The 132189-nt window shown below is 43.3% G+C and overlaps 7 protein-coding genes across 9 annotated transcripts in view; 3 read left to right on the top strand and 4 right to left on the bottom strand.

The window, feature by feature from the left end:
* Positions 1–1616: 1616 nt before the first annotated feature.
* LOC310792087 (elongation factor 1-delta-like) lies at positions 1617–10378 on the top strand. Of its 2 annotated transcripts, XM_083653798.1 has the most exons (8): positions 1617–2210; positions 3058–3181; positions 6772–6828; positions 7614–7695; positions 7775–7863; positions 8001–8225; positions 9703–9897; positions 10222–10378. In XM_083653798.1, the coding sequence occupies exons 1-8, from the start codon at positions 1639–1641 to the stop codon at positions 10258–10260; spliced, it is 1383 nt and encodes a 460-aa protein (XP_083509924.1). In that variant the 5' UTR covers positions 1617–1638; the 3' UTR covers positions 10261–10378. The 2 variants fall into 2 exon arrangements, with proteins under 2 accessions (XP_083509924.1, XP_083509925.1); XM_083653799.1 differs by lacking the exon at positions 6772–6828.
* Positions 10379–10457: 79 nt separating this feature from the next.
* LOC310792346 (E3 ubiquitin/ISG15 ligase TRIM25-like) lies at positions 10458–24703 on the bottom strand (the record flags this gene model as incomplete). The annotated part of the gene is made up of 14 exons (XM_083654067.1): positions 24041–24703; positions 22234–22329; positions 21233–21466; positions 19428–19587; positions 18838–18915; positions 16380–16511; positions 15806–15850; positions 14290–14882; positions 13315–13401; positions 12309–12542; positions 11575–11734; positions 11238–11294; positions 11087–11146; positions 10458–10990 (listed from the first exon to the last, which is right to left on the bottom strand). The coding sequence occupies exons 1-14, from the start codon at positions 24647–24649 to the stop codon at positions 10458–10460; spliced, it is 3078 nt and encodes a 1025-aa protein (XP_083510193.1). The 5' UTR covers positions 24650–24703.
* Positions 24704–28441: 3738 nt separating this feature from the next.
* Positions 28442–30485, bottom strand: LOC310792096 (protein THEM6-like; the record flags this gene model as incomplete). Its single annotated transcript, XM_083653807.1, has 2 exons — positions 28442–29052; positions 29964–30485. 2 exons carry the CDS (start codon positions 30483–30485, stop codon positions 28945–28947), a joined length of 630 nt encoding a protein of 209 aa, XP_083509933.1. The 3' UTR covers positions 28442–28944.
* Positions 30486–32229: 1744 nt separating this feature from the next.
* On the bottom strand, positions 32230–35112 carry LOC310792097 (protein THEM6-like; the record flags this gene model as incomplete). 2 transcript variants are annotated; one of them, XM_083653808.1, is made up of 3 exons in its annotated part: positions 32234–33320; positions 33425–33932; positions 35008–35112. In XM_083653808.1, 2 exons carry the CDS (start codon positions 33926–33928, stop codon positions 33213–33215), a joined length of 612 nt encoding a protein of 203 aa, XP_083509934.1. In that variant the 3' UTR covers positions 32234–33212. The 2 variants fall into 2 exon arrangements, with proteins under 2 accessions (XP_083509935.1, XP_083509934.1); XM_083653809.1 differs by lacking the exon at positions 35008–35112 and having other exon boundaries at positions 32230–33320; positions 33425–33928.
* Positions 35113–43291: 8179 nt separating this feature from the next.
* Positions 43292–49187, top strand: LOC310792347 (uncharacterized protein; the record flags this gene model as incomplete). The annotated part of the gene is made up of 3 exons (XM_083654068.1): positions 43292–43461; positions 43773–44099; positions 49036–49187. Exons 1-3 carry the CDS (start codon positions 43416–43418, stop codon positions 49185–49187), a joined length of 525 nt encoding a protein of 174 aa, XP_083510194.1. The 5' UTR covers positions 43292–43415.
* A 9381-nt stretch (positions 49188–58568) lies between these two features.
* LOC310792348 (scavenger receptor cysteine-rich domain-containing protein DMBT1-like) lies at positions 58569–100590 on the top strand (the record flags this gene model as incomplete). The annotated part of the gene is made up of 12 exons (XM_083654069.1): positions 58569–58632; positions 61922–62233; positions 72176–72181; positions 72268–72579; positions 73982–74090; positions 75463–75581; positions 76059–76243; positions 83725–83836; positions 84630–84662; positions 84752–85063; positions 97670–97878; positions 100537–100590. The coding sequence occupies 12 exons, from the start codon at positions 58569–58571 to the stop codon at positions 100588–100590; spliced, it is 1827 nt and encodes a 608-aa protein (XP_083510195.1).
* A 9114-nt stretch (positions 100591–109704) lies between these two features.
* LOC310792349 (pituitary adenylate cyclase-activating polypeptide type I receptor-like) overlaps positions 109705–132189 on the bottom strand; it is a gene marked incomplete at its 5' end in the record, with an annotated part of 25435 nt that continues 2950 nt past the window's right edge. The window contains 11 exons of the mRNA XM_083654070.1: positions 109705–110846; positions 111103–111144; positions 112103–112232; positions 114768–114859; positions 115212–115281; positions 115715–115775; positions 117010–117163; positions 119484–119616; positions 120294–120391; positions 120544–120647; positions 120747–120857. Of these exons, the coding sequence (XP_083510196.1) occupies positions 110643–110846; positions 111103–111144; positions 112103–112232; positions 114768–114859; positions 115212–115281; positions 115715–115775; positions 117010–117163; positions 119484–119616; positions 120294–120391; positions 120544–120647; positions 120747–120857 (1199 nt within the window). The 3' untranslated portion in view covers positions 109705–110642. The remainder of the gene's footprint in view (positions 110847–111102; positions 111145–112102; positions 112233–114767; positions 114860–115211; positions 115282–115714; positions 115776–117009; positions 117164–119483; positions 119617–120293; positions 120392–120543; positions 120648–120746; positions 120858–132189) is intronic.

The raw sequence follows: 132189 nt of genomic DNA on the forward strand, positions 1-132189 counted from the left end.
GTCCCCCCCCCTTCCTTACACATGAATACTCACGGCCCGTTTTTACAAGTCCTCTTCTACCGTCGGATTACAGCCGAGAGCACGCAAGGGACAGTCACCCGGCTATAAAACATCGATTAAAACCCAGAGTAAGTGCAGTAAAGTCGTATTTCACCATATGGTTACAACATAAAACGTGCTGTTAGTAAAGCCCAGAAAATGTTTGAAGTTGAGAGTTTTTGGGTGCGCCACGTGGCTGTTTGAACGAGAAGTTAGTTGGTGCCGCTGTCAAAAGAAACTCGAGTGGAAGTGCCTGGGTGCAACAAGCAACAGATGACATGCAGCAGCACGTTAGCTATTCTTTCACAGTAACATAATTGATCTCTCCATAACATATGGACTTGCACTGTTTGTGATATTCAACTGCCAGTTCATGGTGACATATTTCACTCGAATTGTTTTTTCCCCCTCCTATGATTAACGTTTTTTTTGCTGTGATTTTGTATTCACCTGAAATTCGAGTACCATACATAGTTCTATTTCATAAGGGTTTGTAAACATTTATGTAGCGTTGGCTAACGGTTATTCAATGAGAACTTTGTATTGTCTCTATTTCTCTACTGGGCATTGGGTTATAAAGGCTGCATCAGATTCCCATTCCAGCACCAAAGGTGAGTGTTGATGTTGAAGCTGCTTTCCAGCTAGCGAAGCTAATTGTATTGTCAACTTGTGTTGTGTTGGGAAGAATTTATGGACTGACTGCTTTGGTCACGTTTGCTTTGTTATTTTTGTAAATATTTTATTTATTTATTTAGTGGCTGTTTTTATGCATGTAAACTTGCTGTTTTTTGGTAGTGATGTTTGCACATTTGTCTATGGACTATGCTGTTGTCTGAGACATTTAGAGAATGCTTTTCAAGAAACTCTTTACATTGACTTTTGATGCTTTTAAACCTTCTAGAAGTTATATAATTAGAGTAATACATACTTTTGGATTTCAGTATTCCATTCCACAATAGGTAGCCTACACTATCCTCCAGCATGCCAAAACAAAGGTGAGCCAAGCATTGAATAAATAATGTGCTTTTGGATGCTTCCACAAGAAACATCTTGTCACATCACATATAATACACAAACACAATCTAACCTAAAATATTGGCCATTTTCACCAGTCATTTGTGTTGCCCACACAGCATTTTGCATTTTTTTATTTTTTTTTGCTTCTTTGGATATTGAAAGTCCAATGTGAGATTGATCAATGAACTTTTGTAACTTTATTTTGTATTATTATCATGCAAAGCTTCTAAAAGCCTACACAACTAAGCTCCTCCTGAAATCTGTGGTTCGATCTGCAATTTACACTAAAGAGGCTAAGCCAATGCTGTATTATTTAAAATGTTATATCGCCATTCACATTTTCAGATTCAACGTTAACTGATCAATCCTCCGTCTCCTTGCCTGAAGAGACCACATTGGCATCACCGTATCTCTTTTTTTGTTTCCTTTGAGCTTCACAAATCGCATCCTCTGATCCCTTTAACCAGACAGTTATCTGTGATACTAACTTCACATTGAACTAATGGCTCCAGCTTCTACCTGTTTCTCTCCTCATATACCTGACACAAGGTTGAGTACAGAAGAAACCCCGTTAATTAAGCAATGGATCAGACAAGCGGCCAGCATGGAAGAGCCCCTCAGAGTGCTATACCGGTGGGGGGGTTCATGCAGGGTAACGGCCCCACTGTGGAGCGAGCGAATGGAGACGACATCCACTTGGGCAGGATGCGGCGGCGTACCCGCTCGTCCCGGTCGGGGAGCCAGGGCTCTGGGGCTGAAGAGGAGGGGTTGGGCTCCCCTATGGAAGGGGCCGGCTCCTACGGCCAAAGCCCCATCCTGCGGGGCACGCAGGCAGAGCACAACTACCAGCGCAGGTTCGCTAGCCATAGCAATGGATCGCCCTCGTCCTCTCCAAGGAGCCCAAACACCAGAGGCTCCTTCACCGCCCGCACCATGACCTTCCGCTCCAAAGGCTCGTACGGTCAGCAGCAGGACCAGGAGGACCCGTCCCACCCCGTTACCACGGTCAGGTCCTCTGGTACCCCCCACCGCCAGCCCAGAGGGGGCCGCAGCCGCACCTCCTCTGAGACCGGCCAGGGGGGCAGGGGCAGCAGGGGGCCGACCCACAGGAAGAGGGGCCTTTCCGAGACCGAAAGCTGGCCCAGATGGGACAAGTATGACACCTCCCTCACTCAGGGAATGGGAGAGACATGATGTTGTCTGACTTGTTTTCAATTTATTTTATTTTTTTGTGTTCTTGTCTGGCTGCATTTTTGTTTTGGTCCTTTTTTGAATTATGCTAAGTTATGTTGTGACAATTTTATTTTTGTTCTGTCACACCGCTGTTGTACTCTTCCTGGGTATTCATACAGTAGAGTACCTCTGCTATAACTATAAGGGGACATGTTGGTGGTACTCTTCCTGGGTATTCATACAGTACCTCTAGGGGGCATGTTGGTGGGCCGTTGCCAACCTTTTGTTCTATAATCCAGAGTTTGCAGACGAGGCAACTCTGTTTCACATTGGCTGAGGAATGGAATGTGTAGATGCCTATCTGCTGCAGTAATCTGTAGTATATGAACCCTAGGCTATTTTCACCCCTTTCTTTTTTTATTGGTATTTTAACACTCTGACGTGGCCTAACTGATGCCTTGCTTATTCTCAATTGTCACATTATATGTTTGATGGAACTTATTTGTTCTGCTTTGTTTTGTCTCTCCCTATTCCCACCACAACCCAGTCTGTGGCTCAGCATGCCGTTTGAATTGTAACCTGTCATCTTCATCGTCCTGGTCCCGCCTCTAATTAAGACATGTCCTGTCACTCATTTGCTGTCTTGATTGCTCTCTGGCTATAACGATATTAATACAATCTGTCATTATAGTTATTATTATATAGATAATATACTGTCCTGTATTGATCATTGTATTTGTATTCATATCAGATTGTCATACACAGTAACAATGCCTCTAGTCTAATCTTCACTAACTCTGTACCCCTCCTCCCTGCTTCCCTCCTCAGTACCAACATGAGTGGACTGCAGTGTCTTGCCAGCGAGAACATTTGGTTCGATAAACATCGCTATGATGAGGCGGAGACGCGCTTCTACGAAGGAGCCAATGGCCCCGCCACACAGTCATACCAGGTACACACACACACACACACTTGCACACTTGTTAGTCTTGAAAGGACTTCTTCACCTTTCTTTGTTGGTTCTGAAAAGAGAAGCTCCCTGGTTTTTTAGAGTTGGGACATTTTTTTATTTAGTTGTGTATTTTTGGACATGTACTGTACGAGTCTGAGTCCTAAAACGATGATACCTGTTGTCTGTCAGGCTCACAGTGACTCCACTCACCAGAGCCCGCCCTCTTTGTAGCCCTGTACTGCGGCCATCTTGGACGTCCAACGGCGCTCTCCTGCATGGCACCGCCTCAGCTCATGTTGCGTTGTCAGCGGGCGCACAGCGCCCCGCCAGTCATCGGCCTCTCGCTTTAAGTGCGAGTTACATAATCGCCGGTCACAGCGCTCACCAGCCCGTTGCAGCTGTGAGTTAAGCCACTCGATTTAGAAGTGGCTCAGCTGAGTGAGAGGGGTCAGGTAGTTTGGCAGCTGTCTCTGCTTTTCAGGCTGTCCAGAGCAACAGGGGCTTTACAGACTGTCCAGGGCAGCAGGGGCTGTCCGAGTTACTGTACAGAACTGGACAAGAATGGAAAATGAGTACTCTATGATCATTTCCAGGTCTTTAGAAACTGGGGGATAGCACAAAGTCAAGTGTTGACGTTGTTCAGCCTGAATACACGTATGTGTATTATGTGTTTTATACCCGTCAAAAGTTTGGACACACCTGCCATGACCTAAAAGCATATGCTTGAAATTTGTTTCTTAGACAAATATAAATAGTGAAGTTGATGGATAATTTCCTCCCAATACCTTTGCATCTCCATCAAGGAAAACTGCAGCGAATGTTGAATTGACACTTTTTGGGGGGGTCACTCCATAATCCCATGTGTGTTATTTCAGACTTTTGATGTCTATATTAGAGCTGGGCTCGGGCTGAATTTTCCTTACCGAACCCGACCGAGCCCGTCACATTATTAGCCGAGCCCGGCCCGGCCCGACAGGTGTCAATTGATAATCTGTCCGAGCCCGGCCCGAACCCCCTCCCTGATTTTTTTTTCCCCCTCGGAGCGCAGCGAGCGCATAATTCAATGAGTCTGTCCAGCCTATAAACAGCCCTATATAATCCCAAACCAAAATCAGTCCTCGTAATTCAAAGCAGTCAATGATTAATACGTAATGTACAAAGCAAAGCACCAAACAGCCTAATTCGTGCGTGCCGTGCACTGCCCACACAGTCCCACATCGCTGAAAGAAGTACTGCACGGTGTCTGCGACACCAGCGCTGATGAGCCTACACGCAGCTGACTCCGGGCAGAGCAGCAGAGTGATGTCTGGGCGTGTTTCATTCGATGCCTTCAGGTGCTTTCATTAACGTAGTAAATTAGCTCAGGAGCTGATGATAGATTTTATTTGAAGGCAAAAACAAGTGACTGATTACGTGACCGAGCCCGGCCCGAGCCCGAACGCGACTTCAATAATTCTGTCCGAACCCGGCCCGTAAGTCGGGCCGGGTTCGGGTTCCGAGTCCGACGGGCCGGGTAGCCCTGCTCTAGTCTATATGTACACATTAAGAATGCTAACCAACAAGTAACCAAAAAAGTCTAGCCAAAATAGGTCTGGAATAGGTGTGGAATATTGAAATGGAAAAATTGCAACCATGGATCGTGAGAGGTGCAGGGTGGCTTGTCATCTGGGGATTGCTTTCCGTCCTATCTGCTGCCAAAAGGTGTCGGGACATATTTTGACCCCTAACCTTCACCTTGCTGCATCAGGCACAACTAGATAAGTGTATTTGCTGTTGCATGTGTGTGTTCATCCTTTGAGTTTGTGACGAATTTAGAAGGAACAGTGTTTAAAACAAAAGAATATTCAAGTGCAAAACAGTTTTGGGCATCATAGTTCCCTTTGAAAAGCTTCAGATGATTGGATTACAGTATGACTGAAGGTAGGGTGTGGTGTGGTGTGTGTGGGCCAGCTAGCTTGCTTTTGTCTTTTGTCTGTCTGCCATGCTGCTCTCTTTCTCCCCCACTGCCCCGCCCCCACATGCCAGCAGGAGGGAGGAGCTAGTGCCATCCTGCAGGACATTGCTAAATACCGACAGAATATCCAGCGGTCCCTCGACGGAGTGAGTACTGTACTGTAGATGAAGCGCGGGCCGACCCCCTGTAGTGGCAGTACTGTACTCACTCATGTCCGTGTACCAGCCCTTAAATCGGGGGAATAACTGTTAAGATGAAATCGTTTATAACACCCAATGATGATTAAAGTTTAAAGGACCAGCTCACCCTAAAATCAAAAATACATATTCTCACCTGTAGTGCTGTTTATCCATCTAGGTTGTTTTGGTGCGAGTTGCCAAGTTTTGGAGATAACGCCTAATAGAGATGTCTGCCTGGATAGCACTCTGCTTGTGGTGCTCAAAGCGCAGGAAAAAATACATTTGAAAAACTCAACAGCAATGTCTCTTTGCAGAAATCATCGCCCAGTTACTCAAGATAATCCACAGACCTTATTGTGAGCCGTTTCATGTAGGAACTATTTTCTTTCGACCGAACTACACCCACTAGCTGCCTGCTAGCTCCAGTAGCTGCAGTTTCATGTTGGAACTAGCTAGCAGCTAGTGGGTGTAGTTCGGTGGAAAGAAAATAGTTCCATCCGTGAAACTGCTCACAACAAGGTCTGTGGATTATCTTGAGTAACTGGGTCATGATTTCTGGAAAGAGACATGGCTGTTTGAGTTTTTCAAATATATACTGTATATATATTTTTCGGGTGCTTTGAGCACCACAAGCCGAGTGCCATCCAGTTCCATTGTATTTGAGAGAACGCAGAAATCTCTACGACCGATACCTCAAACTCTCAGGCGAGAGGGGAAATATGTATTTTTGATTTTAGGGTGAACTGTTCCTTTAACAACAAACTCCTTTTGTGAGGGTTTAGCTTTAGTGTAATTCAGTCCCTGAAATGGTCTTAACAAACAATACACGAATGTATTGTTTTTCCTCATTTACAGTAAGCTGTACTTGACATTGAAAGTGCTGTAGTGGCTAAAGTGCTATTCTTCCTCATCCTTCCCTTCACCTCTGCTTACTTGTTCTCACATCTTCATTCTATGCATTGTCACGTCTGCCAGTCATTTGCTTGTGTGGGTGTTTCCTTTTAAAAGCAGTGGCATTACTCTGTCAACTGTCAATTGATCATTTTTGCACAAAGTAACAGTGATTTATGACAAGATTTTTTTTTTGTCAGTAGCGCCTGCAAACTCTGTTACCAAGTCAATATTTCTAAGTGGATGCATGACTTTATAAGAACCACGAAGGCTACTCTGAGAACATTGTTCAGAAATGTATTCTCCGTGCAAATCAACGGCCATTTTCTTCACGGCCTGTTTTTCTATAACCCTTTTCAAAATGTTGTCTGATACCGTCCCGTCTCTCTTCCACAATTCAGATCGATCTCGATCCCATGACTCGTGACTGGTCGTACGCGCCGAGTATGAAGTAAATGTGTAGCATCTGGTATCTACCTACAAACCTCTACTTTTGTCTTTGTCTTGGTCTTTTGTCCTCGCGCTCTACTCCCCTTCACCTGAACCCTGTGCAACAATGGGTGCAGGTGAAGTCGGCCCTGCAGCCAGCCAAAGGGCGTCCGCAGAAACGGCAGCACAGAAATGTAAGTCGTCCTGGAGCCCCGTGCATGGCTGTGCCAGGCCACCAGGGGTCCCTGCCTGGCTGGGCCAGGCAGAGGCAGCCAGGTCTGGGCTGAGCTGCCTGGAATGGAGTGTGCTGCTCTCTTATCACCGCTCTAAGATGCTTCATCTCTCACCACCATCCCACCAACTAAGCTATATCATATTGTTGGGGCCGCATGTTTATGTTTATTTATTTTTGCTAGATATTGTTTGTGATCACGATTATCAGTCACAGTCAATGATTTGGGAAAGAAAAATATTTCACTGCACTTTTGGCATTTCTAACAATTTACGATCATCACCTACAGTGGACCGTCAATATAATTTAAATATCCAGTGATTATTAACTGTGGAAACTGATTGGGCATCCCTATATGATAGCATTGTGCATCCCTATATGATAGCATTGTTGTATCTGTGTGATGTGAGTTTTCCAAGCTTAAATAAAAGAAAAGACCATCTGCATGCTGGAATGTAAATATTTGATTTGGGGCGAGGGGTTGATCGTAACATCAAGAGTGTGTGTTGGTGTTGTGTCCAAATCATCATTTTGTAATAGATTTGAGCCTTGCATGGCATTGTGCTATATCATACCTCACCACTCAATATCATACATGCAAATACATTTATTTATTTATTTTTGCTTGCTTCTTCACTTCAGACTGGGACAGAATCTCAGCCCGGATGAAATTCCACTTCATTGCCATGTTGACCCTGGCTTGCAGTATGCTGCACAACACTTTGTAATTAATGTGTTTGTCCACAGTCGTCCTCGCATGCGGGAGGAGACCAGGAGTTGGTCTCGCGCATGAAGAGCCTGGAACTGGAGAACCAGAGCCTGCACACACGTAAGTGTGCCATTCAGTTGGTCTCATGTGTTGTGGGCTAGTGTCACACAGTATTCACGCTTGTCTTGCTGCTTGTCAGTGGTGGAGGATATGAGGGCGGCCCTGCACAAACTCGAGTCCAGAGTGACTGTGCTGGAGAAGACCCCAGGAGCCGTCCCACGTGCAATGGTAGATAACCGAGAATTGATTACCCATTTCAGTATATTTACAGAACTGATCTAGAGAGGCTACATCATTTTCTCCATTGGAAAAAGACAGAATTAACTCATTGTAATGGCTATCTATCTTTGTGTTGTTGCTCCCAGGCTGCTCCAGTCCAACAGGTAAAGGCTCCAGTCCAACAGGTAAAGGTGGAAAATAGTGGTGATGAAGACGACGATGACGATGACGTCGACCTGTTTGGCAGTGACGAAGAGGACGATGGCGAGGCAGCACGCATCAAACAGGAGCGCATTGACGCCTACGCTGCCAAGAAGTCCAAGAAACCCGCCCTCATCGCCAAGTCATCTATCCTGTTGGACGTCAAGCCTGTATGTATCCCTGTAGCAGCCTGTATACTTGTTTTTCTCTCTCTCTCTTACTGGGACCTACTGGTTTTGACTCAATCTTAAAGGGCAATTTCGATACTTTTCAATCTTGACCCTATTTTCCTAACTTTGTGTCCTAAGTCACTAATTGGGGCATTTTTTTTTTAAATGGTGCAGTATTGAGGAAGATCGCTTCAGCTGGGCAGCTGCAAAACAGGCTGCAATGTACATTCACTAAAAGTGCTCGTTTTTGCAATTGACAGGCTCGGGTTGCTATACGTGTCTGACAACATGGAAACAAGATCAAATAAACATGTTTGCCTTTCGCTTGATCTATGGTAGTCTGTTTGTAGCTGTGTGTAAGCATTGAGTTGTTGCAGGAAGACAATGGTGAAAACTAGAGATGAAACAATATGGAAATTTCATATCACAATTATAGTAACCAAAATGATCATGTTATCAGTATTATCACGGTATTGTTAAAATGTGCAGAGAATGTTCAAAAAGTACTGATACATTCACTGAAATCATTTTTCCAAGTTTTATATTGAAAACTCAGGCCCAAAAAGTACTGATGCACTAACTGAAATCATTTCACCAAGGAGTCTGCACCTGGGAGACTGTTGCTAACTTTGGTTGATGATGGACAGTATTTACTGTGTTTGTGCTGTAATCACGGTAATACGGTTTTAATGATAATGAAAAATGTAAATGGTACAGTTACCATAAGGGAATTTGATCATGGTCTATCATTAAACCGGTTATTGTTTCGAAACTTTCTAGTCGGAGGGAGGACCATCCGGAAGGAGTTTGTACACAACAGACATTATAGCTTTAGCTTCTTTCCAACTGTAACTTCCTGCAACAACTCAACTCTTGCGAGAGTTGGACCTAGACTTCTTCTGAATGAGACTTTGTTACACACAGCAACAAACACACTGGATCAAGGAAAAGACAAAGGAAAGCATTAAATTTCTTTTGTTTCCATGTTAGACTTATAACACCCTATTATAAAGCCCTGTCAAGTCACGCAGACACAAAGTGAATGCATTAGTCCATTCTTATTCAGCTGTGATGTACATCCACTTTAGATTAAGTATCCAATGGGCTCTTCCCCCTTTTGAAAATTGTCTAACACAAAGTTTTGAAGAAGTCATAGATTTTTTTGAATTAATTTTTCATCCAGCCAATTACTTGTCAACTGTTGGTGGATCTTTTTACATTCGTGTTTTGAAAGAATAAAAACCTACATGGCAAACTTCTTGATTATAATATAAATAACCAAATGGTAGTTGTAGACGGCCAATTTTAATGCTTCAGTAAAAAATAGACCATTTCAACAAGCGCATCATGGAAATTGCACTATCTGCTCTGTGTTGACTTTTGGCTTGTGAGAGACGGTATTGCTATGCGATTGTCAGATTAAATAGCATTGCTTCATCTCTTTTGTCTCTCCACCACCACCTCTGTGCTCCCTCAGTGGGATGATGAGACGGATATGGCCAAGCTGGAGGAGTGTGTGCGCACGGTGCAGGCCGACGGGCTGCTGTGGGGGGCGTCCAAGCTGGTGCCCGTGGGCTACGGCATCAAGAAGCTGCAGATCAACTGCGTGGTCGAAGACGACAAGGTCGGCACAGACATGCTGGAGGAGGAGATCACCAAGTTTGAGGACTACGTAAGTTGCAACCACCTCTACCTTGATAGCTATTGAGCACTTGCTAAGATGTAACTGATAACACAAAGAGGAGAGTCATATTTTAGAAAATAATGGGAGTTAAATGTCCAAAAATAAATTGCATCCCTGAGTTACAGAAAATATTCACAGCGTGTTAGTATCTGAAATTACATGTTATTTATTTTTATCAAGTGTACCTGTATAAAAGTGGCAGAGGAAATCACCTTGTGTCATGACACAAAATGTCACACATAAATTAGGCTTGATGTTCAGATAAATTCATACAAATGTTTAATTTAATGTTTTCTTCTTCTTTAATTACAGGTCCAGAGTGTGGATGTTGCTGCCTTCAATAAGATCTAAGCGCCTCCTCCCTGCTTCACCCCCTCCTTCCTTCACCAAAGTGTTGCTGCTGCTCTCGGCTTGCACGGTTCTCAAGTAATAAAATACTGAGCTTTGAGCACACATATAAATACATCTGTCTTTGTTTCCATACATTACTATTTGTAATTAAATATACTGTACAAAATGTTATTTGAGAACTGCTACAAGAAATCCAATCAGCCAGGCACTTTGAAAGAGCACAGTTTCAACGTAGAGCCCAACCCCACCCAAAACCCCGGGTAGAGGGGCTGGGTGAACACAGTCTTGACTTTATGAAGGAGAGTCATTGTATCAGAAACATTGTAGAAAGACAGAGTCCCACCCCTGAAGTCCAGATACACTCCTATTCTGTTACAGCAGGGGGCAGCGATAGCCACGCTGTCCTTGTTGTGCTGAAATAAGCCGGTTGAATAGGAACAGTCCAGGCTCCAGGATTTGGAGTTGTGTCCCAGCTTGCAGTCGCTCCCTCCTCCACTCCTGTTGATGCCTTTGTAGCAGATGCCGATGGAAACCCCTCCGGTACCGGCCCATTCCACCTCCCAGTAGCAGCGTCCGGCCAGCCCAGCTCGACACAGCACCTGGGCCCAGCTGCTGAAGCGCTCAGGGTGGTCCGGGTAGGGCTGCGGCTCGGCCCCCGTGGTCACACCTCTTCCGGAGAGGCACAGATAGGGGTTGGCGGTGTTGGGGTCCAGGGTTATGTGGTTGTAATCTGGACACAATAGATGGGTATTGTCAAACAACGGTTGGTTATTTGGATCATAAAGAATAGTCGATTTTGTTAGGATTATAAAATAATTATATTCACATTGTAGGAAGTCATTTCTTGTCCTTGGCTCTGAGCTGTATGGTATTTCCGTGTCCCTTACTGTCGGGAAGAGGCAACGGGTAGATATTGAGATGACAGAAGCAGTCAATCGAGTCAATTTAATCACAACAGATTAAGTAATTGAAACTACCTTTAGTTTTTGCAGGGGTACTTTGACTGGTTTGACTGGATTCCTTCAATGAAATCACTACAAATGCAGAGAAGCAAAGATCTGTTATTCACAAAGAATGATGTATACAAAATGACAAGCTTTCATTTTGATGTGTAGATTAATTTCAATACAGTTTGTAAGATTTAAAAAAAATGCTTAAAATGAAAAGTTGAAGATGGGGAATTTCCCAGCAGTAGAACTGAAGAACCTATTGTCAAAATGTGTTCTCTTCATTTTAAGTCCAGGGGATTCTGTTTCCATCTTTTTTGGGGACATTCATTTTGATTGTAAGTGATCCATTGTGGAGGAGACATACCCTTCTCAGATATCCTGTTGAGTTCTCTGTCACACACTTCCTCCAGGCTGTCTTTCAGACCAGCCAGCGCTCCTCTCATGCTTTTGTACATGAAATATGGAAATGCGTCAGTACTGGGCAGCTCCACTGTCTTTGTAGGGAAATGCAGGGACTTGCTCTTCTACAGTATCATGGAACACAACCAAATGAGAGACCATAAAAATGAATGTAGCTACATTATGGGCATGATATAACTGGGGATGTATTCCAGACAGAAATTTGATAAATGCTCTGCCAAAAAACACAATACTGGGGAGGTTTACAAATGGGTCATATCACAGGAATATAGCATTCATTGCATTAAATGGAGGTTTTCAGCTGTTCCCCCTTCCCCAGCAAGCCCAACTCTTATGGGAACCAGACCATAGAACATAGAACCAGACCATTTACCCCTCAAGAAGTTTTTCTGAGATGAAAAACACCTTTGATAAATCAGGAAAGAATCACTTTTTAGGTCATTGAAGCTTTTTGTCTTAGTTATGTAAAGTTGTGGAAACATGATTTCACATCAGAGCCACAATGGGACCTTCAACTCTGCACACAAAATGATATTTACTGAATGAGGCAAGCTATCAAATTTAACTTCCATTAGATTAAAAAACTTTTATGTTTGTTTTCGCCTTATTTACCGTTATGAGGCCCACAAAATAAATCCTGCCCACTAATGAGCAATCCTGTCGGCTCATGTTGCATACCTGAAGGAAAAGGACGTGGTCCTCGTCGTGTGAGAGCCTCTCCAGCTCAGCATCCCTCCTCTTCAGCTCGGCTATCTCCTTCTGTATCTTCTCCAGCATCTCCTCAGCCTGACAGATAGCCGTCTTCTCCTGGGCCCTGATCAGCTCCCTCACCTCGGAGCGCTGCTTCTCTATGGAGCGCATCAGCTTGGAGAAGATCCTCTCGCTCTCCTCCACTGCTGCCTCTGTGGAGTGCTGTGGACAATATACGTAGTTTTAGGATTTTGTGAATGATGCACACCCTGCGATTTCATACAGCAGGGCTATTCAACTGGCGGCCCGAATCCTGGTTATTATTTTCTGGTTATTTATGAATGTTTTTCAGTAGATGCTGTGATGTAGCCACAAGAAAGGTGCAATATTAATGTTTTTCAGGGGTGGCGATGTGATGTAGCTTATCAAGAAAGATGCATTATAAATGGTGTTTCAGGAGATGTGTGATGTTGCTAGCTATAGGTTCTAAACAAGAAATATGGTTCAAATGTTTACAGTAGTTTTCCTTTCTTGCTGCACTACAATGTTACAATGCTGTGAGACAGAGCTAAACACAAAAGATGCAATATTAATAGTTTTTCATGAGATACTCCGTATTTAATATGAATACCAATACTAATAATAGAAAAGGAGAACATACTGAATAATGACATCACAACAGTATAATCCTAATGTTAATTGAAAATTAAATATTCTTCTAAATATGGATAAAAGTCCAAAAAACATAAAATTTTCTTCGACGCTGCCCTTGCGGGCAGCGTCGAGATTCCATTCCTTACAGCACCCCCTACTTAATAATAGTTCCAGCGCGGCTGCGAAAATGTGGTGGCGCATTGTGTCAAGTGTACATATAATGGCTCGGGGAACGGTCCGGCCCCTGGCCCCTTAGGTTTCTGACAATGCGGCCCCCTGAACAATTTAGTTGAATGGCCCTGTCATACAGCATGTGACAACAGTGTGTTGGACAACTCACCTTGATGTATCTCACAACATATCTAAGTTCCTTCTCAACCTCCTTCAATTTCTGTGCAGACTTCAGGGAGGACTCCTCCAGCTTTTTCTGAGAGAATACAGAAGATGAGTATTGCATGGTATGCAATTTCAGTACAGTTTTAGCTCAGACAATTTTGAGGCGGACATCAAAAACTGACTGCACTGGAAAGCCTGTTGGTCTCATCAGCCAAAACCTCGGCCAAATAACTTCCAAGCACAAGCTACAGGACCGGGGCTCAATGTAATACATTTTCACACTCCCCTGTATTTAATTTTTGAAATGCTAAAGCCTCTAGCATTATATACATCCTGGACTCTAAAGACACATAAAGACTAAAGACTCTGTCATAGTCACAATGCTTCATCACTGTAAAAAAGAAGAAGATATTCTGTCCTTTACCGCTCTCTGAAACAGGATCATACAGCATTTAAAGATATTAAAAGGCAGAGAGGCAGTGGGAGGCGGGCCTCCCCAGGTGGGCTCCAAGCTGTTTTAGGGGAGGCTCAGTGAATGCAACTTAGTTATTATACATTATTAGTTATGAAAAGGAGATCACATATAATAAGCCTAAATGTGTGTGATTTGGTTAAAGAGAGTTAAGAGATACAGTAGTTTGGGGGGATTTGACTGTTTTTCTCGCCTTCCCAGAGTCAGAAACTAATAAATGCCACCAGACACTTTTCTATATGTAGTTTGAAGTATGTCAAACAGCAATATCAGGCTATCTTGGCTTAATTGTTGGGTGTTTATGGGATCAAACAAGATACTCATGATCCAATAAGCCTCCAGGAATTGAGTAAGGGGAGCACCTTTTTCCAAGCTTTATCTGGGAGGGGGGCCCAGTCTCAGACTTTGAAACCCCCTCTCTCAACGTTATTGTCTGATCGATAGATGTAAGAATTATAATGAATGAATGAATCCTAAAGTAAATAAGCAATATATATTTGAACACACCTGCTGTGCTGCTCTCTCATCCATCACTGAGACCATGTCGTGGCCCTTGTGTCGCTCTTTGGTGCACTGAGAGCACACACACTGCTGGTCAGTGCGACAGTACACCCTCAGTAGTTTCTCATGCTGTGGACACAGCCTCTCCCTCGGCTGATCCAAAGCCAAGATCAGCTTATGGCCCTTTCCATGAAAGCGTTCCTCATGGACCCTCAAGTGAGACTCGCAGTAAGACTCTGAGCACACAAGGCAGGATTTGAGAGCTTTTCCCTTTCTGCCTGGGCAAAGGCCACATCTCACTTCCTCTGGTTTGGCCAAGTGTTGAGCTGCGGCTTGGGATCCAGTCCTCTGGAACTGCTGCACCACCTCGGCCAGAACTGTGTTCCTGCTCAGCGCAGGTCTGGGGTTGAACTCCTGCCTGCATTGCGGGCAGCTGCTGCAGATCCCCTTCTGCTTGGACCTATTCCAGTAGTCTCCAATGCAATCCAAACAATAGCTGTGTCCACAGGGAATAGTCACGGGGTCCTTCAGTACATCCAGACACACCGAACAACTAAACTGGTCTTGTTCAATTGAAATAGTCGCTGCCATCTCGTACTCTCACCAAACAGGAAGTGAAAGACAGACGGAAAGATATAGGCGTGGCCCACAGGTGTGCAAATTACTGGTTCTCAGGTTTCACCTTGCACCATGTGGCCTCAGGCTCCAATCAAAACCAGCGACAGGGAAACTTGTTGTCCCAGGTAAAGCAAATGTCAACTGAATCACTTGATTACATAAGAGACAAGTCCAAATAATTGCATAGTGCCATAAAATGCTTTATGACACTTCACCGCTTCTGCAAAAGCAGCATTGTCTTAGTGTGTCGAGTCAACAAAACCTGTTATCCCAGTTCTACATAGGACACCCAATAGCCCGTATTTGCTCAAAATACAATGAGAGGTAAACCAACCCCTATGCAAAGAAGCAGCACTCATGAGAAAGTCAAGTTTGTACAATTCCGTTTGCTTTTTTAATGTCAGCATGTCACAGATCATATCTTACACTTGTCCACGAGCAATGATTGGTACAGACCTTTGGTAAAAAAGAAAAGAAAAAAGAAGAGAATTAAAAATAAAAGCGTAGCTTTATAAAAAAAACTAAAACTCACAAATGTAAATGCTGTTTCATTTGCAAATATACTGAAATGTGATACAGTAAGGTAGGTGAGCTCTGTTTTTGTGCTGCTTAATTTAAAGTGTAGTTAAGTTAATGCATGGCCAGACAGTGTGGTCTTCAGTGGCACTGTGCATGATGCTTTCCTGTTTCCTTGTCTCTTTCCCACGTGCACTAATGCAAAGAAATGATGAAATGTGAAGAGTACAATTCAGAAGCATCACTGCTGGTCAGGGAGGGGATCAGGAGCGGACAGCACTTTAGTGTCATGACACAGCACTTTAGTGTCATGACACAGCACTTTAGTGTCATGTATTTGCCAGGCCAACATGGAATCTCGATGCCTATTTCCTCCGGGGGTGCGAGCGGCGCTGCAGGTGCCTCTGCCTGGATCCCGTGGAGAGTTTGGAGCCTGAGCAGACAGAAGCGGAATTACTCAGTCATGAGTCATTAATAGTAATACAACTTTTACCAGTGTAACAAATTGCTATTTCAATTTCAACAATTATAGTTACAAATCAGGAAAGTGTTATGCCATCAACCCCTCTAAATATCTGCTTGTGCCGATATTATTCAAAAACGACATCCCCACCGCAATCCCCCAAATAAGTTTTGTCAAGATTGGTCTTCATCTGGCATAGGCCAGATGAAGGTTGCTTTGTTTAGTTCTTAAGGCTCAAGGTCGATGTCTGACACCCTCAATGCCTTTCTAGTAGTCCCAGGCTTAAAACTAAAGGTGACTGGTAACGGGTTAAGGTAACAAGCCAAGGTGGCTGGTAACTGGTAAGGTAACAAGCCATGGTGACTGGTAACTGGTAAGGTAACAAGCCAAACACTGGCCGTGACATGCATGAGTTGCTCATTGAAAGCATGTAAAGTGAACTCTACATGAGGTGTTTTGCTCTAGAGCACATTTGCTTTTTGATAAGGGCTCCATTTACCAAATGGTGAGATGACAAAGCCTCCAAACGTGGGAACAGCAGGTCCTGGAGCGAGGAACGTGGGAGCAGCAGGTCCTGGAGCGAGGAACGGGTTCAGAGGGCTCACAGGCCCTTGGTCTAGGCCAGGTGTCACTGCAAGGACACAGAGAGCAAACATTGTTACTGTAGTGCAGTGTCTCACCGGTCCAATCTGACACAGACAGCAAACACAGTGTTACTGCAGTGTCTCGCCGGTCCAATCTGACACAGACAGCAAACAGTGTTACTGCAGTGTCTCATCAGTCCAATCTGACACAGACAGCAAACAGTGTTACTGCAGTGTCTCATCAGTCCAATCTGACACAGACAGCAAACAGTGTTACTGCAGTGTCTCATCAGTCCAATCTGACACAGACAGCAAACAGTGTTACTGCAGTGTCTCATCAGTCCAATCTGACACAGACAGCAAACAGTGTTACTGCAGTGTCTCATCAGTCCAATCTGACACAGACAGCAAACAGTGTTACTGCAGTGTCTCATCAGTCCAATCTGACACAGACAGCAAACAGTGTTACTGCAGTGTCTCATCAGTCCAATCTGACACAGACAGCAAACAGTGTTACTGCAGTGTCTCGCCGGTCCAATCTGACACAGACAGCAAACAGTGTTACTGCAATGTCTCATCAGTCCAATCTGACACAGACAGCAAACAGTGTTACTGCAGTGTCTCATCAGTCCAATCTGACACAGACAGCAAACAGTGTTACTGCAGTGTCTCATCAGTCCAATCTGACACAGACAGCAAACAGTGTTACTGCAGTGTCTCATCAGTCCAATCTGACACAGACAGCAAACAGTGTTACTGCAGTGTCTCATCAGTCCAATCTGACACAGACAGCAAACAGTGTTACTGCAGTGTCTCATCAGTCCAATCTGACACAGACAGCAAACAGTGTTACTGCAGTGTCTCATCAGTCCAATCTGACACAGACAGCAAACAGTGTTACTGCAGTGTCTCATCAGTCCAATCTGACACAGACAGCAAACAGTGTTACTGCAGTGTCTCATCAGTCCAATCTGACACAGACAGCAAACAGTGTTACTGCAGTGTCTCATCAGTCCAATCTGACACAGACAGCAAACAGTGTTACTGCAGTGTCTCGCCGGTCCAATCTGACACAGACAGCAAACAGTGTTACTGCAATGTCTCATCAGTCCAATCTGACACAGACAGCAAACAGTGTTACTGCAGTGTCTCATCAGTCCAATCTGACACAGACAGCAAACACTGTTACTGCAGTGTCTCACTGGTCCAATCTGACACAGACAGCAAACAGTGTTACTGCAGTGTCTCACCGGTCCAATCTGACACAGACAGCAAACACAGTGTTACTGCAGTGTCTCACCGGTCCAATCTGACACAGACAGCAAACACTGTTACTGCAGTGTCTCACTGGTCCAATCTGACACAGACAGCAAACAGTGTTACTGCAGTGTCTCACTGGTCCAATCTGACACAGACAGCAAACAGTGTTACTGCAGTGTCTCACCGGTCCAATCTGACACAGACAGCAAACACAGTGTTACTGCAGTGTCTCACCGGTCCAATCTGACACAGACAGCAAACAGTGTTACTGCAGTGTCTCACTGGTCCAATCTGACACAGACAGCAAACAGTGTTACTGCAGTGTCTCATCGGTCCAATCTGACACAGACAGCAAACACTGTTACTGCAGTGTCTCATCAGTCCAATCTGACACAGACAGCAAACACTGTTACTGCAGTGTCTCATCGGTCCAATCTGACACAGACAGCAAACAGTGTTACTGCAGTGTCTCATCGGTCCAATCTGACACAGACAGCAAACACTGTTACTGCAGTGTCTCGCCGGTCCAATCTGACACAGACAGCAAACACAGTGTTACTGCAGTGTCTCACCGGTCCAATCTGACACAGACAGCAAACAGTGTTACTGCAGTGTCTCACTGGTCCAATCTGACACAGACAGCAAACAGTGTTACTGCAGTGTCTCACTGGTCCAATCTGACACAGACAGCAAACAGTGTTACTGCAGTGTCTCACCAGTCCAATCTGACACAGACAGCAAACACAGTGTTACTGCAGTGTCTCACCAGTCCAATCTGACACAGACAGCAAACATTGTTACTGTAGTGCAGTGTCTCGCCGGTCCAATCTGTCAGCATGCCCTATTGTGCTTACTTCAGCAAACACTATCTTGACTAAAAACAAACATGTTGAGTAAGCTGTTTGTGTCATGCCAGTAATGTTTTTCTGCTTTTTGTATACGAAACCATTTCATAACTTTACTGCACAATGCATTTCAAATATTCTGAAGATGACAGACAATACTGCTTCCTATAACAAGATAGGTTTCAAAGTTAGAAACCTGTCATGTCAAAAAAAAAACACGACATTAGCTAGAATTCAAAAGTGCAGCATACAGTACACAGACACTCACCTAGCGTTGTTTCCATTTCATTGATCATTTCTAAGCGGACACCAGGATATGGAGAATCTACAATCACCACATCCCTCACTAGGAAAAAAAGAGAAAGACATAAAAAACAGATAAATAAGGATTACAGTCATCTTAGTTCAAATTGGCTAAGCGGTGTCTGTCACAATTTGTGATGGAAGGGATGTCATCAGTGATGTCACTTGAGCAATTGTGATCAGTGATGTTACTAAAGCAACTGTGATGTCACTCGAGCAACTGTGATTGCCCAACTGTGATGTCACTCAGGCAGTTGTGATGTCATCAGTAATGTCACTCAGGCAGTTGTGATGTCATCAGTGATGTCACTCGAGCAACTGTGACGTAGTATGAGCCATGGCACACAGTTGCACGATTGAGGTGGGTGGGCGATGTCTGTCTGTCTGTCAGTCACGATTTTGGGAGCCTGCGGGGCGGGCAATTTCCATAACTGCAGCTATGGCACATCATCTCCAGAGTCTCCAGCCTAGGAGTCGAGCGCACGAGATTCCTAGTCTATGTAAAAAGAAAAAAGAAACAAATATGACCCGTAGTATATGGCAAAAGTTCTCTACCTTTCTCGTAGATGCCGACGAATCCTCCCTGGCAGACTTCCTGCAGCAGGCTATTAAAATCGGCGATGGCTGTCATCGCCGGGCCGAAGGAGAGGTTGGGGTCAGCAGTGACTGACGGTACGGCTCCTAGCACAGGTGGAGCTTGGAGGGACTGGCAGCTCTGGAACGACAAACAGAGACCAGGAGGAGATGATCTACTGTCTGATGTGTGTGTATGGGGTTAAGTAAGGCTTAAAACTAACTTTTTTCAAGATTCAAGATTTTTATTGTCACTCCGTGGTACAAGTATCACGTGTGAAATTCTTGTGCTGTAGACTCCGTTTACAACAGTACAAATATAACAGGGCATATGAGTGCAAAAACAACAAGAGACACAACAAGCAATAAGGCAGTAGAGTGATAAGACAAGTCAGAGACAGTGGCATATTCACTGCACATAGGTGCACGTCATGTGCATACTTTAGACGTGCTTAAACATTTTAAATTCGACGTATACGACGTACAGGTGCTAATAGCATATACCTAATTAAACATACAATTAAACATTAGACATACATAATGGTAGCAGCTACAGTACGGTACAGTACAGCTGCTACACTATTTGTGTATTTTTAGACTTGCTTTTAATACCAAGGAGGAACCCTTTCCTATAACACACTCTGGTTTCACAGACAGGGAATGAGCCTAGTCCAAGACTGTGGACTTTTTCAATTGATATCTCCATTGAGTGTTGTATTTAGGGCTCAGCTTAATCCCTGTCTGTGTAAGAGACACTTTTCGTTTCGTCTGTGGCTGGTCAACTAAGTTTGAAGATGTTTCGTCTGTGGCTGGTAAACGGGAAATCTGCTCATTAGAATAGATGAAGAGAAGAGCGCTGCGTGGACTTAAAAATATGAGAGCCAGGTGCACGTGGATGGGTTAACTTAAAGTAGTTAATAGAAAAATAAAGTTTGTTTCCCGCAAAAAAAACCTTTGTGGAGAGTGGAAGAGAGCAAACCTTAAAAAATCCCACAGCAACACTGGTCTTTGTAGTAGAAATTTTTAAAAAAGCCTTTATTTTAAACATGGCTATAGATTAAAAAACACCAACATGTTTCTGCTCACACAGGAGCCTTCATCAGGGAGTAAGAGGACATGTGACTCTAAGACAGCCCTTATGTAGACAATCAGCAAGATTACATCATTGGATGGCCATCCAATCAGAATTCCACAATTATGCAAATAGGGAAAGAGAAAATAGTCATCTTGGTGCTTAAAGGTACAACAACCCAATACAGGTCAAGAACCATATAGAAAAGATCACATGAAAGTTTAAATAGGAATTGCAACAACATTTACAGCTGGCATCGACTTATACCAGAAATAACCAAAGCATCAGCACATGTGACAATATTTATCACTGAAACAGATGTTTAACACCAGAATTAGCCAAAGCGTCAGCATAGAAACAATGTGGAGCATATTTGCTCTTTTAGTCAAAAAGAATGGGTATCCAATAAAATAAACAAAAAATAAACAAAAATGGAGAACCTCAGACTTTAAGAAGAGGAGATCCATTGGGAAACTCCTTCAAAGGAAGGGGGAAAAGTCAAGATCATCATTCAGACCAGGAAAAGTAGTGGCTTTCAAAGTGACTATCCAAAATGTTTCTCTTTGAAGGAGGTGTTTGACTCTGTCTCCACCCCTGACAGACTTCGGGATGACTTCAATGGCCATAATTCTTAAAGAGTTACAATTAAAAAATCTGCTCATGTTGTGTCTGTGGTTCATAATTCAATCTGATGATAGTTGAACAGTGGCATTACCTGGAGGAAATGGATGTGGTCCTCAGTATGTGAGAGTTTCTCCAGCTCAGCGTCGCTCCTCTTCAGCTCGGCTATCTCCTTCTGTATCTTCTCCAGCAGCTCCTCAGCCTGACTGAGCGCCAACTTCTCCTGGGCCCTGATCAGCTCCCTCACCTCGAAACGCTTCAGCTCCATCGAGCGAATCAGTTCAGTGAAGACCTGGTCGCTCTCCTCTGTAGCTGTCCGAGCAGAACGCTGGAGAAGAAACATGCAGCGACCAAGAAAATGCGTTAGTTTAGGGTGTGTCTGTAATCTATCAATCAAGCTTTATTTCAATAGCACATTAATGACCCCCCCCCCGCCCCATATCGATATACTGTATACCACAACATGGTTCACTGTTATGTTTATATATAATTTGGTGTGATAGTGTCTTGTAATCCCATGTGGGATGGGCCAGAAATGGCATGACACGGAAAAAAAAAACTACCGTAACTAACTAACTACCGGTACACAAAATCACATAAATCAGTACGAATGTTCATCCCATTGAACCGAATGGTAATATTCTTACCATACCTCATTTACTGTAGTTTTTAAATAAAATGTGTTTGCTATCATCAATTTAGACTGCAGAATTGTGTCACTATATCCCCAAATCACCATATTGCCACAATAAGATTCCATTGAAAGACGATAAACGATAACATCCTTCACTTACGTGTCCTATTTTGGGATGAAAAAGGTGAATAATTTGTTTAAAAACTTTGGTGTGACACCCCACAGGTCCATAGGCAGACCTAAATTAGCAATAGTGTGGTGGTAAATGATCGTAAAAAGTCAATGCTGTGTGTGGGCCAGATTGTTTAGGTTTGTCCAGATGTAGATACAACTCTTTCTCAGAAAGACTTTTCAAACAGAACCAAGTGCAGTATGAAAGAGCTAGGAGGGCATGATTATCATCTACTTTGTCATCTACAGTACTCAGTCAGTATCGGAGCGAACAGGGTCTTGGCACTTACAGTAAGAGACAAAATGCCTTGTCTCAGCTCCTGGACCACTTTCTCTCTCTCCTGGATTCTCTGCAGAGAGCTTAGCTTCATCTCGCCAAGCTGACTCTGAGGAAAATGTTGTTCATGTTAATTGATACGAGTGAAAACACACGTGCTTCATGTTGCTTTCAATGCAGATGTAATGCATAAAATGGAATTCATTAGCTGTAACCTTTATGAAAACAGAACTAGAGAATGATTAATGTTAGAACGTGCATACAATATTAAATATAATATCAAAACAAAACTATAAATCTCCCTCCGCTTGAGTTGGATTTGCGTCTTCCTCTATCTCGATGACGCTCTCATAGTGGCGGACTCGAGGGTCCGCGCTATGGAGCATACCAGGGCGGTGACAGATCACCTGCAGACCCTGCCGTTTTTGGTGAACTGGCAGAAGAGTTGCCTCGTCCCAGCGCAGATCGCAACCTTCCTGGGGCTCGAGCTGGACTCTCGGGCCACTTGGCTCTCGCCAGAGCAAGCGTGCCAGGTTGGTCATTCGCACCGACGCCTCCCCCTGGGGGTGGGGCACGGTGTTCAGAGGCCGCTCGGCGTATGGCCGGTGGGGAGCTTAGGAGCTTCACCACATAAACGTGCTGGAGCTGGAGGCGATTCGCCTGGCTCTGCTTCACTTCCAACGGCTGATATACGTGGGCGCCATGTTCTGATCCGTTCGGACAATACGGCAGCAGTCGCCCACCTGAACGAACAGGTCCGCGGCGCTGAACCAGTTAACGGCGGGGATTCACCCGTGGGCGTATCCCCGTCTCCTTTCGCTGTCACATGCCTGTCTGCAAGGGCGTGACTCGTGCTGTGCAGACGGTGTGGGAAAGGCCACAGGAGGCCAAGCCGCTTGCGCTAACATGGCTCCTTGGTCTACAATAGACGTCCCGCCGCTTGCTGGAGCTACACGTCCAGCAGGGGCATCACAGTGGGACAATCACAGTGGAACAGAGAAACAAACAGAGCCCCAGCTCCCATGTATGTACTGATGGATTTATAGGTCACACCGGGCCCGGCACACGAGGGGGCGCCAGGGGGCTTTGCACCCTCAGTTCAATTTTCTGCCCCCTCACTTTTTTTTTTTTTAGGCTGCCGTTTCTGCAGTCTTCATCAAATTTTATCAGTTTAAGTTAATGTAGGCTACCCCTATAAACATAGCTCTGTTGTTTCAGAATTGGCATGGAAGCACTATTTGCTGTGGTTTGGTTGTCACAAGGGCAGAAAGACGGAGACAACGCATCTGATCACTTTATTTCTTTAATTTAATTAACCTGGCACTGACTGGCTATTATTTTGTTTCGTTTTTGTTGATTTTTGCAGCAATTGTTTATTCTATGACTTTTCATAGACATATATGTTCAGAGTGCTCCAGACAGGTCCCACATTTCACGTTATGCAAAGCTCAGCTCTATTAATGCCTTAATCTGCTGCTGTGAAATAAATGTTTTATTTGATTTTGAATAGTAGTCTTTCTTGTGTTGTTATTGCGCTTTTCAGAGGTTATTATGGTTCAAAAGTCCAGAAATAGGCATAGCGGGTACAGTATAACCTGTTTTACGATATAAAAACATCAGCCCCCTCCCCAGTTATAACCAGTTATATAATGTAATTTAATCGACGGGTAGTAGAAATCGACAGAACACCCGGCCCTGGGTCACACACCAAAGGAGTGCAATAAACTCAGTAGTATCACACAAGTCCTCATGGGAATAATCAGCATGGCCTTACTGTATCTACTTTGCTTAATCACTCACAGCTAACACAAGTTAGTTACCTGCTTCTCCTGTATTGCAGTCTCGACCAGCACCGTGTCGTGGCCGTTGTGTTCCCCTGTCTGACTCTGACACAGGTGGCAGACACAGCAGCTGTCCGTGCGGCAGTAGTACTCCAGCAGCTTGTCGTGGTGGGGACAGATGGTCTCCCGGAGCGTCTTGGAGGCTGGGACCAGCTTGTGCTTCTTGAACGCGGCCGACTCGTAGTGCGGCTGCAGGTGGGTGTCGCAATAGGAGACCAGGCACACCAGACACGTCTTGACAGCTTTGTTTTTCCTCCCAGTGCAAGCATCGCACTCCACGTCCTCGGGTCCGGCCGGTGTCTGCTGCTGTGTCACGGACGTCGTCGTTTGTTGAACTCCCATGTTTTTGAATTTCTCCACCACGTCTGCCAGCATCGTGTTTCTGCCCAGCAGCGGCCTCGGGTTGAAGTTCTGCCTGCATTGCGGGCAGGCGTACACCGCGAGGAAGTCGTCCTGGTCCCAGTAGTGCTGGATGCAGCCCGAGCAGTAGCTGTGCCCACACGGGATGGTGACGGGCTCCTTCAGCACGTCCAGGCAGATGGAGCAGTTGAATTGGTCCTTGTCGAGGACGAGTCCGGGTTGTGCCATTATGATTGTTGAAAAATACTACTGACGTGGACGCGAAAATATGGGAGACAGGCAGCCGTCCTTTGTTTACAGGAAGCGATATTTTTTTCCCCCATGATGGCGAACGCTAGGCGAAGACATGACCCGCCCCTCTCTGCCTCTGATTGGCTGACTGATTGGATGAACCAGCTCTGGGATGAACGTTTGACGCTAGGCCAATCACAGGCAGAGAGGGTGCCTCCAGCCTTCGCCATCATCCGAAAGAAAATATCGCTTACAGGAAGTTGAAGGGAAGGGGCGTGGCGAACGTCGTCTTCTACATCTTTAGTGTTTAATGGCAGTTGGCATCCAAAGAATTGTTGCATTACCGCCACCTACTGGATTGTATACACGTTATCAATCACAATAAAACTGTACCCACCTCCGAGACAATGGCTGAGTTTCCCAACAAAGAAGCTTCTTAAGAGTTAAGAAGCTTCTTAAGGAGTTAAGAAGCTTCTTAAGGAGTTAAGAAGGCTCCAAAGAAGTGTTTCCCAAACGCCTTCTTAACAGTCGAGAAAAATAAAAAAAATAGAAGGCTCTTAAGAAGCATCTTAACTGGAGCGGCTCACTTGATGGCACTCTGAGCCCAGCAGTGGGCCACGACTCAGTGGTTGAGAAACACTGTTAACACCTAATCATGGTCATGTTAAACTTTATTAAACATTATTTATTTCAGACATGGACTGCAGTTCAAATTGCTTTATATACACAGCATACAACAAAACAGAGAAACACTACAGAATTTAAGCGACCTTGGGTTCTGTGAAAGGTGCTATATAAATCCACAACATTATAAAAGGAATCCATTCTGATTAGAGAAATATAGCCTACGGTAAAACATTTAAAACACAAGTAACCATACATACAGGGGAGATTTTCAAGTGTTCCCCAATTTTAAACACTAAAGGGTGCATGAAAGAAAGGAAAAAGGGAAAAACACAAGAGGAACAGTGGACACAAGTATCTCCTTTTGCCTGATGCGGCTGGATCTGCCAGTGTTTTGTCATTAAGAAGGTAGTCTGGGCACCTTCCACCCCGCTTTTTGTCATGGGGGCGTAAACCCCGGACCCAGAATTAACACCGGATGGCAATGCGCCTAACAACGTCTTTGTTGCCGTTAGCTTGACGCGGTGATGTTACCTAAACTAGAGTCTGATCAAAACAAAGCTAGCGTTACATAAAACAAAACGTTTATGCAATATGGCATCTCCGCCACCACCGCCTGACACACCGGTCAAAACGGTGAAAGAGGATTCTGATACTTGGGTCAAATTGTCAAGTTAACGTGAAAGTTGACGAGCTAGAAACGCTGCTATCCGGTCTAGGGCGGGCTCTAGGCGGGAACCAGTAGGGTGACAAAATCAATTGTGGGCGGGAGCCAGGCTCTTTCTCGCCGAGAAGAGCCTGGTGACGCGAGGTTATTAAGAAGGTGTTAAGAAGGCTCCAGACCCTTCTTACAAAACCTTCTTAACGAAAGATCATCTTAGCGCTAAGAAGCTTTTGGGAAACGCAGCCTTCTTAACGGAGGATAATTGGAAGATAATTTTAGGCTAAGAAGCAATCGGGAAACGCGTTGGCTTCGTTGGCTTCTTACGGGAGCCTTAAGAAGGGTCAAAGAAGCTTCTTAGCGCTAAGAAGCTTTTGGGAAACGCATGCCTTCGTAAAGAAGCAATTGGGAAACGCGTTTGCTTCTTAAGGGGGCCTTAAGAAGGGTTGAATTAGCTTCTTAGCGCAAAGAAGCTTTTGGGAAACCCAGCCAATGTTGTTATCCATGATGTGGGTGCCCTGGCACTCCCAAATAGTACGTACTTTTTCACATGGCGGAGCCCGATGCTCAAAATTGTAAACTGCACTACACCCTCCCAACCACTGAGCACCGAACCGATACATCCGGCGCTGTGGAGCACCTAAAAACTTCGGCACTGGCATGTGAAAAGGGGCTCGGTATTGGAAAGTAGGCACTATTTGGGAGCAGTGTTGGGCAAGTTACTTTCAAAATGTAATATACTACATATTACTAGTTACTTTAATTTGTAAGTAATACGTTACTTTACAATATTACTGTCTGTGTAGAGTAACTCGTTACTTATTACACTACTTTTGCATTGCTTTCACCAAAACAACAGTAGCAGCAGAATGACATTGCTGCCCCGGAACCATCCCGAAAAACAATGTCAACTGCAATCCCATTAACCAACCACACCCGGTCATTACTGAGGCACTCCACATCGTTTAAATTCAAAATGCATTTTTAAGAATTGTCAGACACAATAAATAAAAGTCTGATACATGAATTCCTTTGAATAATTTATATTTAAATAATAAAATAACATGGAAAATAAATGTGCAATATACATGTTCAAATGTAAAATTGCAACCAATTAAATAAACTTTTCGCTCTCAGTGCATTGATAACATACATGACATAACAGGCAGACATACAGTAATTTCCTTTAAAAATAAGTATTTTTTGATTTTCAAACAGAACAATACATTACTTTGGTCATACACTCAAAGTTTTGGTGCATTAAAGGGTAGGTTCCAGACTGTAAGACTTAATCTTAATGATGACTTAACAAATCTTATTCTACATTCTCTTCACATCACCCTCATGATTTGCTAGTGCCAATTAAGATTGCTAGTTTCAATTACGAAGAAAGCAGTTTCTCTTAAAACCAACAAGTCGTTCCAAGCAACCCGCCCTTTAAGTGCATGCATCTCAAGATCAGAAACATAACATTGTATAAGGGATCCTCAACATTACATGTTCCCTTGCAGATAACTGACAGGAATTCAGTTTCTCTATTCACTTGGGTCAACTTGTGCAAATTGTTGAGGGAAAATTAACATCGTCATCAGCATATATACTTGTGAGGTCCATTCAAGTAATTAATCACACACCCAAAGTCTGTGAAAACTAAGCGTTATAATTATCGTAGGTTGTAACTGTAAACTACTGCTAATTATGAGAAACAGGCACAAAAAGTCATCCCTTTGTTTCAAAACATGCATTGATGCCGATGGAAGATTAACTTGTGTTGTACATGCTTATCTGAAGTAAGGATTTTACTAAATGATAACGATGGTCTGAAAAGTCAATCTATTCAGTCAACTATCCTAGATGCTGCATGGAAGAAGCCTTTTCTTTATGTTCACATATCAATTCCTTCTGAGGGAACGACTCACCTCCAGTGTTTGATATTAACACCTCCCAATGTTCCCAATGCATACAGTACATAAAAAAGTGGAATACCTAAGAGTTCAAGTTTTCATATTAAGTTGCATTTCTATTTCTGTTAATACACACATAAAGTAGAGAGTCTGATAGGGCCTACTGTAGGGCTGTACCGAATAGTTTGTATAGCTTCGTTCGGAATGCTGACATTCAAAAATTTAATTCAACATTTGAATGCATTTCCCCCCCACATCTATTCATTCTGTTTGACGGATCTACAGCTGAGGAACTGCTGACAGAAGTCCAGAGGGTTGCCGGATACAGCTGGTTTCCAGCCCAAAAACTAAACAAGCGACTCTCAAAAGTCTATTTCCCCTTGCACTATGCAATTCAAAACAGCCCAATTGGGCGGAAAACCAGTGGATCTGGCAACACGGTACGGCCCCTCAAAAGATGGAAGAGCTCTTAGGATAGCGAATATCAAAGTAGCACCATCTTGGCCAACCTGACCGCAAATGCGCTATTATTGTTTTTATTTTTCTAATATGACCGAGACGTAACATGTCCCTCCGGTAGCCTGTTTGAAAGGTGTTTTAGCCACAGTGAAGTTATTTCTCTCAATGTGTGCGTGTGTGTGTGTGTGAGACGTTATGTGAAGGAGCAGCCCCGAACACAGAGAGAGGCTGCAGCGTGATAATTACACCGAAACGTGAAAAAATAAAATTATACTGACAAAAGAACTGCGAACGCTGGAGATGACCAATACTACAGTCTTTAATCATTTAGCCCCGGGGCCCGTTTGATACCGGGTTTTGGTACCCATCCCTACCGACCGATGGATCACTTTATTCAAATTGAGGAAAACATCAGTAGAAGCTTTGAATGTGAAAAAATTACATTCGGTACAGCCCGACTCGACTGAAAAGAGGAATGAACATGGAATGAACGACAAACTCTCCAGAAGGTGGCGCTGTGTGCGGCGTATGTGCATGTTTGTGAACTACAAACTCTCCAGAAGGTGGCGCTGTGTGCAGCGTATGTGTATGTGCGTGCAGATGATATGTCGGGACAACTCATGAGGAGACATCCTGCTCTGGCTTCACTTGTCCTTCCCTTCCAGTCCACTCTCCGCCCTCAGCGCCTGGCTGCTGGCTGTGATGAAGCTGATCCAGTGCTTCAGGTCCTCTGGAAACACGGGGCACTCAATCTGCAGACAGACAGACAGACACACACACAGACACACACACAGGAGAAGAATGACGAAGCTGCACAAAATTAAGACTCACGCACATTATTTTAGGGCTGTCCCAAATTTATAATGAACTTTGTGAGTGAGATCAGAAGTAGGTCAAGTGTCTGGTCTATAATATATGTGTGTATTGTTAAGGTTGTGTGAACTGTCACAGTTTTGTGTGGATTTAGTTAAAACTACAGCCTGCTAGAGTCAGACACACTCAAGGCTGGCTCCATATGGGTCCCATTATAAAGGCTGAAAAGAGCATATAACATAAACTGTGATTTCTCAAACAGTACAAAAGATCAATTAAAGCTGAATTAAGATGATAGAGTCCTAAAAGTGGTGACTCGTTTAAAGTTCAAATGGAGTGTCTAGCTTAAAGTATGAAGGAGTAGTTGAGTTCAAAGAGGACATGGTTTCAACATGAACTGCTGTTTAAAACCAACGGCAGTTGCCCCCCAGAAAGTCTGTTGAAGCCTTTTGTTTACCAACAACACTGATCCCTCGTATAATCACATCAAATAAATTACAGCCATCCATAGCCCATAAAAACTAATTTGCTCATATGTACAGTAAGCCCTGCTGGCTGCGTGGTCAAACTGTCACAGTTTCAGTGCTGGTAAGTAACGTTAGATGAGAGCTGTGACGCACAAAACTACTACTCATATTAAATGTCCTTGTCTGAGAGAATAAGTAACAATAATTAATGTTGATGCATAATGAATAAGAATAATGCTGGATTAATTTAAAAATAAATGTAAGGGGGGGGGCAAAGCATTAAAATACTGATTTGGACATGGATTACCATGGCATCGATTGAAGCTTTCGAGGCATTCGTGTCAACCCTACATTATTCATCTCCATCTCGTGCAATCACATACCTTCCTTTTGCAGACAAACTCGATGATCTTCTCTGGGCTGCTGTGCACCACGTTCTGCCTGCAGAGCATGACGGCCGAGACAAAGCCGTCCTTCTTGGACACGAAGCGCTGCTCCAAGTAAAAAGCCTTCTCATCCCAGGCCACTAGTTTGGTCCGAATCTCAAAAGCCTCGCGGAAGCCCAAAGAGCGCCGGTAGCGGATGGTGGAGGCCCCTACGACCATTTTGGCCCCCAGTTTGCGTGAGGCCATGAACAGCCCGTTCCGCATGTAATGGTGGAACCGGGCGAAGTCACACTCCCTCAGGTATCGGGAGTTGTTCATGTGACCCATGTAGTCCAAATCATTGGTGCGAACCGAGCCATCAACACTTTGCTCGGCTAGAATGTCCCATATTCGGGGTTGAAACCAGGCTTGGAAGAAGACCTGGGCCCCCCGTAGGAAGTACCATACATCCAGGCTGCAGAAGAGCAGCAGGAGGGCACCCAGCACCAGCAGCAACATCTCTCTGTAACAGAAACCCATATCTTATCATCAGCGTTGGGAGGGTTACTTTTAAAATGTATTCCACTACAGCTGACTAAATACATCCCCACAAATGTCATTTGTAACGTATTCCATTAGATTACTCAAGTTAAGTAAGGTATTCTAATACTTTAGGTATATGTTTGGAATACTTCAAAATTGCCTTGCTGAGCCCATTTGTCTGGGTCACTCTGAATGTATGCAAATCGAGGGCAATGCGGTCACAACGCTCACTGATATAATGTTGCGACCTTCTTCAGCATGTTGTTTGTAAGTAAAATGTGTTATATTTCCATGACAAAAGCGCATTCCTGAGAGTGTCCTGGCTGTGTGTGTCTCCTCCCACATTGCCATTCTCTTGTGCTGTGTGGCAGGTGCACTGTGCACGCACAAATTGTTACAAACAAATGAAGTAATCCATTGTTTTTAAAAGACAGTGTATTCCGAATAGTACAAATTTAAACTGTAACTGTAATGGAATACAGTTACTCATATTTTAAATACTGTTAAATGCATGTATTCCGTTACTACCCAACCCTACAGTGCTCATCATTAGGACTCAGCTTGTCAGCAGCATCTTCATGTTACACACAGAGTTAAAGTTCTATGACAGCTTCTGCAGTATGTCGTTAAAAAACGTTACATTAGCGCAATTGCTGCGTTTTAACATTTCCCCAAACTCAGCATTTTGGATGCACTTTTGACCTTATCAATGACAATGCAGATAAACAGAAAAGCAAAAGGTCGGCGCTTGCCCAATGCCCACTATTGCCTTATATTATTCCCGGGAAAAACAGGAAATACTGAAGCATTAACGTTACATTCGTGTCATCACCCATTTCAACCTTGGAAGGAAGCGATGAATGGGATGGATCCTGCTTTGACAGCAAAAAAAAAATCTGTTAGCTTAACTTTAGCTACCTGCTAACATTAGCTGGTGGCCTAAAAGCAGACTGCCCACCGCTCTGGAGCCAAACTCGCCTACTACGAACTCAGCGATTTAGTTCAAGTAATAATCGCGATTTTTTGTTAAGTAACGTTATAATTTGTAATGACTGTACACCTCACCGTGTTTCCAGAAGAGTGCTACCATGGGCTGCGATGCAACTTGAAGAAGCCGGTAGACTAATGAGCTTCCTACTTCCTGATCTGTCATGATACCTTAATCTCATTGGCTGAGATCACAGAGGTTTAACCTCGCGTCACCAGGCTCTTCTCGGCGAGAAAGAGCCTGGCTCCCGCCCACAATTGATTTTGTCACCCTACTGGGTCCGGCCTAGAGCCCGCCCTAGACCGGATGGCAGCGTTTCTAGCTCGTCAACTTTCACGTTAACTTGACAATTTGACCCAAGTATCAGAATCCTCTTTCACCGTTTTGACCGGTGTGTCAGGCGGTGGTGGCGGAGATGCCATATTGCATGAACGTTTTGTTTTATGTAACGCTAGCTTTGTTTTGATCAGACTCTAGTTTAGGTAACATCACCGCGTCAAGCTAACGGCAACAAAGACGTTGTTAGGCGCATTGCCATCCGGTGTTAATTCTGGGTCCGGGGTTTACGCCCCCATGACAAAAAGCGGGGTGGAAGGTGCCCAGACTACAGAGGTTTGTCGGCATGCGTTACATAAACACACTGTCCCAGGAAATGTTTCATATCAAATGTGTGCAAATTCCCATTGAGAATTCCACAATCGCGGACAGGGCTCATCTTAATCACAGTTTAATTCAATTCAATTGGCTGTGTTGAAAAAAAGAAGAAAAAAGATTAGCCTGCATTGCAGTAGCTGGTGGAAATGAGGTTTTAGAATGGGGATTTCGCTTAAATACATAAAAAAGGTCTGTGGTTAACAAAAGTTTATGGGAGTGTTTTTTTCTGTGCATGTTTTTAGCTGGGGGTTCTGGAGGAAACCCCAGGGGAGCATGGGGAGAACATGTAAACTCTGCACAGAAAAGCCCTTTAGGGGGACACACGCTCAGCACCCACATCCTGGGAATTGATCCCAGGAACTTTTTTTTTAATATATATATTTTATTTTCAAAATTTCAGAACAATGAACAGACAAGTCAAACGAACACGCTCAGACACAGAAAAAAAAAAACATACATATTATAGATATCCAATACTACGTGATTACCAGCCGCATAAGGTGCTTATGCGCTTGTGAGAGATAGAACCCAGGAACTTCTTGCCGTGAGGCGACAACGTGACCACCACTGCCCCTTAGGGCGTTTTCTGAAAATCGTGTAAAAAAACACCTAATTTACATTTCAAAAGTCATAAAAGTGATTCAAGTTTGTGAAGATTATCCTGCTGAACACAAATTACCACTCCCTGACTCCCATACACTTTTGTTACCCACAGACCTTATTTTATGCATTCAAGTGAAATCTCCATCCTAAAACCCCATTCACTTTTCCCCTGAAGCTCCAACATGCTACTTCCTGACTCATTCCTGCAGTGCTCTATTACAGTACTGTACATGTAAGCAATATTCATCAGAATCTTTGTTTCAACCTCTCAAGACAGTGCAACGGGATTCTTCACATATTGGCAACATGTATTTGGGTCTAAGCAAACTCATTTTCCGAGCAGTAGGCACGAGTGTGTTCAAGTCAAACGGGTGTTAATATTGAACAGAGGATGAATCCTTTTCTCAGAAGAGTTTTGATCCTGGGCCGGTCGTTTCCAAAAGAGCCGATCTTCATAACTGCCGGTGCCAAGTCCGGCCTCACTTGTCCTTCTCCTCTAGTCCGCTCTCTGCCCTGAGAGCCTGGCTGCTGGCTGAGATGAAGCTGACCCAGTGCTGAAGGTCCTCTGGAAACTCAGGGCACTCCACCTGCAAGAACAAACCACAGGCTGAATGTCACTCTATCAGCAGAGGGGAATGTCCTCACCTTTCTGATCTGTTGTGGCCACTACAACAACATGCTTCTTCCTTACCTTCCTCTTACACAGGTGCTGCATGATCTTGTCCGGGCTGCCGCGTATGACCGTCTGCTTGCAGTACATCACGGCACACACCAGCCCGTCTTTCGTAGACACGAATCTCTGCTCCAGGAAAAAGGACTTGTCGTCCCAGGTGACGACGCGGCTCCGCAGCTCGAACCCCTCCCCTATACACAAAGCCCTGCGGTAGCGGATGGTGGTGGCCCCCACGACCATGTTGGCTCCCAGGGCTCGGAGGGCCTTGAACACGCCGTTCCGCGTGTAGAGGGAGAACCGGGCGAAGTCACACTCCCGGAGGTAGCGGGCGTTGTTCATGTGGCACATGTCTATGTCGTGGGGGAGGACCCGTCCCGCTACGATCTGCTCCCCGGTGACATCCCAGACTGGAGGCTGGAACCACGCCCGCACAACCACCGTCGCTGCCCGCAGGAAGTACCACACGTCCAGACTGCAGAAGAGAGCCAGCAAGGCAGCGAGCGCCCACAGCACCCACCACATCTCTCTAGGGAACGGGCATACAGAAGGGGTTAATGAGGGTTTTGAATGAGGCATACGTTGGGCTGGGGTGGATGCATGGAAGTAGTGATGGTTTGGTGCATGTGTGTGTGTGTGTGTGTGTGTGTGTGTGTGTGTGTGTGTGTGTGTGTGTGTGAGAAAAATCCAAATTGCGAAAAATTACCTGCTTCAAAGTTTAGCCAGCCAAAGCATGCATTTTTTCAATTAAGTCCCATTTATCTAAATAATAATCACATTTACAAGAGACTACTAAGTGTACATTGCTACCAGAAACAGAAGACTAATAATATTACCATCAGTTTCTATGAATGCCCATTTACTTTGCTGTAGATGTTTTAGGTACACCAACCCACAAAGGCATAGGCCTATATACTGTAGTTAGGCCTATGCCTGGAAGTTAAACTGATTAGTCTACTGTTACTGGAGGTAAATGCAGGCTAAACTAAAGAGATCCATTGTGAACCAGTTTCAATGTTCCCACTTTTCAGATGGGACACCTACACTGAAGAAGTAAAGAACAGGTTCTGCAGGAAAGGCAGGAACCACCTCTCTGCAAAAAATGCATGTCTTCAACACAGATAACAAGAGAAAAGTTACAGGCGACACTTAAAACCTGTCGATGTAAAATATGCATGCCTGGATGACAGAGACAGTCAAACTACTCTTGCAAGGAATTTACAGAATAACACACACACATAAGCAAGCCCCTGTGCTTAGTCCATAGTGTCTGAAACCTTATGAAGTTGCTTTCAGTGACCAGCATTCTGCCCCCTATGTGTCATTCTGATGTATGCAACAAACTCAGTTTACAAGGAACGTTTAGTGGAAAATAAATAACTGCATGGTCTGGGTGGGTGGTTTACTTCACGAATACATTGCTTAAATCCAATTTAAACTGTGTAAACACCATGCAGTGCTGGAGCTGTTGTGTTGAACTGATCCAGCAGTAGGCTACATAGGTGCACCCTTCATGGTGAACGATCGTAAACAAATTAAAAAGGGAAATGATCAATTATTTCAATTCGGTCACATTTTTAGGGAAATAAATCGAGTACACTCACATGCTGTCTGATCCTCTGTGTCGTTGAGCTTCTTGTTCTCAGATGACCGAGAGTCAGCTGCATTCGATACGTTGAGCTCTGGTTATTATGAGTAGTAGTGAGGCGTTCAAGAAGAACAAGAAGAAAAGCTAGACTGGAAACTAGAATAAAAGGAAGACTTCCGGTCATAACCTTCAGAATAAAAGCTCTTATTGAACGAAAACGCAGGCTCAGTGGTAACGACAGCAACGCTTACAGCGGTTTTTAACCTGTTGTTTATGCTGTGGATTAAAATTAAATATTTTTTTGTACCAAATCAACTGAGGTGCAAGGCACTGCCAGAGTTGGGTGACCATTTCTGAAATGAAAATCGGGGACATTTCCAGGCAGTTCGTTTCATGTAGCTATTTTGACCATGTTTCACTCGGACCACAGATTGGGAACCAGAACCACTGCTCACAGCCCGCACGGAGCGCTCTCTACCACTTCAGATTACACACACAGACAAGTGTATTGCGCCCTCCTCTGGGTACAACATGCAATTACACCTCTAAATTATATTAAAATCATAAAATAAAAAAGTTGAATTATATCAAGGACCAACAAATACATCTGCATTATATCCCCATTTGATAAGACTTTGTCATAAAGGAACCACATCGAGTAAATTTGTATTTGTCACCTTTTTGAAGAAAGAAATCGGTTCAATATTAAACCATGACAAGTCATTTAAATGACTGCATATCTCTGTAACGGAATGCACCAGTAGGATGACAGCATAGCACAAAGTGTATGAAAAAAAAAAAGATTACATTAAAAACATTAAAGGATGGATTGATTAGTACCGTGGCTGTGTGGTGACATCAAGATTTATTTAATTATGCCGTGGCCACGCATTAGTAACTCGTGGCCACAATATACTAATGCGTGGCCACGAGATAAGTAAGTCGTGGCCATGACTCGAGTTACTAATGCGTGGCCACGAGATAAGTAAGTCGTGGCCATGACTCGAGTTACTAATGCGTGGGAACGAGTTAAGTAATTCGTGGGAACGAGATAAGTAAGTCGTGGCCAGTCGTGGCCACGAGATAATGAAAAAAATCTTCCACGTCATATTAGGGGCTCCGTAGCTTAGAAATGTGTTCTTAAACAATTAATCATCTAGCCCAGTGTTTCTCAACTGGTGGGTCGGGACCCAAAAGTGGGTCACGGTGCCATTTTGACTGGGTTGTGGATGAGTGCATGAGGAAAAAAAGTTCTTCTACTCATTGAAGACGCTGGCATCCGCATTCCGCAGCCAACATTACTGTCTTTCAGAGGCTGTAGTGGGCTCTTTTTTAAAGCCAGAGTGAAGATACTGGTACCATATAAAACTAGAAGACATAAGGCATCCACTGGTACCAACATGCCATGCTAGCTTGTTGTGAAGGGGGGTAAATTACGCTACAAAGTTAGGCTAAATTCTGAAGATTGGGTCGCGACTTAATGACTAAGGAAAAACGTGGGTTGTGAGGCTAGACCAGCTGAGAACCACTGATCTTACTGATTAGATTACTAAATTAATTGACAAGGGGCTGGTTGATGTAGGCTATAGGCTACATTCACATTTGTCAATAAATAGTTTTCTTCTTAATGAATTTGTCAAAAACACATACAACAAACGAAAAGCTTTCATATGGGACACAACACACCATTTGTTAAGTGTGGAGTTCGAACATGGGTGCTCTATACAAAATGAAACAAGAGAGATGCTTACATTTCCTTATGTTGTTGTATGTTTAACTTATCTTTCAGCACAACTCATTTTGTAATGATATTCTCACAGGTCAGGTGTGTGTGTGTGTGTGTGTGTGTGTGTGTGTGTGTGTGTGTGTGTGTGTGTGTGTGTGTGTGTGTGTGTGTGTGTGTGTGTGTGTGTGTGTGTGTGTGTGTGTGTGCGTGCACATAACAAGTCGGGAAACACGATGCATGTTGAATACTGCAGAAATTGACGGCATGGCCATTATGTGGTGGTGGCTGTTTCTGCAAATGTTCTCACATCATCTGAGGGATTCATGAGATAAATATATTCACACACACACACACACACACACACACACACACACACACACACACACACACACACACACACACACACACACACACACACACACACACACACACACACACACACACACACACACACACACACACACACACACACACACCACACACACACACACACACACACACACACACACACACACACACACACACACACACATGAATGCATGTTGGAAACACTTGAAGGCATCTCTAGCATGTTACATCAGGAACTCACACCCAGTCTGATGTTAACCTCAAGATCAAGTGTGTGTACGTGTGTGTGTGTGTGTGTGTGTGTGTGTGTGTGTGTGTGTGTGTGTGTGTGTGTGTATGTGTGTATGTATGTATTTATCTCACGTATCCCTCAGATGACGTGAGAACATTTGCAGAAGTAACAGCCACCACCACATAATTCAATTTCTGCAGTATTCAACATGCATCGTGTTTCCCGACTTGTTATGTGCTATTCTGCTCCAACACTAAACAAGACTAATTGATGATGCCTAATTTTAAGGCCGAAAGATCAGATGGTCCATTATCCTGGTTCTGTTGAGTCTGACGATGACATAGTCCAGGGCTTTTACAAGCTCAGATTTGAAAGTTTAACTGTTCATCTAATTTGATTAAAATCTCTTTATTAGAGGCCCACCATTTATTTTAACTTCACATTGTGGTTTGGCGAACCTAAATCACACATGAAGCTAGTTTAGCTGAATATCTAGTATTTTGTAGTAACCTTATAGGTCTACATTACATCATTAACACTTGCAGTAATCTATTGTATCATGTATTATTTGCCTTAAATATACCAAAACATTGCCAAATGACAAATAGGCCATTCCAATTTGCCTTCAGAAAAAGTAGCAGTCTGGCTTGGTCACCAAGCAGTCTTACCCATACTGTTGGTCTATTTTTGGGAGATTAATCCTTAATTATCATGCACAGCACAACATTGATTTAGCTCATTTGCCAATTGCAGCATAATGCAAAGAAAGGAAAGAATAAGAAAAGAAAAAGAAAGGTAGCTACAGCAGGCAGCCCGGGGAAGCAGCTCTCTGCTCTCCTGGATCAGGCCATCAGCAGCAAGGAGGATGAGGCAGACGTATTGCCACCTGATCCAGAAGAACAGCCAGCACAGATGATGAAGAAGAAAGGTCAGAGCCCAGAGCAGAGTCATGTTCAGGGACAACTGTCCAGGGCCTCCCGGCCTTTACAGATTTGAAAGTTTATATATTATATTAATTTGTACTAACCTTAGGTTAATAGCTACAGCACTTGCAGTAATCTTGTATTTACTTTAATATTATTAAAACATTGCCAAATGACATAATAGTCCATTCAAATGTGTCTGCAGAAAACATAGCTACTGTATGTGGTAGGGTATTGAAGTTGGGCCATCACACAGTTGCAGTCTGTTCTGGTGAGAGCAGTCTTACCCAAATAAATAAACATAATAATCATACTGTTGGTCTAGTCTAAATAACATTACAGTAGCACATCTTGTACATAATTATTATGTACACGCATAGGCGGATTATGACATGACAGCCCCCTGGGCCTGGATGCATAATGGGCCCCTCTCACAGTGCACATAAGAACAATTAAGGCCAGAATAATAACTAAGACATACACTCACCTGCATCTCAACAGGATTGACAGCACAGCCACCTGAACACTCAAAGCCAACAGCACAATAACACGAAATAAACTCACCTGTATCCAACACAGGATTTACAGTGCAGGACAGGTACACTCAATTAAAGCCAAAAGCACAATAACCCTCTAATTGTCCATAAACTTATTGAACATTTTGTCAAAAATATAGGGATGGGGCCTTAAATACTGTAACATCCCCACACATCCCCCACCAGTTGAAAAAACTGGTGTTGGACTAAAAGAGACTCAAAGTAAAGAAAGGAATATCCGCATCAGTATATTGAATAAGTAAGTAGCCTATTTAGTGGTTCGTAGTGTACAATTATTATAAAGTGTTCCCCATACAGTGATGGGCTACTGTAATGTTATTATTGTTTATTTTATCTCACTACTATAATAAGGCAGCCGGCGGTTCCACGTGCCGCACAAGGTGCCCCCCAAAATGTCTGTGCAGTGTGCACGCCACGGGTGACATTAGAATTACTGGATGTAATGCTGTGAACTATGTAAACCTAAATGTGGATAGTGGGCCTAATTCAGGCCCGGCAGTTAAAAAAAAGATCTGAGGGGCAATTTGAAAATGGCCTGGTTGGTACCAATCGATGCCTTAGGTCTTCTAGTTTCATATGACCCCTGTATCTTCATTCTAGCTTTAAAAATGAGCCTCTGAAAGACATCAGAGTCACACGGCGAGGCTGCGAGGAGTAGAAGAGGAGTTAAACTGGGGAGGGGGGTGGGATACAACTGAGTGGGCAAAGCCCTGTAGCCTGTGGGAGAGCAGCAACTCGTGGTTCTGTGAAAAAAAAAAACTTTCTGTCAGAACACTAAAAACACTTCTGTGAAAAAACTGAGGTTGAGTTGTGAAAATGCTGCAAGTTTCTCACCTCATTTGCTGTGATGTTTGTGCAGCATCTGTCTCTGTCTGTAAAAGCCACTGTCACTTCTGTTGCAAGCTGTGAACAAGGTTGGTGCTTCTGTTGTGCAGCTCTGGCGCTACGATCCCCTCTTAATACTGGATGCTCCCTCCACTGACCAGCATGTTGAAACCAATGATCTTCGGTGAGTAAACTGTGTGCTGCTGCTTCTTTCAACGGTTCAACACACTGCAGTCTGTATGACTCATAAATATCACACTGTCCTGTAAAGGCAAACTAGCAAAAGTATTTTTCTCTTAAATTATGTACAGTCCACTTCTGCAACAATTTTTTTTCCTGCCTCAGGAAAGGTTTTCTTTGGCTTCATATGGTAGCATAGCAAATAAACAATTTAAAAATTATTATATCAGGGAAATGGCAGCTAACTCTGAAAGTGCTAAATGTTTCTTATTGGAAAGGGAAGTAGAAAGACAAGCAATTTACCAGGCAGCGGTACGTATATTGCTTTTAAGTCTGACATAACTGACATAACAGTCTTGGTTTTAACCACCATGCATTTAACAGGTTTAGCAAGTTTTATAAACTGAAGGGTCAGAATGTCCTCAACCAATAAAAGAGCATGAAGTTTAAGCATGAAAATCACCAAAATTGGAGTTACAAGGTTTCACCCGACACTGTAGAAAAAAGCAACATCAAAATGATCAATGACTTGCGTGTACCATCTGTCATGTTTCTCTTAACGATGAAGCTGTCTAAGCAGAAATGTATGTCAATATATTTTAAAGGAGCACATTTCCTCAGAAAGGCTAGAGAGGATGGGATGTGTATTTAAATAATGAGGACAGTTTTGCAAATCTTTAAAAAACTGGTGAGTTGAATTCAGCACATTTCATATCTCATGCAACATTGTATCTCTGCTTTTCTCTCCTCTAGTCTCTTTTCTCCTGACCTCATCTTCAACTGCAGGTCAGTACATTTACCTATAAATTAAGCATAAAGAAAAATCTTGTGTTTTTATATTATTGAACATATGACATGTCTCCTGTGCCTGACAGATGGTGGCCAGATCAGACTAGTTGGTGGTTCTCTGTGCTCTGGAAGAGTTGAAATTTATTACAACAGCAGCTGGGGAACAGTCTGTGATGACTACTGGGACCTGAAAGATGCAAAGGTGGTTTGCAGGCAGCTGGGCTGTGGGATGGCAGTGGATGCCCCTATAGAGGCCCACTTTGGTGAAGGAATCGACCCGACCTGGCTTGATGATGTGAAGTGTTCAGGAAATGAACGCTTTCTAACTGACTGCCCTCACAATGGATTTGCAAAGGAAAACTGTGATCACCACGAGGACGCTGGTGTTGTCTGTTCAGGTAAGAAGCATTTTTGATTACTTATCTCAAATAAATTATTTTGTCTCTGGTTAACCCATTAATGACTAACAACATTACAATTCTAATAATATGTTAAGGAAAAAGCACATTTTGTTTTCTGTTAGAGGTTGGAGGACAAGGTTTTTCTGTTATAATTTGCTGTGGAAACTGTGAAAACGCGGCTACACATTAAACATGGGTCTCACGTAGAGGCTAACGCTGTGCATTAACGCGCTCCATGCATTAATATGCACTCAATAGAGCAGCTCACATTTATGCCAGTATCATATAATAAGGATATGAGCTGGTGCATGGCAGAAAATAAACTATTCACAGGATGTTCATGCATGCTTAGCAGGTGCTCCCAGGACAGGTGTCAAAGTCAACTTCATCCTGGGCCACATCAGCATTATGGTTGCCCTCAAAGGGCCGGTTGTGAATGTAACACAATATAAATGAATCTGCCTAGTTGTTATCATATTACATAATTGCCTTTGATTAGATTATTATTGTTTAGTAATAACTTACTAATGAATAACTTGCTCTGAAAGCAGAATTATAGGAAAAATAATGACAGACAACTAGTAGCCTACAACTAGGACTAACTAGAATTAGAATTGTATTGCGAAAATCTTTGTTAGCTCTCGCGGGCCACATAAAATGAGGTGCCGGGCCAGATTTGGCCCCCAGGCCTTCAGATTAACACATATGTCCTACGGCCTACGGCATCTGCTCCAGGCCGTTGTGTGGCTTTATACTGAAGCGTTTTCAGACATTTCTGTTCAGGGTGACTTTAAAACATAAATTCAGCTGCAAATAAGGTCGTTTGTAATTTACTTTTAATAAAATAAAAATAATTATTTAATTAGTAGACAAAGTTGATTTTCTTTTAAAAAGCAACAAAAACAAATCAGAAAAATAAGTCTAACATTCATTTGACATGCTACTGTACATGTCAGATTTACACTGGATCACACAGGGCTATGATAGTATTATAGAGTATTTATCTGCCATCTGCAGTAGAAACAACATTAGCACTGCCAAATGTAGGCTACAGGGTGTGAAATATATAGTAATTACCGTTTACAGTAAAACATTTTGATGCACCGTGGGCAAAAATCTTAATAATTAAAGAATCACTGACAATGCAGATGTCAAAAACACATAGAACAAACGAAAAGCTTTCATATGGGACACAACACACCATTTGTTAAGTGTGGAGTTCGAACATGGGTGCTCTATACAAAATGAAACAAGAGAGATGCTTACATTTCCTTATGTTGTTGTATGTTTAACTTATCTTTCAGCACAACTCATTTTGTAATGATATTCTCACAGGTCCAGTCCACATATTCCATTTACAGGGTGTGTGTGTGTGTGTGTGTGTGTGTGTGTGTGTGTGTGTGTGTGTGTGTGTGTGTGTGTGTGTGTGTGTGTGTGTGTGTGTGTGTGTGTGTGTGTGTGTGTGTGTGTGTGTGTGTGTGTGTGTGTGTGTGTGTGTGTGTGTGGTAAATAGGGGTAAGTAGGGGTACTGTAGGTGTAAATGTATACAACATTTATGTATTTATTTACCCCCTCCATTTATGTTGCTGATGATTATTTTGCTTGTTTGTTTTGTGGGTGTTTGGCTTGTTAGCTTTAAAGTTTTAGGCTTGTATTGAATGTAGTTTATATGGTGGAGTGAGTTAATAAACGGCTTGCAAAGTACAATTCCTCTCTCTCTCTCTCTCTCTCTCTCTCTCTCTCTCTCTCTCTCTCTCTCTCCAGAGTCCGTGAAGCTGGTGAATGGGACTAGTCTGTGCTCAGGCAGACTTGAGGTCAAGTCGAACCAGGCATGGTCCTCAGTGTGTGAAGCTGACTTTGACCTGCAGGATGCAGAGGTGGTCTGTAGGGAGCTTGGCTGTGGTGGTCCTTCAGTCCTCCAGGCGGCACTCTATGGAGAAGTGGAGGCTCCAATGTGGACCAAAGAGTTCCAGTGTGAAGGCAATGAGTCCTTTCTCCTGGACTGTAGAAGCTCAGGCTCAGTTAGAAACACCTGCTCACCTAGGAAAGCTGTTGGACTCACCTGCTCAGGTAGCAGAGGAGCTATAGAGGATTTAGCTTGTTTTCAGATTGAATCAAAGTGACTTGTTATTTTGCTAATTAATTGCTCTCTTGTCTCTGTTAAGAGCCTGATGATGTCAGGTTGGTGGGAGGAGCCAACCGCTGTGCTGGTGCACTGGAGATGAAACACCAGGGAGAGTGGAGACCACTGACTGACCACTCCCACTACATAGGGAGCTACAATAAATGGAACCTGGAGGCAGCATATGTAGTGTGTAGACAGCTGGACTGTGGCTCTGCTATTTCAACAGAAAGCAGAGTGGATTCCTCAGAAAGATCTGTATGGGGGATTCTGTCTCGTTGTGATGGGTCTGAGTCTGCTCTGAGGGAGTGTTCAGTAAACATGGGTTCATATAATAGCTCTTTCAGCCTGGAGCTGATCTGCTCAGGTAACTCTGATCAGTGGCATCTTATCCTCAGCTGCTTCCACAGTGACAGGCTGCTCTCTGACTCTTCTGTACTATACATATAAATGCAGGTATCTGTCTTGTACTGTACAGTGGCTGCTAACAGACTAATCCTATTGCCTTTCAACCATCAGCGTTCATCACTTTGACAAAACAGATGAGGAGAAAACAGTCTTGTTTGTCATGAGGAAGGAGGCATCAGGATATATCAGTAACATGTATTCTCAAGTCTTCATCAGCAATCTGTTTAGAGATTTGCTGGTTCAGCCAATCCTCTCCCTCTCTGTTTACAGATGTGCTTCAGCCAATCATCTCCCTCTCTCCCTCCATGGACGGGGTCTCCGAGGCCCAGCAGCAGGGGCTTCAGGTGTCCATGGGCTCTGGCTTCACCATCAGCTGCTCCACCCAGCCACAGTACCCAGGAGGCTCCTTCCACCTCACCTTCACCTCCTCCAACACAGCACGCAACTACACCCAGCCAGCTGTCAATCATGCTGCCCACTTCCTGTTTCCTGCTGCAGACCACGTCCACGAAGGGATCTACAGCTGTGTTTATCACATCTATCTTTCCTGTCGTAGCTTCTCCTCTGAGAGCCAGCCCCTCTCTCTCACTGTCTCAGGTAAACTGAAGGAGAATCTGAACCTGAATCCAATGTATGTGACAGTGCTAACAATCCATTTAATCATTTCAACAAAGCATGAGAGTTATGCGTTTTAGGGCAACGTTAACTCTATCTTGAATGGGAGCTGTTCTCATGATGTCAGGTGATCTGATGTGATGATTCTGAATCTGTTTCAGGCTATACAACACATTTCATCATCAGGCTACTTGTCCTGCTGTCGACTGTGGTGTTGTTGGGGCTGACCACCCTCTGTGTCTACTTCAAGGTACTGAACATCTTTACTCAGTGGAGGTTTGGGTTAAATTAAGTTGTTAGACTGTATATTGTTAGCTTATTAGAGAGGTGTGATCAACTAACAGAGATGGCTGCTGTCATGTCTCTCCAGGCCAGCAGGGGGAAGAAGAGAGGAGGACATTGAGCTGGATTCATACCTTGGTGATTCCAGTGCTGAGCTCAGGGAACAGAGTCGGATCTCCAAGGAGCTCATTCCACTTCACTTAGCTTTCACACAATGTCCTGAAAGATTTTACAATGACAGAGCTGTTCCATTTAAAGTCAGAATTAAATCACAGCAGGAAAATCAGGATAATTGAAAAGGAAGTCAGGACATTTTTGCTGTAATGGACATTCGCAAAACCCAGAGTTTGTAATGTGTGAAAACAAAGAGCGCCCCCTGTCTGCCATCTGGTAATGCAGGTGTTGAATGTCTATCCATCAGCATCACTCAAATTCTTCAAATCAGCTTTCAGCAGTGAAGGCTCATAGCCAATTAGATCAGTTATGACTCCCTGATTCCTGACTCCCTCCACTTCCCAGAAATGAACAAAAACATACTTATGAAATACTGTTTTAGAAATTGGTGATAATTGTTTTGAGATTGTCGTTTCAGTCTCAATTAATACTTTTTTATTCATTTCATCAGTTTTCCCATTAGTTCAGGTCAATTTATTGTCACAGTCTACAGTATGAGGTGTGGAAGAGGTGCAGTATTCAGGGATTGTGAAGAAGAAAGAGACACAAGAGTCACACATTTATGTTCACCTGCAGGGTGAAATTCAGAAACGGAAGAAAGCAAAAAGGAAACTATTAAATACTAATCTCTAAAATAATGGAATAAAAACAGAAAGTAGCCTACAGAGCAAAAGAAACATGTTAAAAGTAATGTTGTATCACTTTGGTAGACCATGACCTCCATGTCAGATGGTGAAGGCTTGACACCAGTCAGCAGGAGTGCTCTGTTTACAGGCTCCATTCATTTCTCTGGGAGGAGAGGAGCTCATCTACAAATCTTGGTGATAAAGATCCTGAAGAAATTATTTTTGCTGTTTCTGCAAGCAACAAGTCATTTTCACAATTTGGTCATTTTGCTTGGCTTCTAAAATCAAAATATTTTTCCTATACTGTACATATTGTCACTGTTGCGGAAAAACCTCATAACTCAGTTTGGTGATTTTCCTGTTTTAATTTTAATTGAAGGGTCACATGCTCCTCTATGGATTGAGAAAATTCTACAGAAATTGAGTTACGAAACCTTAAAAAACTATTTGATAAACTCAAAACCGTATGGTGATCAAGCTAAAAAAAAAGGAGAGAGAGAGAGAGAGAGAGAGAGAGAGAGAGAGAGAGCGAGCGAGAGAGAGAGAGAGAGCGAGAGAGAGCTTTTCTTAATTCCTGGAAAGCTGATGTTGTAGAGAAAAGGTTTTCACAGGTCAGCAACAACATTCAGCTCATATGTAGGGCTTTCCACTTGTTGGTAGAGTGAAAACAGAAGAAGACCAGGCTTTTACCGTCAGATAAACTTTTATTTTTTTGACCAGCCTGAAGATCTGAGGCTGCAAGCTTGTTTCTCTTTTTAAATCTCTGTATATAGATCATTATGTGCTTCAAATGTAGTTGAAAAATGAGTTGTGATGTTGTGTGAAGCTGCAGTCAGTAGACTTGGAGAGGAAAAGCAAACTTGTGAAAAGATTTTTAAAGAGTCTATCGTTCATCTTCATGAGTGTTTGTAGTATAGTGTGACGGTCCAAACCTCTACCAACTTTACCACCCAGGAGAGAGGAGACGCTCTGTTACTTTTGGTCCAACCCAGGTCTGGATAAGGTCAGCTGAATGCTAAACACATCTACAACACTCATTTGTATATTGCTTTTATTGTTATTATTAATTTAGTTACTTATCACTTATATCCTGTAAACACCTTGTGTAACTTCAACATTTACACTTTTTAGTTGAAGATTTTGTTTGAATTAAAAGTTTGCATGGTCTGATCTGGATGAGATCAGGGCCCAAGAAACCCGTTTAAGAGGTCAGACCTAAAACCTGTCTATTTCACTGCTGAGAAATGGTCTTTTTAAAGTGTTATACAATTGATTCTTTTATATTTTGCCTATTTTATGTTTGTTCCTTATTTGTAACAACAAAACTTAATAAAGAGGAAAAAGTGGTTGAGGAAAACAAAGTGTTCTTGAATATATGTTCACATTTAAAGTAAAACTAAATTTGTTTACATTGAACAGTGCAGCAACCTAGATGTCCCCACTTTTAACAGAGTGAGAGAGAGAGAGAGAGAGAGAGAGAGAGAGAGAGAGAGAGAGAGAGTTGTGTGGGTATCCACACAACCTATTTTCATTCAGATATCTTGAAGTGAGGTTTGAAAATGGTTCTCCACCCAGCAAAAATTTAGCCTAAATTTGGAGTGTTATTTAACCTCCTTCCTTCCCGACAAGCTAGCTCACTTTAAAGCCCGTTACAGCCTCTGAAAGACAGTAACGGGATCAATTACCAATCGGCAGCACAGCCGCAGAAAGGGTTAAAAATAGGGAGAATCCTGCAAAAGGAGTTTTGGCAGTTTGCAAAACACTGTTTAAAAAATGATTTTAGTATTTGGGATCATTTAGAACGATTAGCCTATAATAATCTTGCTAGCACAATCATTTATTAATAGAGTGAGTGCATGCCCTGCTTAAGATAGGCTATAGATTAGACCACCGTGCTAAGTCTATCTTGATGCAGTCTAAAAGTGGGGTAAAGTTATGTTTACTGAGTGCTCTGAATATAAACTATAGCCATTTTTCACACCGGCGAAAATAATGCACGCTATGTTTGAAACACAATGTGATGTAACCCAGGTCACAAAGAGTTAACAACACAGAAGTGCCTTAGCCAATAAGAATGCAGGTCCCAGCACCAGAGGCAAGCTGCTGTGAGACACTGAGAGGACCTGCTGCTGAAAGGTATTTAAAGAAGTAATTCAGATAAAACAGTAAAAAAAAACACAACATAAAGTTGTCAAGTCAGAACGGTAACAGCCTGTAGATACTTTGTTGTAAATGTGTAGATGCATGTGTATGTGTGTGTGTGTGTGTGTGTGTGTGTGTGTGTGTGTGTGTGTGTGTGTGTGTGTGTGTGTGTAGCCGAGCTTATTTTATTTATTTTATTTTGTTTGTTTATTTGTCCCGATGTCTGTTTTATTAGTGAACTTCCCCTAAATCAATTCCTTCTAATAGGTCCCACCCTACTGGTTTAACTACGTTAGTTTTTTGTTCCCCTGGGGTGGTATTTTGGTGTTACACGCCCAGACGCAAATTGCAGTTGCACTACTTTGTTGCCGGGTACATAGACATATATAAGGCTAGATGGCTTACCCGCGCTGCCGGTCAATGGAGAGCGACGTCGTCGCATGGTGGCCATCTTGCTACGGCACCACAGCTTTATATATATCTATGGGTTAAAAAAACGCTAACATTTTATTATTATTTTTGGCTCCAAATTACACCAAACTTAAACTGAAGCATCATCATCATGAGATGAATTCACGCACCTAGTTTCATGCTGTTTCATCCATTTTGCTAGGAGCTATGAGCATCTGTTGTTGGGTTAGTATTATCACATCAGATGATCATAACTCCTAGGGAAATGGATGAAACTGCATGAAACTTTGTGCCTGAATCCCTCTCATGGCATAGATGCTTCGGTATAATTTTGGTGTAATTTGGAGCCCATCAAAAATATAGTGTTTTTTGTGTTTTTTGTTTTGTTGTTGCCATATCTCGGGAACGGAATATGCTTGTAATAAACCAAACCGTTTGTAAATCCGTCAAGATTTCAGCAAGTTATGAGTATTTTTGTCTGTGCACCCTCCAACAGCTACCAGAGAACGTACCAGAAAGCCTGCCGTAGCAAGATGGCGGCGCTTCAACGACGCTGGTGACTCCGCCTTAAGCCATCTAGCCTTATATATGTCTATGGCCGGGTAGGTCACGTTCTCCATTTGCTCTCTCGTTTGATTTAGATATTTATATTTTCTTTAACTTAAAATGACACTATCCTGCTGTACAGAGCGCTGTAAAATGCTAGCGAACTCATTGATCCTGCCTCCTTAGTGTGGAGAGTTTTTATTTCGTTTTCAGACTGTTATGTTTTATTTAGCTAAGCTAGTTAGCTTCCCGCTAGCCAGTGGCTTTGTGCCATTGCTGACGTTGGGTCCGGGCGCAGTCAGTACGCGGCGTGTGCCGTTCAGAGTCACGTTATTTTTACAAGGGTCATATGGTGTAATGTGTATAGTAGGTTTATGTGTGTTTCTGTGATTCCTTTTTGTAGAGATATGTGGAGAGAGAGACGTGAAGTGGTGTGTGACACCGTGTTTTTGTCTTTACATGTGAAGGTATGTTTGCTCAATGTGTTTATGTTAAATTCATATTTTGCACTAGAAAAGAGAGAATTGGGTTTATGTGGGGGGATTGTGAATGTGTTTTGTATCTTGTATATTTTTATGCACTTTATTTTGTCTATCTTTATATGCCATTTATATTGTATATTGTACATTAGAATTGTATAATGGAAATGGCAGTTGCACTACTTTGTTGCCGGAGATATGTGGAGAGAGAGACGTGAAGTGGTGTGTGACACCGTGTTTTTGTCTTTACATGTGAAGTAAACCCAGCGATCCCAGCAACGGTGTGTGCCTGTCATTCAGCCAACATCATAACATCCAAATACACAACGCAGAATAGTGGCTGTTACATCTGGTGCCGTGACCCGGATTCTTCAGATCAGCCACTGCAGATCGCCGAGGTTAAGCTGTGAGCAAGTAAGCGTATCGCGCCGTGAGCGAGGAGAATCCGAGGAACGCGTGGACAGTAGTGACTGTTGAAAATATTAATAATAGTCATAATTTTATGTTCTTAAAGAAAGAAAAAGTTTTATTTTGTGGTTTAAAAAGGAAAGAATGAAAGAAAAATAACCTGATGATCCTGGTGATGATTGAAAAAAAAGGTGCTTAGTTTTGCTGAAAAAAAAAAAGGGTCTGTGGACTGTGGTGACTGTTTATTTTGTTTTTCCAGAAAAAAGATTGAGGATCGTGGTGACTGTTGTTTTATTTGGTGTTCTCTGGATAAGTTTATTTGGGAAAAGAAAAAAAAAGTTTGTTTTGGGAAGAAAAGAAAACATTATTTTACACGTTTTATACAGTTAACTGTACTGATTACACTGTATTGTACTCTATTATTGCAGTTGGTCTACAATGTCGGTTACACCAGTTACCAGTATGGGGAGGGGTAGAGAGTTGATGACGTATGCGAGTAACCCAGATGGGACGGTTAGGCAACTAAACTATAGTAACGCTCTAAATATGGATAATTCAACACCTATAGTGAGACCAAGATTCCCTACTCCCACGGCCACTAATAGTGACACCCCAGAGCAATTGGGTGGTGTCACACCCATAGTAAACCCCAGATCCTCCACCCCCGCCACCATTAACGGTGACACACCAGACCAGTTAGGTGGTGTCACACCCATAGTGAACCCCAGATCCTCCACCCCCGCCGCTACTAATAGTAGCACCCTCGAACAGCTACGTGACCTGCTGGGAGAGTTAGGTACCCAGATCGGTGATGCTGTGGTTAGTCGCATATTGGCCAATCAAACACTTAGCCCCACGATAAGTCCCCCACCCCCCATAGCTTCCCCGTCATTGGGGCCCCCGCCCTCCACACTTGACATGTCCCAACTGAACGTCGTGGTGAAGACAGATGCCAAGGAACCAGTGATGTATAGAGGGGATGGCACAGACAAGTACACCGTCCAAGAGTGGATAGATGTGGTGGATGTGTATCTACGCAAAAAAAGCTGTCCTACTGCAGAACAAGTGGATGAAGTCCTCAGCCATCTCTCGGGACGGGCAAAGAACATCGTCAAGGTGGGGCTGAAGAGTCGTTCTGACCAGGTCACACATCCCGAAGTAATATACGACATATTAAGAAGATATTTCAGTGACTGCCCCATGTCCAGCTTGCCGATGGCTGACTTCTATGCCACACGTCCGGATGCAGATGAGAGTCCAGTGGACTACTGGGTCCGACTGAACACAGCAGCTGAACACGCCGACAGACACCTGCAGAAGAGCGGAGGGAAAATGGAGAACATGTCGGCAGAAATTGCTATGATGTTCATCAGGAACTGCTCCAACTCTGACCTCTCCAGTGTGTTCAAGTGTAAGCCCATCAGCAAATGGTCAGCCAAAGAAGTGCAAGAGGCCATCGACGAGCACCAAAGAGAACATCCGGCAAGAAAGAGACCCACTAAAACAGAAAGACCCAACATAGTTACAGCAGCCGCAGCTACCTGCAGTCCTGTGGTGGAGGAGTTGACTACAATGAGAGCTGGTGTTCAAGAGCCTCCCACACCCACAAAGGGGAGTGCAGTCACTGCTGCGGAAGCAGGAGCATTAGAGCGGGTACTCAGCATGCTGGAAGGCGTCCTGGCTAGAGCAGCTTCACCAGTCCAACAGCCGACCCAGTGGACACGCCCTCTTTCCTGCCGTGTGTGTGGTGAGAAAACGCACATCACACGTGAGCACTGCATGAAGGAGAAGAGGTGCTTTGGCTGTCTGGAGCCGGGCCACCAGAAGAGGGACTGCACAAGAGCCTCGCCACACCAAGCTCAGCCAGAGAACCGCACACCCAACCAGGGAAACTGATTCACTCACACTCCAGAGGGCAAAGTGTGAGTGCGTCATGTCAGACCCTCAGCAGAGATGAAGATCTAAGCTCTGTGTATGAAGAAAGCTGTAAGTCTGCTCAGAGTGGTAGTACCACCATCTACCAAAATATACACAGGCTCGAGAAGGCAGACGATCTATTCTACACTGACGTGACAGTGAGTAACCAAGTTGTACTGCAGTCCCTGCTCGACAGTGGTTCAATGGCTTGTACGATGAGTGAAGACGCTGAAGAGGAGCTCCACAAAGCAGGATTGCTACCAGAGAGCACTCAAACCAGCATGGATGTTATCCTGGTGGGCTGTGGCGGTGTGCAAGTGCGGCCCAAGTGCATTCACCAGTTGAAACTGAGCATCTATGGACATGAAGTAAGCGTGCCCACTTTAGTCGTACCAGGCCAACGTGACCAGATGATAATAGGCACCAATGTGCTCAAACACCTGCTACGCCAATTCAAGCGAGACCCCAGCTACTGGCGAGTGATGAACAAAGCTGACTCTTCTGGCGAGCAGAGCATCGAACACTTCTTAAGCATGCTCTCAGGCATAACAAGATGGAAAGGCGACAGTATCCCAGACACCATCGGGACTGTGAAGCTCGCTAGTGCTGTGACACTCCTGCCCAGTCATGAGCATATAGTGTGGGGCAAGCTTCCTGGAAATGCTCCCATCTCAGTGGGAAGTGCCATACTAGTGGAGCCGACGAAATCCCAGTCGCACAGGAAAAGCATCATGGTAGGAAGAACCGTGGCAACAATGACTGGCGACAGATGGGTTCCTGTAAAAGTCGTGAACCCAAGTGACAAGCCTATAACACTGAAGAGGAACATGAAACTGGCCGATGTTTCACCATGTGTAGCACTGGAGGATTTCGAGCTCAGTGCGAACCATGGCCCTGACACAGAGTTGAAGGCACAAAGCCAAAGCATCCAGAAGAACACTGACCATGTCCACGGCACCCCAGTAAGCCCCACCCTTCAAGAGAAGCTCAACAGCCTAGGGCTAGGTGAAGTTGACACGAGCTTATGCGAAGTATCACCCTACTGGAAGAGCCGGCTGGTGGATCTCATACAGAAGTACGAAGATGTGTTCTCCAAGGACAAATTGGACTGCGGCCAAGCCAAGGACTTTGTCCACAGAATCCATCTAACGGATGACCGCCCCTTCCGACTACCATACCGCCGAGTCCCACCAGGCCAGTACCAGAAGCTGAGAGAAGCCCTCTCTGAGATGGAAGAGAAAGAGCTAATACGCAAGTCTTCAAGTGAGTGGGCCTCTCCGCTGGTACTCGTATGGAAAAAGAATGGCGATCTACGTATCTGTGTGGACTACCGATGGCTTAACGCACGCACAGTGAAGGACGCCCATCCAGTACCCCACCAAGCTGACTGTTTGGCCGCGCTAGGAGGGAATGCTGTGTTCAGTGCCATGGACTTAACGTCGGGTTTCTATAACATCCCCATGCACGAGCAAGACAAGAAGTTTACAGCCTTCACTACACCAGTAGGCCTCCACGAGTTCAACAGGCTACCACAAGGCTTGTGTAATAGCCCGGCAAGCTTTATGCGCCTCATGATGAACATTTTTGGAGACCAAAACTTCTTGACTCTGCTGTGCTACCTCGATGACGTCTTAGTATTTGCTCCAAATGAAGAGGAATCCATCAAAAGGCTCGAGATGGTTTTCGGACGGCTGAGAGAACATGGGCTGAAGTTGGCTCAGAAAAAGTGTCACTTCCTTCGGCGCAGCGTAAAGTTCTTGGGTCACATCATTGACGAGAGCGGAGTTGCCACAGACCCTGAGAAAGTGCAAGCCATCACTGCCATGACTGAAGCGGACTTGATGATGGAGGATGGAGTCACGCCCTCAGCAAAGAAAATCAAATCATTCCTCGGTATGGTAATGTACTACCAGAGGTTCATACAAAACTGCTCCAGCATGGCAAAGCCTCTGTTCTCCTTGACCGCCGCCGCCAAAGGCAAGACCAACGCAAAGCGCGCTATGTACTTCAGGAGACTCAGCCCAAGCGATTGGACTCAAGCACAGAGTGACGCTTTCAACCAGCTGAAGACTGCTCTGCTGAGCTCTGTAGTGCTGGCTCATCCCGATTTCAGCCGCCCATTCGTCCTCTCGACCGACGCCTCATTGGATGGACTGGGCGCTGTGCTTTCTCAAGTCCCCGAAGGCGAAAGCAAGGCGCGTCCAATTGCCTTTGCGAGCAAAGCCCTGAATCGTGCACAGGCCAAGTACCCCGCCCATCGTCTGGAGTTTCTCGCCCTCAAGTGGTGCGTCTGCGACAAGTTCAGCCATTGGCTGAAGGGACATTCCTTTACTGTCTGGACTGACAATAATCCGCTCACCTACATCCTCACGAAGCCAAAACTGGATGCTGTCGAACAACGCTGGGTGTCGAAATTAGCACCATACAACTTTAGCATCCAGTATATCCCAGGCAGTAAGAATATCGTCGCAGACGCCCTGAGCAGACAGCCATTCGTCAAAGCACGAGTCAGCAAGAGACTCATGGCAGAGCCATATGGAGCCTTGATCGAGGAAGCACAGCAGGTCCGAGATGACTCCATACAGGACGTTTTCCGGCTGAGTACGAACTGTCAAGAGGTGAAGGAGTGTGAGTCTGAAGTTGGATGTCGCTCCATGAGCAATGATGAGGTGACAGCAGTCTTGGATGGACAGATGGAGTGGGAGAAAGGAACGAAAGGGAGAGTGATCTCCTGGCTGGCTCATGACGTGCAAGAGCTCATCCCACCAGGCCAAATTGCGTTGCCAGTATTCTCCCTCGAAGAGCTCCAGAACAAACAACAAGAGGATGCTGTACTGGCAAGAGTCATCCATTATGTGACACGAGGCAGGAGACCATCTAGGAGGGAACGGGTCAAAGAGCCTCTCAGAGTCCAGAAGACACTAAAGCAGTGGGACAAGCTGAAGATGTTAGACGACATCCTGTACAGAGTGCTTAAAGATCCGTTGACCGGGAAGAAGCGCTGCCAGTATGTCATCGCTGAGGCGCTGGTCAAGCAAGCTCTGCAAGGCGTGCACGACGAGGCCGGGCACCAAGGGCAACACAGAACCCTCTACTTGGCGAAACAGAGGTTCTTCTGGACTGACATGGAGCGGGATGTCCGAGAATACGTCAAGACATGCAAGCGCTGTGTAGTGAGCAAAACACCAGAACCCGAAGGCAGAGCCCCCCTCGAAAGCATAAAAACAACAAGCCCCCTCGAGATGGTCTGTATTGACTTTTGGTCAGCTGAAGTCCCGAATGGAAAGAATGTAGATGTTCTGGTCGTGACCGATCATTTCACAAAGATGGCTCACGCCTTTCCATGTCACGATCAGTCAGCCAAGCAAGTCGCCCGCCAACTCTGGGACAGATACTTTTGTGTCTACGGCTTTCCAGACAGAATCCACTCCGATCAAGGAGCAAACTTCGAGAGTCAGCTGATTCAAGAGCTGCTGCTGGTCGCTGGAGTGAAGAAGTCGAGAACGACAGCGTATCACCCCATGGGAAATGGGGCTGTCGAACGCTTCAACCGGACGCTGGGAAGCATGATCAGGGCGCTACCTCCAAGATCGAAACAGAAATGGCCTCAGATGTTGCAGACATTGACCTTTGCCTATAACTGCACTGCTCATGAGTCGACAGGCTATGCTCCGTTCTACTTAATGTACGGAAGAACCCCTAAACTCCCAGTCGACGTGATGTTCCACAATGTGGAGAGAAACTCCGACATCGTCGACTATAACAAGTACGTCCTGAAGTTAAGGGAGGATCTAAAGGAGGCACTGTCATCTGCCCAGGTCAATGCCACGAACAGCCAGCAGCGTCAAGCCGAAGGGTATAACAGGAGGACCAAAGGCCATGATATCTTGGAGGGAGATCAAGTTCTGCTGTCCAACAAGGGCGAAAGGGGAGGCAAGAAGTTGGCGGATAAGTGGGAGTCTATTCCATACGTGGTGGTTTCAAGAGATCCGAGGTGCCACACCTATCGTATCAAGAACACCAGCAGTGGGCATGAAAAGGTCGTACACCGCAACCGCCTCCTCTGTGCAAACTTCCTGCCACTCGAGATGGAGGATGAAGAGATGGAATCATCATTTGCCGGGTCAACTGAGTCAACCTGTGATGGAACGCGGAGCGAGGTGTCGGAGGTTCTGACAAGGGATGCGACAGAACACCGGACAACCAGCTGGGTCTTGGACAGTCCTGCCCCCAACCCTCTGTCAGAATGCACCGACGTTGAGGAAGACTCCAGAGAAGTTGAAGTGGATCATAGTGTGAGCCAGAAGCCGATGAGCACGTCAAGTGTGGTTGATGGGATGCTCGATGACAATGAACCCCCCCTTAGCACCGCCAACAGTGCGGTGTCTCGAATGAGATCACGAGTAGGCAGGCTAGTGAAACCTGTCAATAGACTGATTCAGAACATGACACAAAAGAAGCTCTTAGTCCCTGAACTGGCTTGCTAGGCGAGCAAAGTACCCCCTGTAAAACATAAATTATATTAGGACTTTTATTTAACCGATTGCTCAGGTCGAGCATCCGTGGCAGTAGCAGTGATAATTATTAAAAGCTCCCCGTTTTGAAGAGGTATACATGGTGTTACCTTAGTATAGTGGTGTATGAGGCGGTGTATAAGGCACCCCTTTTCGCAAGTGTATCCAGGAGGGTTGCGCAGCCCTCGTGGGTCGCTTTCTCATTATGATGAGTGACTCATTAGTCGCAAATTGTGAATGTAAGGAGCATTCTGCCAAGTCTTGATGTATTTTGGTGAAGTTCAGGGGGGAGTATGTAGCCGAGCTTATTTTATTTATTTTATTTTGTTTGTTTATTTGTCCCGATGTCTGTTTTATTAGTGAACTTCCCCTAAATCAATTCCTTCTAATAGGTCCCACCCTACTGGTTTAACTACGTTAGTTTTTTGTTCCCCTGGGGTGGTATTTTGGTGTTACACGCCCGGACGCAAATTGCAGTTGCACTACTTTGTTGCCGGGTAGGTCACGTTCTCCATTTGCTCTCTCGTTTGATTTAGATATTTATATTTTCTTTAACTTAAAATGACACTATCCTGCTGTACAGAGCGCTGTAAAATGCTAGCGAACTCATTGATCCTGCCTCCTTAGTGTGGAGAGTTTTTATTTCGTTTTCAGACTGTTATGTTTTATTTAGCTAAGCTAGTTAGCTTCCCGCTAGCCAGTGGCTTTGTGCCATTGCTGACGTTGGGTCCGGGCGCAGTCAGTACGCGGCGTGTGCCGTTCAGAGTCACGTTATTTTTATAAGGGTCATATGGTGTAATGTGTATAGTAGGTTTATGTGTGTTTCTGTGATTCCTTTTTGTAGAGATATGTGGAGAGAGAGACGTGAAGTGGTGTGTGACACCGTGTTTTTGTCTTTACATGTGAAGGTATGTTTGCTCAATGTGTTTATGTTAAATTCATATTTTGCACTAGAAAAGAGAGAATTGGGTTTATGTGGGGGGATTGTGAATGTGTTTTGTATCTTGTATATTTTTATGCACTTTATTTTGTCTATCTTTATATGCCATTTATATTGTATATTGTACATTAGAATTGTATAATGGAAATGGCAGTTGCACTACTTTGTTGCCGGAGATATGTGGAGAGAGAGACGTGAAGTGGTGTGTGACACCGTGTTTTTGTCTTTACATGTGAAGTAAACCCAGTGATCCCAGCAACGGTGTGTGCCTGTCATTCAGCCAACATCATAACATCCAAATACACAATGCAGAATAGTGGCTGTTACATGTGTGTGTGTGTGTGTGTGTGTGTGTGTGTGTGTGTGAGGCCTTGCTACTGAAACCTGACAGAATTGGTGAGTCAATGAGCCATGGTAGAAATAAATAAATAAATCATGAATCAAATCTTTAGACCATTTCCATTTGAGCCATGGGACAGCTGTGTGAAATGAATCATTGTCTCCAGAAATCAACTCACCACAGATGGATTTATTTTGCAGTCAATTTTACACAATTACTTGGGACGTGATTTTGGACACGTTACACATTTGACATACTGTCGGGCGTGGGCGGAAACCTTGTATCGCCCAAAAAGCACAAAGAAGAAAAAACATTCACATTTTAACATTGTGTAGGCTAATAGTAATAATAACATTAATAACCAGTAATATAACATTGTCCAAAGTACTGGAAACTTTCACAGGTTATTTTGAGGTAGGCTACCCTCAAAATCTATTTACAGAAAAAAAGAGGCAACATTTGGAGATACAAGGTTTCGTGCCCGACAGTGACGATATCATGTTACAGGTAAAACACAGAGTGGGTGATGGATTATAGATATTTTTGACATTTACAGTACAGGTTACTTATCCCCATGAAAGTATCTCATACACAAACATGCGTACTACAGAAGACATTCTTTCTCTTTTTCAAATGCAGACGCACGCATGCAAGCGCACGCACGCACGCACGCACACACACACACACACACACACACACACACACACACACATGAATGCATGTTGGAAACACTTGAAGGCATCTCTAGCATGTTACATCAGGAACTCACACCCAGTCTGATGTTAACCTCAAGATCAAGTGTGTGTGTGTGTGTGTGTGTGTGTGTGTGTGTGTGTGTGTGTGTGTGTGTGTGTGTGTGTGTGTGTGTGTGTGTGTGTGTGTGTGTGTGTGTGTGTGTGTGAATGTGTATGTATTTATCTCACATATCCCTCAGATGACGTGAGAACATTTGCAGAAGTAACAGCCACCACCACATAATGGCCATAACCTCAATTTCTGCAGTATTCAACATGCATCGTGTTTCCAGACTTGTTATGTGCTATTCTGCTCCAACACTAAACAAGACTACGGTAATTGATGATGCCTAATTTTAAGGCCGATAGATCAGATGATCCATTATCCTGGTTCTGTTGAGTCCAATGATGACATAGTCCAGGGCTTTTACAAGCTCAGATTTAAAAGTTTAACTGTTCATCTAATTTTATTAAAATCTCTTTATTAGAGGCCCACCATTTATTTTAACTTCACATTGTGGTTTGGCGAACCTAAATCACACATGAAGCTAGTTTAGCTGAATATCTAGTATTTTGTAGTAACCGTATAGGTCTACATTACATCATTAACACTAGCAGTAATCTATTGTATCATGTATTATTTGCCTTAAATATACCAAAATATTGCCAAATGGCCAATAGGCCATTCCAATTTGCCTGCAGAAAAAGTAGCAGTCTGGCTTGGTCACCAAGCAGTCTTACCCATACTGTTGATCTATTTTTGGGAGATTAATCCTTAAATGTCATGCACAGCACAACATTGATTTAGCTCATTTTCCAATTGCAGCATAATGCAAAGAAAGGAAAGAATAAGAAAAGAAAAAGAAAGGTAGCTACAGCAGGCAGCCCGGGGAAGCAGCTCTCTGCTCTCCTGGATCAGACCATCAGCAGCAAGGAGGATGAGGCAGACGTATTGCCACCTGATCCAGAAGAAGAAGTCAGCACAGATGATGAAGAAGAAAGGTCAGAGCCCAGAGCAGAGTCATGTTCAGGGACAACTGTCCAGGGCCTCCCGGCCTTTACAGATTTGAAAGTTTATATTATATAATGTATTAATTTGTACTAACCTTAGGTTAATAGCTACAACTTACACACACTTGCAGTAATCTTGTATTTACTTTAATATTATTAAAACATTGCCAAATGACATAATAATCCATTCAAATTTGTCTGCAGAAAACATAGCTACTGTATGTGGTAGGGTATTGAAGTTGGGCCATCACACAGTTGCAGTCTGTTCTGGTGAGAGCAGTCTTACCCAAATAAATAAACATAATAATCATACTGTTGGTCTAGTCTAAATAACATTACAGTAGCACATCTTGTACATAATTATTATGTACAAGCATAGGCGGATTATGACATGACAGGCCCCTGGGCCTGGATGCATAATGGGCCCCTCTCACAGTGCACATAAGAAGAATTAAGGCCAGAATAATAACTAAGACATACACTCACCTGCATCTCAACAGGATTGACAGCACAGCCACCTGAACACTCAAAGCCAACAGCACAATAGACCCCTTATATGCCTACGTCACAATGACAACAAGCAGCGTCAGATGCGCAAGACGGAGGCAGAAAGACAGACTCCGCGCAGCCCTGTCAAGTAGTTTTCCAGTGGCCCGAAAACTATTCGAGCAAGACATGTCTTCGTGTTGTGCAGTGGGATGCCAGAATTGGAAAGCTATTGTAGCAGAGTATTCAGGTCCGCCTATTCACACTTGGTTAATAAAATAATAAACGATAGAGCCAGGCTGTAACATTATAACACGCTTCTCCCCACATATCCTGTTCTACGCAACTCGAGGGAACACACAGCCTTGCCCACACGCAATAGAACACAACACAACACTGAACATTCTGTTACACTATCAACAAAGCAAGGACTAAAGCTTTACCGAATCCCGTCAACTCATACTGCTTTTAATGCTAACCGTATGTGTCTTTGGTTGCAAGCCGAAAGAGGAAATCGTTAAAAATGCCCGACTTTGCAGTGCTCGCTCATTTCATATCAGGTATGCTGTAGTAGGCTGCAGCCACATCGCTCGGTTAGTTAACAACCAAGTAACGTTAAATAATGTCATTATTGAGTTGAACTGATTGGAACGAGGACATCATTAAAAATGCCCGACTTTGTAGTGCTCGTCATAATCAGATAAGCTGCCTGTAGCTGTAGGCTGTAAGCCGAGAACTGCATTTTAAAACATAAATCTAACTGTGTGTCGCAGATGAGCACAGAGCAGTCCTGACAGCGACGTCTTTCACACAGCTCTGTCTGTGTCAATGACGGGCTCCCGGCTTTTTGCCTACACGATGCGCGCGCAGCTCCATGTTGACAAGCTGTATAAGGGGTCTATAACACGAAATAAACTCACCTGTATCCAACACAGGATTTACAGTGCAGGACAGGTACACTCAATTAAAGCCAAAAGCACAATAACCCTCTAATTGTCCATAAACTTATGGAACATTTTGTCAAAAATATAGGGATGGGGCCTTAAATACTGTAACATCCCCACACATCCCCCCACCAGTTGAAAAAACTGGTGTTGGACTAAAAGAGACTCAAAGTAAAGAAAGGAATATCCGCATCAGTATATTGAATAAGTAAGTAGCCAATTTAGTGGTTCGTAGTGTACAATTATTATAAAGTGTTCCCCATACAGTGATGTGCTACTGTAATGTTATTATTGTTTATTTGATCTCACTACTATAATAAGGCAGCCGGCGGTTCCATGCAACAAGGTGCCCCCCAAAATGTCTGTGCAGTGTGCACGCCACTGGTGACATTAGAATTACTGGATGTAATGCTGTGAACTATGTAAACCTAAATGTGGATAGTGGCCCTCATTCAGGCCCGGCAGTTAAAAAATATCTGAGGGGCAATTTGAAAATGGCCTGGTTGGTACCAATCGATGCCTTAGGTCTTCTAGTTTCATATGACCCCTGTATCTTCATTCTAGCTTTAAAAATTAGCCTCTGAAAGACATCAGAGTCACACGGCGAGGCTGCGAGGAGTAGAAGAGGAGTTCAACTAGGGAGGGGGGTGGGGGGATACAACTGAGTGGGCAAAGCCCCTAGTAGCCTGTGGGAGAGCAGCAACTCGTGGTTCTGTGAAAAAAAAACTTTCTGTCAGAACACTAAAAACACTTACTGTGAAAACACTGAGGTTGAGTTGTGAAATGCTGCAAGTTTCTCACCTCCTTTGCTGTGATGTTTGTGCAGCATCTGTCTCTGTCTGTAAAAGCCACTGTCACTTCTGTTGCAAGCTGTGAACAAGGTTGGTGCTTCTGTTGTGCAGCTCTGGCTCTACGATCCCCTCTTGACACTGGATGCTCCCTCCACTGACCAGCATGTTGAAACTAATGGTCTACGGTGAGTAAACTGTGTGCTGCTGCTTCTTTCAACGGTTCAACACACTGCAGTCTGTATGACTCGTAAATATCAAACTGTCCTGTAAAGGCAAACTAGCAAAAGTGTTTTTCTCTTAAATTATGTACAGTCCACTTCTGCAACACTTTTTTTTCTGCCTCAGGAAAAGTTTTCTTTGGCTTCATAATTATGGTAGCATAGCAAATAAACAATTTAAAAATTATTATATCAGGGAAATGGCAGCTAACTCTGAAAGTGCTAAATGTTTCTTATTGGAAAGGGAAGTAGAAAGACAAGCAATTTACCAGGCAGCGGTACGTATATTGCTTTTAAGTCTGACATAACTGACATAACAGTCTTGGTTTTAACCACCATGCATTTAACAGGTTTAGCAAGTTTTATAAACTGAAGGGTCAGAATGTCCTCAACCAATAAAAGAGCATGAAGTTTAAGCATGAAAATCACCAAAATTGGAGTTACAAGGTTTCACCCGACACTGTAGAAAAAAGCAACATCAAAATGATCAATGACTTGCGTGTACCATCTGTCATGTTTCTCTTAACGATGAAGTTGTCTAAGCAGAAATGCATGTCAATATATTTTAAAGGAGCACATTTCCTCAGAAAGGCTAGAGAGGATGGGATGTGTATTTAAATAATGAGGACAGTTTTGCAAATCTTTAAAAAACTGGTGAGTTGAATTCAGCACATTTCATATCTCATGCAACATTGTATCTCTGCTTTTCTCTCCTCTAGTCTCTTTTCTCCTGACCTCATCTTCAACTGCAGGTCAGTACATTTACCTATAAATTAAGCATAAAGAAAAATCTTGTGTTTTTATATTATTGAACATATGACATGTCTCCTGTGCCTGACAGATGGTGGCCAGATCAGACTAGTTGGTGGATCTCTGTGCTCTGGAAGAGTTGAAATTTATTACAACAGCAGCTGGGGAACAGTCTGTGATGACGGCTGGGACCTGAAAGATGCAAAGGTGGTTTGCAGGCAGCTGGGCTGTGGGATGGCAGTGGATGCCCCTATAGAGGCCCACTTTGGTCGAGGAATTGACCCGATCTGGCTTGATAATGTGATGTGTTCAGGAAATGAACGCTTTCTAACTGATTGCCGTCACAATGGATTTGCAAACGAAGACTGTGATCACCAGGAGGACGCTGGTGTTGTCTGTTCAGGTAAGAAGCATTTTTGATCACTTATCTCAAATAAATTATTTCCTTTGTCTGTGGTTAACCCATTAATGACAGAAAAATCACATATTTTTTTAGAGGTTGGAGGACGATGTTTTTTCTGTTATAATTTGCTGTGGAAACTGTGAAAACGCGGCTACACATTAAACGTCGTGCATTAACACGCTCCATGCGTTAATGCACTCAATAGAGCGGCTCACATTCATGCCAGTATCATATAATAAGGATATGAGCTGGTGCATGGCAGAAAATAAACTATTTACAGGATGTTCATGCATGCTTAGCAGGTGCTCCCAGGACAGGTGTCAAAGTCAACTTCATCCTGGGCCACATCAGCATTATGGTTGCCCTCAAAGGGCCGGTTGTGAATGTAACACAATATAAATGAATCTGCCTAGTTGTTATCATATTACATAATTGCCTTTGATTAGATTATTATTGTTTAGTAATAACTTACTAATGAATAACTTGCTCTGAAAGCAGAATTATAGGAAAAATAATGACAGACAACTAGTAGCCTACAACTAGGACTAACTAGAATTAGAATTGTATTGCGAAAATCTTTGTTAGCTCTCGCGGGCCACATAAAATGAGGTACCAGGGCGGATTTGGCCCCCGGGCCTTCAGATTGACACATATGTTACGGCCTACGGCATCTGCTCCAGGCCGTTGTGTGGCTTTATACTGAATCGTTTTCAGACATTTCTGTTCAGGGTGACTTTAAAACATAAATTCAGCTGGAAATAAGGTCATTTGTAATTTATTTTTAATAAAATAAAAACAATTATTTAATTCGTAGACAAAGTTGATTTTCTTTTAAAAAGCAACAAAAACAAATCAGAAAAATAAGTCTAACATTCATTTGACATGCTACATGTCAGATTTACACTGGATCACACAGGGCTATAATAGTATTATAGAGTATTTATCTGCCATCTGCAGTAGAAACAACATTGGCACTGCCAAATGTAGGCTACAGGGTGTGAAATATAATATAGTAATTACCGTTTACAGTAAAACATTTTGATGGGGGGGGGGGGGGGTAAAATAGGGGTAAGTAGGGGTATGTTGTGGGTGTTTGGCTTGTTAGCTATACGTTTTTAGGCTTGTATTGAATGTAGTTTATATGGTGGAGTGAGTTAATAAACGGCATGTAAAATACAATTCTCTCTCTCTCTCTCTCCCCCTCTATCTCCCGCTATCTCTTTCCCTCTCTCTCTCTCCCCCCCCCCCCCTCTCTCTCTCTCTCTCTCCAGCTGTGAGGCTGGTGAATGGGACTAGTCTGTGCTCAGGCAGACTTGAGGTCAACTCGAACCAGGCATGGTCCTCAGTGTGTGAAGCTGACTTTGACCAGCAGGATGCAGAGGTGGTCTGTATGGAGCTTGGCTGTGGAGCTCCTTTAGTCCTCCAGGGGGCGCTCTATGGAGAAGTAGAGGCTCCAATGTGGACCAAAGAGTTCCAGTGTGAAGGCAGTGAGTCTCTTCTCCTGGACTGTAGAAGCACAGGCTCAGTTAGAAACACCTGCTCACCTGGGAAAGCTGTTGGACTCACCTGCTCAGGTAGAAGAGGAGCTGGTAGAGGATTTCGCTTGATTTATGTTTGAATCGAAGTGACTTATTTTACTAATTAATTACTCTCTTGTCTCTGTTAAGAGCCTGATGGTGTCAGGTTGGTGGGAGGAGCCAACCGCTGTGCTGGTGCACTGGAGATGAAACACCAGGGAGAGTGGAGACAACTGACTGACCGCTCCCACTACATTCGATTGAGCTATGAATGGAGCCTGATGTCAGCAGCTGTAGTGTGCAGACAGCTGGACTGTGGCTCTGCTATTTCAACAGAAAGCAGAGTGGATTCCTCAGAAAGATCTGTATGGAGGATTCTGCTTCGTTGTGATGGGTCTGAGTCTGCTCTGAGGGAGTGTGCAGTGAACACGGGTTCATATAATAGTTCTTCCAGCCTGCAGCTGATCTGCTCAGGTAACTGTGATCATTAACATCTTATCCTCAGCTGCTTCCACAGTGACAGGCTGCTCTCTGACTCCTCTGTACTATACATATAAATGCAGTTATCTGTCTTGTACTGTACAGTGGCTGCTAACAGACTAATCCTGTTGCCTTTCAACCATCAGCGTTCATCACTTTGACAAAACAGATGAGGAGAAAACAGTCTTGTTTGTCACTGAGGAAGGAGGCATTAGGATATATCAGTAACATGTATTCTCAAGTCTTCATCAGCAATCTGTTTAGATATTTGCTGGTTCAGCCAATCATCTCCCTCTCTGTTTACAGATGTGCTTCAGCCAATCATCTCCCTCTCTCCCTCCATGGACGGGGTCTCCGAGGCCCAGCAGCAGGGGCTTCAGGTATCCATGGGCTCTGGCTTCACCATCAGCTGCTCCACCCAGCCACAGTACCCAGGAGGCTCCTTCCACCTCACCTTCACCTCCTCCAACACAGCACACAACTACACCCAGCCAGCTGTCAATCATGCTGCCCACTTCCTGTTTCCTGCTGCAGACCACGTCCACGAAGGGATCTACAGCTGTGTTTATCACATCTATCTTTCCTGTCGTAGCTTCTCCTCTGAGAGCCAGCCCCTCTCTCTCACTGTCTCAGGTAAACTGAAGGAGAATCTGAACCTGAATCCAATGTATGTGACAGTGCTAAGAATCCATTTAATCATTAAAAAAAAACATGAGAGTTATGCGTTTTAGGGCAACGTTAACTCTATCTTGAATGGGAGCTGTTCTCATGATGTCAGGTGATCTGATGTGATGATTCTGAATCTGTTTCAGGCTATACAACACATTTCATCATCAGGCTACTTGTCCTGCTGCCAACTCTGGTGTTGTTGGGGCTGACCACCCTCTGTGTCTACTTCAAGGTACTGAACATCTTTACTCAGTGGAGGTTTGGGTTCAATTAAGTTGTTAGACTGTATATTGTTAGCTTATTAGAGAGGTGTGATCAACTAACAGAGATGGCTGCTGTCATGTCTCTCCAGGCCAGCAGGGGGAAGAAGAGAGGAGAACATTGAGCTGGATTCATACCTTGGTGATTCCAGTGCTGAGCTCAGGGAACAGAGTCGGATCTCCAAGGAGCTCATTCCACTTCACTTAGCTTTCACACAATGTCCTGAAAGATTTTACAATGACAGAGCTGTTCCATTTAAAGTCGGAATTAAATCACAGCAGGAAAATCAGGATAATTGAAAAGGAAGTCAGCAAATTTTTTCTGTAATGAACATTCGCAAAACCCAGAGTTTGTAATGTGTGAAAACAAAGAGGGCCCCCTGTCTGTCATCTGGTAATGCAGGTGTTGAATGTCTATCCATCAGCATCAGTACAATTCTTCCAATCAGCTTTCAGCAGTGAAGGCTCACAGCCAATTAGATAACAGTTATGACTCCCTGATGTAAATATTCATGATAACACCAGCTCCAGCAAATTGAGTCTCTAGAGAGTGTAGCAAATACAGAAATTAACAAAAACATACTTATGAAATACAGCTTTAGAAATGGGTGATAATTGTTTTGAGATTGTCCTTTCAGTCTCAAGTAATACTTTTTTATTCAGTTCATCAGTTTTCCCATTAGTTCAGGTCAATTTATTGTCAGTCTGCAGTATGAGGTGTAGAAGAGGTGCAGTATTCAGGGATTGAATGAAAAAAAAATGAAATTGTGAAGAAGAAAGAGACACAAGAGTCACGCATTTATGTTCACCTGCAGGTTCCAATTCAGAAACTGAAGAAAGCAAAAAAGAAACTATACGAATCTCTAAAAGAATGCAATAAAAACAGAAAGTAGCCTACAGAGCAAAAGAAACATGTTAAAAGTAACGTTGTAGCACTTTGGTAGACCATGATCTTCATGTTAGATGGTGAAGGCTTGACACCAGTCAGCAGGAGTGCTCTGTTTACAGCCTCCATTCATTTCTCTGGGAGGAGAGGAGCTCATCTACAAATCTTGGTGATCAAGATCCTGAAGAAATTATTTTTGCTGCTTCTGCAAGCAACAAGTCATTTTCACAATTTGGTCATTTTGCTTGGCTTCCAAATCAAAATATTTTTCCTATGCTGTACATATTGTCACTGTTGCGGAAAAACCTCATAACTCAGTTTGGTGATTTTCCTGTTTTAATTTTAATTGAAGGGTCACATGCTCCTCTATGGATTGAGAAAATTCTACAGAAATTGAGTTACTTAGAGAGAGAGAGACAGAGAGAGAGAGAGAGAGAGAGAGAGAGAGAGAGAGAGAGAGAGAGAGAGAGAGAGAGAGCTTTTCCTTAAAAGCGGATGTTTTGGAGATAAGAGGTTTTCACAGGTCAGCAACAATGCAGCTCATATGTAGGGCTTTCCACTAGTTGGTAGAGTGAAAACAGAAGAAGACCAGGCTTTTACCTTCAGATAAACCTTTATTTTTTAGAGCAGCCTGAAGATCTGAGGCTGCAAGCTTGTTTCTCTTTTTAAATCTCTGTATATAGATCATTATGTGCTTCAAATGTAGTTGAAAAATGAGTTGTGATGTTGTGTGAAGCTGCAGTCAGTAGACTTGGAGAGGAAAAGCAAACTTGTGAAAAGATTTTTAAAGAGTCTATCGTTCATCTTCATGAGTGTTTGTAGTATAGTGTGACGGTCCAAACCTCTACCAACTTTACCACCCAGGAGAGAGGAGACGCTCTGTTACTTTTGGTCCAACCCAGGTCAGCGGAATGCTAAACACATACTACAACACTCATTTGTATATTGCTTTTTTTTCTTATTATTAATTTTGTTACTTATCACTTATATCCTGTAAACACCTTGTGTAACTTCAACATTTATACTTTTTAGTTAAAGATTTTGTTTGAATTAAAAGTTTGCATGGTCTGATCTGGATGAGATCAGGGCCCAAGAAACCCGTTTAAGAGGTCAGACCTAAAACCTGTCTATTTCACTGCTGAGAAATGGTCTTTTTAAGGTGTTATACAATTGATTCTTTTATATTTTGCCTATTTTATGTTTGTTCTTTATTTGTAACAACAAAAATGAATAAAGAGGAAAAGGTGGTTGAGGAAAACAAAGTGTTCTTGAATATGTACCTTTAAAGTAAGTAATACATTTAAAGTAAAACCAAAGAGAGACACTTGTGGGTACCCACACAACCTATTTTCATTCAGATATCTTGAGGTGAGAGGTTTGAAAATGGTTCTCCCCCCAGCCAAAATTTAGCCTGAATTTGGAGTGTTATTTAACCTCCTTCCTTCCCGACAAGCTAGCTCACTTTAAAGCCTGTTACAGCCTCTGAAAGACAGTAACGGGATCAATTACCAATCGGCAGCACAGCGGCAGCCGCAGAAAGGGTTAAAAATAGGGAGAATCCTGCAAAAGGAGTTTTGGCAGTTTGCAAACCACTGTTTAAAAAAGGATTTTAGTATTTGGGATCATTTAGAATGAGTAGCCTATAAGAATCTTGCTAGCACAATTATTTATTAATAGAGTGAGTGCATGCCCTGCTTAAGATAGGCTATAGATTCGACCACCGTGCTAAGTCTATCTTGATGCAGTCTAAAAGTCTGGGGTAAATTTATGTTTACTGAGTGCTCTGAATATAATCTATAGCCATTTTCACACCGGCAAAAATATTGCACGCTAGCTAGCTTGTAAAAGCACAATGTGGCGTAACCCAGGTCTCAAAGAGTTAACAACACAGATATACACACATATACTCACTATGGGACAAGCTGCTCTGGCACAGCAGAGCTTGTCCTATCGTGAGTATTCCAGAAGCCTTGTGAAATAATACAACACTAAAATAACCATAGCAAATAATTGATTCAGTATAATGAAAAACTCTTCGTTCGACCCATCACAAGCTGCAGAACATTTTCAAATTTTGACAGATAAGGTTCAGGGTATCCCAACTTTTAGCAGCTGTCACAGTTTGAATTTCAACTTTTTGAAATGTCTTACTAGACACCTTTATGCACACATTGGTGAAGAAATTTCTTGGCGAGGAATTTGTTCCCAGATTTTCCCTTCCCGAAGCTGTGGAGAGCCAGCCATGGTAAAGGACCAAGGGCATCACTTTATGTTGAAAAGTGGTGGAGACATAATGGGCTCAGATGAAAAACAAACAATAGTGTCAATAGTGTGCTCTAACTTCACCAGTGAGGCGAGATACATTTTCAATAGATTACCGCTTGAATTTAATTCTGATACCCTTTCATCTGCGAGTTTAGGCAATGTAATGGGGCATCGGTAGAGTAGATAATTACATCAAGAAAAGAATTACATAGCGGTGCATCAAAAGGACATAGCCTAGGCTACTACAAAGTCAACAATACGAGAATACTCAACATAAAACACACAATAATGTAGACAAGTACAGTCATATGCATCACATCCTGCAACACCATGTCAATTGAACAATGCTAATATCTACTGTAGAAAGCACCAGTGTATGTCAGTCAGCCCAGCGATAACAATATCCAACCTCACTGCCCTAAAATATGACAAAGTAGAAACATCTGAAGGAATAATGTTACTTGTTTTGGACAATGTTTCGTCTATATTTACATTGTAGTCATATTCTATATGTACATTAGTGATATTCTCACAGGTTCCAGTCAATATATCCCATTTACAGAATGTGTGTGTGTGTGTGTGTGTGTGTGTGTGTGTGTGTGTGTGTGTGTGTGTGTGTGTGTGTGCGTGTGTGTGTGTGTGTGTGTGTGTGCGTGTGTGCGTGTGTGTGTGTGTGTGTGTGTGTGTGTGTGTGTGTGTGAATGTGTATGTATTTATCTCACGTATCCCTCGGATGACGTGAGAACATTTGCAGAAGTAACAGCCACCACCACATAATGGCCATAACCTCAATTTCTGCAGTATTCAACATGCATCGTGTTTCCCGACTTGTTATGTGCTATTCTGCTCCAACACTAAAAAAGACTAATTGATGATGCTTAATTTTAAGGCCGAAAGATCAGATGGTCCATTATCCTGGTTCTGTTGAGTCCAATGATGACATAGTCCAGTTTACAAGCTCAGATTTAAAAGTTTAACTGTTCATCTAATTTTATTAAAATCTCTTATTAGAGGCCCACCATTTACTTTAACTTCACATTGTGGTTTGGCGAACCTAAATCACACATGAAGCTAGTTTAGCTGAATATCTAGTATTTTGTAGTAACCTTATAGGTCTACATTACATCATTAACACTTGCAGTAATCTATTGTATCATGTATTATTTGCCTTAAATATACCAAAATGACAAATAGGCCATTCCAATTTGCCTGCAGAAAAAGTAGCAGTCTGGCTTGGTCACCAAGCAGTCTTACCCATACTGTTGGTCTATTTTTGGGAGATTAAACCTTAAATGTCATGTACAGCACAACATTGATTTAGCTCATTTTCCAATTGCAGCATAATGCAAAGAAAGGAAAGAATAAGAAAAGAAAAAGAAAGGTAGCTACAGCAGGCAGCCCGGGGAAGCAGCTCTCTGCTCTCCTGGATCAGGCCATCAGCAGCAAGGAGGATGAGGCAGACGGCTCATACAGCAATCTTATTTAACCATTCAACTGCCTGTGTAATTCCTTATCACTGCTACACAAGGTACACATACAAGGTGACCATTAAGACACAGTCAGACATTTTCTGGGTTGATTTGTCTCACTGCCTTTTTTCAGGGTGTGAATGTGAATCTCTGTGGAGCAACGTACGTGTGTGTGTGTGTGTGTGTGTGTGTGTGTGTGTGTGTGTGTGTGTGTGTGTGTGTGTGTGTGTGTGCGTGTGTGTGTGTCCATGTGCGATCGGTGCGTGTAGGCAGGCAGTGTGTGTCATAATATCCTGGGGATGATGAGGCTCCAAAATGTCACAATTCATTTGCCAAACATCTCCTTTCTGTGTTACTTCTTCTCATCCACCCTTCCTCTTTTTAAATTCAACTCTGCTCTCCTTCCTAGCTCCTCTCACATTTTCTTTTGCGCCACAGGTTTAAAAAATGTATTAAACATGGGTAATACAGCAGGGCGATGTGGGAATTTAGGACTTTAATCATGAGAGAGATAACGAGGAAAAGAGTGGAAGAGAGATACAAAGTATGGAGACAAGATAGGTGGGTTTTTATCCTCATATAGACTTAGACAACTATTATGAATACCATATCAGTGGTGTAAGGGACCAGTTTGTCCCAGGCCTGGGTAAGAGACGCGGTGGCCCTGTGAAGAGGCTCTGGGTTATGGGCCTCCTGAGCTCTTGGGCTAGCCTGGGTAAACCCAGCCCCCACGTGACCTGCTCTCAGACTTCTCAGTCACTACCTTGTGACTTGTGAGCAGGGTAAGCCTGAGAGCAGGGCACTGGGGGCTGGGTTTACCCAGGCTACGATTGGGCCCCTGGTCCCGTTCGGTAATACATCCCTGTAATGTGCTACTGTAATGTTATTATTGTTTATTTGATCTCACTACTATAATAAGGCAGGCGGCGGTTCCATGCGCCGCACAAGGTGCCCCCCAAAATGTCTGTGCAGTGTGCACGCCACTGGCGACATTAGAATTACTGGATGTAATGCTGTGAACTATGTAAACCTAAGTGTGGATAGTGGGCCTAATTCAGGCCCGGCAATAAAAAATTCTGAGGGGGCAATGTGAAAATGGCCTGGTTGGCACCAATGGATGCCTTAGGTCTTCTAGTTTCATATGACCCCTGTATCTTCATTCTAGCTTTAAAAATTAGCCCTTTACAGCCTCTGAAAGACATCAAGGTCACACGGCGAGGCCGCGAGGAGTAGAAGAGGAGTTCAACTTGGGGGGGGGGGGGGGATACAACTGATTGGGCAAAGCCCCTACTAGCCTGTGGGAGAGCAGCAACTTGTGGTTCTGTGAAAAAAACACTTTAAAAACACTTACTGTGGAAACACTGAGGTTGAGTTGTGAAATGCTGCAAGTTTCTCACCTCCTTTGCTGTGACGTATATTATGTGCAGCATGTGTGCAGCATGTCTATCTGTCTGTAAAAGCCACTGTCACTTCTGTTGCAAGCTGTGAACAAGGTTGGTGCTTCTGTTGTGCAGCTCTGGCTCTACGATCCCCTCCTGACACTGACCATGTTGAAACTAATGGTCTTCGGTGAGTAAACTGTGTGCTGCTGCTTCTTTCAAAGGTTCAACACACTGCAGTCTGTATGACTCATAAATATCACACTGTCCTGTAAAGGCAAACTAGCATGAAGTATTTTTTGTGTTTATTAAGGCAAAATGTAATCATTAACTCTACTGCATGCTCTTAAATGATGTACAGTCCACTTCTGCAACAATTTTTTTTCCCTGCCTCAGGAAAAGTTTTCTTTGGCTTCATATGGTAGCATAGCAAATAAACAATTTAAAAATTATTATATCAGGGAAATGGCAGCTAACTGTGAAAGTGCTAAATGTTTCTTATTGGAAAGGGAAGTAGAAAGACAAGCAATTTACCAGGCAGCGGTACGTAGATTGCTGTTGTCAGATGCACCTTCTAAAAACTGTCAACTTTTAAGGAACTGACATAACAGTCTTGGTTTTAGCCACCATGCATTTTACAGGTTTAGCCAGTTTTATTCTGAAGGGTCAGAATGTTCTCAACCAATAGAAGAGCATGAAGTTTAAACATGAAAATCACCAAAATTGGAGTTACAAGGTTTCACCCGACACTGCAGAAAAAAACAACATCAAAATAATCAATGACCATCTGTCATGTTTCTCTTAAGCTGTCTAAGCAGAAATGCGTGTCAATATTTTTTAAAGGAGCACATTTCCCCAGAAAGGCTAGAGGATGTGTATTTAAATAATGAGGACAGTTTTGTAAATCTTTTAAAAACTCTGGTGAATTGAATTCAGCACATTTCATATATTACATGCAACATAGTATTTCTGTGCTTTTCTCTCCTCTAGTCTCTTTTCTCCTGACCTCATCTTCAGCTGCAGGTCAGTACATTTCCCTATAAATTAAGCATAAAGAAAAATCTTGTGTTTTTATATTATCGAAAATATATGTCTCCTGTGCCTGACAGATGATGGCCAGATCAGACTAGTTGGTGGTTCTCTGTGCTCTGGAAGAGTTGAAATGTATTACAACAGCAGCTGGGGAACAGTCTGTGATGACGACTGGGACCTGAAAGATGCAAAGGTGGTTTGCAGGCAGCTGGGCTGTGGGATGGCACTGGATGCCCCTATAGATGCCCACTTTGGTCGAGGAATCGGTCCGATCTGGCTTGATGATGTGATGTGTTCAGGAAATGAACGCTTTCTAACTGATTGCCGTCACAATGGATTTGCAATACAAAACTGTGGTCACCAGGAGGACGCTGGTGTTGTCTGTTCAGGTAAGAAGCATTTTTGATCACTTATCTCAAATAAATTATTTCCTTTGTCTCTGGTTAACCCATTAATGACTAATAACTATAATAATAGGCTATGTTAATCACCTTATTCTTTGCCCACACATGGACGCTTCCGCATTACGTCATTTTGTAATAGTATTTCCGTTTTGACTTGCCAAAAACTCCGCAGGCAAGATGGCTGCGCACACTCCGCTCCTAAAGTGACAAAATTACTCCCCCATAAACTAACATATCTTGGCCAATACATATGTAACATACAAAATAAAACAACCCGTAATATCTTAATTTTATGTAGAATGCAGAGGACATGTAACTGTTTAGTTAAACTTGCATTCCAGGAATATTGTGCTCTTAAGATGACGTTAGTGGAGTGGACGTTAGGTTGCGCACCTATGTTAGGTTGCGTAACCTATGTGCGATTCGAAATAACGCAAACTAACGCTGGTGATCCGTATGGAATCAGTGTTACTCGAAATGGTTAACGGTTATATCAATTTGGTCATTCAGTGGCATTTTACTGCCATATAACATAACTAACTAGTGGCTAATATTATTAGCCAGAAAAAGTGGGCGTGGTGAATAAGGTGAAGTGTGTGTGTGTGTGTGTGTGTGTGTGTGTGTGTGTGTGTGTGTGTGTGTGTGTGTGTGTGTGTGTGAGTGAGTGTGTGTGTGTGTGTGTGTGTGTGTGTGTGTGTGTGTGTGTGTGTGTGTGTGTGTGTGTGTGTGTGTGGGGGGGGGGGGGTAAATAGGGGTAAGTAGGGGTAGGTGTAAATGTATACAACATTGTATTTATTTACCCCCTCCATTTATGTTCCTGATGATTATTTTGCTTGTTTGTTTTGTGGGTGTTTGGCTTGTTAGCTTTAAAGTTTTAGGCTTGTATTGAATGTAGTTTATATGGTGGAGTGAGATAATAAACGGCTTGCAAAATACAATTATCTCTCTCTCTCCCCCCCCCCCCCCCCCCTCTCTCTCTCTCTTTCTCTCTCCAGCTGTGAAGCTGGTGAATGGGACTAGTCTGTGCTCAGGCAGACTTGAGGTCCAGTCGAACCAGGCATGGTCCTCAGTGTGTGAAGCTGACTTTGACCAGCAGGATGCAGAGGTGGTCTGTAGGGAGCTTGGCTGTGGAGCTCTTCTAGTCCTCCAGGGGGTGCTCTACGGAGAAGTAGAAGCTCCAATGTGGACCAAAGAGTTCCATTGTGAAGGCAGTGAGTCTGTTCTGCTGGACTGTGGAAGCACAGGCTCAGTTAGAAACACCTGCTCACCTGGCAAAGCTGTTGGACTCACCTGCTCAGGTAGACGAGGAGCTGCAGCTTGGATTTGGCTTAATTTATGTTTGAATCAACTTCTTTTACTAATTAATTTCTCTCTTGTCTCTGTTCAGAGGGAGTCAAGTTGGTGGGAGGAGCCAGCCGCTGTGCTGGTGGACTGGAGATAAGACACCAGGGAGACTGGAAACCACTGAATGACCAGGACCATTACTGGAGCCTGAAGTCAGCAGCTGTAGTGTGTAGACAACTAGACTGTGGCTCTGCTGTTTCAACAGGAAGCAGAGTGAATTCCTCAGAAAAATCTGTATGGGGCATTCATCCTCACTGTGATGGGTCTGAGTCTGATCTGAGGGAGTGTGCAATAAAGACGGGCCCATATAATAGCTCTTCCAGCCTGGAGCTGATCTGCTCAGGTAACTGAACAGTGCCATCACATCCTCAGCTGCTTCCACAGTGAGAGGCTGCTCTCTGACTCTCTGAATGTAATATTTCATATACTAGGCATCTCGATTCCTAGGCTTGCCCGCGCTGCGCGGGCTCACCTGCCTTGCAGCTCACCGAGCTGGCCCTGCAGCTCGCATACGCAGCTTGGCTGCTGTGCGGCCTCACCTGCAGCTCGGCTGCTGCGTGGTCTCGCCATGTTCTATTGGTATAATCATCCTCAGTGATGTCACTCGCTTATATAATGATTTATGACATCACTGATGATGTCACAATGCCTATGACATGCTCAGTGCCTATGACATCATCAGTGATGTCATACGATGATTCTGCTCTTATGACATCACTATGACATCATCAGTGCCTATGACATCATCAGTGATGTCATAAGATGATTTTGCTCTTTGACATCACATGACAACATATCCTCATGAAACGGTTCCTAGTGAGGCTGGTATCGAACCCGAGGTCTCTCACTTACAAGTGCAACACATTAACCATCAGACCAAAGGGACAACCCCATTGGCCAAGGACCAACATGCTCGCTTTACCGCATCGCTACATTGCCTCCCCTGTGGGAAGCGCAGCCCCTGCGCTTCTGCTGTACTTCACGTCTAAGGCTTGTATTGAATGTATGGTGGAGTGAGTTAATAAACGGCTTGTGAAATACAATGATCTCTCACTCTATCTCCCCCTCTCTCTTTCCCTCTCCCTCCCTCTCTCTCTCTCTCCAGAGTCTGTGAGGCTGGTGAATAGGACTAGTCTGTGCTCAGGCAGACTTGAGGTCAAGTCGAACCAGGCATGGTCCTCAGTGTGTGAAGATGACTTTGACCAGCAGGATGCAGAGGTGGTCTGTAGGGAGCTTGGCTGTGGAGCTCCTTTAGTCCTCCATGGGGCGCTCTATGGAGAAGTAGAGGCTCCAATGTGGACCACAGAGTTCCAGTGTGAAGGCAATGAGTCCTTTCTGCTGGACTGTAGAAGCTCAGGCTTAGTTAGAAACACCTGCTCACCTGGGAAAGCTGTTGGACTCACCTGCTCAGGTAGAAGAGGAGCTGGTAGAGGATTTAGCTTGTTTTTGGATTGAATCAAAGTGACTTAGTTATTTTACTAATTAATTACTCTCTTGTCTCTGTTAAGAGCCTGATGGTGTCAGGTTGGTGGGAGGAGCCAACCGCTGTGCTGGTGCACTGGAGATGAAACACCAGGGAGAGTGGAAACCAGTGAATGACCGCTATGCTGCACGGAGGGGCCTGATGTCAGCATATGTAGTGTGTAGACAGCTGGACTGTGGCTCTGCTATTTCAATAGAAAGCAGAGTGGATTCCTCAGAAAGATCTGTATGGGAGATTCTGCTTCATTGTGATGGGTCTGAGTCTGTTCTGAGGGAATGTGCAGTAAACACGGGTTCATATAATAGCTCTTCTAGCCTGCAGCTGATCTGCTCAGGTAACTCTGATCATTGACATCTTATCCTCAGCTGCTTCCACAGTGACAGGCTGCTCTCTGACTCCTCTGTACTATACATATAAATGCAGTTCTCTGTCTCATACAGTGGCTGCTAACAGACAAATCCTATTGCCTTTCAACCATCAGCATTCATCACTTCGACAAAACAGATGAAGAGAAAACAGTCTTGTTTGTCACTGAGGAAGGAGGCATTAAGATATATCAGTAACATGTATTTTCAAGTCTTCTCAAGTATTTTCAAGAGATTTGCTGGTTCAGCCAATCATCTCCCTCTGTTTACAGATATGCTTCAGCCAATTATCTCCCTCTCTCCCTCCATGGACGGGGTCTCTGAGGCCCAGCACCAGGGACTTCAGGTGTCCATGGGCTCCGGCTTCACCATCAGCTGCTCCACCCAGCCACAGTACCCAGGAGGCTACTTCCACCTCACCTTCACCAACACAGCACACAACTACATCCAGCCAGCTGTCAATCACTCTGCCTACTTCCTGTTTCCTGCTGCGGACCACGCCCACCAAGGGATATACAGCTGTGTTTATCACATCTATATTTTCTGTCATAGCTTCTCCTCTGAGAGCCAGCCCCTCTCTCTCACTGTCTCAGGTAACCTGAAGGAGAATCTGAACCTGAATCCAATGTATGTGACAGTGCTAACAATCCATTTAATCATTGCAACAAAGCATGAGTTATGCGTTTTATGGCAACGTTAACTCTATCTTTAAAGGGAGCTGTTCTCATGATGTCAGGTGATCTGATGTGATGATTCTGAATCTGTTTCAGGCTATACAACACATTTCATCATCAGGCTACTTGTCCTGCTGCCGACTGTGGTGTTGTTGGGGCTGACCACCCTCTGTGTCTACTTCAAGGTACTGAACATCTTTACTCACTGGAGGTTTGGGTTCAATTAAGTTGTTAGACTGTATATTGTTAGCTTATTAGAGAGGTGTGATCAACTAACAGAGATGGCTGCTGTCATGTCTCTCCAGGCCAGCAGGGGGAAGAAGAGAGGAGAACATTGAGCTGGATTCATACCTTGGTGATTCCAGTGCTGAGCTCAGGGCAGTCGGATCTCCAAGGAGCTCATTCCACTTCACTTACCTTTCACACAATGTCCTGAAATATTTTACAATGACAGAGCTGTTCCATTTAAAGTCAGAATTAAATTACAGCAGGAAAATCAGGATAATTGAAAAGGAAGTCAGGACATTTTTGCTGTAATGGACATTCCCAAAACCCAGACTTTGTAATGTGTGAAAACAAAGAGCGCCCCCTGTCTGTCATCTGGTAATGCAGGTGTTGAATGTCTATCCATCAGCATCACTCAAATTCTTCCAATCAGCTTTCAGCAGTGAAGGCTCACAGCCAATTAGATCAGTTATGACTCCCTGATGTAAATATTCATGATAACGCCAGCCCCTGCAAATTGAGTCTCTACAGAAATCAACAAAAACATACTTATGAAATACTGTTTTAGAAATTGGTGATAATTAATTGTTTTGAGATTGTCGTTTCAGTCTCAATTAATACTTTTTTATTCAGTTCATCAGTTTTCCCATTAGTTCAGGTCAATTTATTGTCACAGTCTACAGTATGAGGTGCAGTATTCAGGGATTGTGAAGAAGAAAGAGACACAAGAGTCACACATTTATGTTCACCTGCAGGGTGAAATTCAGAAACGGAAGAAAGCAAAAAGGAAACTATTAAATACTAATCTCTAAAATAATGGAATAAAAACAGAAAGTAGCCTACAGAGCAAAAGAAACATGTTAAAAGTAATGTTGTAGCACTTTGGTAGACCATGACCTTCATGTCAGATGGTGAAATTTTCACAATTTGGTCATTTTGCTTGGCTTCTAAAATCAAAATATTTTTCTTATACTGTACATATTGTCACTTTTGCGGAAAAACCTCATAACTCAGTTTGGTGATTGTCCTATTTTAATTTTAATTGAAGGGTCACATGCTCCTCTATGGATTGAGAAAATTCTACAGAAATTGAGTTACGAAACCTTAAAAAACTATTTGATAAACTCAAAAGAGAGAGAGAGAGAGAGAGAGAGAGAGAGAGAGAGAGAGAGAGAGAGAGAGAGAGAGAGAGAGAGCTTTTCTTAATTCCTGGAAAGCTGATGTTGTAGAGAAAAGGTTTTCACAGGTCAGCAACAACATGCAGCTCATATGTAGGGCTTTCCACTGGTTGGTAGAGTGAAAACAGAAGAAAACCAGGCTTTTACCGTCAGATAAACTTTTATTTTTTTGACCAGCCTGAAGATCTGAGGCTGCAAGCTTGTTTCTCTTTTTAAATCTCTGTATATAGATCATTATGTGCTTCAAATGTAGTTGAAAAATGAGTTGTGATGTTGTGTGAAGCTGCAGTCAGTAGACTTGGAGAGGAAAAGCAAACTTGTGAAAAGATGTTTAAAGAGTCTATCGTTCATCTTCATGAGTGTTTGTAGTATAGTGTGACGGTCCAAACCTCTACCAACTTTACCACCCAGGAGAGAGGAGACGCTCTGTTACCGTACTTTTGGTCCAACCCAGGTCTGGATAAGGTCAGCTGAATGCTAAACACATCTACAACACTCATTTGTATATTGCTTTTTTTGTTATTATTAATTTAGTTACTTATCACTTATATCCTGTAAACACCTTGTGTAACTTCAACATTTACACTTTTTAGTTGAAGATTTTGTTTGAATTAAAAGTTTGCATGGTCTGATCTGGATGAGATCAGGGCCCAAGAAACCCGTTTAAGAGGTCAGACCTAAAACCTAGTCTATTTCAATGCTGAGAAATGGTCTTTTTAAAGTGTTATACAATTGATTATTTTATATTTTACCTATTTTATGTTTGTTCTTTATTTGTAACAACAAAAATTAATAAAGAGGAAAAAGTTGTTGAGCAAAACCAAGTGTTCTTGAATATATGTTCACATTTAAAGTCAAACTAAATTTGTTTACATTGAACAGTGCAGCAACCTAGATTTCCCCACTTTTAACAGAGAGTGTGTGAGAGGGAGGGAGAGAGAGAGAGAGAGAGAGGACAGACACTTGTGGGGACCCACACAACCTATTTTCATTCAGATATCTTGAGGTGAGGTTTGAAAATGGTTCTCCCCCCCAGCCAAAATCTAGCCTAAATTTGGAGTGTTATTCAACCCCCTTCCTTCCCGACAAGCTAGCTCGCTTCAAAGCCCGTTACAGCCTCTGAAAGACAGGATCAATTACCAATCGGCAGCACAGCGGTAATAAGGGTTAAAAATAGGGAGAATCCTGCAAAAGGAGTTTTGGCAGTTTGCAAACCACTGTTTAAAAAAAATATTTTTGTATTTGGGATCATTTGGAATGATTAGCCTATAAGAATCTTGCTAGTTGCTAGCACAATCATTTATTAATAGAGTGAGTGCATGCCCTGCTTAAGATAGGCTATAAATTCGACCACCGTCTATCTTGATGCAGTCTAAAAGTCTGGGGTAAAGTTATGTTTACTGAGTGCTCTGTATATAATCTATAGCCATTTTCACACCGGCAAAAATAATGCACGCTAGCTAGCTTGTAAAAGCACAATGTGGTGTAACCCAGGTCACAAAGAGTTAACAACACAGAAGTGCCTTAGCCAATAAGAATGCAGGTCCCAGCACCAGAGGCAAGCTGCTGTGAGACACTGAGAGGACCTGCTGCTGAATGGTATTTAAAGAAGTAATTCAGATAAAACATTAAAAAACAACATAAAGTTGTCAAGTCAGAACGGTAACAGCCTGTAGATACTTTGTTGTAAATGTGTAGATGCATGTGTATGCGTGTGTGTGTGTGTGTGTGTGTGTGTGTGTGTGTGTGTGTGTGTGTGTGTGTGTGTGTGTGTGTGTGTGTGTGTGTGAGAGTGAGGCCTTGCTACTGAAACCTGCCAGAATTGGTGAGTCAATGAGTCATGGTAGAAATAAATAAATAAATCATGAATCAAATCTTTAGACCATTTCCATTTGAGCCATGGGACAGCTGTGTGAAATGAATCATTGTCTCCAGAAATCAACTCACCACAGATGGATTTATTTTGCAGTCAATTTTACACAATTACTTGGGACGTGATTTTGGACACGTTACACATTTGACATACTGTCGGGCGTGGGCGGAAACCTTGTATCGCCAAAAAAGCACAAAGAAGAAAAAACATTCACATTTTAACATTGTGTAGGCTAATAGTAATAATAACATTAATAACCAGTAATATAACATTGTCCAAAGTACCGGAAACTTTCACAAGTTATTTTGAGGTAGGCTACCCTCAAAATCTATTTACAGGAAAAAAGAGGCAACGTTTGGAGATACAAGGTTTCGTGCCCGACAGTGACGATATCATATTACAGGTAAAACACAGAGTGGGTGATGGATTATAGATATTTTTGACATTTACAGTACAGGTTACTTATCCCCATGAAAGTATCTCATACACAAACATGCGTACTACAGAAGACATTCTTTCTCTTTTTCAAATGCAGACGCACGCACGCAAACGCACGCACGCACACACACACACACACACACACACACACACACACACACACACACACACACACACACACACACACACACACACACACACACACACACACACACACACACACACACACACACACACACACACACACACACACACACACACATGAATGCATGTTGGAAACACTTGAAGGCATCTCTAGCATGTTACATCAGGAACTCACACCCAGTCTGATGTTAACCTCAAGATCAAGTGTGTGTGTGTGTGTGTGTGTGTGTGTGTGTGTGTGTGTGTGTGTGTGTGTGTCTGTGTGTGTGTGTGTGTGTGTGTTTGTGTGTGTGTGTGTGTGTGTGTGTGTGTGTGTGTGTGTGTGTGTGTGTGTGTGTGTGTGTGTGTGTGTGTGTGTGTGTGTGTGTGTGTGAATGTGTATGTATTTATCTCACGTATCCCTCAGATGACGTGAGAACATTTGCAGAAGTAACAGCCACCACCACATAATGGCCATAACCTCAATTTCTGCAGTATTCAACATGCATCATGTTTCCTGACTTGCTATTCTGCTCCAACACTAAACAAGACTAATTGATGATGCTTAATTTTAAGGCCGAAAGATCAGATGGTCCATTATCCTGGTTCTGTTGAGTCTGACGATGACATAGTCCAGGGCTTTTACAAGCTCAGATTTCAAAGTTTAACGGTTCATCTAATTTTATTAAAATCTCTTATTAGAGGCCCACCATTTACTTTAACTTCACATTGTGGTTTGGCGAACCTAAATCACACATGAAGCTACTTTAGCTGAATATCTAGTATTTTGTAGTAACCTTATAGGTCTACATTACATCATAAACACTAGCAGTAATCTATTGTATCATGTATTATTTGCCTTAAATATACCAAAATATTGCCAAATGGCAAATAGGCCATTCCAATTTGCCTGCAGAAAAAGTAGCAGTCTGGCTTGGTCACCAAGCAGTCTTACCCATACTGTTGGTCTATTTTTGGGAGATTAATCCTTAATTATCATACACAGCACAACATTGATTTAGCTCATTTGCCAATTGCAGCATAATGCAAAGAAAGGAAAGAGTAAGAAATGAAAAAGAAAGGTAGCTACAGCAGGCAGCCCGGGGAAGCAGCTCTCTGCTCTCCTGGATCAGGCCATCAGCAGCAAGGAGGATGAGGCAGACGTATTGCCACCTGATCCAGAAGAACAAGCCAGCACAGGTGATGAAGAAGAAAGTTCAGAGCCCTTTACAGATTTGAAAGTTTATATATTATATAATGTGTTATTTTGTACTAACCTTAGTTAGGTCGACATTACACACTTGCAGTAGTCTCGTATTTACCTTAATATTATTAAAACATTGCCAAATGACAAATAGTCCATTCAAATTTGTCTGCAGAAAACATGTGGTAGGGTATTGAAGTTGGGCTATGACACAGTTGTAGAGGTCTGGTACGACCTCTACACCCACGACTGCGTGGCGACTCAAACTTCGAACACCATCGTGAAGTTTGCAGACGACACAGCAGTCATAGGGGTGATCTCGGGGGGCGACGAGACGGCCTACAGAAAGGAGGTGGGGGCCCTGGAACAATGGTGCCAGGACAACCACCTCTCTCTGAACGTCTCCAAGACCAAGGAGATCATTGTAGACTACAGGAGGGGGCGCACACCCCCCAATCACCATCAACGGCACAGTGGTGGAAAGGGTGGACAGCTTCAAGTACCTGGGAGTCAACATCCACCAGGACCTGACCTGGGCCGGTCACACCGCCACTGTTGTCAATAAGGCCCAACAGCGACTACACGGACTCAGGCGCCTGAAGAAATTTGGGCTAAGGCCAGAAATCCTTAGGGACTTCTACAGAGGCACCATTGAAAGCCTGCTGACTGGCGGCTTCACCACCTGGTACGGGAACTGTACCACCATGGACCGCAGGGCGCTACGGGGAGTGAGACGCGCGGCCCAGCACGTAACAGGATGTGAGTTGCCAGAACTGCATGAACTGTATAACCAGCGGTGCCTCAGGAGGTCCCTGAAGATCATCAAAGACACAAACCATCCCCACAACAGCCTGTTCTCCCTGTTACCCTCAGGGAGGAGATACAGGGTTCCAAAAGCACGCACAAATCGCTTGAGGAACAGTTTCTTCCCGCAGGCCACGAGACTCCTTAACATACACAAATAGTGTAGTAGCCGAACCGTATTGTACTGTAGCTGCTACCACCCGGGTCACGCCCTCTTCTCCATGCTTCCTCACGGTAGGCGGCTACGCCTGCCAGTGACTCTAAAAAAACCGCCACAGACTCAGCTTCTTCCCCTCAGCAGCACGTCTCGTAAACCAATCAGGTTTACGAGAGGTTTACTGCTCCCCCCCCCTCCCTAAGGGGAGCTGCCTCGGGCCTGAACCCTTATCCAAATATTTGCACTGCCCATCATCAAATATTGCACTTTCTTGTCCTGTTGTTCCACTGTATTTGCCTTGTTTTGGACTGTCCCTTTTATGTGAAAAAAGTTTAAGCACTTTAATGCCAAAACAAGTTCCTATATGTTACATAACATAATGGTGAATAAATGATATCTGATTCTGATTCCGATTCTGACCATTACGTATGTCTAATGTTTAATTGTATGTTTAATAAGGTATATGCTATAGATACTTGATTTGATTTTGATTTGATTTTTGACTTGATATTTGATTTGATATTGATATTTGTACTATGTTGTAAACGGAGTCCACAGCACAAGAATTTCACACGTGATACTTGTACCATGGAGTGACAATAAAAATCTTGAATCTTGAATCTTGAATCTTGAACACAAGTGTTGTGGTGAGAGCAGTCTTACCCAATTAAATAAACATATCATACTGTTGGTCTAGTCTAAATAAGATTACAGTAGCACATCTTGTACGTAATTATTACGTACAAGATGTGCTACTGTAATGTTATTATTGTTTATTTGATCTCACTACTATAATAAGGCAGCCGGCGGTTCCATGCGCCGCACAAGGTGCCCCCCAAAATGTCTGTGCAGTATGCACGCCACTGGTGTGGATAGTGGGCCTAATTCAGCCCCAGCAGCAAAAATCTGAGGGGGCAATGTGAAAATGGCCTGGTTGGTACCAATGGATTAATTTCATATGAACCCTGTATTTTCATTCTAGCTTTAAAAAAATTAGCCTCTGAAAGACATCAGGGTCACACGGCGAGGCCCGAGGAGAAGAGGAGTTAATCTGGGGAGGGGTCGGGGGATACAACTGAGCCTAGCCTAGCCTAGCCGGGGGGAGTGCAGCAACTCGTGGTTCTGTGAAAAAAAAACCACTTTCTGTCAGAACACTAAAAACACTTCCGTGAAAACACTGAGGTTGAGTTGCTGCAAATTTCTCACCTCCTTTGCTGTGATGTATGTGCACTTTGTGCAGCATCTGTCTCTGTCTGTAAAAGCCACTGTCACTTCTGTTGCAAGCTGTGAACAAGGTTGGTGCTTCTGTTGTGCAGCTCTGGCTCTACGATCCCCTCCTGACACTGACCAGCATGTTGAAACTAATGGTCTTCGGTGAGTAAACTGTGTGCTGCTGCTGCTTCTTTCAAAGGTTCAACACACTGCAGTCTGTATGACTCATAAATATCACACTGTCCTGTAAAGGCAAACTAGCATGAAGTATTTGTTGTGTTTATTAAGGCAAAATGTAATCATTAACTCTACTGCATGCTCTTAAATTATGTCCACTTCTGCAACATTTTTTTTCCTGCCTCAGGAAAGGTTTTCTTTGGCTTCATATGGTAGCATAGCAAATAAACAATTTAAAAATGATTATATCGGGGAAATGGCAGCTAACTCTGAAAGTGCTAAATGTTTCTTATTGGAGAGGGAAGTAGAAAGACGAGCAATTTACCAGGCAGCGGTACATACTGTATATTGCTGTTGTCAGATGCACCTTCTAAAAATGGTAAACTTTTAAGGAACTGACATAACAGTCTTGGTTTTAGCCACCATGCATTTTACAGGTTTAGCAAGTTTTATAAACTGAAGGGTCAGAATATCCTCAACTAATAGAAGAGCATGAAGTTTAAGTTCAAGAGTTACAAGGTTTTCACGGGATTGTCTGGGAGCAAGATAGAATGACTGTCCATCTGTCATGTTTCTCTTAACGATGAAGCTGTCTAAGCAGAAATGCATGTCAATATTTTTTAAAGGAGCATATTTCCTCAGAAAGGCTAGAGGATGGGATGTGTATTTAAATAATGAGGACAGTTTTGTTAATTTTTTAAAAACTCTGGTGAGTTGAATTCTGGACATTTCATATATATCATGCAACATTGTATCTCTGTGCTTTTCTCTCCTCTAGTCTCTTTTCTCCTGACCTCATCTTCAACTGCAGGTCAGTACATTTACCTATAAATTAAGCATAAAGAAAAATCTTGTGTTTTTATATTATCGAACATATGACATGTCTCCTGTGCCTGACAGATGGTGGCCAGATCAGACTAGTTGGTGGATCTCTGTGCTCTGGAAGAGTTGAAATTTATTACAGCAGCAGCTGGGGAACAGTCTGTGATGATGACTGGGACCTGAAAGATGCAAAGGTGGTTTGCAGGCAGCTGGGCTGTGGGATGGCACTGGGTGCCCCTATAGAGGCCCACTTTGGTCGAGGAATCGACCCGATCTGGCTTGATAATGTGAAGTGTTCAGGAAATGAACGCTTTCTAACTGATTGCCGTCACAATGGATTTGCAAACCAAAACTGTGGTCACCAGGAGGACGCTGGTGTTGTCTGTTCAGGTAAGAAGCATTTTTGATCACTTATCTCAAATAAATTATTTCCTTTGTCTCTGGTTAACCCATTAATGACTAACAACATTACAATTCTAATAATATGTTAAGGAGAAAACAATTTTTTTTTCTGTTAGAGGTTGGAGGACAAGGTTTTTCTGTTATAATTTGCTGTGGAAACTGTGAAAACGCGGCTACACATTAAACATAAGTCTCAGAGGCTAACGTCGTGCATTAGCGCGCTCCATGCGTTAATGCACTCAATAGAGCGGCTCACATTCATGCCAGTATCATATAATAAGGATATGAGCTGGTGCATGGCAGAAAATAAGCTATTTACAGGATGTTCATGCATGCTTAGCAGGTGCTCCCAGGACAGGTGTCAAAGTCAACTTCATCCTGGGCCACATCAGCATTATGTTTGCCCTCAAAGGGCCGGTTGTGAATGTAACACAATATACATGTATCATCTGCCTAGTTGTTATCATATTACATAATTGCCTTTGATTAGATTATTATCGTTCAGTAATAACTTACTAATGAATAACTTGCTCTGAAAGCAGAATTATAGGAAAAATAATGACAGACAACTAGTAGCCTACAACTATTAGGACTAACTAGAATTAGAATTGTATTGCGAAAATCTTTGTTAGCTCTCGCGGGCCACATAAAATGAGGTACCAGGGCGGATTTGGCCCCCGGGCCTTCAGATTGACACATATGTTACGGCCTACGGCATCTGCTCCAGGCCGTTGTGTGGCTTTATACTGAATCGTTTTCAGACATTTCTGTTCAGGGTGACTTTAAAACATAAATTCAGCTGGAAATAAGGTCATTTGTAATTTATTTTTAATAAAATAAAAACAATTATTTAATTCGTAGACAAAGTTGATTTTCTTTTAAAAAGCAACAAAAACAAATCAGAAAAATAAGTCTAACATTCATTTGACATGCTACATGTCAGATTTACACTGGATCACACAGGGCTATAATAGTATTATAGAGTATTTATCTGCCATCTGCAGTAGAAACAACATTGGCACTGCCAAATGTAGGCTACAGGGTGTGAAATATAATATAGTAATTACCGTTTACAGTAAAACATTTTGATGGGGGGGGGGGGGGGGTAAAATAGGGGTAAGTAGGGGTATGTTGTGGGTGTTTGGCTTGTTAGCTATACGTTTTTAGGCTTGTATTGAATGTAGTTTATATGGTGGAGTGAGTTAATAAACGGCATGTAAAATACAATTCTCTCTCTCTCTCTCTCCCCCTCTATCTCCCGCTATCTCTTTCCCTCTCTCTCTCTCTCCCCCCCCCCCCCCCCCCTCTCTCTCTCTCTCTCTCCAGCTGTGAGGCTGGTGAATGGGACTAGTCTGTGCTCAGGCAGACTTGAGGTCAACTCGAACCAGGCATGGTCCTCAGTGTGTGAAGCTGACTTTGACCAGCAGGATGCAGAGGTGGTCTGTACGGAGCTTGGCTGTGGAGCTCCTTTAGTCCTCCAGGGGGCGCTCTATGGAGAAGTAGAGGCTCCAATGTGGACCAAAGAGTTCCAGTGTGAAGGCAGTGAGTCTCTTCTCCTGGACTGTAGAAGCACAGGCTCAGTTAGAAACACCTGCTCACCTGGGAAAGCTGTTGGACTCACCTGCTCAGGTAGAAGAGGAGCTGGTAGAGGATTTCGCTTGATTTATGTTTGAATCGAAGTGACTTATTTTACTAATTAATTACTCTCTTGTCTCTGTTAAGAGCCTGATGGTGTCAGGTTGGTGGGAGGAGCCAACCGCTGTGCTGGTGCACTGGAGATGAAACACCAGGGAGAGTGGAGACAACTGACTGACCGCTCCCACTACATTCGATTGAGCTATGAATGGAGCCTGATGTCAGCAGCTGTAGTGTGCAGACAGCTGGACTGTGGCTCTGCTATTTCAACAGAAAGCAGAGTGGATTCCTCAGAAAGATCTGTATGGAGGATTCTGCTTCGTTGTGATGGGTCTGAGTCTGCTCTGAGGGAGTGTGCAGTGAACACGGGTTCATATAATAGTTCTTCCAGCCTGCAGCTGATCTGCTCAGGTAACTCTGATCATTAACATCTTATCCTCAGCTGCTTCCACAGTGACAGGCTGCTCTCTGACTCCTCTGTACTATACATATAAATGCAGTTATCTGTCTTGTACTGTACAGTGGCTGCTAACAGACTAATCCTGTTGCCTTTCAACCATCAGCGTTCATCACTTTGACAAAACAGATGAGGAGAAAACAGTCTTGTTTGTCACTGAGGAAGGAGGCATTAGGATATATCAGTAACATGTATTCTCAAGTCTTCATCAGCAATCTGTTTAGATATTTGCTGGTTCAGCCAATCATCTCCCTCTCTGTTTACAGATGTGCTTCAGCCAATCATCTCCCTCTCTCCCTCCATGGACGGGGTCTCCGAGGCCCAGCAGCAGGGGCTTCAGGTATCCATGGGCTCTGGCTTCACCATCAGCTGCTCCACCCAGCCACAGTACCCAGGAGGCTCCTTCCACCTCACCTTCACCTCCTCCAACACAGCACACAACTACACCCAGCCAGCTGTCAATCATGCTGCCCACTTCCTGTTTCCTGCTGCAGACCACGTCCACGAAGGGATCTACAGCTGTGTTTATCACATCTATCTTTCCTGTCGTAGCTTCTCCTCTGAGAGCCAGCCCCTCTCTCTCACTGTCTCAGGTAACCTGAAGGAGAATCTGAACATGAATCCAATATATGTGACAGTGCTAACAATCCATTTAATCATTTCAACAAAGCATGAGTTATGCGTTTTATGGCAACGTTAACTCTATCTTTAAAGGGAGCTGTTCTCATGATGTCAGGTGATCTGATGTGATGATTCTGAATCTGTTTCAGGCTATACAACACATTTCATCATCAGGCTACTTGGCCTGCTGCCGACTGTGGTGTTGTTGGGGCTGACCACCCTCTGTGTCTACTTCAAGGTACTGAACATCTTTACTCAGTGGAGGTTTGGGTTCAATTAAGTTGTTAGACTGTATATTGTTAGCTTATTAGAGAGGTGTGATCAACTAACAGAGATGGCTGCTGGCATGTCTCTCCAGGCCAGCAGGGGGAAGAAGAGAGGAGGACATTGAGCTGGATTCATACCTTGGTGATTCCAGTGCTGAGCTCAGGGAACAGAGTCGGATCTCCAAGGAGCTCATTCCACTTCACTTAGCTTTCACACAATGTCCTGAAAGATTTTACAATGACAGAGCTGTTCCATTTAAAGTCAGAATTAAATCACAGCAGGAAAATCAGGATAATTGAAAAGGAAGTCAGCAAATTTTTTCTGTAATTAACATTCGCAAAACCCAGAGTTTGTAATGTGTGAAAACAAAGAGTGCCCCCTGTCTGTCATCTGGTAATGCAGGTGTTGAATGTCTATCCATCAGCATCAGTACAATTCTTCCAATCAGCTTTCAGCAGTGAAGGCTCACAGCCAATTAGATCAGTTATGACTCCCTGATGTAAATATTCATGATAACACCAGCCCATGCAAATTGAGTCTCTAGAGAGTGTAGCAAATACAGAAATTAACAAAAACATACTTATGAAATACAGCTTTAGAAATGGGTGATAATTGTTTTGAGTTTGTCCTTTCAGTCTCAATTAATACTTTTCTATGCAGTTCATCAGTTTTCCCATTAGTTCAGCTCACTTTATTGTCACAGTCTACAGTATGAGGTGCAGTATTCAGGGATTGTGAAGAAGAAAGAGACACAAGAGTCACACATTTATGTTCACCTGCAGGTTCCAATTCAGAAACTGAAGAAAGTAAAAAAGAAACTATTAAATACTAATCTCTAAAAGAATGGAATAAAAACAGAAAGTAGCCTACAGAGCAAAAGAAACATGTTAAAAGTAACGTTGTAGCACTTTGGTAGACCATGATCTTCATGTTAGATGGTGAAGGCTTGACACCAGTCAGCAGGAGTGCTCTGTTTACAGCCTCCATTCATTTATCTGGGAGGAGAGGAGCTCATCTACAAATCTTGGTGATCAAGATCCTGAAGAAATTATTTTTGCTGCTTCTGCAAGCAACAAGTCATTTTCACAATTTGGTCATTTTGCTTGGCTTCCAAATCAAAATATTTTTCCTATACTGTACATATTGTCACTGTTGCGGAAAAACCTCATAACTCAGTTTGGTGATTTTCCTGTTTTAATTTTAATTGAAGGGTCACATGCTCCTCTATGGATTGAGAAAATTCTACAGAAATTGAGTTACTTAGAGAGAGAGAGACAGAGAGAGAGAGAGAGAGAGAGAGAGAGAGAGAGAGAGAGAGAGAGAGAGAGAGAGAGAGAGAGAGAGAGAGAGAGCTTTTCCTTAAAAGCGGATGTTTTGGAGATAAGAGGTTTTCACAGGTCAGCAACAATGCAGCTCATATGTAGGGCTTTCCACTAGTTGGTAGAGTGAAAACAGAAGAAGACCAGGCTTTTACCTTCAGATAAACCTTTATTTTTTAGAGCAGCCTGAAGATCTGAGGCTGCAAGCTTGTTTCTCTTTTTAAATCTCTGTATATAGATCATTATGTGCTTCAAATGTAGTTGAAAAATGAGTTGTGATGTTGTGTGAAGCTGCAGTCAGTAGACTTGGAGAGGAAAAGCAAACTTGTGAAAAGATTTTTAAAGAGTCTATCGTTCATCTTCATGAGTGTTTGTAGTATAGTGTGACGGTCCAAACCTCTACCAACTTTACCACCCAGGAGAGAGGAGACGCTCTGTTACTTTTGGTCCAACCCAGGTCAGCGGAATGCTAAACACATACTACAACACTCATTTGTATATTGCTTTTTTTTCTTATTATTAATTTTGTTACTTATCACTTATATCCTGTAAACACCTTGTGTAACTTCAACATTTATACTTTTTAGTTAAAGATTTTGTTTGAATTAAAAGTTTGCATGGTCTGATCTGGATGAGATCAGGGCCCAAGAAACCCGTTTAAGAGGTCAGACCTAAAACCTGTCTATTTCACTGCTGAGAAATGGTCTTTTTAAGGTGTTATACAATTGATTCTTTTATATTTTGCCTATTTTATGTTTGTTCTTTATTTGTAACAACAAAAATGAATAAAGAGGAAAAGGTGGTTGAGGAAAACAAAGTGTTCTTGAATATGTACCTTTAAAGTAAGTAATACATTTAAAGTAAAACCAAAGAGAGACACTTGTGGGTACCCACACAACCTATTTTCATTCAGATATCTTGAGGTGAGAGGTTTGAAAATGGTTCTCCCCCCAGCCAAAATTTAGCCTGAATTTGGAGTGTTATTTAACCTCCTTCCTTCCCGACAAGCTAGCTCACTTTAAAGCCTGTTACAGCCTCTGAAAGACAGTAACGGGATCAATTACCAATCGGCAGCACAGCGGCAGCCGCAGAAAGGGTTAAAAATAGGGAGAATCCTGCAAAAGGAGTTTTGGCAGTTTGCAAACCACTGTTTAAAAAAGGATTTTAGTATTTGGGATCATTTAGAATGAGTAGCCTATAAGAATCTTGCTAGCACAATTATTTATTAATAGAGTGAGTGCATGCCCTGCTTAAGATAGGCTATAGATTCGACCACCGTGCTAAGTCTATCTTGATGCAGTCTAAAAGTCTGGGGTAAATTTATGTTTACTGAGTGCTCTGAATATAATCTATAGCCATTTTCACACCGGCAAAAATATTGCACGCTAGCTAGCTTGTAAAAGCACAATGTGGCGTAACCCAGGTCTCAAAGAGTTAACAACACAGATATACACACATATACTCACTATGGGACAAGCTGCTCTGGCACAGCAGAGCTTGTCCTATCGTGAGTATTCCAGAAGCCTTGTGAAATAATACAACACTAAAATAACCATAGCAAATAATTGATTCAGTATAATGAAAAACTCTTCGTTCGACCCATCACAAGCTGCAGAACATTTTCAAATTTTGACAGATAAGGTTCAGGGTATCCCAACTTTTAGCAGCTGTCACAGTTTGAATTTCAACTTTTTGAAATGTCTTACTAGACACCTTTATGCACACATTGGTGAAGAAATTTCTTGGCGAGGAATTTGTTCCCAGATTTTCCCTTCCCGAAGCTGTGGAGAGTCAGCCATGGTAAAGGACCAAGGGCATCATTTTATGTTGAAAAGTGGTGGAGACATAATGGGCTCAGATGAAAAACAAACAATAGTGTCAATAGTGTGCTCTAACTTCACCAGTGAGGCGAGATACATTTTCAATAGATTACCGCTTGAATTTAATTCTGATACCCTTTCATCTGCGAGTTTAGGCAATGTAATGGGGCATCGGTAGCAGGGGCGGTTCTAGGCCGTTTTTGGGTGGGCTTTAGCCCACCCAAAAATAGTCTCAGCCCACCCAAAAAAATAGAGGCAAAAAAACTTTTTTTTTTTTTTTTTTTTTTTTTTTTTTTTTTAATCCCTCTCCAAATCCATGGTGGTCATTAGTAGCAGTTTCTGACTACACTCAATGCGCTGTGTGCATGTTTCTCCCCCCCCTCTATGTTCTTAGGGTGGGCTGAGACAAAAATTTAGGGGGGTTCAGCCCACCCGAAAAGTTTCTAGAACCGCGGCTGCGCAGGCGCTCCCTCCTCCATCTATCTGCCTAATCCCACATCACTTCACACAGGTCACACACACAGTACAGCAGCGAAGTGGTCCTCCACAGTCCACACAATCGTTCTCCCCACTCATGATCAATGAAATTGAGGTGAGCATTGAGCAGTCAGAGTCGTTAGTAGTTACTTAATTAGCGCATATTGATATGCAAATTAGCACGTAACGTTGTCGTAGGCTAAACAAAAGAACTTGTCGCTGTGCCTGCCAGACAAACATGTGGACTGGAGGAAGGTAGGTAGGCTACCATGGCACCAGCCAGCCATGTCATGCTAGCTCGCAGTAAGCGGGTGTAAATGGATGTGATGTTTTTTGAGAAACATATGGGCATAAGTGACAAACATTTTCAAACGGGTCCCTTGTTATCTGAATGAAATTAAGCCCTTCAGAATCGCAAGTGGCTGCTTTACACAGCCTGTCTGATGTGATGATGACGATAGCTTAACATGCGTGCATGGCATCACTTATGTCTTGCTGTGATGTTAGTTCAGTATCTCAATAAAAGTTATTACAGGCTTGTTATTTCCCTCTAAGGCAGGGATGTCAGAGATACGGCCCGCGGGCCGGATCCGGCCCACGGGCAGGTTTCATCCGGCCCGCGAGATGTTTTGGAATATTAAAAAAAATATATATATATTATTATTATTATTAAATTCGCACCCCATTATCATGAACTACGTGTGGCTAATAAGCAAGCTAAGAGTTCATTCATAAGTTAATTAACCTGCAAGGAAGTATGTCAGTAGGTCATCAGGTGTAAACAAAGCCGCCATGATGCCACGCTGGAATTGAATCGCGCATTCAGCTACCTACCAAAAAACAAAAGAATCAACAAGATCAGGCGCGGACTGCATAATCGGGCACGTCGGGCAAATGCCCGGTGGCCTGGCCTGGCCTGGCCTGCAAATAAAAAAAAAAAAAAAAATTGTGCCGCAGTCAGGCCACTCACTGAACAGCAGGCCAAGCGCCGCCTACTGGTTTACTAGTGGTTTTATTACTTTATTCAGGATTAAAGTGGGTGCATCTCATTGTAAAATTGGACTTGGCCCAAATTGTGCTTCAAACGGCCCAAATTGGGCTTCAAACGGCCCAAATCTGGCTTTAAACGACCCAAATTGGGCTTCAAACGGCCCACATCTGGCTTCAAACGGCCCAAATTGAGCTTTAAACGGCCCAAATTTTTCTGACGCCGGCACGCGCGTCGGCCCGTATCGGCCTGGCCTGCTTGGTATCTAATGCCCGGCCTGAATTATGATCCCAGTCCGCCCCTGAACAAGATGCTGTCGAAAAAGAGAAAGGTTGACACGGAATGCAGGCAGTTTCAAGAGAAATGGAAAGAGCAGTATTTCTTTTGTGAAGTAAATGGGTAAATGAGTCGAATTGATTTTAGTAAAAAAAAAATCCGGCCCTCATGAGGTCTCAGTTGAACAAATCCGGCCCTCTACCTAATATGAGTCTGACACCCCTGCTCTAAGGGAGTGCAAGGCAGATATTTAAACAGCCTTGTTTGTGTACAGTACCAGTGGCATGGGAGTAATAAAAAGGGATTAAGGACCCCTGGTGGTCAGTAAGATGGGCTGATTGAGCCAATGTTAAAATTATCTTTATTTATTATTTATTTTTGCTTTAAAACTATTTTTTAATTTTCTGCTTAAATTTCATGAAAAAAGTGGCATTCTTGTTTTTTCACACAATAATTTCATAATACCATTTGTAATGCCACCGTTGTAGTGCTGTTGTTCAAAATTAAAGTACATTTTCTCAGATTTATTGGTGTCTTTCTAGTCACACAATTTAATAGTCAGTGTTTCCCATACACTGATCTATTTGTGGTGGTACACCCTACATAGATTTTGACCCCCACAAATACTGCCACATATTAATTTCAACTAGTTGACTGCAAACTCCTGCTTTAGTGCTTACAGTATATTATTATCTTGTCGGAATATTTTTCCAGCCAATAAGTTAGGAAGTTCCCTTTTGATTTAATTTTACTTTTGTTTTGCCTACAAAGCAAAATGTTACTTTACTTGAAACTCCCCTGAAGTGATTTTGGTATTATTTATGCAAGCATAATTCTACCATATAGTAACCTGTATGCAGAATATATATAGTATATATAGGGAAACAATTATTTTTTCATTGCTGTAAAACCACAGAACGGTAAAGAAGATATTGATGTGTGTAGTTCTTCATAGATCTAGTCTCTTCATTTTGATCTCAAAGTGCGCCAGTTTGATCCATTTTTACTTGAAACTGTACAAAATTTTCTCCCGGGGGGGCATGCCCCCGGACCCCCCTAGGGGTTCAGTGGTCCATGACCTTTGGGTGGGCTGAGCCCACCCAAAGCTCTGATGCTAAAACCGCCCCTGATCGGTAGAGTAGATAATTACATCAAGAAAAGAATTACATAGCGGTGCATCAAAAGGACATAGCCTAGGCTACTACGAAGTCAACAATACGAGAATACTCAACATAAAACACACAATAATGTAGACAAGTACAGTCATATGCATCACATCCTGCAACACCATGTCAATCGAACAATGCTAATATCTACTGTAGAAAGCACCAGTGTATGTCAATGTCAGTCAGCCCAGCGATAACAATATCCAACCTCACTGCCCTAAAATATGACAAAGTAGAAACATCTGAAGGAATAATGTTACTTGTTTTGGACAATGTTTCGTCTATATTTACATTGTAGTCATATTCTATATGTACATTAGTGATATTCTCACAGGTTCCAGTCAATATATCCCATTTACAGAATGTGTGTGTGTGTGTGTGTGTGTGTGTGTGTGTGTGTGTGTGTGTGTGTGTGTGTGTGTGTGTGTGTGTGCGTGTGTGTGTGTGTGTGTGTGTGTGTGTGTGTGTGTGTGTGTGTGTGTGTGTGTGTGTGTGTGTGTGTGAATGTGTATGTATTTATCTCACGTATCCCTCAGATGACTTGAGAACATTTGCAGAAGTAACAGCCACCACCACATGATGGCCATAACGTCAATTTCTGCAGTATTCAACATGCATCGTGTTTCCCGACTTGTTATGTGCTATTCTGCTCCAACACTAAACAAGACTAATTGATGATGCTTAATTTTAAGGCCGAAAGATCAGATGATCCATTATCCTGGTTCTGTTGAGTCTGACGATGACATAGTCCAGGGCTTTTACAAGCTCAGATTTGAGATTTGAGATTTGAGTTAATCTAATTTTATTAAAATCTCTTATTAGAGGCCCACCATTTACTTTAACTTCACATTGTGGTTTGGCGAACCTAAATCACACATGAAGCTAGTTTAGCTGAATATCTAGTATTTTGTAGTAACCTTATAGGTCTACATTACATCATTAACACTTGCAGTAATCTACTGTATCATGTATTATTTGCCTTAAATGTACCAAAACATTGCCAAATGACAAATAGGCCATTCCAATTTGCCTTCAGAAAAAGTAGCAGTCTGGCTTGGTCACCAAGCAGTCTTACCCATACTGTTGGTCTATTTTTGGGAGATTAATCCTTAATTATCATGCACAGCACAACATTGATTTAGCTCATTTTCCAATTGCAGCATAATGCAAATAAAGGAAAGAATAAGAAAAGAAAAATGCCCTGCTCATAAAGCAATCTTATTTAACCATTCAACTGCCTGTGTAATTCCTTGTCACTGATACAAGGTGACCATTAAGACACAGTCAGACATTTTCTGGGTTGATTTGTTTCACTGCCTTGTTGTGTGCCATGGTGGACCTAGTCAACAGAAACTATGATAGGGAGACTCTTGAGACTGAGAGTGTGTGTGTGTGTGTGTGTGTGTGTGTGTGTGTGTGTGTGTGTGTGTGTGTGTGTGTGTGTGTGTGTGTGTGCGCGTGTGTGTGTCCATGTGCGATCGGTGCCTGTAGGCAGGCAGTGTGTGTCATAATATCCTGGGGATGATGAGGCGCCAAAATGTCACAATTCATTTGCCAAACATCTCCTTTCTGTGTTACTTCTTCTCATCCATCCTTCCTCTTTTTAAATTCAACTCTGCTCTCCTTCCTAGCTCCTCTCACATTTTCTTTTGCGCCACTGGTTTAAAAAATGTATTAAACATGGGTAATTTACAGCAGGGCGATGTGGGAATTTAGGACTTTAATCATGAGAGAGATAACGAGGAAAAGAGTGGAAGAGAGATACAAAGTATGGAGACAAGATAGGTGGGTTTTTATCCTCATATAGACTGAGACAACTATTATGAATACCATATCAGTGGTGTAAGGGACCAGTTTGTCCCAGGCCTGGGTAAGAGACGCGGTGGCCCTGTGAAGAGGCTCTGGGTTATGGGCCTCCTGAGCTCTTGGGCCCCTGGTCCCGTTCGGTAATACATCTGTGCTACTGTAATGTTATTATTGTTTATTTGATCTCACTACTATAATAAGGCAGCCGGCGGTTCCATGTGCCGCACAAGGTGCCCCCCAAAATGTCTGGGCAGTGTGCACGCCACTGGTGACATTAGAATTACTGGATGTAATGCTGTGAACTATGTAAACCTAAATGTGGATAGTGGGCCCAATTCAGGCCTGGCAGTTAAAAGTTCTGAGGGGGCAATGTGAAAATGGCCTGGATGGTACCAATGGATGCCTTAGGCTTAGGTCTTCTAATTTCATATGACCCCTGTATCTTCATTCTAGCTTTAAAAATTAGCCCTTTACAGCCTCTGAAAGACATCAGGGTCACACGGCGAGGCCGTGAGGAGTAGAAGAGGAGTTCAAGTGTGGGGGATACAACTGATTGGGCAAAGCCCCTACTAGCCTGTGGGAGAGCAGCAACTTGTGGTTCTGTGAAAAAAACACTTCTGTCAGAACACTAAAAACACTTACTGTGGAAACACTGAGGTTGAGTTGTGAAATGCTGCAAGTTTCTCACCTCCTTTGCTGTGACGTATATTATGTGCAGCACTTTGTGCAGCATGTCTATCTGTCTGTAAAAGCCACTGTCACTTCTGTTGCAAGCTGTGAACAAGGTTGGTGCTTCTGTTGTGCAGCTCTGGCTCTACGATCCCCTCCTGACACTGACCAGCATGTTGAAACTAATGGTCTTCGGTGAGTAAACTGTGTGCTGCTGCTGCTTCTTTCAAAGGTTCAACACACTGCAGTCTGTATGACTCATAAATATCACACTGTCCTGTAAAGGCAAACTAGCATGAAGTATTTTTTGTGTTTATTAAGGCAAAATGTAATCATTAACTCTACTGCATGCTCTTAAATGATGTGCAGTCCACTTCTGCAACAATCTTTTTTCCCTGCCTCAGGAAAAGTTTTCTTTGGCTTCATATGGTAGCATAGCAAATAAACAATTTAAAAATTATTATATCAGGGAAATGGCAGCTAACTCTAAAAGTGCTAAATGTTTCTTATTGGAAAGGGAAGTAGAAAGACAAGCAATTTACCAAGCAGCGGTACGTATATTGCTGTTGTCAGATGCACCTTCTAAAAACGGTCAACTTTTAAGGAACTGACATAACAGTCTTGGTTTTAGCCACTATGCATTTAACAGGTTTAGCAAGTTTTATAAACCGAAGGGTCAGAATGTCCCCAACCAATAGAAGAGCATGAAGTTTAAAATCAAAATAATCAATGACTTGCGTGTACCATCTGTCATGTTTCTCTTAACGATGAAGTTGTCTAAGCAGAAATGCATGTCAATATTTTTTAAAGGAGCACATTTCCTCAAAAAGGCTAGAGGATGGGATGTGTATTTAAATAATGAGGACAGTTTTGTAAATCTTTTAAAAACTCTGGTGAATTGAATTCTGGTGAATTGAATTATTTCATATATCACATGCAACATAGTATTTCTGTGCTTTTCTCTCCTCTAGTCGCTTTTGTCCTTACCTCATCTTCAGCTGCAGGTCAGTACATTTCCCTATAAATTAAGCATAAAGAAAAATCTTGTGTTTTTATATTATCAAAAATATGATATATCTCCTGTGTCTGACAGATGATGGCCAGATCAGACTAGTTGGTGGTTCTCTGTGCTCTGGAAGAGTTGAAATTTATTACAACAGCAGCTGGGGAACAGTCTGTGATGACGACTGGGACCTGAAAGATGCAAAGGTGGTTTGCAGGCAGCTGGGCTGTGGGATGGCAGTGGATGCCCCTAAAGATGCCCAGTTTGGTGAAGGAATCGACCCGATCTGGCTTGATGATGTGACGTGTTCAGGAAATGAACGCTTTCTAACTGACTGCCCTCACAATGGATTTGCAATACAAAACTGTGGTCACCAGGAGGACGCTGGTGTTGTCTGTTCAGGTAAGAAGCATTTTTGATCACTTATTATCTCAAATAAATTATTTCCTTTGTCTCTGGTTAACCCATTAATGACTAATAACTATAATAATATGTTAAGGAAAAAAATCACATACTTTTTTTCTGTTAGAGGTTGGAGGAGGAGGTTTTCCTGTTATAATTTGCTGTGGAAACTGTCAAAACGTTGCTGCTTTGTTATACATGCAAGACTCAGCCTTCATGAAGGCTGAGTCTCACGTCGAGGCTAACGTTGTGCATTAACACACTCCATGCGTTAATGCACTCAATAGAGCGGTTCACATTCATGCCAGTATCATATAATAAGGATATGAGCTGGTGCATGGCAGAAAATAAGCTATTTACAGGATGTTCATGCATGCTTAGCAGGTGCTCCCAGGACAGGTGTCAAACTCAATTTCATCCCGGGCCACATCAGCATTATGGTTGCCCTCAAAGGGCCGGTTGTAAATGTAACACAAAATACATGTATCATCTGCCTAGTTGTTATCATATTACATAATTGCCTTTGATTAGATTATTGGTTTTTGTAATAACTTTCTAATGAATAACCTGCTCTGAAAGCAGAATTATAGGAAAAATAATGGCAGACAACTAGTAGCCTACAACTATTACTAACTAGAATTAGCGAAAATCTTTGTTAGCTCTCACGGGCCACATAAAATGAGGTGCCGGGCCGGGCCCCCGGGCCTTGAGATTGACACAGACACATATGTTACGCCTACGGCATCTGTTCCAGGCCGTTGTGTGGCTTTATAGACCAAATCACCGTGACGTCACCATGTAAACAAATTTACTTCCGGGTACCACTTGGGGAAGGCGGCAGGTTTAAATGTGCGTGTTGTCAAATAAATGCTGTCAAACCCTCTCGTTGTTTTCGGCCGACTACTTTCAATTTAAATGGTTAAACGGTTGGTAAACATGCTTGTCCGACGTATCTAGCCTTTCTTCTTTATTTGTTTTATGTAGTGTTAGCTAGCTAATAACGTTTGTTTGTTTGTCAAACTCGCTGTTTTTTTGCAGAGTCGTTAACGTTACAGACAGAGTAACCTCGCGTCACCAGGCTCTTCTCGGCGAGAAAGAGCCTGGTACAGAGCTACTGGCCACGTCAATTTAATTTAGCTTCAAGTCTACTCTAGTCTGGTCCAACAGGTAAATTAGCTAGTCTGGTCTCCACTAACGTTAGTGAAAGTGTTGTTATGAATGATATTAAACAACAACACAACACGGACGAACCATTTTTGTCTTCTTTGTCTGTTTTTGTCTTCAACACGTCAGTTTGTGCCGTCCACCGCCATTATAATGTGTGGACCCAGGGGTACCCGGAAGTAAATGTAAACATCCCGCTGATTTGGTGAATCGTTCTCAGAAATTTCTATCCAGGGTGACTTGTAAAACATAAATCCAGGTGGAAATAAGGTCGTTTGTAAAAAGAAAAAAGAAAAAAAAAGTAATTCTTTAATTCGTAGACAAAGTTGATTTTCTTTTAAATAGCAAAAAATAATAATCACAAAAATAAGTCTAACATTCATTTAACATGCTACATGTCAGATTTACACTGGATTGCACATATTACAGTATTATAGCGTATTTATCTGCCATCTGCAGTAGAAACAACATTGGCACTGCCAAATGTAGGCTAGGGTGTGAAATATAATATAGTAATTACATTTTGATGCAACATTGGCAAAAAATTTGATAATTAAAAAATCACTCTGACAAGATGCAAAAGTTTGGTGTGAATTGAACCCCCCAATAACAAAATACTGTACAGTAAGATGCCTCCTTGTCTTTTGGATTTTGAAGTTGGTTATGTAGGCTATTGTATTTCTGACCTGTGTGTATCTATGTTTTGAAGGTATACATCTGCAGTGTGTGTGTGTGTGTGTGTGTGTGTGTGTGGGGGGGGGGGGGGGGGGGGGGGGGGGGTAAATAGGGGTAAGTAGGGGTAGGTGTAAATGTATACAACATTTATGTATTTATTTACCCCCTCCATTTATGTTCCTGATGATTATTTTGCTTGTTTGTTTTGTGGGTGTTTGGCTTGTTAGTTTATATGGTGGAGTGAGTTAATAAACGGCTTGCAAAATACAATTCTCTCTCTCTCTCTCTCCCCCCCCCCCCCCCCCTCTCTCTTTCTCTCTCCAGATGTGAAGCTGGTGAATGGGACTAGTCTGTGCTCAGGCAGACTTGAGGTCCAGTCGAACCAGGCATGGTCCTCAGTGTGTGAAGCTGACTTTGACCAGCAGGATGCAGAGGTGGTCTGTAGGGAGCTTGGCTGTGGAGCTCTTCTAGTCCTCCAGGGGGTGCTCTACGGAGAAGTAGAAGCTCCGATGTGGACCAAAGAGTTCCAGTGTGAAGGCAGTGAGTCTGTTCTGCTGGACTGTGGAAGCACAGGCTCAGTTAGAAACACCTGCTCACCTGACAAAGCTGTTAGACTCACCTGCTCAGGTAGACGAGGAGCTGCAGCTTGGATTTGGCTTAATTTATGTTTGAATCAACTTCTTTTACTAATTAATTTCTCTCTTGTCTCTGTTCAGAGGGAGTCACGTTGGTGGGAGGAGCCAGCCACTGTGCTGGTGCACTGGAGATGAGACACCACGGAGACTGGAAACCACTGAATGACTGGGACTATTCCTGGAGCCTGAAGTCAGCAGCTGTAGTGTGTAGACAACTAGACTGTGGCTCTGCTGTTTCAACAGGAAGCAGAGTGGATTCCTCAGAAAGATCTGTATGGGGGATTCATCCTCACTGTGATGGGTCTGAGTCTGATCTGAGAGAGTGTGCAGTTATGATGGGCCCATATAATAGCTCTTCCAGCCTGGAGCTGATCTGCTCAGGTAACTGAACAGCCATCACATCCTCAGCTGCTTCCAGAATGACAGGCTGCTCTCTGACTCTCTGAATGTAATATTTCATATACTAGGCATCTCGATTCCTAGGCTTGCCCACGCTGCGCGGGCTCACCTGCCTTGCAGCTCACCGAGCTGGCCCTGCAGCTCGCATACCCAGCTTGGCCGCTGTGCGGCCTCACCTGCAGCTCAGCTGCTGAGTGATGTCACTCGCTTATATAAGATGATTTATGACATCACTGATGATGTCACAATGCCTATGACATGCTCAGTGCCTATGACATCATCAGTGATGCCATACGATGATTCTGCTCTTATGACATCACTATGACATCATCAGTGCCTATGACATCATCAGTGATGTCATAAGATGATGTTGCTCTTATGACATCACATGACAACATATCCACATGAAACGGTTCCTAGTGAGGCTGGTATCGAACCCGAGGTCTCTCACTTACAAGTGCAACACATTAACCATCAGACCAAAGGGACAACCCCATTGGCCAAGGACCAACATGCTCGCTTTACCGGATCACTACATTGCCTCCCCTGTGGAAGCACAGCCCCTGCGCTTCTGCTGTACTTCGCGTCTAAGGCTTGTATTGAATGTATGGTGGAGTGAGTTAATAAACGGCTTGTAAAATACAATGATCTCTCACTCTATCTCCCCCTCTCTCTTTCCCTCTCCCTCCCTCTCTCTCTCTCGCCAGAGTCTGTGAGGCTGGTGAATGGGACTAGTCTGTGCTCAGGCAGACTTGAGGTCAAGTCGAACCAGGCATGGTCCTCAGTGTGTGAAGCTGACTTTGACCAGCAGGATGCAGAGGTGGTCTGTAGGGAGCTTGGCTGTGGAGCTCCTTTAGTCCTCCATGGGGCGCTCTATGGAGAAGTAGAGGCTCCAATGTGGACCACAGAGTTCCAGTGTGAAGGCAATGAGTCCTTTCTGCTGGACTGTAGAAGCTCAGGCTTAGTTAGAAACACCTGCTCACCTGGGAAAGCTGTTGGACTCACCTGCTCAGGTAGAAGAGGAGCTGGTAGAGGATTTAGCTTGTTTTTGGATTGAATCAAAGTGACTTAGTTATTTTACTAATTAATTACTCTCTTGTCTCTGTTAAGAGCCTGATGGTGTCAGGTTGGTGGGAGGAGCCAACCGCTGTGCTGGTGCACTGGAGATGAAACACCAGGGAGAGTGGAAACCAGTGAATGACCGCTATGCTGCACGGAGGGGCCTGATGTCAGCATATGTAGTGTGTAGACAGCTGGACTGTGGCTCTGCTATTTCAATAGAAAGCAGAGTGGATTCCTCAGAAAGATCTGTATGGGGGATTCTGCCTCGTTGTGATGGGTCTGAGTCTGCTCTGAGGGAGTGTGCAGTAAACACGGGTTCATATAATAGCTCTTCCAGCCTGCAGCTGATCTGCTCAGGTAATTCTGATCATTGACATCTTATCCTCAGCTGCTTCCACAGTGACAGGCTGCTCTCTGACTCCTCTGTACTACATATAAATGCAGTTCTCTGTCTTGTGCAGTGGCTGCTAACAGACAAATCCTATTGCCTTTCAACCATCAGCATTCATCACTTCGACAAAACAGATGAAGAGAAAACAGTCTTGTTTGTCACTGAGGAAGGAGGCATTAAGATATATCAGTAACATGTATTTTCAAGTCTTCTCAAGTATTTTCAAGAGATTTGCTGGTTCAGCCAATCATCTCCCTCTCTGTTTATACAGATATGCTTCAGCCAATTATCTCCCTCTCTCCCTCCATGGACGGGGTCTCTGAGGCCCAGCACCAGGGACTTCAGGTGTCCATGGGCTCCAGCTTCACCATCAGCTGCTCCACCCAGCCACAGTACCCAGGAGGCTACTTCCACCTCACCTTCACCAACACAGCACACAACTACATCCAGCCAGCTGTCAATCACTCTGCCTACTTCCTGTTTCCTGCTGCGGACCACGCCCACCAAGGGATATACAGCTGTGTTTATCACATCTATATTTTCTGTCATAGCTTCTCCTCTGAGAGCCAGCCCCTCTCTCTCACTGTCTCAGGTAACCTGAAGGAGAATCTGAACCTGAATCCAATGTATGTGACAGTGCTAACAATCCATTTAATCATTGCAACAAAGCATGACAGTTATGCGTTTTAGGGCAACGTTAACTCTATCTTGAATGGGAGCTGTTCTCATGATGTCAGGTGATCTGATGTGATGATTCTGAATCTGTTTCAGGCTATACAACACATTTCATCATCAGGCTACTTGTCCTGCTGCCGACTGTGGTGTTGTTGGGGCTGACCACCCTCTGTGTCTACTTCAAGGTACTGAACATCTTTACTCACTGGAGGTTTGGGTTCAATTAAGTTGTTAGACTGTATATTGTTAGCTTATTAGAGAGGTGTGATCAACTAACAGAGATGGCTGCTGTCATGTCTCTCCAGGCCAGCAGGGGGAAGAAGAGAGGAGAACATTGAGCTGGATTCATACCTTGGTGATTCCAGTGCTGAGCTCAGGGCAGTCGGATCTCCAAGGAGCTCATTCCACTTCACTTACCTTTCACACAATGTCCTGAAATATTTTACAATGACAGAGCTGTTCCATTTAAAGTCAGAATTAAATCACAGCAGGAAAATCAGGTTAATTGAAAAGGAAGTCAGGACATTTTTGCTGTAATGGACATTCCCAAAACCCAGACTTTGTAATGTGTGAAAACAAAGAGCGCCCCCTGTCTGTCATCTGGCATCACTCAAATTCTTCCAATCAGCTTTCAGCAGTGAAGGCTCACAGCCAATTAGATCAGTTATGACTCCCTGATGTAAATATTCATGATAACACCAGCCCCTGCAAATTGAGTCTCTACAGAAATCAACAAAAACATACTTATGAAATACTGTTTTAGAAATTGGTGATAATTAATTGTTTTGAGATTGTCGTTTCAGTCTCAATTAATACTTTTTTATTCAGTTCATCAGTTTTCCCATTAGTTCAGGTCAATTTATTGTCACAGTCTACAGTATGAGGTGCAGTATTCAGGGATTGTGAAGAAGAAAGAGACACAAGAGTCACACATTTATGTTAACCTGCAGGGTGAAATTCAGAAACGTAAGAAAACAAAAAGGAAACTATTAAATACTAATCTCTAAAATAATGGAATAAAAACAGAAAGTAGCCTACAGAGCAAAATAAACATGTTAAAAGTAATGTTGTAGCACTTTGGTAGACCATGACCTTCATGTCAGATGGTGAAGGCTTGACACCAGTCAGCAGGAGTGCTCTGTTTACAGCCTCCATTCATTTCTCTGGGAGGAGAGGAGCTCATCTACAAATCTTGGTGATAAAGATCCTGAAGAAATTATTTTTGCTGCTTCTGCAAGCAACAAGTCATTTTCACAATTTGGTCATTTTGCTTGGCTTCTAAAATCAAAATATTTTTCTTATACTGTACATATTGTCACTTTTGCCTCATAACTCAGTTTGGTGATTTTCCTGTTTTAATTTTAATTGAAGGGTCACATGCTCCTCTTGGATTGAGAAAATTCTACAGAAATTGAGTTACGAAACCTTAAAAAACTATTTGATAAACTCAAAAGAGAGAGAGAGAGAGAGAGAGAGAGAGAGAGAGAGAGCGAGAGAGAGAGAGCGAGAGAGAGAGAGAGAGAGAGAGAGAGAGAGAGAGAGAGAGAGCTTTTCTTAATTCCTTGAAAGCTGATGTTTTAGAGAAAAGGTTTCACAGGTCAGCAACAACATGCAGCTCATATGTAGAACTTTCCACTGGTTGGTAGAGTGAAAACAGAAGAAGACCAGGCTTTTACCGTCAGATAGACTTTTATTTTTTTGACCAGCCTGAAGATCTGAGGCTGCAAGCTTGTTTCTCTTTTTAAATCTCTGTATATAGATCATTATGTGCTTCAAATGTAGTTGAAAAATGAGTTGTGATGTTGTGTGAAGCTGCAGTCAGTAGACTTGGAGAGGAAAAGCAAACTTGTGAAAAGATTTTTAAAGAGTCTATTGTTCATCTTCACGAGTGTTTGTAGTATAGTGTGACGGTCCAAACCTCTACCAACTTTACCACCCAGGATAGAGGAGACGCTCTGTTACTTTTGGTCCAACCCAGGTCTGGATAAGGTCAGCTGAATGCTAAACACATCTACAACACTCATTTGTATATTGCTTTTTTTTCTTGTTATTAATTTTGTAATTTATCACTTATATCCTGTAAACACCTTGTGTAACTTCAACATTTACACCTTTTAGTTGAAGATTTTGTTTGAATTAAAAGTTTGCATGGTCTGATCTGGATGAGATCAGGGCCCAAGAAACCCGTTTAAGAGGTCAGACCTAAAACCTGTCTATTTCACTGCTGAGAAATGGTCTTTTTAAAGTGTTATACAATTGATTCTTTTATATTTTGCCTATTTTATGTTTGTTCCTTATTTGTAACAACAAAACTTAATAAAGAAGAAAAAGTGGTTGAAGAAAACAAAGTGTTCTTGAATATATGTTCACATTTAAAGTAAAACTAAATTTGTTTACATTGAACAGTGCAGCACCCTAGATTTCCCCACTTTTAACAGAGAGTGTGTGAGAGGCAGAGAGAGAGAGAGAGAGAGAGAGAGAGAGAGAGAGAGAGAGAGAGAGGACAGACACTTGTGGGTACCCACACAATCTATTTTCATTCAGATATCTTGAAGTGAGGTTTGAAAATGGTTCTCCCCCCAGCCAAAATCTAGCCTAAATTTGGAGAGTTATTCAACCCCCTTCCTTCCCGACAAGCTAGCTCGCTTTAAAGCCCGTTACAGCCTCTGAAAGACAGTAACGGGATCAATTACCAATCGGCAGCACAGCGGTAATAAGGGTTAAAAATAGGGAGAATCCTGCAAAAGGAGTTTTGGCAGTTTGCAAACCACTGTTTAAAAAATATATTTTAGTATTTGGGATCATTTGGAATGATTAGCCTATAAGAATCTTGCTAGTTGCTAGCACAATCATTTATTAATAGAGTGAGTGCATGCCCTGCTTAAGATAGGCTATAAATTCGACCACCGTGCTAAGTCTATCTTGATGCAGTCTAAAAGTCTGGGGTAAAGTTATGTTTACTGAGTGCTCTGAATATAATCTATAGCCATTTTCACACCGGCAAAAATAATGCACGCTAGCTAGCTTGTAAAAGCACAATGTGGCGTAACCCAGGTCACAAAGAGTTAACAACACAGAAGTGCCTTAGCCAATAAGAATGCAGGTCCCAGCACAAGAGGCAAGCTGCTGTGAGACGCTGAGAGGACCTGCTGCTGAATGGTATTTAAAGAAGTAATTCAGATAAAACATTAAAAAACAACATAAAGTTGTCAAGTCAGAATGGTAACAGCCTTTGTTGTAAATGTGTAGATGCATGTGTATGTGTGTGTGTGTGTGTGTGTGTGTGTATGTGTGTGTGTGTGTGTGTGTGTGTGTGTGTGTGTGTGAGTGAGGCCTTGCTACTGAAACCTGCCAGAATTGGTGAGTCAATGAGTCATGGTAGAAATAAATAAATAAATCATGAATCAAATCTTTAGACCATTTCCATTTGAGCCATGGGACAGCTGTGTGAAATGAATCATTGTCTCCAGAAATCAACTCACCACAGATGGATTTATTTTGCAGTCAAATTTACACAATTACTTGGGACGTGATTTTGGACACGTTACACATTTGACATACTGTCGGGCGTGGGCGGAAACCTTGTATCGCCAAAAAAGCACAAAGAAGAAAAAACATTCACATTTTAACATTGTGTAGGCTAATAGTAATAATAACATTAATAACCAGTAATATAACATTGTCCAAAGTACCGGAAACTTTCACAAGTTATTTTGAGGTAGGCTACCCTCAAAATCTATTTACAGAAAAAAAGAGGCAACATTTGGAGATACAAGGTTTCGTGCCCGACAGTTACAATATCATGTTACAGGTAAAACACAGAGTGGGTGATGGATTATAGATATTTTTGACATTTACAGTACAGGTTACTTATCCCCATGAAAGTATCTCATACACAAACATGCGTACTACAGAAGACATTCTTTCTCTTTTTCAAATGCAGACGCACACGCACGCACGCACGCACGCACGCACGCACGCACGCGCACACACACACACACACACACACACACACACACACACACACGTACGTTGCTCCACAGAGATTCACTTTCACACCCTGAAAACAGGGACACAAAACATAAATGTACAAAAACGGTCACAAATATTACAGGGCTTCATCAAGAGGTCCACCTGTGTGCCAAAAATATACATACATACAGGATATATCTATATACATAGGATCAAGAAGAGACATCATTTGTACACCATGGCAAATTGTTAGCAGGCAACATTAAGAGCAGCTGAGCTACAATGGTACATTCAGAATTCAATGGCCATCAATAGAACTCACACTGAACACTCATAATACTACATATTACAGGCTGAACAGGCACAACTGCCAAAGAAAAGGCATAAAGATAGACAGATATGTTACGCAGAGAATACTCACATTTAAGTAGCCTAAAATACGTCAAAGCCCCCCGCCCACCCCCCCTGACTAAAAAACAATAAAGATGAATGTGTGTTTTTGAAGAGATGTGTGAAGAAATGTGACAGACATTTTTTCCTGGTCAAATAAAGTAAAAAACAAAAAATCTACAAGCTGGTTTGCTGATTCATGAGAATAAAAGAGGCAAAAAGAGATATGTGAACAATGTCAAGCATGTGGCATATAAGTGCCATCTTCTCCCCCTTTCCTCCCCACAAGCCACTTGCTTTATCCCTTCCCCCACTCACAAAACTAAGAAGAAGAAAAAACGAACACTTGGCTGCCACCTCATGGCGGACAGACGTAACAGCTTTGAGACATGGTCGTTTCCATCTGAGCCGACGGACTCAGAGTGACGGCTGGTGATAGAATGCGTAAGAAGCAGCAGTATGGTTTCAGTAGACACCCTCGTACACACGTTGTGCGTTTATCTATGGCAATTGTTACTCCTCTCCATTGCCTTTGTTGTCCCTTTCCCCCCCCCGCTTCAGTTTTACCACCTTGGCAGGATGTGACATTTTCAACACAAAAGTCATGCAAATGTGTTTTGCCCCCACCTGCACATTGAAAATGTCACATCCTTTTCTGTGTTTATTTCACCTGTACAATATAAATCTAACTTTTATTATCTTGACAGTGTTTTTTTTTGTGTGGTCCTATAGACGCAATATTAAACACCCACTGAAGCTTTGGACAACAATATCCCTACAAACCCCCCACCCCCCCCCACCCCCGCCCCCCCTACATTTTTTTTCACCTATATTTATGGCACTTACACCGCATCACTGCAAGGAGCCAACACCAATCAATATCATAAAAGTACACATCTGTCATCGAACTATCTTACATACAGGAAAACAGAAATTGAGGAATTTCACATGATACCGGTGGATGGAAAATAAATACACACCCTTATATGTTCAACAATATCAATTCTACGCGTATTACATTCGTTTTCCACTCAGAGGTACTCGATAATGGCAGTACAAAAAATAAACATTTTGTGTAAATATGTCCTGTACATATCTGCATCTTACTAGTTGATTTGAACTACATGGGAGATTATTGTTTACTGAGCTTGTTTCCGTCATAAAATGTGCACAAACAAAAAGACAGAAAGAGAAAAGGGGCAAACACTCCACGATTGTCAAGAGCGATCACATTAAAGCATATTTTTGTTCATTGTTGCAACACACGTGTTGTTTCTGTTGCGATGTCGTTAATGTGTGTGAGGTTCACGCTTAATTGTTCCTGTTCCAATTCAAAAACGGATTTGCAGTTACCTTGAGTGGGTAATAGTTACACAGAAAGTTACAGTATGTGTGAAGTCACTCACGACACAGCAAACAATTCAACATGGAATCTTTTCACACTGTGTTACAAAGTTACAAAACCCTAAAGACAAATCAAATGAGCAGAAAAAAACCCACACTGAACATTACCTACAGCTGAGCAAAACATCGTCCTTGTTGGATTACTCTATAGCAGTGCTTCCCAAATTTTTACCATTTTCCCCCCTTTCTCTCAAGTACCCCCTGTAGTACCTCCACGTACCCCTAGGGGGTTCGGGTACCAACGTTTGGGAATCACTGCTCTATACCTACAGTTCACATTGAGCCAAATGAACAATAATCAGGAACACAAACATCTTGAAGGCATCTATACTTCAGAAGTCAGACACCACTCTGGACATTCGTTGCAGAAAACGACTATACTCGCACTACTCTTTTCATGTTCACTGTAAATCAATGTGATAGCTATTTGTGACTGACTAGGCACTTTGGAATGTGGGTATAAGAGACAGTTGGCTTTAAATGGACAGAAGGAGAGTGAGTCAGCAGGGTGGGATGGATGGCTCCAGTGCCTGCTCGGATAAAAGCGCTCACCAAATGGCACGCGTCTGTTTCCGCAGTCTGCCAGGATGGAACAGGAACATGTCTGCCACATCTTTCAAACGGGAAACCATTGGGAAGGTAACTAGGTCAAGGACTCTCTGCACTGACACAAGTTGTGACTTGTGAGGGAGGCTAAACCACGTTATAATGTAGATTTTTCTGTTTTACTGTATATTTTTAATTCTATATATTAATTGATGTACTGTCAGTCTTAAGCAGTACATATTCACAATGGCACAATGTTTTATTATTCTGATTCTGATTATTATTGTTATTTAAGATAGCTACTGCTTCTTCTATAACTACTACTACTACTACAGTACTTCTACTACTACTAACAATAATAATCATATTTTTTTATGGATTCATTTCCCACAGATTACCGTTTGCCTGCTTACAGCACTTGAAGTTTTCGGCGCTGTGATGAGGTTGAATTTTCAAAGTCTTATCTTTTTGAAAAGCAGGTCACATTTATCTCATCTAGACGCAGCATCTTATCTAGAAGGAGACAGTAACTGTCAAATAAACAGTTCAGAATAGAGCAGGTCCTCGGGATATGGGATGAAGTCTACAGATTTGGGCTCCAGTTCCTTTTGTTGAAAAGGTCATTACAATACTGCTTTATGAAAAAAACAATAATAATAATAATAATAATAATACATTGAAATCTAGACACAAAAAGTAACTATTTACAACGGTATCAATCCATGAATTGTTTTATATATCTTTTGACATACTCTGTACTTAATGGCTGATTGTAGAAAAAAAACAAAAACGTTTGAGATGAAACATTTAAACAGTTAGCATTTGTACAAGCAACGCGAGGGTTTGGTTGGTCTTTCGATCAGATCCAATCAGGCAACCCTTGGCACTTTGAAGCACATTTGACTGTAGACACAGCACACATGACCCCATTTGAAACACCTCACCTTTGCCCCCAATTTTCAATACTGCTCTATTTTGGTAAATACTGCACATTAAAACAAATGAAACACTAGCTACAGTGGCTGCTCTAAGCTAGCAACATTTGAATTGAATTGAATTGAATTGAATTGAAAGGGCACACCTACAGAGTGGATTGTACCACTAAAATAGCTAAATAAACAATAAAAGAAAAACGTTTGACAAATTATATAGCCAATCATAAAATAAGAAAGCCACCTATGCGGTTCTAATGTATCGGTTATCTTCAATAAATGCTTTCTGAAATGCCTCATTTGCTAAGGGCCAAACCAGGAAATATAAGACAAGGGGGTCACTTTGGTCTGTTCTGATTGGTCTAGATGTATGCAGGGGGGCACCTTGAAGTTGCCTCGGGCCAATGATCAGACGCTCAGGTGGGGAGGCTGAGGTTGGTGTTCTCTGCCAGGGGGCTGGACATGCGTATCTGGGAGCTGCTCTTGCTGAGGATGGACAGCTGGGTCCCTCCATTCACTCCACTGCTGGCCAAGGAAGGGTGCCTCTGCTGCTTCAGGTCCACAGCAAAGTACCTGTTCACCGTCCAGCTGCGCCATTTCCTCTTGATCTCCGACTGCACCTTCAGGGAGAAACTTCACACGGTCATTTTTAGTGTACTTTAAGCTGTAGCATCTCCACGAAGAGGTACAGTACACTGCGGCCTTAATCATATTGAGTCTAGTTAACATAAGAGTAACAACAGACAGCTACATCCCTGAGTTATCTATAAAGAAGTGTGCTAGGTCAATCAAAAGTAGCATTAAGGGCATTTCTGAATTGAATTGATGGAATAAAATGCAAAATGAATGAGTATGAACTGGGATATTTAAGCTTACCTCTCCATTGAGGAAACAGTAGAGGACAGCTACCACGAATCCCTGAGGAGAAGAATGGAGACAAGAATGAGGAGAAAAGTAGCTTGTGAAAAAAATAACTATCTGCTGTGGCTAATATTGCATCAAACAGATGCAACCATCACTATTAAAACTGGAATAGGCAACGCTGCATGTTGACGGCTCCAAATGGCAACACGAGGTAAGTGTTTGAAATAACGTGTTATTCAATACTCAATGCTCATGTTTACCATGTTTACCTGGTCCGACTGGGATGATTTATACAAGGCGGAGGTTGCAGCCCCACTGTGAGATGTAGGCTGGGAATATAAGTTGGGGCAGCTTTAAAAAACTCTATAGCAAGGTTTACATGGTGTAATAGCCAATCAAAAATGGGACAATGAAAGCATAACCAAGTAAATAGAAAAAAGTAATAAATTGTCTCTGAAGCAAGTCTATCTCACCCACAATCTGCACTCTAGCCCATTAAAATTTGGACGGAGGAAGTTGTCATCTTCCAACGCTTCAGACTGGAAGGAAGTTCAATGGTATTCAACCAATCACAAATCTCGGAAACATAACCAAGGCAGGCGATTGGGGGAAAAAGAGCAGATATCCCGGAATATTTTGACTGGACATCCTGCCTTCATTTTTAACTGAGCTGTGAAGTACAGACGGGTAGGCGGGAGCAGTAAATTGCGGGAGCCAACGCGTCTGTCTTGAGGGACTAAGAAAGTGTAGAACCATGGAAAGAAAATGTGTTTCATGTGTATTAAGGAGCTGTGTCTCTAGCACTATCCTCAGCTTACTTTAAACCTAAACTTCAGAGAACAAACCTCCTTTATCTCTGTGGATCTAAGGGATCCGACCAAGCTGTGACAATCCCTATAGCAGCCTCTTTCCATCTATATTCCAAACGCAGCATTAGCCTATCTAGCTCAGCCTTCATCTGCTATCTCTGCTTGATTGAAGGCGGACGTTCAAGGAGGTGTCAGAGTTTTACCTGGAAGGATCCGAGCCCCAGCTCAAACACCAGCCTCTCTCTCTTGCTGACGTCCTCGGGCGAGAAGGCGAACACCGTGTAGTGAATACCAAACAGCGGGATGAGCAGGAGAGTGGAGCGTGCCAGACGCCTGCACACACACAACAACACGGCTACATTAAACATCAAAAACCTTACAGCTTTCTTGGACAGAAGCGCACTTTGATAAGACAGGTGTAAATCAAGAAAACACAAATCAAAGTCATTCTATCTGAACATTTTATGTCTGCTGGCAGTAGATGTGATGGCACCATTGATATACTGATGCAATGTTATTGCGAGTTTATCGTCATCTCAACTACATCAAATTGCCCGTTTTAAAATCTGGACTCAATAATAATTCACTCGTGGTTTTAGTGTCAGCATTAAGATGGGGGTTAGGTTTACCATCCAAGGCCTGACCATAGACTGTATAAAATATGGACGTCATTACAGCTCCTCAAAAGTGAAGCCAAAACATCTCGATCGCCCCCTTGTGGCTGGTCCCAGTATAGGCCATAAGTCCCGCCCCTCCATGTTAGTGGATGTGATGAGCAAAAAAATAATAATCTAAATACACGTCAAATACATTTTCCCCACAGATGGTTCCTGTCATTTTAGGTAGTTCTTATCACGCTGTATTTTGAAGTGCTCATTTTCTGATAAAATTGTTTCTAGTTAGTTTTTTAGTGGTATAAAAAGGGCTGATTGACAGCTGTGACAGCCACTCTCAAACCTCCATCAGACGGCGGCACGGCTTCCCGATTCTACTGCACAGACTCTTGGTCCAAACAACACACAAACAAGATGGCAGCTCGCTGAAACGTGATATTCCGGCTTCACTTTTGAATATAGCGGTAGGAAGCAGGAACGTGTCGTCCATATGTACAGTCAATGGGCCTGACACTGAAACGGGGCCAGAGAGACATGCGTGTTGGCATGGCCTGATATTTTCTTGTAGTCACATAGAGTTACATTTGTGTCTTTATCTCTACAGATTTAATGTGTCATGCAGCAGAAAATAGTGTCTCACACACCAAGGAATCCAGGATAGAGGAAACACACAGGAACACACAACAACAAATGATGCAAAAGACAGCAGCTTAGGTGCAGTCCAGGGACTCCAGAGTAGATCCACTGCACTCTGAATTATGAGTTAGTATAATGAGGGAGGACTATTCTCATCATGCAGTAGATGGACGATTATCCACTGCTGTTTGGGCAGCACAGGAACAACTTTAAGAACTCCTGGTGTAAAACACACATGTGGGTCAACAAACATGCATGCACACACACACACGCGCGCACACACACGCACGCACGCACACGCACACGCACACGCACACGCACACACACACACACACACACACACACACGCACGCACACGCACACGCACACACACACACACACACACTTACAGTGTGATGGTGGATAACTCTGACATCCTGCACGAATGCTGAACAGCCTGTGTGGGCTCACTGAAGCATTTCTGAGCACAGCTGCTACACAGCACAAAGACAATACAACAGTACAACAAAGACAATCTCTTTAGGGACACACACATACATTCTCTCACACACACACACACACACACACACACACACACACACACACACACACACACACACACACACACACACACACACACACACACACACACACACACACACACACACACACACACACACACAGGTCTAATGCAACAGATGACAATGGCACTCTCTGCAGGGCCTGGAAAGACACTGTTGTTGGTGGTGCAGAACAAGACAGAACAGCTGAAGCAGCAAACAGGTACGGCAACAATTACGTATTGAAAGACAACTTGTAGTTTCGGGCGGACACGTCGGATGCTTCATAATAATAACAACAATATGTGACAGGGTCTGGTCAAACACGCAACAAGTAGACAACCGTGAAATCACACAAATCAAGATACCGGTACAAGGTTGTTTTGTTTTGTTTGTTTTAAAATGGATTTTAACTTTTTTCATATTACTATTAGATGTTGAAGAATTCAATAAAATAAACAACAGTTTTAGGGTCACTAAATACTTTGTTAGCAAACTAAGCTTGTGCAGGGCAAACCAAGCTTGTTCACCAACTTTCAGGGCGATTTACTCTGAATGTTGCTTTTAGGAGTACAAACATTCAAATAAGCATGATCTTTTTCAACTATTTTCAGATTTCAGTGTATGACACATCATTTGAAAGCTTCCAATCTGCACTTTCATAATCTGTAAAACTGAAAAATGACCTCGGCCTACTTGTTACTCAAAACACAAGTCCCTGTCACATACCTGTATGTAAATGTTACAGGCTGCCGTGAGACAGGCAACACGAGTGCGACTCTGAACTCCACAAGGTTTGGGATAACTCTGAACTCGGAAGTTTCAACTTGAGATTTCCAACTTCTGACATCATTGCATTCGGAATTCAATATATTGCTATAATCAGAGCGAAATATAAACTTACACGCCACATTAGCTCAACAAACCCTTTGATGAGGTCAACTCGGACAAACCGGAGCTCTGAAATGATCCCTGAATTTCCGACCTGTAATTCCAACCTCGAAAAATCTTCAATTCATTTTATTTTTTTTATTTTTTAACAATTCGGAGCCTAACTTAAAGGCTAGGCTGTGACTTACAGGTAAATGCTGGATTCGTTCCCTCCGATATCAGGGGACTGAAGCTTCTGCACCAGGATGATGATAATCCCAACGAACAGCACAAAATTGATCTGCGACAAGAGAAACCACACAAATACGGTGTATTTCATAACAATGTATATACATTTTGTGTGTCTCTACACTGGGAAACACATTGATAGTTAATCTTACTTTCACTTTATGTTTTCATTGTAAATACTCATGGAATATACAAGGCTATAAATGCCTATCATACGGTTTATTATATGATGCCTAGATGTTGTCTGCTGTGCGATGTCTTATGTCTGTTATGTGTTTTTAAATGTCACATGTAGCAGAAGGCAAATCTCCATGTGTGATTAATAAAGTTTTCTAATCTGATATAATCTGGAAGATTACATGCTGAGAGGAATAATGAACCAGTCACAACAACGTCTGCCGTACCATTATGGAGGCCACCACTGGTCCCTTGATCACCCACCAGAGGGCGGTGTTCTCATTCGTATCCCAGCATCTGGAGGAGAAGGAGGAGACGATACATGCTTATCCCAATTGTGTATGCCTTGACTTGATTTAATCTATTTGATGCAATTTGGAAATATTTAAGCATAATCATCAATCATTGCTGTCACAGAAAAGCCAGATTTATTTCCATCATGCTTGCCCTGATACTAAAATATTACACATACAAAAGAAAGCTCCTGAAAATGCTTATCACTCTTATATTGTGCAGCCTCCATAATAAAAGATGCCGAGGGGATGCAGTACGTGCTAAAGGTAACTCTCCTCTGGATTTTAAAGTTTGGGGTTGGATTCCCTGCATCTCTACTTCCCCTACACTATGTAACTGTATGTTCCCAAGTGATTTCTACACTGTGACGTTGGCTAATAGCATATACAGTATGTGTTCCCTAAATCTGAAATAGTGCAGAAGAGTTTGAACATACCCTGTGTCGTCAAAATGGAGCCTCAGAACTGCCCAGACAGTGACACAAATGGTGGGCGTTCCTGTAATAACAGTGATCATGATTAAACTTTAGCCAATCGCTGCACATTTAAGATAATGAAACCCTGTCATAGGGTTAGGTACAGTAATAATGCCAACATAAGCCGTTTTCCCACATGCGTACCGGAAAATTACCTGTAAGTCAATATCGGACATTTCCCTTCACACCTGGGCTCTCGCATATGAGAATCTAGCAGCGAAATTGCCTGTATGTTGGGGGGCGGGGCGGCACTGCAGAGCGGGTGGGGAGTGACGTGTCGGCAAAACTCTTGATGGTGAAATAAGTTTGCTTGTTTATCCGTTCACCTGCGTCGCGTTGAAGCACTTTTTACAGACTGGCTTCGTTTGATGTGTCCGGGCTTGCCTTCGCTGTCGGCAACGTAAGCAAAATACTTCCACATTTCGCTTCGTGCATTTGCTTCGTCTGTGTCCCTGTCGGGCTGTGCCTGTGACTGAAGGAGGAGGACTGAACGACTGTGGCCAGAGAGCGAGCAGGCAGCAGAGAGGAGAGATCACAAGATCATTTCGCCAGTTTGCTTTAATGTGCGCGAATGATTAGATTATGCCCGCTGGAACATTAAGCAACGTGTGTACACCTCGCCCATGCCGGCAAAACCCTAGTTTTACTAAATCTGAAAAAAGTACTTTACTTGAATGTGCATAGTTATTCTTTTCTTTTTCTTTATTTTATCAATAGTAAATATAGATTATACTATAATAATCATAGTTTTAAAACTGAACATATTTTCTTTTGGTATAGAATCCCCCCCCCCTTCCATTTTCTCCCAAATTGTACTTGGCCAATTTCCCCTGTTGTCCCGGTCATTGCTCCGCCCCCTCTGCCGATCTGGGGAGAGCTGTAGACTAGCACGTTTCCTCCGATACATACCGCTTCTTTTCACCTGACAGCGAGGGGTTTCACCAGCAGGACTTAGTTTGTGGGAGGATCACGCTATTCCCCCCAGTTCCACTCCCCGTGATCAGGCGCCCCGACTGACCAGAGGAGGCACTAGTGCCCACTAGTCCCACCTACAGACACGGCCAATTGTGCCTGTATGGACGCCCGACCAAGCCGGAGGTAACATGGGGACTCAAACCTACGACCCTCATGTTGGTAGGCAGGATACTACCGCAGCATTACCCGGAAGCCTGTGCTTTATAGTTATTTTTTAGACTTTTTTTTTTACATTTAGACTTACAGCATGTTATGATATTTACTCGTGACTGGATACCTACCCCATCCTACAATGGTGTACCAGTAGAAGTAGCGTCTCTCAGGGAAGAAGGTCTCCACCAGCAGAGTGAAGAGATACAGACCTTCAATGAACAGCCAGAAGTAGTTGGACATGACGCAGTAATGGAAAAACACCATCACTGCTTTACACGTCACCTGCAGAGGAGAACACATGGTGAGCTGTGTTAGTGGAGTGAATAGTAGAGGGCAATGCATTTATGTGCTATCGACCCACATCAGATACTAAATGTATCTGATGTGGGTCTTTGGAAACATTTTAAGCATAGATGAAATCATCAATCATTGGTGTCACTGAAATGCCAGATTTATTTCCATTATGCTTGCCCGAAATCAGATACGAAATGTATCTGATGTGGGTCAATCCCTTTAAGTATTTGACGTGCTCTGGATTTCTTATCTTACACAAATCATACAAAGAGTAATATAAATGCTGCAATTTGCTGCAATCACCAGTTTGTTAGATCTCCCAAATTGTGGATACATTCAAATATGGTCTTTAAAATGTTGACTTTTCGATGGAAAACAAGTATTCTGGATTTTTTTTTCTAATGCATTGTGAAATAATCTCTTACAGCATCAAAATACAAAACTGGTCATTGTTTCTATCAAAACCTCAAGACAATGAATGTCAGTGTGACAAATGTCCTAATTCCTATAAATCACACTATGTAAACAGAGATAGTAGTCACTGCAGGGTGACAGTGATGCAACAGGGGGCATCACACTGCAATTACAGTTTCCAAACCAGCATACATATAATCAACCTATTTTACTGTATATGTCTGCATTCAAATTGCATAACAAACAGTACATCTCAGGTGGACCATTCTAATGACATGGTGTTAATGAGAGAGTCCATATTGTGGCCGGGTCAACCAATTACAGCACAGATCCGATTCCTGGTAACGTGATGCCATTAAGCTGGCCTGCGATCGCCATGGCGACAGGGGGAAGGCAGAGGGTTTAAAACGGGGGCAAAGTAGCCATAGATATGTTAGTACACTTCTAGAAGATTTCCACCGGCCTCGCTAAACCATTAGCGTACCTAATTAGGTTTATTTATCATGGCTGCTAAACAACACTGAGAAATGTGGTGTGTTAGCAGACAAAGGACAAGCTTGTTCTGCATATGTAATCAGACATTAGCCACTAATAGCAGGTTTGTCTTTTGTCAAATTTGCATTTGATTGAAGTTCCTTCAAAGGTTTATATCAAACAGAGAAGAGTGGAAGAGAAGAGGGTCAAGCCTACTCAGTCTTTTGAACATCCATCCATGTGTGTGTCCCATACAGAACTGTCCATAATACAGACATGCAGACAATGATTTCAAACCGCTGTTACTGTGTATCACTTTTAGAAAAGCATAGCTGCCTGGAAGTAATGAATCAACATCAAATTTGCTCATGGAGGAACACTAGCCTCAGGCTCACCCTGCTTACAGTCACTGGGAACTGAGAGAGCAGGTCACGTGGGGGCTGGGTTTACCTAGGCTAGACGAACACTGCCTTGACTTTAATGTGTTGTCCAGAGATGTTCAGAGAAATGAAGAAAACCAAATCCAAGGCGCTGTAAAGTAAACAGGTTAAAAAGCCTTCATTTTAGTGGCTAATGCACGACATTACTTATTAAAAGTCACCGACACATTGCGGCGCGTGCTGGAGCCCGTTTTGCTTTAGGTTCATTGCTCATTAATCACTACTTTGGAAAACACACCCGAGAACTCTGTAAGCACAGTTCTTAAAGGAACACTCCGCCCATTTTCAACCAGCTTTGTATCATTAGAACATCAGTAGTATATCAGAAAACTGTAAACGGTTTTGAAGTCTGTCATTTAATTTGACAGTTATTGAGTGTTAAAGTGTGGACCAGTGACATCACTGGTCCACACTAACTCAAATTAATAACTCATTAACTCAAATCAACTCTCAATAACTGTCAAACTATTCATCATTCATCTAGTTTGACAGTTATTGAGAGTTGATTTGAGTTAATGAGTTATTAATTTGAGTTAGTGTGGACCAGTGATGTCACTGGTCCACACTTTAACACTCAATAACTGTCAAATTAAATGACAGACTTCAAAACAGTTTACAGTTTTCTGATATACTACTGATGTTCTAATGATACAAAGCTGGTTGAAAATGGGCGGAGTGTTCCTTTAAGGAGACTACAAAATGTCATAGTAACTCATAACTTCACTAGCTTTCATGCCAGAAATAATTTTCAGAATAGGGGCCTTAGTTTAAGTGGATACCTATTTTTTTTTTTATTAAATCATATTAAATTAATGGAAAGATTGGGCTTTTGGATTCTAAAGGTTATATTTATTGTTTGCTGTTCGAACCAAACAAGCAGGTGTGGTTGCTGGGGTCTTTCTCTGTAATGATGATGACCATATAGCCACAGATGATGGTGGTTATGATGGTCCATATATGAAGCAGTCGTTATTACTAACCGTGTGTATGAAGCAGTGGTCGCTGTCTTCCTCAGCGTACAGCACACCGTCCTTGATGAAGACGGAGATGGCCCGCAGGATGAAGGACACAAACAGGTTCATGTGAATGAAGTTCCTGGTGCAGTGGAGCTTCCTGGAGAGAGGAGAACACATTTCACTGAACTACCCATTTTTACAAGTCATTTAATCTTAATTTCACTCTTAATCTGACCATTTTAATATGGCAAATAAAAAAACAAAAAAACACTGGGTTATTTGTGACATGGTCTGGTGAAAGGAATAAGTACTGTAGCCAACAAATCGCACAAATCAAGATAAAAGGCTGTAAAGAAAAAAGTTGTTCCACTTTTCTTCCTCAAATTACGTGAGTTTAGATGTTGAAGAACACACTCAATATAACAAACAATAGTTTTAGGTTCACTAAATATTGTACTTATAATTTGTTTAAGCTTGTTCAGGGCAAACCTGTTCAACTTTCAGAGAGATTTTCTCTGAATGTTGCTTTCAGGAGCACGGACATTCAAATACGCAATACTGTATCTTCTTCAACTATTTTCCGATTGATTTGACTGATTGACTGATTTACAATATGCACTTTCATAATATGTAAAAAATAAATACGGTAAATAAATAAATAAATAAACATGAAATAAGGGAGATTACTCCACTTGTTTTGAGGTAATGTCATTTTCTTTTCTTTTTTTCCCCACGTTTTTAGAGAAAATTCTGAAAACGAGCTGAAGTGAAACACCATTATGATGCCAATTATGATATCAGGGGATCAACATCTAGCTGGCTTTAGGAGCTCACCTGAACCTGCAGAGAATGACCATGGCTGTGGTAAGAGACACCAGCGACGTGCTGTAGCCCACTGTGTACAGAGCCTTGACTGACGCAAAGTACATGTCCTAAAGTGCAGAAACAGAGGGCCAGTCATGTCGAATTTAGCAGCACATGTGCCTGTAATCAATCTGTTATCACATTTTATATAAGGGGAAATGAGGTCACAGCTGTAATAAATCTGTCAGGACATTTGATATAAGGGATGATGAGGTCGTACAGGTTTGGTGCTATTGTCGTCATCGAAGAGGCAGACGTCCACGTAGTGAGGGAAAGGTTCAGTCCAGCCGTCCTCGGTACAGTTACGACTGACCTTTCCCATCTCTGAAAGGAAGAGAATGTGCAGATAATGGTCAGTACACTGAACGGAACTTCTTCTCTCTCTCAAATGAGAGAGCCAGCCTGTCTCCCAGTGGCGCTCACCGTCGTCGGGCCCCATGAATTGGTGGAAGACCTCGGAGCAGTTGACCACCACGACCTCACCGACACGGGCAGCCTGCCAGCAGGTCAGGTTGTCCCACATCCACGGACACACTGAGGGGCAGAGGACAGGACTCAACTGATTCTAACTGAAGCAAAAGCTCATGTTCAAGTGTGTTTAATTTTATATAGACCGTTATCACAGACTGTACATTATATATATATATATATATATATATATATATATATATATATATATATATATATATATATATATATATATATATATATATATATATATTCAGATTCAGATTAATTTATTAAGGACTGCACAACAAAGTCGGCAGAATTTGCTTTCGGTACAGCATATTGCAGCACATTAGCTACTGTGTCAGCAACAGCAACATGGACAGTACAGATATCAAACAATACACAGACAGTACAGGTAGCATATAAAGACAAATACAGGACATTCAACATGAACATAAATTGCGGATGGGGTATTGCTTCAGGAGTGAGTGGAGTTCAGTGACCTGATGGCAGTGGGGAAAAAGCTGTTTTTAAACCGGGTTGTTTTGGTGGATATGGATCTGTAGCGCCGGCCAGAGGGCAGCAGTTGGAACAGGTGGTTAGCTGGATGAGATGGATCAGAAACTATCTTTTGTGCTCTAGTGATTGTGCATTTATGGTAGAGTGAGTCTAATGATGAGAGGGGGGTGCCTGTGATTTTTGATGCCTTTTTGATTAGTTATTATACTATTTGATTATTATATATATATATATATATATACACACACACACACACACACACACACACACACACACACACACACACACACACACACACACACACACACACACACACACACACACACATTTAACACATACTGTACTGTGTCTCATAGGACTTGACAGAGTATGAGCCTAAATAGATCTAGTAGCTGACAACAATTACCCACAGAAGAACAGAATGATACAGGACAAAAACAAAGGAAGAAAGACACAGTATAGACAATAAGACAATTGAAAAGTGTGACACCTATTCCGAAAAAATGATAACATGAAAGTAAACGTCATTATTGAATATTATTTAAACTAGCGCACCTGTGCCCCTTCTGCCCAACCCTATTCTCAGGCAGCGCCTCCCTCTTTCACTGCTGAAAGACGTGCACACAGCTTAACGCTTTTTTGGCCCCGGTGCTTGGTAATGCACCAGGGGCCTTACATTCCCGCATGTCGCCAAGACTATTATGCACCCTTTCAGCAGACTAAATGGCGGCCGGCCACTAGAGGGCGCCGCTGCCCCACTAAGATTTGCCGTCATACCTTCCTCAGGGTATCAGCTGTTTCCCCAAAACAACGTGCCCAGGTCGCTTTGCAGAATGCAGCTTACGCGGCCCCTCCCCCTTGCTGCATGCCAGACGCACAGTAGAGAGGACCCTGTGTGTTTACAATAATGTGTGTGATAAAGCAGGAGAACGCAAGGACCCCCCTGAACTTTCCCCCATCTAAAAACGTTGGCTGTATGGGAATATTTCGCCGTTTGTAAAAATACAGATGGCCATAGCCTCAACGCAAGACTCATCCGAATGACTGATGAGTCTCGCGTTGAGCCTAGGATGGCCAAGGCTTAGATCTGCGTGAGCACGACCCGTCGTAATTTGTCAAATTCAAGGTACATTAAAACGTTGTCTTGCTTCAACATACATCGCATCGCATAAACCATTTCCACCCGCAGGTTTGAGGAGTAGCTAACATAAACGTCAGATAAATACTCTATAGGCTAACGTTACCTACTGAGGCAGCTAACATGGCTAATTAGCTAGCTAACGCGGTCCATCGATATACAGTCTGGTAGACAGATAAAGCAGTGTGTTCCTTCTGTTTTACACAATGTTAGCCAGTCTGCCTGGTCTCTTCTCTGTATATCCAGCTAAGAGAGGAGCTTGTGAAGATTGAACGAACATCCCCACAGTCAAAGCACTTCCCTGAGATATCTATATAAAAACGTTTATTGCTTTAATACCAAAAATAAAACCTCCAGTGTCTGTAAGCTAACGCTAACGCGTTAGCGATTAGCTATTGGCTGGTTGTTGTGTACACTTGTGTAGGCCCCATGTTATGGTTAGACCCGGGAGTTAACATTATAAAACACATTTCCTGGCATATGCAGGTAGTTGGAAAACCTGGTAAGTTCTGAAAATATGTGTCTATTATTGTGTTATTCCAGCTATCGTTATCGGTTGTTAGGTTAGAGTAATATGAAGCCGACAAAAACCGGCAAAACAGACAAGCGGTTAATGCTAGTCTGCTTCCATTAAAACCATTGTGTATTAAAATAAACGATAACGTAGCTGGAGTAACTAATAAAACACATTATTTTCTGAACTTACTTAAGTCTCCAACCAACTTCGCGCAGCTTTCTCAAAACAATGTCCTTTTTATTGCGGTCCATCGATATACAGTCTGGTAGACAGATCAAGCAGTGTCTTCCTTTTGTTTTACCAAGCAGTGTCTTCTCTATCTAAAACAGATCTATAAGGTGAAGAGCCTGTAGCCTGTAGATGATGGCTTGAGACTGGCTGCCACAGCTGTCAATCATCCCTTTTTATATGTCAAATACGTACTTAAAAACAAACTGATCAGAAAAATGACCACTTGCACAGGCATTAGCATGACAATAACTATCTAAAATGATACAACCCACCTTTGGAAAAAATGCGTGACGATACCATGCACCGGGGCTATGCCAGGTTTCGACCTGGCCTTGTTTAATCTTTATTCATACAGTGGAGTCTCACTAGGCACTTTCACCGAGAGCAACGCTCTCTTTTTCAGGAGTGCCCTGTTCACTTCACAGCTGGAAGCCACAGTCTGATCTGCTGGCCACTGGGCAGCTCCACTGGAGCGGTTGGGGATAAGGGCCTTGCTCAAGGGCACCTCAGTGGTGGTAATGAGGGAGGGGCAAGCGCTGCCTTTTCACTTTCCCCAGCCAGATTTATCCTGCCAGTCCCGGGGATTGAACCGACGACCTTCCGTTCACAAGCTCGCTTCTCTAACCTTAGGCCACCAGTGCCCCAACGCTACAGGTGTGGGGTGTGTGTGTGTGTGTGTTAACCGTAGCCCAGTCATTGAATATCTACAGACTACTTTTCACACTACTGTGAGATTAGCTGAAACCCAGCAGACGTTTCAGTGACACGTTAGTCATTTAATAGAAGTTCAGTATCAACATTGGACTATCCAAATAAAGTGTGGCCATCCTTCTTTTTTTTTATTCTGTGTAGTGAACATCAACTAGGACTGTAGCTGTTGGGTGAACACAAATGAACAGTTTCATTCCAGTATGTGAATCCAAACTGAAATCAACTTCCAACTGAATTCATCCAACAGTTCTCACAAAACATATCTCCACTTTCACACGGCTCTACTGCTCCACAAAGCATTCTGCTCCACATATCATCGATAAACAGAGCGATGTGACCAATGGGAAGAGTCAAAAAGCAAAGGCCCCTGTTGTATTCACCTTATGCAGCCCCACCCACTTGACTTCCTGTTCAAAATGTGGGCTGTTGTACCTGCTCAAACTAGTCTGACTCACCTGGACAAACCTAGTTTGACTCACATTATGAGTCAGACTAGGTTTATGAGTCACAGGAAGTGTAAATACAATCAGAACTTCCAATTGTATTTACACTCCCGGATAGTCTCCCAAGCCAGACCGGTCTCTTCTACATAAGGTGAATAGGCCTACAGGTATTCTCTGAAGGAGCTGTTGTTGGTGGTGGCTACAATGATCACAAGCTGGTCTTTTTTCAAGAGCAGTGTAGTGGGCACAGACACTGTTACCGGGCAGACTCTCACTGTTCTTCAACACAGACTGACTGTTTGTCCTCCTAACTCATTAAATGTCACCACCACCAAAACCAAAATTGTTCATTGTTCTCAATTCACCTGTAGCTCCCTGAAGGAGGCACGGCAATAGACCCTTCTCACGGGGGCCATTTTGTGTCGAGAAGCCAGGGTAAACACAGGTGCAAGCAAAACACTAATGAGGGTTTCCAAATTCCAATCATGGAAGTTGGAAACCCTCATTAGTGTTTTGCTTGCACCTGTGTTTACCCTGGCTTCTCGACACAAAATGGCCCCCGTGAGAAGGGTCTATTAGTGGCAGAGCTGGTTGGAGCTCTGTCACTGGCTCTCCGTCTGGCTTCACACCTGGGTTCAATCACACCTGGGTTCAATCGCTTTTTATTTCATTCCAGTTTTCTTTTAGCCAAATTTAGTGCCAGATGGTGGGTTTGCTACATACAGTATAACGATGTGCCAGCAAACTTAGGCAATCACAGCAATGCATTTAAAAGCCATTTCACATAATTTTGTGACTCATAACTATCCAAATTTTCTTGATGCGATAAGCCACACCCATCTGTCACCCTAAGCAGATTAAAACAAAAAACAAAACATTGTTTGAATATACTTTGGCACACTTCTGCCTTTATTTTTTAAAATTGTGCTCTCTGCCTCAATCTCTGCTTGACTCTTCCTCACTAAAAATATAATCCTTTGTCTTAATAGGAGCGTCACTGGGTGGAAATGGGTAACTTTATAATGGGATCCTATGGAGCCAGCCTTGAGTGTCTCACTCTAGCTGGCTGTGCTGTTTACTAAATTCACGTCATTTTAAAAACTGTGACAGTTGACACAACTTTAACACGACATGCATATATTATACATCAGACTCTTGTGCTACTTCTGCTCTCACTCAGAATGTCAAAATATAAGCGATGCGATGTATAGTTTTTGAGATATTAACGTTTGTTTGGCACAGCTCATACTAGTTAAAGGTCCCATTCCGTGCAAAAGCTGTTTTTACTTGAAAATGCATATATACTGCTGTCATCCCTCCCTGTAATGAGTGGTCACAAGCTCAGAACTGCCACAGTTGGATTTGTCCCTATCCAGCTTCCCCCTGCAGTCTCCTTCAAGCCACGCCCCCTAACGCTCTGTTCCCCCAGACGGGTTAATGTGATGTCACTCGGGTCCTTAAACATACTGCGCGGGTCTCTCTCACACAAGCTACCTGCACCATTTTGTCCATAGCCACAAAATTAACACTTCTAGCTGGAGCGACGCCAACCGTACGTGATCCAGCAACTGCGGAGGTGCATTCGGTAAGTCTAGGCATTTTGAGATGTCCTCTTTAGCGTAGCAACCGTTAAGTTAGCGATAGGTCGTTGCTAACGTTAGTTGTGGACACAACCTAGCTTGCTGGTCCACAGACGCTAATCTGATTGGCCGCTGGGAGCCTGGGGCGGGCTCTCCCTCAGCGGCCAATGGGAACTGTTAGTTCTGAATATATTATAGAAACAGACCATTCTTGGGACGCAACGAGATGAGGAAGTGACAACTCAGTCAGAACAAACGGGGTTGCTATATTTTCGACAAATTAATCCAGAATCATGTTTTATGGACCAGAGACACACGTTTTTAAGAGGTTACAGCTGCACGAATTGGGACCTTTAACATTATTATTGCTGCACCTTTTTCTTTTTCTTAGTACTTGATAGTACTTTTTGTGTGCCTTGCTACATGTTTCAATGTCCTCATGTTTTTTCCTGTTTTTGTCCTGACATGTTGAATGTAGCTGCATTACGTGACACATGAATTTCCTGCAAAGGATCAATAAAGTATCTATCTATCTACTTTGTAGAAGATTAATAATATATAATTAAAATAATTTACCTGAAAATGTTGTCTTGGTGTGGCAACCACCACCCATCTCAAACTGACACAAACACTTTCATTGCGGTTTCACCTAACCATGATCCTGTTATTTCAGGAAGGGGGTAGAGATCAATCAATGAGATTATTTAGGTAGGCTACTTGCCAGAGATGAGTTGAGAGCTGGCTGGGAGATCAAACAAACTTACCAGCATACAGCCAGAATTGACTAGCATCTGGGTGGTGGCTGCTGGTGATTTGCCAGTCTCAAAACATCGCCCATCATCTCATTTACCTGTCTGGGTTCACCAGGTAGGCTACAGTTAGGTGACACCACCTATTTAAAGATGTAGTTCCTTGAATGTCACGCTGATTTGTCCGATACTGTCTCTATGTATTTTTTTGCACGTTTTTTTTTTTAGCGGGGGGTTCGACCCCAGGGCAGCACGGGGAGAACATGCAAACTCCACACAGAAAGGCCCTTTTGACGACCCCACCTGGGCAGTATAGCACTGAGGAGATGGGGATGCGGGGACACACCCTCAGTGCCCACAGCGCCCCCCTAGGCGGGAATCGAACCCAGGACCTTCTTGCTGTGAGGCGACAGCGCTACCACTGCGCCACCGTGCCTCTGTCTCTATTTCTTTCTCTCCTATTATCTTCAGCCCCCCCCCTCATTCTAGGTTACTGCATTCTTTCTGCTTGGGCAATTTTATCGTGCTGCGGAGGCAGGTACATGTCTGTCGGCTGATGACTGTGCATGTGTGCATCCGCATATGTACAGTATGTGTGCGTGTCTTTTGTGTGTCTATTGTGCTCACTGTATGTGTTCATAATACAGCGTGTGTGTGTGTGTGTGTGTGTGTGTGTGTGTGCGTGCGTGTGTGTGTGCGCGTGCATGCATGTGTGTGTGATGACACGTGCACGGCGCGTGCGTGCGTTCAGAGACCTTCCTCCACTCTGCTCCAGCCTCTCTAATCTGTTTTGCTTCTGTCTGGTGAGCTGGACACGAAGCCAATTACCTTTTAAAGGCCAAACAGGAGGCAAAATGAGCGGCGCTGAACAAAGCACCGCGTCTGCATCACTGGCTTATCACACAGAACATCCCATAATGTACTGAGCCTTCAGTGAGCTACCGAGACCCAGAAACGTACAGTACATCTATACTGTATACGCACGATATCCATGTACACGCACGGACGCAATATGGGCCGACGCACGCGCACATTCACAAGGTCGGTGGCTGGATTCACAAGGTCGATACACATTCCTGCTTATTAAAGCCGAGTGTTCCAGTCATTGGAGTAATATTTGATCGAGAGTATCTATACTTTGACTCAAGTAATGGAGTTGTGTACCACCACTGCTGGTATTCAGCCCCTATAGAGACACCGCGGAGCTGCGATACTGCGAAACCACGCCCAAAACGGGGGGTGGGGGGGGACAAACCCCCCCCCCAATCCTGGAGTTATCCTATGTCACGTGTTGCACACAAAGATCATATATACGGAACACTCCAACTTACTTCCTTGACAGCTAGATCCACATTTTTCTTCTCGCCAATTCTCAATGGCTTCCTTGTTTTGCTCGGGAGTACAAAAAAACTTTAATTGGCCATTTTTTACATTTGTTGTCTGCGCAGCCCCACCACACAACGGCTTTTAGCTATGTTTAATTCAAGGAAAATGATGCTGAAGTGAATGGAGAGCTTTCCCCTGTGATGGGCGTGGCCAATTTCATGCAGTGTCTATAAATGGCCGTTTTCAGCACTCTTCACTCTTCAGCAAAGTGTGTTTCATAGGGAGGAATAGCAGGCTGAGTTGAGTGGAGCTGCACAACAGAATACTGATCTGAAGCGAAGCACTGATTGCCTCTGATACAGCCGCATGCTAAAAGAGCACGACATTCATCATTTTTATTAAAGGTTCAGCACCGGACCAGATGGAAAAGCATGATGTCACGAGGCGCCTGCAAGACCCCAAGCACAACCATGATGTCACGAGGTGCCTGCAAGACCCCAAGCACAACCATGATGTCACGAGGTGCCTGGAAAGACCAAGAGCACAACCATGATGTCACGAGGTGCCTGCAAGACCCCAAGCACAACCATGATGTCACGAGGTGCCTGGAAAGACCAAGAGCACAACCATGATGTCACGAGGTGCCTGCAAGACCCCAAGCACAACCATGATGTCACGAGGCGCCTGCAAGACCCCAAGCACAACCATGATGTCACGAGGTGCCTGCAAGACCCCAAGCACAACCATGATGTCACGAGGTGCCTGGAAAGACCAAGAGCACAACCATGATGTCACGAGGTGCCTGCAAGACCCCAAGCACAACCATGATGTCACGAGGTGCCTGGAAAGACCCAGAGCACAACCATGATGTCACGAGGTGCCTGCAAGACCCCAAGCACAACCATGATGTCACGAGGTGCCTGGAAAGACCCCAAGCACAACCATGATGTCACGAGGTGCCTGCAAGACCCCAAGCACAACCATGATGTCACGAGGTGCCTGGAAAGACCAAGAGCACAACCATGATGTCACGAGGTGCCTGGAAAGACCCAGAGCACAACCATGATGTCACGAGGTGCCTGGAAAGACCCAGAGCACAACCATGATGTCACGAGGCGCCTGGAAAGACCCGGAGCACAACCATGATGTCACGAGGTGCCTGGAAAGACCCGGAGCACAAGCATGATGTCACGAGGTGCCTGGAAAGACCCGGAGCACAACCATGATGTCACGAGGTGCCTGGAAACACCCGGAGCACAACCATGATGTCACGAGGTGCCTGGAAAGACCCAAAGCACAACCATGATGTCACGAGGTGCCTGGAAAGACCCAAAGCACAACCATGATGTCACGAGGCGCCTGGAAAGACCCGGAGCACAACCATGATGTCACGAGGTGCCTGGAAAGACCCAGAGTACAACAACCATGATGTCACGAGGTGCCTGGAAAGACCGGAGCACAACAACCATGATGTCACGAGGTGCCTGGAAAGACCCGGAGCACAAGCATGATGTCACGAGGTGCCTGGAAAGACCCAGAGCACAACCATGATGTCACGAGGTGCCTGGAAAGACCCTGAGTACAACCATGATGTCACGAGGTGCCTGGAAAGACCCCGAGTACAACCATGATGTCACGAGGTGCCTGGAAAGACCCAAAGCACAACCATGATGTCACGAGGTGCCTGGAAAGACCCGGAGCACAACCATGATGTCACGAGGCGCCTGGAAAGACCCGGAGCACAACCATGATGTCACGAGGTGCCTGGAAAGACCCAGAGTACAACAACCATGATGTCACGAGGTGCCTGGAAAGACCCGGAGCACAACAACCATGATGTCACGAGGTGCCTGGAAAGACCCGGAGCACAAGCATGATATCACGAGGTGCCTGGAAAGACCCAGAGCACAACCATGATGTCACGAGGTGCCTGGAAAGACCCTGAGTACAACCATGATGTCACGAGGTGCCTGGAAAGACCCCGAGTACAACCATGATGTCACGAGGTGCCTGGAAAGACCCCGAGTACAACCATGATGTCACGAGGTGCCTGGAAAGACCCCGAGTACAACCATGATGTCACGAGGTGCCTGGAAAGACCCCGAGTACAACCATGATGTCACGAGGTGCCTGGAAAGACCCGGAGCACAACCATGATGTCACGAGGTGCCTGGAAAGACCCCGAGCACAACCATGATGTCACGAGGCGCCTGGAAAGACCCGGAGCACAAGCATGATGTCACGAGGTGCCTGGAAAGACCCAGAGTACAACAACCATGATGTCACGAGGTGCCTGGAAAGACCCGGAGCACAACAACCATGATGTCACGAGGTGCCTGGAAAGACCCGGAGCACAAGCATGATGTCACGAGGTGCCTGGAAAGACCCAGAGCACAACCATGATGTCACGAGGTGCCTGGAAAGACCCTGAGTACAACCATGATGTCACGAGGTGCCTGGAAAGACCCCGAGTACAACCATGATGTCACGAGGTGCCTGGAAAGACCCCGAGTACAACCATGATGTCACGAGGTGCCTGGAAAGACCCCGAGTACAACCATGATGTCACGAGGTGCCTGGAAAGACCCGGAGCACAACCATGATGTCACGAGGTGCCTGGAAAGACCCGAGCACAACCATGATGTCACGAGGCGCCTGGAAAGACCCGGAGCACAAGCATGATGTCACGAGGTGCCTGGAAAGACCCCGAGTACAACAACCATGATGTCACGAGGTGCCTGGAAAGACCCGGAGCACAACCATGATGTCACGAGGTGCCTGGAAAGACCCGGAGCACAACCATGATGTCACGAGGTGCCTGGAAAGACCCGGAGCACAAGCATGATGTCACGAGGTGCCTGGAAAGACCCAGAGCACAACCATGATGTCACGAGGTGCCTGGAAAGACCCCGAGTACAACCATGATGTCACGAGGTGCCTGGAAAGACCCCGAGTACAACCATGATGTCACGAGGTGCCTGGAAAGACCCCGAGTACAACCATGATGTCACGAGGTGCCTGGAAAGACCCCGAGTACAACCATGATGTCACGAGGTGCCTGGAAAGACCCGGAGCACAACCATGATGTCACGAGGTGCCTGGAAAGACCCCGAGCACAACCATGATGTCACGAGGCGCCTGGAAAGACCCGGAGCACAAGCATGATGTCACGAGGTGCCTGGAAAGACCCCGAGTACAACAACCATGATGTCACGAGGTGCCTGGAAAGACCCGGAGCACAACCATGATGTCACGAGGTGCCTGGAAAGACCCCGAGTACAACCATGATGTCATGAGGCGCCTGGAAAGACCCTGAGCACAACCATGATGTCCCCCCCCCATTTTTTTGATTGAGGATGATTTTGCCTAACCAAACCAAGACTGATGATATGTTGGCATGTAGGGCCTGTGGTGGAAGTGTATTAGTTTCACCGTAAAGCATAAACACAATGACTCATGTGTCTCGTAACCTTTAAGTTATTGAATTCACCTTTCGGTAAAATATCTCTCATTCTGCTCCACTCTCATCATCGTCTCTCTTTATGGAGGACGTCAATTTCCTGTTCCTGTTTCTTTCCGACCCGCTGTGCTCATTTCTCTTCTCTACCTTTTCTGCTTTCTCTCTCCTCCCCAGTCACAATTCTGCCAACCAGGCGCTTTTATTTCCTCGCCAACGATTTGCTGTCAGCAGAAACAGGACGGCTCCTCTTAAAGGGACAGGGCGAGATAAGGATCAATTAAAGGGGCAGTGAAGGCCAATGCAAGTCTGAAAATGGACAGTTGAATAGAAGCAGAAACAAACCACCCACTTTACAGAAGCTGTAAGGAGACATTCAAGAATAGGATGTTGGGGCGTCTGGGTTGTGTAGAGGTAAAAGCACTCGCCTACTACAGCAGAGACCTGCCTTTAATTGCCACCAGGGGTACTTCCGGCTTGGTCAGACGTTCCTACAGACACAATTGGCCGTGTCTGCGGGTGGGAAGCCGGTGGGGTACGAGTCCTGGTCGCTGCGCTAGTGCCTCCTCTGAGTCGGTCGGGGCGCCTGTTTCCGGGGGGAGGGGAACTGGGGGGAATAGCGTGATCCTCCCACGCGCTACGTCTTTGCCAGGGAAACTCCTCGCTGTCAGGTGAAAAGAAGCGGCTGGCAACTGCAGATGTATCGGAGGAAGCATGGTGCTAGTCTACAACTCTCCCCAGATCG

Source organism: Poromitra crassiceps (genome assembly GCF_964638095.1).
Source record: "Poromitra crassiceps genome assembly, chromosome: 17".
Classification (NCBI taxonomy): domain Eukaryota; kingdom Metazoa; phylum Chordata; class Actinopteri; order Beryciformes; family Melamphaidae; genus Poromitra; species Poromitra crassiceps.

Bases quoted from the DNA above. Each gene is read 5' to 3' on its own strand.
- LOC310792087 (XM_083653798.1), top strand. From the start codon at position 1,639: ATGGATCAGACAAGCGGCCAGCATGGAAGAGCCCCTCAGAGTGCTATA. The intron at 7,696-7,774 runs GTAAGTGTGCCA...GCTGCTTGTCAG, and splicing joins GAACCAGAGCCTGCACACAC to TGGTGGAGGATATGAGGGCG. The intron at 7,864-8,000 runs GTAGATAACCGA...TGTTGCTCCCAG, and splicing joins GAGCCGTCCCACGTGCAATG to GCTGCTCCAGTCCAACAGGT.